At 27.7% G+C, this 131,967-nt stretch overlaps 7 protein-coding genes and 1 long non-coding RNA gene across 11 annotated transcripts in view; 2 read left to right on the top strand and 6 right to left on the bottom strand.

The window, feature by feature from the left end:
* Positions 1–4,477, bottom strand: part of LOC100213006 (uncharacterized) — a 42,267-nt gene extending 37,790 nt beyond the window's left edge. The window contains exons 1-4 of one of the 2 annotated variants that reach the window (XM_065793675.1): positions 3,768–4,477; positions 2,844–3,093; positions 2,650–2,758; positions 2,248–2,570 (exon numbers count right to left, since the gene is read on the bottom strand). In XM_065793675.1, coding sequence (XP_065649747.1) covers positions 2,248–2,570; positions 2,650–2,758; positions 2,844–3,093; positions 3,768–4,428 — 1,343 coding nt within the window. In that variant the 5' untranslated portion in view covers positions 4,429–4,477. Of the gene's footprint in view, positions 1–2,247; positions 2,571–2,649; positions 2,759–2,843; positions 3,094–3,755 lie in introns of both variants that reach the window. The other variant, XM_065793674.1, reaches the window with a different exon arrangement.
* Positions 4,478–12,437: 7,960 nt separating this feature from the next.
* LOC100197586 (major facilitator superfamily domain-containing protein 9) lies at positions 12,438–41,554 on the bottom strand. Of its 2 annotated transcripts, XM_065793672.1 has the most exons (6): positions 40,214–41,554; positions 40,008–40,082; positions 39,082–39,136; positions 38,034–38,165; positions 13,625–13,754; positions 12,438–13,551 (listed from the first exon to the last, which is right to left on the bottom strand). In XM_065793672.1, exons 3-6 carry the CDS (start codon positions 39,121–39,123, stop codon positions 12,677–12,679), a joined length of 1,179 nt encoding a protein of 392 aa, XP_065649744.1. In that variant the 5' UTR covers positions 39,124–39,136; positions 40,008–40,082; positions 40,214–41,554; the 3' UTR covers positions 12,438–12,676. The 2 variants fall into 2 exon arrangements, with proteins under 2 accessions (XP_065649744.1, XP_065649745.1); XM_065793673.1 differs by lacking the exons at positions 38,034–38,165; positions 39,082–39,136; positions 40,008–40,082; positions 40,214–41,554 and adding an exon at positions 13,944–14,039.
* A 3,051-nt stretch (positions 41,555–44,605) lies between these two features.
* Positions 44,606–45,977, bottom strand: LOC100201162 (endoplasmic reticulum-Golgi intermediate compartment protein 2). The gene has a single exon (XM_065793671.1). It carries the CDS (start codon positions 45,921–45,923, stop codon positions 44,724–44,726), a length of 1,200 nt encoding a protein of 399 aa, XP_065649743.1. The 5' UTR covers positions 45,924–45,977; the 3' UTR covers positions 44,606–44,723.
* An 8,383-nt stretch (positions 45,978–54,360) lies between these two features.
* On the bottom strand, positions 54,361–90,882 carry LOC100199403 (F-box/WD repeat-containing protein 11). The gene is made up of 10 exons (XM_065793670.1): positions 89,408–90,882; positions 75,040–75,226; positions 66,633–66,717; positions 62,371–62,508; positions 61,986–62,104; positions 61,602–61,851; positions 61,138–61,256; positions 59,035–59,097; positions 55,804–55,930; positions 54,361–54,887 (listed from the first exon to the last, which is right to left on the bottom strand). Exons 1-10 carry the CDS (start codon positions 89,679–89,681, stop codon positions 54,723–54,725), a joined length of 1,527 nt encoding a protein of 508 aa, XP_065649742.1. The 5' UTR covers positions 89,682–90,882; the 3' UTR covers positions 54,361–54,722.
* A 10,039-nt stretch (positions 90,883–100,921) lies between these two features.
* On the top strand, positions 100,922–101,587 carry LOC136078769 (uncharacterized). The gene has a single exon (XM_065794571.1). It carries the CDS (start codon positions 100,922–100,924, stop codon positions 101,585–101,587), a length of 666 nt encoding a protein of 221 aa, XP_065650643.1.
* A 2,928-nt stretch (positions 101,588–104,515) lies between these two features.
* On the bottom strand, positions 104,516–110,550 carry LOC136078768 (uncharacterized). The gene is made up of 3 exons (XM_065794569.1): positions 110,083–110,550; positions 109,121–109,841; positions 104,516–104,532 (listed from the first exon to the last, which is right to left on the bottom strand). Exons 1-3 carry the CDS (start codon positions 110,548–110,550, stop codon positions 104,516–104,518), a joined length of 1,206 nt encoding a protein of 401 aa, XP_065650641.1.
* A 1,367-nt stretch (positions 110,551–111,917) lies between these two features.
* On the top strand, positions 111,918–113,366 carry LOC136077775 (uncharacterized). The gene is made up of 3 exons (XR_010637268.1): positions 111,918–112,670; positions 112,973–113,026; positions 113,108–113,366. It is a non-coding gene; the product is annotated as an uncharacterized LOC136077775 (long non-coding RNA).
* Positions 113,367–124,857: 11,491 nt separating this feature from the next.
* Positions 124,858–131,967, bottom strand: part of LOC100213284 (DNA topoisomerase 2-binding protein 1) — a 39,047-nt gene continuing 31,937 nt past the window's right edge. The window contains exons 12-13 of one of the 2 annotated variants that reach the window (XM_065793669.1): positions 125,654–126,006; positions 124,858–125,376 (exon numbers count right to left, since the gene is read on the bottom strand). In XM_065793669.1, coding sequence (XP_065649741.1) covers positions 125,342–125,376; positions 125,654–126,006 — 388 coding nt within the window. In that variant the 3' untranslated portion in view covers positions 124,858–125,341. The remainder of the gene's footprint in view (positions 125,377–125,653; positions 126,007–131,967) is intronic. The other variant, XM_065793668.1, reaches the window with a different exon arrangement.

Genomic DNA, 131,967 nt, shown 5'->3' with positions numbered 1-131,967 from the left:
TTTAATTTGTTTATAGAAATACATTTATTTAGAAAACTGTCCCCTTACTTACTTTTATCAACACCTTTTAGGTAGAGATTGATTTTAGTTCACTTTTTAAAATGGCCTGATATAATATTGTGTAGATATTGATACTGATATGTTATTGGGTAGATATAATTATGCTTTGTCTGATGGATTTCCACTAACTTTATTTTTATATACACACACATATATATATATATATATATATATATATATATATATATATATATATATATATATATATATATATATATATATATATATATATATATATAGATATATATAGATATATATATATATATATATATATATATATATATATATATATATATATATATCTATATATATATATATATATATATATATATATATATATATATATATATATATATATATATATATATATATATATTTATTATTAATTATATGTATATATAAAAAAATACATATATATACATATATAGATATAAAGAAATTTTTAAAGAAATTTTCAATTGCTCAAAAAAAAAAAAAATCTAATTTCTTAATAATGTTTTGTTTTTATTTAAAATATTTAATTGTGTAGTAACTAATAGAATTGAAGGGCTTATTGTGAAACAATGACAAGCCACAAAAACCAATATTTGAGAAAAATGACTTTTAAGTTTTATTTAAATCTATAAAATCAGTGCTTACCTATTATTCTCTCAAATTTATACATCATAAAAATACTAATTGATATTATATATTGGACAAAAAAAAAAAAAAAAAAAATTGCGTATACTATTTATGATTATAAAAAACTCATTTTTGAAAAAAGTGTGGCTTGTCATTGTTTCACAATAAGCCTTTCAATTGATTTTTTTAATTAACTAAGAATCTAGTATAAACGGTAAAACCAAATTTTGAAAGTAATGTCTAAAAAATAATCACTTAAGTACCAAATAAACATTAAAAAAAAAATTAAGTTGCGTAATTATAGAAAGTATAAAGTGGCATATATTATAAAAAATATCATGCAAAAACAATTCAATTAGGTACTTACTAGGTGGCTCAGTACAGCAATCTATCTCAAAGAACTTTAAAATAATGGCGGAGATCTTCGTATTTTCTTTGGCGCTTTGTTGTTGCTTGAACTCAAATTATGACCGGAAAACAAAATGATGACCGGAAAAACAAATGCATTTATCTATTAACCGGCACCGGATGACGTAAACAAAAATACGGCCGGTTCCGAGTTTCGTTTCGCGCAATTAATATTAAATATAAAAATTTCGAAAAAATATACTTTGAAAAATATGTTAAAAATATTATTTTCCAAAAATTAAATCTCATCTCACTATCTCATAAATTAAATTATGAAATTTTCAAAATAAATTACTGTCATAAAATTCTTATCCTTATAGTCTTATATTCAATCATTCTAAAATATAGATTTCCTGTGCCTTTTTTTAATATGCAAAATCTGGTAACACTTGTTTCTACTCAATTAAATTGTAACAATTGATTGTATACTAAAAACTACTTGACATTAATAAAATACTACACTAGCTAAAAATAAAAAAGTAGTGAGTGGAAAAATATGCAAGAAGTTTAAATAATTTTTATTATGTATTGTAATAGTAAATAATTGCTTTAGATCTAATATTTTATTATGCATGTGATCAAATGTAGTTAGTATTTAAAATAAAATATTCAAGTATTTAACAAAATTAAAATATTTTTTTTATCATAAAACATCATATTAAACTTTAAATGCTAAGATGTATAAACAAACTTTAATAATATGTATTAGAGATTAGGTTGAAATTATAATTTAGACATTGAAATAACAAACAGGCAAAACAGATGTCTGCACATTGAAAGAAATATTAATTATAACATATACTGTAATGACAATCAGTATATTATTTACAATTGTCACTAACACCACAACTTACATTCAATATTCAAGAAAATAAAAATTTGTTTTATTTCATGAAATAAAATAATCCTGGATACTTATTGATAAATAATACCTAAACTTTGAAAAATAATTACTATTCCCCTAAAAAATTACTATATTTACCTCAGGCTAATAATATGATATTACATTTATATTATTATAACAACATACTTTCACACTTCCACCTTTCCTATGCACTTTTTCTTTAGAAGTACTTATAAAGCGTTTTTATTTAGAAAAAACTTACTTTGAACTTTACATCTCATTAGTTTTATCAAATTTCAAAACTAAACCAATACCTTGATGAACCCATTAGCTTTTCTTTTTTTTCATCAGAAATTTGTCTGCCACCATAGCTGCAACAAAAGCGTAATTCTGCAAACCTCAAACCTGGGTTTGTTTCCATTATTTTTTTTGCAGTTCCTGGAGCCCTTTTTGCAAGAGCTTCAATAGTTCTTCCATCCCTCCTCCATAAATGAACATGATTGTCAGTCTCATACTTGTATATAGCCTTGTACAACTCTTCTAAATCTGTATAGCCAGCACCTAAACGTATTTCTTCAGCATTTCCACTATTAGTTTCATATAAAGGTTCTTCTGGTTCAAAAGAATGTGATACAATCTAACATTTGTAAATAAAATATTTAAAAATAAAGGGTAAAACTTGTTATCAATTAAATTTCATTTCTAACATTACGTACTTCATCATGACAATGTTCTTCTAATTTTCCATTTACAACTAATGTCATTCCATCATCAGATATGGCAAATCTTATAAACATTCTACAATCAGTGAAACGTGCAACTCCACTAAAAAGAAAACATAATGATAAGTAACAGTTATGCTTATAATTCATCTTTTAAAGTACTTTAATAGTGACAAAAGTTTAACTACCTTGCATCAATGCAAGCAATCTTTTGAGCTTTTCTCTTACCGCCATAAACACAACAATAAAGTAACTGACCATATTTTAAACTTTTATTCACTTTATCAAGTTTTTGAAGTTTTAGAGATCGCTTTAACAAGGCATCTAACGAGCGTACATCTCTCTTGTAAAGTTTCACATTGTGCTTTTCTTCATAAATTCGCAAAGACTCTTCAACTTCTTCAAGACTGTAGAAGGAATCACCAATATTGAATTCCCCTATATATATATATATATATATATATATATATATATATATATATATATATATATATATATATATATATATATATATATATATATATATATATATATATATATATATATATATAATAAAATAAAAGAAGCACTTCATATACTTCATTTTTATTATTGCTGTTATTATTTTATTAACAATTTACCTGTTATAATTTTAAGAGTGCAACAAAGTTGTCTGTTAACTTTTACCAGAGATTTTATATATATGAATAAATACTATAATAAAATCTCACGTAAAAGTTAATAGACAATATATACATATACATATACACATATATATATATATATACATATATATATATATATATATATATACATATATATATATATATATATATATATATATATATATATATATATATATACATATATATATATATATATATATATATATACATATATACATATATATATATATATATATATATATATATATATATATATATATATATATTATATATATATATATATATATATGTATATATATATATATATATATATATATATATATATATATATATATATATATATATATATATATATATATATATATGTATGTATGTATTTATGTATATATATTTATGTATACACACAAATGCATGTGTATATAAATATGCATGCACCTATCTCTGTACCTGGAACAATCACTTTTGCTTCATTTTCTTCATTTTCAATAGTAAATTCACTAACCAAATCGTTTGGATCAATATCAACATTTGTGTTCTTAACTCTTTGATCTTCTACTCCTTGCAATGTTCTTTCAAGTTCTTTTCCACATTGTAAACTTATACCTCCACTGAGCTTAGCTAACTGAAAAAGATTATCCATTTCTGTCGATGACCTATCTAAAAATTTGTTACTTTCAGATGATTCATTTAGCTTTTCACTTACATCAATAGTAAGTTCATCTCCCGTCAAAACTTGTGTGCAATCGATTATAACAGGAAGGTCTAAACTTTGTTGTTGTTCTTTTTGAATTGATTCAAATTTCAGCTCGTTATTTATACTAGCTTGATTTGAAGATGACATCGATTGATCTAAAGCAACTCTTATTAAATCTTGAAATCCAGCAACATGAGTTCCTTCTTCTACATACAAAACAATATTCTCGCCATCGTTGGTTGTCAATACAACATTCTCATCGCTGTCTGATGCTTGAAAAAGTATTTCTTGCATTCTACTACTCTGTTCACTAATAAAAACATCAGTTTGTAAACTTATTTGAGAATTTTTAGCTGCTTCGTCCTGATATTGTACATTTTCATGTTCATAAATTTCTTCTTTACCATCAGCCATGTTTTTTGTTGAAGCGTACGGAACAGAGTTAGTTATTTACCATTTCCAATCTGTAAAATATTGCCGTTCAGCAAGTTAATAACTAAGGTTGTTGTTTTTTAGTTGCGCGTTTCATTATAAATATAATTCAAATTAAAAGTTTTAGCAATTACAAATAAAAAATTTTACTCACGAAATAAAAGAACATAGTGATTGTATAAGATACTTGTATATAGTCTTGACACCGAAAGTTGCTGAAAATGATTGCATTAAATATTCTTGTGGTAAAATAATTGAAAAAATAATAATATTTTACATGGGTAACAGTATAACAGTAAGTTACTTGTCTTTGGATATTAATATATATTTTGCAACATTTAAATATTAAAAAGTTTAAATATAATATTAGGTTGTTCCTTTTTTTTTTTCTTTTTCTTTTTTCTTTACAAGGTCTTAACTACAAGTCTTATCATAGAGACCCACCAAATAGCAATCAATGGAGTATTTTTGCGTCGCCTATCGCACAAATGAAGTCTTTTAGGCCAGAGCTGGCATTAAACCTTAGGGAAACTTTTAATTTAAATTCAGCATTGTAGCAATTGCGCTGTGGCTTTGAGAATATAAAAAAGTTCAAAGATAATTAAACATTTGAAAGTAAAAAAACAAAAAAACAAAGCTAATTAGAATCATAAAAAATATTAAAATTATTTGCTCTTTATTTTATTCTAAATATAAATTCTTAATCTAAACAAATATATAATAACTAAAGAACTAAAATATAAATAGCGAATATAACTCGTTATAGTAATACAACAGTTTGTTTTTTCTTTTTGTATTAGATGTATTAGATGTATATTAGAGGACACAGGATTCAAAAAGTTGGGTTGTGAAAAAGATAAATAAAAAGAATTTATGGTTTTTTAAAATAATTTCCTTGATGAATTTTTAAAAAAGCAGGTGCCATATGACACCTGTTTACCACCCCGAAAACATTTTCCTATTAATATAATTTAATGTAATATTTTAAATTAGGGTAATATGAGCATACTAAAAAATTTCTAAAATGTAAGCAGTGAAATTAAAATTGCTTTGTATTTTTTGAATTGAATTTATCTGAATAACAGTAATTAGTTTAATAAGCGTAAATTTATATGCAGTAATTAGCGGCTCTCAATTAAAACGATATTAAATTTTTGGGGTTGTTAAAATATTATCATCATGCATGAATAAATATGCGGCGCAAAATGTTGATAATAGATATTGAAATTTAGTTTTTCATAAAGAAAAATATGTTAACTAGAAAACCCGTTTTAATTATTTTTTTTGAAAATCAATCCATAGAAACTTTGTTCAAAGATACCATTTTGTCTAATATGAGCATGCTCAAATTACCAAGCGTTTCTTTTCTTGTTTTTTTTTTTTGTTTGTTTTTTTAGTTTAAACAATAGTTTTTAGACAATTAGTTTAGACAATTAGTTTAGACAATTAGTTTAGACAATTAGTTTAGACAATTAGTTTAGACAATTAGTTTAGACAATTAGTTTAGACAATTAGTTTAGATAATTAGTTTAGACAATTAGTTTAGACAGTCTAAACATGAGAGGTCAGTTATGAATGATAATCTAAGAAGATGTTTAGAAGAGAACTCAGTGAGAGGGAAGTTGTTCATTAATATAGGAATGTTGACAATATTGCCATAGTTGTTTGTTGAGAACAACTGAGTTTTGCTGGACTTAAAATTCACAAGTCTCAAACTGTTGCAGAACTGAGATCAGATTCGAGAATGACTGCCTGTTCTAAGCAATCAAAAAGAGTAGACTTTTCTGATCGATCTAAGGAGCGAAGACCGCTAATGTAAATTTCCAGCAGGCAGGAAAACAAGATTCAGTCAAGCACTCGTTTGTTTTTTTTTAGGTGCCCCAAGAAGTCTTTACAATCTTATCACAAAGCACCGCGGAAGGGCATTTAATACAAAGTTCACACCTCCTTCCCAACCAATGTCGCAAAACTTTCCCAGAGGTGGAGTTTGACCGCGGAAACTAAGTTTCTCAGGCAAGTGCGCCACCGCTGCTCTTTATCATTAAAATTACCTAGTTTAAAGTCCTAAAATTGCAGTGGTTTTAATTGCTTTTTGAATAAAGACAAAGCAATGGAAATATTTTAATATTTTAACAATACTAAATATCTTTCTTTAATTTAAGTTTAAAAAATTTGTAGTTGTATTGTTTAATGGTTTGAGTTTATAAAATTGAAAAAAATAACGAACTAATTTTTTTTTTTTTTTTTTTGTAAAACGAAGTAGTATTGTTTCAATGAAAAGTGGCTTAAAATTTGATAAGTTTTGTTAATAATTAATTATTATATTCCAAAAATTAGTTTTAATTGTTAGGTTGGTATTTTTTTACTTAATGTTATTTTTTCTTGTGCTAGTATAAAGTGCTTATATTACCAAGTGGTCTGCGTAATATGAGCACTTTTGCTACTTTTTTAAAACCTCCGTGTTTTTAAAAAAAAATTTCGGGTGCTCAAATATCTAAGTGGATCATGAGTAATGAACCCTATAAATTGTTGATTTATAAAATTTTTGGATCCAGTATAATAATTTTTAAAAATGTTCTAATCTTTGCTTAGGGTGCTCATATTGCCTTATTATTCCCTATATGTTTTTTGTTGTGTAATGTCTTACCAACTTTAACTTTTACTATTTCGTGTCTCAGTGTGTTAGCTCTGTTGGATAAGAAATAGCACTATACTAATTTTGACTCCTGTATAGTTTACATGCTAAAGTATCTAAGCTGTTATTTAGTAATAACAGTGTAAAATTTTAGGCAGTTATTAAAAAGATTTGTTTGTGAAGTTAATAAAATACCTCTCATTAGGCTCTCGGTCTCAAAAGGCTAAAATTAAAAAAAATAGATCAACAAAACTTTATATATCTAGAGTACTGTAAAACGGAGTTACTTTAAATAACTTCAAATATAAAAAAACTTTGGGATAACTTCAAAATTTGTAGTTACACTATTTTAAATTAAATTTGTCTGTGTGGTTTCCCTGATTGTTTTTTCATGTTTTAAGTAAATACTAACAAAGATATGGGGGATGGCTGTTACAGAGTTTAAAAATGAAAAGAATAAAAATGAATTTAGTCAATTTTGTAAAGAACATTCAGTAGTACTAATCTCTATTATTTTTTAGATTGACATAAAATTTAAACCTTTATTTTATCTGAAAATATGAAGCGCTTGCTTTCAGGTTGCTTTTTGACAAATTATATGTGCATACACTGTATTCTGTTAAAAACAACTTCTCTCATATAATTCAAATATAATGTTTATATTTTATGGGTACTAGGATACGTAACAACCAGTGGCGTAGAAACAATTTTTGGTGATTAAGATAGGTAACTTCCAGACATGGAGCAAATTCCAAACATTTATATGTTTATACTTACATCAAATCAGGATGCTTTGCAAAAAATTGCAATAATTGGAGCCTGGGAACAAAACAACCCAAAAACTTTGGCGCACCCCTGCCCCAAATGTGAGAGGAACAAATTAATAAAATATTTTTATTGTTCTTTACTAGACTTATATTCAATTTTAGGGGGTCACAAATTTTATGTAGTCATAATTTTTGAATGCTAAGAGATTATACTGTGAAACTTAAAATTTATCAATGAATATAAGTCTAGTTGAGAATAGTAAAAAAAATATTTTATCAACTTGGGGGAAGAAGGGGGAAAGTGCGAAAGTTTTAGGCTTATTTTGTTCCCAGTCTCCAATAATCGCAATTTTTAGCTAATTTACTTTTGCATCTTCTCCATTTTACTTATTTTCGTATTTTTCTGAACTTGTTCTTCTATATACACTTATATAAACACGAGCAAATTGACTTCTAGTTAATGTCTAAAAAAGTAATATTTCGTAATACATACAATTGCTAAAAATGGAGAAAAAAAAAGGGTGATTATCAAATTTATCCCGTAGTATAAAAGTACTCCCATAAAAATTATTAAAGAAACCCAGTTTAATGGCATTGCAAATATTTGAAGAATTTTACGATTGCTAAAAACACTCTAAGATCTTTTTAAGTTAAAAGCAAATAATCAAGCTAATATTTGTAAATTTGTTTAAAAATAAAAATATTGTCTGCATAATCTAATTTAGATACGAATAAAAAAAAATTGCATTAATGCATCTTTAGATTATCAACGTCTTTAACTAACAATTGAGAGGTCTTTCTTATTTTCTGTTAGTTTGTTAAAAACATTTGCTCCCAAATTCAATGTGATCATTTTTCATTTTTCTGATGATTTTCAGATTTCTAATATAAACTTAATTAAAGCGTAATGATAACCTTTGAAGAGTCTAAGTACGTTTTTACAAAAAAAGTGTAATGCTCCTCAGATACTACATAATATAAATTTCCCAAACTCTGTGCCAGTTTTCAGAGATTCCACTAATCGTTGTAAATCACCCGTATATTAGCAATCCCATGTTCATGTTAGTGTCTTTGTTAGTGCTTTTGTTATTAATATTTTAATGCTTCTATTTTACTAATTTATAAAATGAATATTACCAAAAATACTTACTTTTGAGAGAGCTGAAAACGAAGTTTTATCAAGTACAGATGATTCAGAAATATCTGTGAAAAATTTAAAAAAAAGTTCTCAATTTTTTTTAATTTTATTGGTCAACAACAAAACAACAATAAGTTGTTTGTTTCCTGCGATTTTTTTTATTTCAAGTATTTTTCAAATATGGCAATCTTTTTCCATATTTGAAAAATACTTGAAATTAAAAAAGTACCTATAACTCAAAAAAAACCTTTTTGAGTTAAGGTACCCTCAATTTTTTGAGTTAAGGTACCCTCAATTTTTTGAGTTGTAGGTACCGTCAATTTATTGAGTTATAGGTAAACTCAATTTTTACTTAGATTTTTTTTACTTTATGTTAATTTTCTTGTTGCTTTAAATATCGCGTTGTCAGGAAGATGTTGTGTGCAATATCCAGAAGAAGATGTTGTGTGCATTATCTGTTTTTGCAATACTTGTAGCAAATCTATACTTGAAAAATATCGAAAACATATATGAGACTGTGTGAAAACTGGGTTTCATCAATACTTTGAAATAAAATTACGCAATAAAAGCAAGCCGTGCGTTCCTCATAATAAATACAAAAAATGGGTAAAATGTCTATGGTCATGGTCCAGTGGAGAAAAAGATGCGATACAGTTTGTAATACTCATGGTTTAGCGAGAGTCCCGAAACTACCATCGCGACTGCTAATTTTGCAGCAAGTGGGTTAAAAAAACTACCAAACAAGCGATATGCGTCTTTTTAAATACCGTGAACCTTTACTTTTTTATTTAAACATTTTAAAGATATTTTTACTTGCTCTTCCTTCACTATTGACAATATTTGAAATTTAACAAAATGAATATAGGGGCTGGGATTGACTCTTGCATAACTCAAATTCAAAATTATATTTAAATAAAAGCATTTTGCATAATATTAATTTAAAGAGTCATTTAAAGTTACCCCACAAATGGGGTAACTTTGAATGCGTTTTTTTGTAAAACCAAAATCTATTCAAAAACGCATCGTTTTCTTTTAAAATTTAATAAAAACAAAAGTCTAGTTTCACATTAATTTATTATTGCCAAAATAGTATAATACTATTTCATAATAAACACCCATTTAGTATTTCATTTTATTTTAATGGGTATGTTTTAACTAAACTAGCATAAAAAAAGTACCATTTACATCAGTTTCACTTACAGACTATGCAAGTGAAACATCTTTACATTTTGCCAAAAAATCCTCAAAAAAATACTTTTAACAAGGTCAAAAGTAATTATTTTTTACCCTTTGAGCCTGCTTTCTCCTTGACATCAACATGAAATAATTGTTAAAGTACATTTATTAGTGCTAGGCGTACTAAAATTACAACTTCCATCCGGCAAAATGATTGAAGATAATACTTATATCTAATGGGTAAATCCCATATTTCATTCAAAACCACTAAGCTACTAAGTTGTTGATTACTTCTTGATCTGACAAGTAAAATGTTTATAAGTAAATAAAAAACGAAGGATAATTAATTTTTGTAATTGTCTGTGCATTTTTTGAACAAGAGGTTTTCGATTGACCAAGTATTTTCCTCCGATATTTTTCAAGAGATCCATAAAATGTAACATCAAGAGGTTGCAATAAATGGGTAGAGTTACCAGTTATAAAACAAGATACTGTTTCTTTCACAACAAGATACTATTTTTTTAAGTAAATTTAAGTACCTTTTTACTGTAAAGATTGCTTAGATTATAATTAATAGAAATGTTCCTACAGTTTGACAAAAAACAATAACAAACCAGTCAAAAAAGTGAATAAAATCAAACCGGCCTAGCTTTGATTGTATCATACATTAAGTGGTCTACTTTCGGTTCTTGTTGTCCATAAATGGTCAGCTTTATAAACATAACCAAAAACAATTTGACTAGAGGCACTAAACATGATTGACGTAACATAACATGTTGTACAATTGCTAATTTTTGAATATTTATAAAAATTATGGATTTTCTATGTGCTTTTATCTAATAATGTTTATTGTTACCATAAAGTTTGAAAACTGGCACTCAGTATAATTTATATACTGCCTTGTATAAATTTTTTTTTGTATAAAAGTGGGAAAATGCTGCCATGAAATGCTAAACAAAAACAAATTGAAAGATGAATAACAGTACTTTCAACAAATTTAATTTGACACAATATTGAATGTACACACACATATTATGTTATACTTTTTATACAAGATTTAAAATTTATTAGTGTTCTGCAAAAAAAGTTTACACACAGACACACACAAAATAAATTTATAAAACGAAAATTATGCTACTTAGATGTACAAAGTATTCTGACCATTTTTTTTGAGAAAAATATCCGAAATATGTTATTCATTTTTCAAGGAACAATAACAACCAATAAGCAAAGTAAAACTTTAAATAATCAAAATATTAACTATTTATTATACTTTGATGTTTGAACAGTTTTATATAAATTCTTGCCGTAATTACAACTTAAAAATAAAAAAGGTTTGCATTCAAAGTTACCCCGCTATTCAAAGTAACCCTTTTAATTATCAAAATATAAACCTTTTTTTTTTTTATTTACGGTACAGCAGCAAAAAAAATTTAAAGTTTTGTTTCATAACGACAACAACTACGGATCCATACATATTATACATTCGACGACTTTGAAAGTAGAATTTCAATGAATACACAAATGTTTGCAAGGTTATAAAAAAAAAAAAAAAAAGTATCAAGACCATAACTGGGTAAACTGTGTTGATTTAAAAATACTTTACTTTCTTGTTTTATCTGTCGGTGATACAATCGTGGCAACTGTTTACAAAAAGTTAGACCAGTGCAGGAAGAGCTATAAGTTGGTACTAAAAACGTTGCAAAACGCGTCTTTAGTTAGCCGAAATTGCATCATACTCCCGCCCTTTCATAAACCCAATACTGTTTTAAAAATCAAGCCCGCGAAAGTGGAAATATTTGTTATTTCCACTTGTGCGGGGTCGTCCAAATACTACGTCACACTCTGAGGGGAGGGGGGAGGTAGTGTATTTGTGAAGACTCGTTTGAGACTTGTTACTAAAGAGTTAAGATGTTGTGACGAGGGGTAAGGGAGGGGTCAAAAAAGGTCGAAAATTGCATTATGTCATATTTATGGACGACCCCTTATTGATGTTTCGTAAAACTAAAAACCTATCTTTATATATTTTTTTCTTCTCTATATCGCAAAGTGTGCGGACCGCGTCAAACGAATATAGCAAGAGTGTTAAAAATTTTTTGCGAGTGATAAAAAATCAGTACTTTTTTAAAAAGTCACTTTTATAATATCTTTAGTTTAATAGTTATTTTAATGCTAATAGAAACCAGAAATCGTTTAATTAAATCATTAATTGCAAAATAAACAATCGCCTGCCAAAAGTATCTTTTGGCCTTGAACCGCAATAAACATCACTTAATTAATGTAGTAAGAATATTATAACAATTAACGCCAAAAAATAAAGTTTGAAATTAAACCCTTTCTATGAAAAAATGTATAAATTTTTATATTATGTATAAATATAAAAATTATGTCATTAATTAACTCTAAGCTGCATTAGGTATGGCACGACATCTCTAAATGCAATTTAACATCTTTAAAATGTAATTTGAATGTATTCTGTAAATGTATTCCGAATGCTCTCAAAATAGATAAGTTTCAATCTGAATGCAAGTGCAATAAGTTTTTGTCAGCATACATAGATATAGCAGTTCCCGCTATTGCTAGAAACGTACTCGATATTCCAGGACCATAGATACTTATTTCTTGTACATAGCCTCCAATAACTGGAGCTAAAGCCCTGGCAAATGACGATAACGTATCTGCTGTCCCATTCATTAAACCCCGCACTTTTGTGTTACCTCTGGTGAACAACAAGGTTGAATTTGTTACTCTTAAAACAGCTGAAGAAATACAAAGTGGTACAAATGAAATCAAAACAAAGCTTAGTGTTGGACCTATTGTTACCCCTAAAAGTGATAATACCAGAATCAAAGAAAATATATTGTGACACTTCATATTACTGCTAAAATGGCAAACAATCCACTGAACCATCATTCCAGTACAAGCACTGATAACTGCATTAAACGATTGAATATACCCAGTGGCGATAGCATCGATTTCGAATCGAAAAACTAAAACACTCGTAAAATTTGATCGATACAATATCATAGAAAAGCTTTGTAGAAATCGTACAACAAATATATCCCAAACTAAATACCAGGGTATGTTGTTGAAATTGTAAAAAAGGTTTGTTGAAGATTTTTGCACAGAAAGCTTGTGATCACAGACTCTTTTTTCAGGTATAAAAAGGTAAACTAAAATGGCATTTAATATCAAAAGTGATGAAGACAAAATTGATACTTTAAAAAAACCATCTGTAGTGGAATATAAAATTCCTCCAATGGTTGGTCCGATGATAAATCCTGCACTTGAAATAGAGTTGTAAGTTCCAAAAACAGCTGCTAACTCGCTAGATGACGTGATATCAACCAACCACAAACGATTCATGGATTGTCCATGTTTGAACAAGCCTAAACAAAAACAATCGTATTATATCTAATCTGAAAGAGAGAAGTAAAAGTAAATTTATAAAAAAAACTTAACCCGATGGGATGCGAGCCAATACTAAAGTCCAAATTCCAGCAGCTTGCCCGATTAAAAAATAGCTAATTGCCGTACCAAGTAATGATAATAATAGAATAGTTCGCCTACCAAAACGATCGCTAACCTGTCCCTAAAAATATAAATTTTCAAAATATATAATAAAGCATATAAATAATGATTAAATTATTTGAAATAGTTTGAAAAGCTCATTCATGTTAAAAATAAAATCAAATTAGATTTTATTTTTAAAAAACTGTTCAATTATCTGTTCTAAATATTTTACTTTTCTAAATGCTCAAAAAATTAAAAAAATTATCACCATTTAGATACATAAAAATTTATTATAAATAAGAAGTTTTAAAAACTCATATTCTAAACTCATTATTTAAAACAAGAATCTAAAAAAAATTTCAACAACATAATATATTGCAAATAAAAATACAATAGAGAGTCTTCTGTTAAATCGGTTTTATAGCATAATAAACTGATTCACTTTAGTGTGAAACTATGAACATCTAAATTTAAAGACACTGAACTGATAATTTTTTACTCGACTAACTTTGCTACTGAATCCTTAAAAACATGAACTGATTCAATTAATTTCATCGAAAAATATTACCACGTTTAAAAGTCTTAACTTTGTCAACCCCAGGCAAATTTATTATATATTTATATATATTATATATTTATATAGTATTTTCTAAAATAGCATCATCAGTAAACAATTGCATTAAGATTATTTTTTAAAAATTTAATTATAAAATTATAATAGCTGTGTTTGAGTATCTTTTTTTAATTATTAACTAAAAAATTAGTTATTAATTAAAAAAATGTTTTTTTAAAACAATTACCTGTAAAAAAATTAAAGATTCTTTGCAGGTGGAACATCACATAGCAAATGGAGAAGCACACAATAAATTGAACATCAAAGAGGTCCTAAAGAAACCAAGACTTGTTTTGTCTCTGTATTGTGATTTATATTTTTTAAATGTTTAAAACAATACAAGTCGATTAAGTTAAAAAACAAAATAAACTATGGGTAATGTAGTCACTTATGCCTTAAGAATAAGAAAATTTGAACTTAATTTTTAAAATTGGTAAAGAAAATACAAACATTTGTTTTTGTTTGTCTCCCTTCCCCCCTAAAATAGCATCAAATCATCTTTGATATTAACAAACTTTTTTTTTTTATAAAATCACACTGCATTATCATTAAAGAATTTGATTTGTTGCATATATGTTAATATACTTTATATAAGTTATATATATATTATATAAGATATTATATTATTTATAGAAGTAGAAAAAAATTTTAAGTGTGCAACTAACATAACATGAAATATGGAATATAAAGAATTTTTCATCTCTTATGAACAAACATTAAGGAAAATATTTGTTATCAAAATGTTACATAAATATTTTAATATTTATGTAACATTTTGATAACATTTTAATATGCATCATTATAAACTGGTGACTGTCAATCAGACTAGACCCCATTTTTATTTAATATCTGGCAGACATAAAATTAAAACTGTAACTAAAAAATAAATAAAATGCAATCTAAAAATGTATTATTAAAAATATAGTATAACAAATTCATTATATAAAATATACTATAATATAGAACAACATCACAGGACTCCAAATAAGTGGCAAACGTTGGTTCCTTTCTTACCAAGGAGATAAGTAATTATGCCTAGCAGAATAACTAATGGTTAGTTTCCTCATTAGTTTTGTAAACTTGGTTAAAACCCAATGTCAACTAACATTAAACCCTTGTACAAAACAAAAATATAAAAAACTAAGACAAAAAAAAATTAATGCAAGAAAAACAAGAAAAATGAAAAAAAGGTACAAAAAGTCAAGGCAAACACACATTACCAACAAAATTAATATTTCTGTCATAGCTTAATAGAATGTAACTCCTTCTGTTAAGCTAGATTACAACATAACGACATACAGCTCAACAAGTGTTGATAGAGCAAATTTATTAAATGTAATTTTATCACTTTACTCACCAAAATCAATAAAACTTTCATCAAAACCTGCAAATCATTGCCTTTAATCAAAATCACTGCGAATCATCACCTTTCATATCGAGTTTGACTTGTGAAAAGTACACCACATATTAATAAAAGTAGTATATGGGCAAAACACAGCTGAAGTTCAATACTGTTTAAATGCCCTAATTTTGTCATGACAGATCCATTTTTTGTCAATATTTAATTTTTAAATTATAAAAACAAAACATACAAGTTTTGTAATTGAAAATCAAGAAACTTTTTTTCTTTTTTAGATTTTTCTTAGAAACTTTTGTGTTATTTAAAATGAAAGATACATCCTGTCAGGAACATGAAGGTGGGATAAAATTTCAAAATACTAAATTTCAATGTTCAATGAAAAAATTAAACGAATAAAAAATTTTTAAGTGGAAAAAAGGAACATTTATAGTAAAATCATGTTACTTTGCTGAATGATAAGTCACTTAAGATTGATTATTGGTTGATGGAGCTAGCGATGATAGCTTGCTTAGGCAGTAAACAAAAAAGCCAGAAGAAGTATCAGAACCCAAGTATCAGTAGAAGAATCAGCCAAAGTATGACATCAGCATTCAATACAGAGAAAAATAAGAGTTTTATAAAAGTTAAGAATCAAATCAGAAATAAAAAAAATTGCAAGCATAACAAAAAGGGGCAATCTTTTTATTATGTTTTATTACATTTTAGGCAAATGTTAACTTTGTATATATGGTTTCCACGAGAGATCATCAGTGAAAAATAATCTGAGAAAACATAAAATAGAAGGGTAATTCATCAACTCATCAAGAGTTTTTATTTATCATAAAGAGAGTTATTATTCATCATAAAGAGTTGTTATTCATCATAAAGAGTTGTTATTCATCGTAAAAAGAGTTGTTCATATATATTTAAGTATCAACAATATTGCAATATTTATTAGCATTAAACAACATTTTGTTAAGGTTAGAATCAGACACTGGAAGACTCAACAGGCAGACAATCTTATATGTGCTCTCTATCAAAGAGAAGAGAACACACTCAAGATTGTAAGCCTGTTCTAAGCGATTAAATATTGATCATCTCTTTGTCAAGACAATATGCTCCATATTATTAGCAAATGGAGTCATTTTAGAGGTAAGATTAACATGAAGATCATTAATATAGATAAGAAACAACACAGGATGGAACCTTTTGGTATCCAGTTAGTTACTGGAAATAAAGTAGAGTGTTATCAATCAAGGATAACTTTAATACTGTAGTTAAAAAGGAATGGTTTAAAAACTTTAAAAACTTTCTTAGAAACACTGTATAAAACAAGCTTATGGGGAAGACCAGCATACCAGACTCTATTGATATTCCTTGATATATCAAGACCAATGGCACTTGCCTCACATCTTTCATCTAATGCAGAATAGGACCTTTCTGTTATAACAGTTACCAAGCCAACAGTAGAACAAGAGGATCAAAATCTGTATTTTCAGAAAATAAGTTGTTACACTCAAAATAAGATAATAGAAGTTTGTTAATACAGATTCAAAGCTAATAATAATAATAATAATAATCAATCAATCAAAATTTATTGACAGGCTCAAGGCCCAATATAATAAATATAGAATGGGTAAAATAAAGTGGATTAGAATAAAACAAAGACTAACGCACTTGAATATAAACAAAACCCAAGAGAAAAAAAAAAAAGAAAAAAAACTAAAGATAAGAAATTAAAGTGTTATAAATATAACTCAGCTCTCCATTTAAACATCAGTGGAGACAGCAAGAACCTGTCTGAGTTAACAAAAGCTTTTATGACGAGGTTCTCACTATTCTGCAGCAGTAACAGTGAGGAGTACTGTTGCTTGCGAATTACAACATTAAGTGAATGGGCACCATGTTTCACAAATAATTCACTAGTGCATTATTATATGCAATAATTCACAAGTGCATTATTATATGCAACACATAGGCGATGGAATGAGTCTTTTCTCCAAAGATACCACAGCTGACATCCATAGATTGGGCTGCAAAAGGCATTAAATAACATGATCTTTGTTTGTATCTGCGTAGAGCTGAACTTTCTACGGATGAGGTTAGCTTTAGCATAGATAGAGCGCACATGTTTTAAAATATCTTTGTCATCCGTGCATATCGTTTGAGATCAAGTGACCCAGATTTTTGTCTCATGCATTAATGAAAGTGAAATTTTCATTAATGTGTGAGACAAAAATATGTTCCAAAATCTTGGAGAAAATTGTCACCAAAGCAATTGGACGATAATGAGCAGAATCGGAGATGTCACCATTCTTATCTTTAACCACAGGAGAAATAACAGAGTGTGAAGCACCAATAGGCATGTATCCATGGCAAAGCATGGAGGAAAAACATAAAGACAAAATATTAAAGTAATTTGGACTAGCATAGAGATAATGCTCCAACTGAAGTCCAAAATGGTCAGCTGTTTTTCCACAGGACATATGATTTATGATAGATTGGACTTTATCAGGAGTGACAAGATAGGCATCATCTTTAAGAAGATTACAGTGTTTAACTCTAAAGTTGTCATTTATACTGCATGTTGACTTGACTGAGTTGAACAGGGTGGAATAGTTATTATACCACATGTGGCATACATTATCAGGGCCTGAGGCAGAGTCAATAGAAGGTAGAAGACTACATTTATTGCTGCGAATAGAAGTCACGATAGACCAAAAACTGGTATAGTTCTTATTTGCTAAACTGTTTGCCAGCTTTTCTGCTTTTATAGTATCTACTTTTTTTTTCCAGAAACGAATGGCATATTTATATAAGACTCTTGAATTTTTAAATAATAATAAGACTAATTGGGGAAAAGTTAAATGGGTCAGAGTGATCACAATGATTCTAATCTTGATCACAATTAAAATCCTTACAAACTGAGAGATATTTTGTAAAAACTTCAGTAAAACAATTTTTTTATAGACGGGTTACAAATACTACTACTTATCTAATGTTAAAGATTCTAGGATAAAATAAAACGATCAATTAGATTTTTGCATTTGTTTTTTAAACTTTTTCATTTTTTCAGTGTTTAAACTATTATTAAATATCTAAAATATACAAGCGCAATGTTAAGTATAAACAACATAGAAAATAAATTATAATACAACAGATAATAGATAATATTATTCTATCAATATATATCAATATAAATAATATAAGTTAAGTAATTTTTTTTGAAGAGGTTACAACCCTCCCTCGACTCTTTAACTCTGAAACACAAACCTTGAATAACAAGGTCACTGCATGGAGAAACAAGTTGAGCCAGTACTACCAGAGTTGTGGTGGAAATCAAACTTGGAACTTTTCACTTATGAAGCGAGTGCTCTACCATTACACCACTACTGCATTTACTAGATTATAATATATAAAAGACTATAATATATAAAAGATTACTAGAAGATTATAATATATAGTCTATTAATAGTAGATTAGTAATCTACTAATAATCTATTAGTATACTACTAGTAGATTTCTAGTAGGTTATAATCATAATACTATGTCAATAATCATATTGATTAGGTCAAAAACATCCAAATAAGATCATTAATGTTTTTCTTTTATCAGGATTATAAAACAGGGTATGTTGCTTAATAAACTTTGAGTTTTTAAGATGCTGATTTTAATTAAATGTAAAACTGAATTAGAAAACTCTGATCAAAATTTTCCATTGTAAAATTTGAGAACTAATCAAATTTAGAAGAACCTAAAAAATAAACCTCCCAATTCATGCGCATTATATGAAATTTCAATATAATGCAGCAAAAATATTAAAAAATCATAAACTTTATCTCAAGTTAAGTTTCTTAAATCACAAAAAAGGTATGAGTTGTGATTTTAATGTGTGTCAATAATTTGCCAATAATTAGATTAGCTAATTATTGACAAAAGTCACATGTTGCATACTTTTATTAATATAACGTTTTGTATAACGATCATTAATTATTGACAAGAGTCACAAGTTGTATTTTTAAATGCTATATATAGCGAACAATTTTTTGTAAAAACATTGAGGTTGTTGATAAGTAATAAAAACATAAAAATAAAAAAAAAGGCTTTTAAATGCGTTGAACATCAAGCTAGCTGGGCGAGTCTATTAACTCCACATGAAGATGGACAGTCAAAGCTGTCTATCTTCATACTGCGATAATACTTAATAATAGATTTATATAAATAGAATAATAGTTAATAGATTCATTTGGCAGATGATTTTTTTTCTCCGTGATAAACAATATTACTTCAAATCAACACATAGTGTACTTGCTTCCTGCTCTGCCGTCAAAGACTTACAAGACCATGGAAGAATTAACAGCACCAGAAGTTCCAGAGGACATTTCATTAAAAGAATTGGTGACAAAATTGAAAACGCTGAAAATAAGAAAATCATTATTAATCTCACGGTATGAATTTGGTAAAACTTATAGTGGCAATGAAGAACTGATACAAATATTTGCGCATTAAGTGATCCGAGCAGCTCAAGATTGCACGTTCTTACCTTCAGAGAGAGACGACCAACTTTGTGATCAATTCATTATTAGGATTAATGATGGTGTTGTTCTGCATGCCATTCTTTGAGGAGAAGATGGGTTGAGCTTTGACAATTGTGTCAAGATTGCATACATGGTTGTACAAACTAGATTAGATGTGACATGTTTATCTGTAAATGAAGAAATAAAAGCAAGTTGCCGAAAAACTGGGACTAAAATGAAAAGTTATATACAGAGAAAGAAAGAAATGCGATGTTTTAACTGTGAATCATTAAATCACTTTTCATGTGAATGTACCTCTTTATGCAAAAAATGCTTGTATAAACATGCTGCAAAGGACTGCTACAAACGTCAACAAAACCAGGAAAATGGGACGAGTTCACATTAGGTATTTCTACAAGAACTTGTCTTGAAACAATACTACCTACTATCAACTTGGTAATAAACAGAAGAAAAGCTACAGCGCTTGTGGATACTGGTTGCTCGTAATCAATCATCACCAAGAAGTTATTGCTGTCTGACTACAAATCGATTCGTATAGTGGATGTTGCAACAATGAATAATTTGTGGAATAATTCGATGTGAAGAAGCTATTTCTAAAATACGTATCTGACAAAAATTTGTGAAGCGTGCAACAACGAAATTAATGAATGGATCAAAGAAGGCATACTCATTAACATGACGATAAAATTATGGGAAAAGCTAAAGGTTTACTACCAATGATGTGCGTCATTTAAGATAATAAAAAGAAGATAAGACCGGTGCTTGATTATCACGAACTTAACACCCATGTAAAAGCCTCTACAAGGGATGTGGATGTCATCAACGATGCAATAAGGGATTGGAGACTCATGAGTAAAAATAGAAAAGACTCGGTGGTGGGTCTAAAACGAACATACCTACAAATTCATGTGCATAAACGACATTGGCCTTACCAAGCTGTCATTTACAAATATCAATGATATGCGCTTACACATTTGGGCTTTGGTTTGAACCTAGCACCTGTGATGATGAGCTTAATACTGCGATATGTTCTCCAACAAAATTGTGAGATAGAGTTACAACTTGTTAGGTTCATTCGCTATGAGAGAAGAGTATTCCCTAATTAAAAGTATCACGATTATGTATGAGCTCTTGTTGAGCTAGGGGAGATGTTGTGATTTTAATGTGCGCCAATAACTTGTCAATAATTATAAGATAAGTCACACATTGCATATTTTTATTATTATAACGTTTTGTATTAAAATTATTATTTGAAGAGTCACAAGTTGTATTTTTAAAGGCTACATATAGCAAACAACTTTTTTGTAAAAACGTTGAGGTTGTTGATTAGTAATAAAAACATTAAAAACAAAATGGCTTTTAAATGCGTTGAAGAACAGTATGCAAACAAGGATCAAAAAGAAATAAAACAAAAACAGTACCAGAAGATCCAAAAATTACCCTTTCTTAAAAGAAACTGCTGCAAACTTATTTTGTCCAACTTGTACAATTGACTGAAGAAATGGTTCAAAACAACATTTTAAACATAAACCTGGGATATTAATTTCCTTCACAAATTTTTTTTTAATTGTTTAAATTTATAGAAGTATTATTTTAGCTTTCAGAAAAATTTGATGTTGAGGAAGAAGAATTTGATGTTGAGGAAGAAGAATTTGATGTTGAGGAAGAAGAATTTGATGTTGAGGAAGAAGAATTTGATGTTGAGGAAGAAGAATTTGATGTTGAGGAAGAAGAATTTGATATTGAGGCTAAGACTAAGCTTAGATCAGGTGAAAACTTTTTTTTAACTATTTCTTAATATAAAAGCTAATATAATGCTTTATAAGAACAATCATGAAGATTTTGATGAAGATTTTCTAAAAAATCATGAAGATTTTGATGAAGATTTCAAAATCTTCATGATTTCAATGCTGAGGAAGAAGAATTTTATGTTGAGGGAGATTTTTCAATCGAAATAATTCATTAAATACACAATTAATGAATTGAGAAAGAGAATTTAAAAGTGAATAAAAATGTCTCTATCATTGCTGAAGGTGCATAAAATGGAGACGCTTTCTAAAAATAATTAAAATATTTTTACATTTTAAATAAAAAATAAAATTTGTAATAATTTAAAAATTTTTTAATCAATAAAATCAAAGAATTAGAAGTAATTATAAAGAATGTTAGAGTTTATATAAAAAAGGTTTTATAAAGACTTATTAACTTTAGTATTATTTGTATTAAAAAAAATTTCTACAAACTTTTTTTTATTAGCTTTTGAGAGTTTGCAAAAAAAAACACAATAGTATTGTGTTTTTGTTGCAAACTCTCTTAAAATAATTAACTCAGAAACATTTAAATATTTAAGTTATAAAAAATAATTTGTTTGTGAAAAAAAAGTGCAAGTTTTTAAATAAATTTTAATATAAATATTAAAATATATTTAAAAATTTGAGGATTATTACAGAACACTTATTGATGATGAGAAAATAACTGTTTTGTTATTAATGTTATTTTAAAACATATTCGAAACTTTGTAAAAAAAAAAAAATTAAATAATAAAAATTAAAAAAATTAACTAAATATTGTAAAAAATAAAACTGTAAATATTGTAAATATTTCTGGCAGTAATGGTGTTTTAAAATATAACTTTGTTTTTTAACTATTGACTTGTATTATTAATAAAAATTAATTTGGTTTTCTGTAAGACCACTGTGGCTTAACATTGATTTTTAGTAAAACTTATGTTTACACTAAAACAAAAACTATTTTTAATAACCAGGTCGAATGGTTTAATGAGTCTATTTACTATACTCTTGTATTCTTATATGTTTTTCTAATTGGAAAAGAAAAGAAAAATCTGCTCCTAGTTTTCATTCTTCTTAAACTAACTTAGAGCGCTCTGAAACTGAAAAACTTGAAATTATTTTAAAACTGGCTAATTCTAGTTATAAATAATTTCTACATATTGATCGTACTCCAATTATACATATAAAACAATTATATACATAAATAAACAGTACTGAAATAGGGACAGGAGGTACTATACATATGTGGCCATTGGTCAATTTATGATAAGTGCAAATATGACATTTTGCAGGAAAAGAGTTTTAAAATTTGAATTTTTTCCCCATAAATCTACAGTAAATAAAATAGACTACAACAATCATAGTTTGACCAAATGAAAGATCTAACTAAATATAACAAAACTGCATACTTATCTCAAAATGACCAATTTTGCACTTAATATAAATTGACCAATGGCTACAGATATGTTTTTTATGAGTATTTTAGTTTTCTGGTTTAATGCAGCAAGTCTTGTGTATATCCAATTTAATATACTACAACCACTGTCTCTGTGCAGTTAAAGTCTATAATTTATTTTACCAGCATTTGCTCAGACTAGTAATATTTACATACCAGTCTGAATTGAACCTCAAAACTTTTTTTACATCTAATGAAGTTCAAAAACTTTGAGAAAATATTGCTAGTCCTCTTGTGACTTTGCAAAAGATGAGTTAAAAAAATGATGCCTATGTAATTCCCTGTTTAATGCAGTCATTAACCATTTCTTTAGAAGATACTAATATTTTTTCCTGTTGAAAGGATTTTGCAATCATGTCTAAGAGTCATTCATTGATTCATTTATGAGGAAATCTGAAGTAAAACAAAGAGCTTTAAAAAAGAAGAGATGACAGTTTGTTAATGTTGCATTATAGATGTAGAAGGATCATTCAAGCTTCAAATACACCTTTCTTCTTTTTGATCTTAAGAAGATTTCTATATAAAGTCTTCTGTGCAAGCAACAAAATTATTTTCACATCTATCAAAAATTGTTAAGTAAAAAACCCGAAAAAACCATTTTGGCACTAGCAATCATTAAGAAACCTAACATTGGTTGCTAGTGCAGAAATGGTTTATCATTATCAATGTTAGGAAGCTTAACAACGATGATAAAAAGCTTGATAGAATTCAGGTCAATCAAAGTATACCTGCTAAAATTGGCCACTGAATTTAAACTTTAAGATAAACCAAAGATGAAAAGATAGCTAATTTTATATTTGATCTGACTTATATTATTGTAATATTGTATAACAATATTTTTTAAATTTATGATCCTACCTATTATGTTGCAAATTCATTCCTTTACGATATACCATAGTCTTTTTAGATTAAGTCTAAAAGATTAAAAGTCTAAAAGATCGAATAATCAAGAGGCACTCCGTAAATAAGTGTATACTTTTTTAGATATGCATCCAAAAGAGAACAAAATGTTTGTTCTTGATCATTTTTGCACAGAAAATGTCTTAAAATCAACCATGTACGATATACTGCAACAAAGGGAGGTCAATATAGAACCAGAATGAAAAGTTGGAAGTGGTCGGCCCAAGAAACAGATAAAATCCCTAGAAAAATCGATTGTTAAGAAGGATGTGTTTCACAGCATAGCTTAGCCAAAAGATTCAATGTTTCCCAGCAGTATATATCCAAAATTATCAACAAAAAGATGAGCATTTGCTATGGTAAAAAAACTAAAGCACCAAAAAGTACATTGGCTCAGAAAGTCAAAAATCGGTTGTACTTTTCGGAAAAATTTTTTGATAACTGACAACGCATCGTATTTTCCTTTGTGCAAAACAGAGCTGTAATGCAAGGCAATGTAAGACATTATACTTATGATCCCAACACAGCTCCCGAGGTCACGCTTGAAAGAAAAGCAAGTACGAACCAAAATTATTAGTTTGGATAGCTTTGTCAGAGAAAGGGGTCTCAAAGCATTACATCGCTCCTTCGGCTCAAGCAGTCGACAAGGATGTGTACATTTCCAAATGCCTGGTTAAATTAAAGAAGTTCATCAATAAGGTTCAAAAAAAAATGATGAAATTATGTTCTGGCCTGATCTAGCCTCCGCACGCTATTCAAACAAAATACAAGACTACCTTAAAGGCGAAAATATCAAATATGTGCCAAGAGACATAAACCCTGCTAATGAGCCCAAATTGTGTCCAATCGAGGATTTTTGAACTGAAATTAAAAGATTGGTGTGTGCAGACAATCAGCAAGCTAAAAATCTTTGTCAACTAAGAAATTGAATAGAGTATTGTATGCAAAAATGGATCAAAATCACGTACATAGGTTTAGAGCGAGTACTTTTACAAGAGTTGACTGCATACGGTGAAATAGACTGATAAACAAATAACTTTTTTTTAATTTTGTAAAATACAAATTTTTGTTAATTTCCTTTTTAAAATTAAGAAATTGGCAACTCCGTTCAAGAGATATTCATTTTCAAAGTTTGTCCAGATTTTTAGTTGTAACATGTTAATTGTTTGGTCCAACAAACCAAAGTTTAGTCAAATGATTAATTGGTTATTAAAATGTTCAAAAATATAAATCCAAAATTTAAACTTTAGATCAGGATTAGGATCACCATGATCATATTGCTACTGGTAACATTTAATATAGTATAAGCTGCCACATCTCCTCCTTCCTTGTATGACTTCGATTCTCTAGACAAAGACAAGGAAAAATTAAATTTGGGATAAAAGGCTATTAAAAATGTCTTGAAATAAATACTTGGACAAATATGAACATATGTTTTTAACCTCGCTTGTGCTCAGTTTCTACTTTTTCAAATTTATATGGTTCAGACAATCCTATGATCTCAATACTTAAAGCTTGTTACCTAAAAAACCTTCAAAATGTATCAAGTTTAGTTAATTTTAAATATAATTAATGCATAACAAGGGTGTATTCGACATTTTTTTCTGGTCACCCTGCAGGTGACTGAAATAGTCTTTATTTCTCATTTGAGTCATACGCTATGATAATCAGTAGTCTGGTATAACAGTTTTTTTTATATTTTTTCTCGGATGAAAATACTGAATAAAAAAATTTTAAACATCTGACTACTAAAATACCTCTAATAAGAAACGATTTAATTAAAAGTAAACTAATTAATAAAAAAAGTGTAACATTATAAGCTGTGAACAAAAAAATTTTCAAAGCCTTATTTACAAAGAGATATTGGTAAAGAGATAACTATAAATACAACTTTTAAAGATCATCATTTTTGTTATAGTCGATATCTGTTTAGTGTCGTTTCTTTTGTCAGTTTTTTATTATTCTCTCTCAATCTTCAATATTTTTCATGTGCATCTTAATAATGTTTTCTATTTTGCTAAATTTGTTTGACAAAGTTAAAATGAAAATTTATTTTGCTAATGAAAAATAAGAGATTCAGTGTTATTAATGATTCAACTGCCCATTTGTGAGATTCAAAATGCGACTATAAAGGTTAAAAAATGATAAATTAGCATTTGGAATTGAAAGAAAATGTAGTTTAAAACTTATTTTAAATTAAGAAGAAACGTGCTTTAAAATGCAACAACGTTTAAAAAAACAGTACAATTTGAAACAGTACAGTACTTTAAAACATTAAATGGCGCGTAGGCTTCCTTTTATTAAGTTTAGTAAAATTATATAACGCACCGTAGTGTACTAATTATTTAACAAAATTTATACTACTTTAAATGCTTTTTAAAGTTTTCTTGTAAATAATTGCAAGGAATAAAATCTTCATAGACCAAAAAATGTTTTTATTAATAAACACACTTTTGTGTGTTACAAAACGTCTGGTTGCCCTGCCGGGCTACTAACAGGCATTTTTAATTTTATTTCAGTCGCCCTTGGGGAAAACGAGTCGTCCCGTGCCATCAGGTGACCATGAGAGCACACCCTGCATAATGCAGGATAAGAAATGAAAAATAATTGGTTAAAAAATCTGCAAAAAATAAAAATAAAAAGATGTCAATGCATAAATATATACATATATATATATATATATATATATATATATATATATATATATATATATATATATATATATATATATATATATATATATATATATATGTATATATATATGTATATATATATATGTATATATATATATATATATATATATATGTATATATATATATATATGTATATATGTATATATATATATATATATATATATATATATATATATATATATATATATATATGTATATATATATATGTATATATATATATATGTATATATATATATATATATATATATATATATATATATGTATATATATATATGTATATATATATATATATATATATATATATATATATATATATATATATATATATATATATGTATATATATGTATATATATATATATATATGTATATATATATATATATATATATATATATATATATATATATATATATATATATATATATATATATATACAGGCCTTATTTTAAAGCGGTATGCATAAAGCGATTTACATACACCTTAAGCGATTTTATGTAAGCAGTAAGCAATTTTGGTTAAACAACTTTTTATCATTTTTTAACTTTTAAATTATTCTATAAGCGGTAAGATAAGAGAAGTAATTAATTTTTTAAAAAACCACATTAACTTTTGCATGACGATTACGATAAAATATTTGTTACAAAAGTTTAAATGACAATTATGTTAGATATAAGCGCTATTTACTAATGAAATAAAAATTCACAAAAAATTTAAAATTTATTTTTATTTTATTGTAATGATTATTTCACTTGAAAAAAATGCTAATACTTTAAGCTTAAAGCAAAGATCATAATAATATAATTTAATTATATTATTATCAACTTGTTTCTCCGCGCAGCGGCCTTGTTAGTCGAGGTTCGTGTTTCGGAGTCATAAAGTTGAGAGAGGGTTATAACCACTATTAAGTAGCCTCCTCATCTGTAGTGGCCTCCTTGGCCTTGAGGAGGTGAATAACAAAAAACAAAACAAAAAAAATTCTGCCAAAAAATGAATGATTCAATCTAAAACTAATTTAATAAAAATATATAATTTTATTCTGATAAAAAAAAAAAATAATTAAATTTAGATTTAAAAAATATATAATTTAACTTTGATTTAAAAAAATATATTTAAGTTTATTAAAATTAAAGTTAATGCTTGGGTTTTACTTAACTGTCAAATTTATTTAAAAATATTACTAAATATTGTTCAATATTTAAATTTTATTTAAAAAAAAATTTGGCTCATTTTTATTGCAGTTTTCCTTCCTAAACTTTAATTTTTTTACTCAATATTTAATTTTTAATAACCAGCTGCATCAAAAATTTGCAAAAAACATAAGTTAAGCTTTTTTTTATAATGCAAGTTAAATCACTGCAATTATTTTTTAATAAATGATATATACATCGATATAATTTTAATAAATGTTTGAAAAAATAATCTTTGCTTTCACAACAAAATTGTTAATAAACTAATAAACCTTTAATAAATAAAGTAAATAAATAAACCCAATATTTTTATTTGTTACTCACACATTTTTTTAATAAAAAATCATTTGTAGTTGCAAAGTTGCAATTAGAAATTTAAAAAATAGTCATTCAAAAATTCAAAGAAGTTTGTTAATATCAAACATTTTTTAAAATGTATTATTAAATTTAATTATTAAATATTCAAAAAAACAAAAAAAAAAAACAAAAAAAATAAACATTTCTTTATAGTAATAATAAAAAAGAAGTTAAGTAGAATTTAATTGGATTTGCTGTAAATAATATTGCAGTAATTTAAAAAAGTTTATGTCTTTAAAAAATAAAAAAATGAAGAGAATTTTTTACATTGACATAACGCTAATGCGTTTAGCATTTTTTATATAAATCAAGGTTTGTATATTAGGGTGGAGTGAATTTTAGTTTTTTTTACAATTCGTTTAGCCTGGGTGTGCAAAAGTTGTCTATTCATTTCAGAAATACTCTGGAAAAATATCAATGCTCTAGGAAATTATCTTGAGGTGCCTCAAGACCTTTAAAATTTTGATGGGTCCCTAATATCATGTAAAAAAATTTTTTTCAAAAGTATGTCATGTTGGGTCTCAAAAGAAGCAAAACTTCATAAAAATTTCAAAAATGAATAGACAACTTTTGCACACCCAGGCTAAACGAATTGTAAAAAAAACTAAAATTCACTCCACCCTATTGAATATATATAGTGTCTCTGTTTTTATGACTAGGCAACTCATTTTTTTATCTCCTAATGAGGGTACAGCTCTAAAACTCAGTTTTATGGTTCTGAGGCCGGCTGGTAGTCAGGTTTCCTGAACTCTGTGGTAGCTCTGTGGTAGGGTAATTCCATAACAGCTGTTTTCCTCTGTTGAGTCTTATCTCTAGCAAAGTTCACCAGACCTACTTGCTCTTTGTGAGACTAATTTGAGTTCATATTCCTCATCTTGCGATCATGGTGTTTATGGTTATCTTCCTTTAACTCATAAAGACTTCAATAGTCACATGCTTGGCTAGGGCATTTACATTTGTAAGAATCACCCATTTGTCGGGAAACTAGGTTTGAATCCACATAATATTCTTTTATGTGCTTTTGCTTTGCACCACTTCACTCTATCGTCATTCTCTTTGTTCTATATCGCTCTACTTCATCTCAAGACTGCACTCATTTTGAGGTTATTTCTGATCATATTGACCAGGTTTCTCTCTTTATCTATCAGCCAACATCATTGTTGTTGGTGACTTTAATGCTTATCACACCGAATAGCTTGGTTTTAGAGTCAGTGACTCTGCAGGCATTAAAGCCCACAACTTTTGCCTTTCTCAATCCCTAACTCAAATAGTCAACTTTCCAACTCGCTTTCCAGACAACCTGAATCATTTACCTTCTCTACTCGATTTATGTCTTGTTTCTGATCCTAGTCAGAGCTTAGTTTTTCCACATTCACCATTAGGTGCTTCTGCTCATGGTTCGATCTCTCTAAAACTATTATTTCATTCTTCATCATCTGAATCCCCTTATCATCATAAAAAGGTTTTGTCTGACGCCAAAGCCTGCCATTCTCAGATCATGAAATCTCCTATTTTATCACAAAAATTAGGCTCTTGGAAAATCTGTTATTCCACCTCTCTTGTATGATTAAGACTTTGCCACCTCACCTAAAGACAAAGCTATTTTGCTTGCTAAGAACTTTTCATCAATATCATCTTGATTCCACTAGTTGTGTTCTACTTGATTTAGCCGTCAAACAAATTGAGCCATTGCTTGACATTCGTATCACTCCGGCATCTGTATGTAAAGCGATTTGCTGCTTAGACTCTTCTACAGTTTGTGGTCCGGACAACATACATGCTATTGTCTTGCACAAGTATTCTCCAGAGCTGCCGTCTATACTTTCAAAACTATTTACCAAGTGCTTATCAGAGTCTTGTTTTCCAGCCTGCTGGAAAGTGGCATCTGTTATCCCTATTTTCAAAAACTCTGGAGAGCAATTTGATTCATCTAACTACCATCTCATTAGTCTTCTTCCTATCTATATATAAGCAAGGTTTTTGAGTCTTTAATTAATAAACACTTAATCTCTCATCTTGGATCTAATAACTTACTTTCTGATCATCAATATGGATTTCGATCTTCTCATTCTACAGCTAATTTGCTAGCAGTAATAACCGATAGGTTTTATTGTACATTAGATAAAGGTGGAGAAGTTAAGGCTAACGCTCTTGACATTCCTAGAGCTTTTGATAAAGTTCGCCATGCTGGTCTTCTGCATAAGCTTTTTTCTTATATATATCGGGTAACATCTTTAAGATTATTGAATCCTTCCTTTTCAATTATAGTATAAAAGTTGTCCTTGATGGACAGCACTCTTCTTCATATTCTGTAACTTCAAGGGTTCCTCAAGGTTTAATCCTTGGTCCTATACTCTTTTTAATTTACATTAACGCTCTTCAAAATATTCTCACATCTAAGGTGGCATTGTTCGCTGATGATACTACCATTTATTCTTGTCATGATAAGAAACCAACACTCTCTGATTGCCTGGAGGGGGCATTTGAGCTTGAAAAGGATCTCACTTCTGCTACAGCATGGGGCTCACAGTCGCTTGTGAACTTTAATTCAGATAAAACTCAATTTTTTCAGCTAATCGTTATCGCAATAATTTAGATAAATTTTCTATATTTATGATCGGTGATGTACTTGACAAGTCATCTACCTTTCATCTTCTAGGATTAACTTTTACTTCTGATCTTTAATGGAAACCATATATCAAATTGATTGCAAAATTAGCATCTGCTAAGGTTGCATCTCTTTATTGTGCTTGACACTTTCTTACTCCGGATTCTATTCTTTATCTCTATAAATCTCAAATCCGTCCTTGTATGGAATACTGTTGTCATATCTAGGGTGGATCTTCTAATGATGCCCTTTCTCTTTTAGACAAGGTGCAAAAACATATTGTAAACATAGTAGGACCTGCTCTTGCAGCCAACCTCCAACCATTATCACATCATGGTAATGTTGCTTCTCTTTCTCTTTTCTACAAATACTATAATGGGCACTGCTCTAAAGAGTTAGCATCTCTTGTGCCATCTACAAAAATTCATTCTCGTGTTACTTGTCATTCAATTAAGTCTCATCCTTTTTCTGTGACAGTTCCTAAATGCTCCAAAAACTCTTATTCCTCTAAATTTTTTCCTCGAACATCAGTTCTTTGGAATTCGCTTACTTCATCTTGCTTTCCTGATTCATATAATTTGCAATCTTTTAAGTTGTCTGTCAATTGTTATCTTGCTCTGCAATCTTCATCTTTTCTCATCCAGTAACTTCTAACTTTAATAGTGGTTGCTTGCAATCTTGTTGGAAGCGAAGATTATAAATATATATATATATATATATATATATATATATATATATATATATATATTTATATATATATATATATATATATATATATATATATATATGTATATATATATATATATATATATGTATATATCTTGAACGTCGTAATAGCATAAAATAAGTAATTATTTTTAAAAATAACACGATATTTTTTATTCTTGACATGTTTTGTAAAATTTTATTTACATTTTTCAAAAGATTATTTTACAATAATAAAAAACCCTAAAATAAATATTAAAAAATTGAAGCCTTTACAGAGAAATATTAACGGACAAAAAATTATACATAATAAACCAATATATTTATTACAAAATAACTCGGTAAATAACCAATCAAAATAACCAACTGTCAAAAAAAAAAAAAAATTAACAGTAAAATTAAATAGATAAGTTTACAGCATAATGTAAAGTTTGTTTATTAAGTGAGGGACTTTTCCCACTTTCCACATTCCCTGTGGATGGCTTCTTTTATCTTTAATTTGTGTTTGGTTGCATGCCCCAATCAAACACAAATTAAAGATAATATACATATATATAATTTTTTTAACATCAACCACTCTATTTCTAGAATACACTAACTTAACTCTTTTTTAAATATTTTATTTATATTTAATACTTATATTACTATTATATTAACTTTTCAATATTTCTGATATTTTCTGTTTAATGAACTCTGTATCTCATTTTTCCTTATTTCTTATTAGTTCTTCAAAATTTGTTAATTTACATATTGAAATCTGTGGATACTATTGCAAAAAACAAATTGCAAAAACACTTGTACCATAGGATGTTAAAAAACAAGAGTGCTTAGATAACAAATTGTTACCCTATTTTTGTTACTTTCATCTAAACATTCATTCATTTACATATATATATATATATATATATATATATATATATATATATATATATATATATATATATATATATATATATATATATATATATATATATATATATATATACAAAATGATAAAAAAATTTTTTTTTTAATTTTCTCTGTGTTAGAGAAAAAAATTAAAATATTTTTAAAAATTTAACTAATAAATATACTTTACTCATCTTAGTTTGAATAGTTTTTCTTTTGTTACCTGGAACTTTTACTCATACTTGTTAAAAAATTATGCTATATGATATGTATATACACATTTATATATATATATATATATATATATATATATATATATATATATATATATATATATATATATATATATATATACATATATATATATATATATATATATATATATATATATATATATATATATATATATCGCATGCCTTTCCTGACCGCGACTGATATAGATAAATATAAATATATATATAAAATATATAATATATATATATATATAATATATATATATACAATATATATATATATATATCGCATGCCTTTCCTGACCGCGACTGATATAGATTAATATAAATATATATATAAAATATATAATATGTGTATATATATATATATATATATATATATATATATATATATATATATATATATATATATATATATATATGTATATATATATATATATATATATATATATATATATATATATATATATATATATATATATGTATATATATATATATATATATATATATATATATATATATATATATATATATATATATATATATATATATATATATATATATATATATATATATACATATATTTATCTATATCAGTTGCGGTCAGGAAAGGCATGCGATTGCACTCTATTCCTGACCACATATTTATTATTTTTTTGAGACAACTTAATCATGGCTTTTTAGATTTTTGAAAATGTTTAAAATATGCGCTAAATAAAGTTCAAGTTAATAAGGCGAGAAATTGCTTTTAAGGATTGTATGCAATAAAAAACACATACACTTTTTAGACATACACTTTTAAATAAAGTTTCAAGACGTTAATAAAAAAAATTATCATGGAATATTATATAAAACTTTTATTTACTTCAAAAGTTCAAAAGTTTTTTTTTTAAATGATAAATTTTTTTTTAAAACAATTTGTATTCTTAATTTTATAAATAACGACGACAACGAATACGTTTTAATAAATATTTTTTTAAATAGTTTTTTAAAATTTAAAAAAAGTTAGTTTTTATATTATATTATTAGATGTAAGTTATTTTTTTTATTTAAAAGAGTTTGCGTCATATTATAAAAACATTAAAAAAGATCAAAGTTTTATAGTTTGTCGCGTTGGTTTGAAAAGGTTATTATTTGAAATTTTTTGTATTTGAAGAATTAAAAAAAAATCTTTTTACTTTTTTTAATGTTTTATTAAAACTATTATTATTTTTTTATTTGTTTATGTATTCTTTTTTTGATTAATATATAAAAATACATGAATAAATAAGAAATAATCATATAAATATTTTTATTTAGACATTAAAAAAGAAAAGAAAAAAGATTCAATTGCTATTCTCCTAGTATAAAAAAAATCAGAAACTTGTCAAACCAATGCGATGAGTTATTCAACCTGAACGTAACTGCAAAATATAATTAAAAATAATTTTCTATTTACAGTTTTAGTTTTCCAGATTTATATTAGTTGATTTTTTTTTTTCAACTATAGATTTTGATTTTTTTCAAAATTTCTCTTTCGTTAAGATTTTTTTCTTTTTTATATAGTTTAGCCTGTTTATAATTTTTTTCCTGTCTGTTTTTTTCAGCGCATTTTTTAATCTAAAAAACCATGGTCAAGCTTTCAAAAAAAAAACAATTACTAGTGTGGTCATAATTGGAGTGCGATTGCATGCCTTTCCTGTCCACGACTGATATATATATATATATATATATATATATATATATATATATATATATATATATATATATATATATATATATATACATATATATATATATATATATATATATAAATATATATATAAATATATATATATATATATATATATATATATATATATATATATATATATATATATTAGGGATATGACTTTTTTGCAACCTACTAGGCCTGTATCGTAATTCAATGAACTTTTATGTAAAAAGAACGAATAGATGTTTCATTTTGACATATTTTGAAAAAAGGTCACCCCAAAACCAAAAAATCGAATTTTCAATAGGTACACTTTTGTACAGTAAATGAATATTAAAGGCTGAAGATGTTGTAAGAGTCATACTCCTGTTGTTATTTTATTTATTTATGCAACATGTACTGTGATATAACAAAAAATATTATGTGATATATAATTATACAAGTATTACAAAATTAACAGTATCAAAGCGTCTAGTACAACAATATACATAACTGTCTGTGTCTATAGGCCTACTGTGTTTAGTACATGGGTCACATGATGCTCACGTCTCATAAAGAGTCTAGCGCTTATTACTTAGAATGAATCGAAGTTGCAGTTTGTCTTTCTTTCTGCAGGAAGCATACAGGTCTTGCATCACCTTGATTGCACGTTCAGCTATCTGATTACTTCGTGGTATGTCGATGACGGATGGCTCTTTCTTCCAGTGATTTTTGAATGACTGCAATGCCTTTTTGTAAGGCTTCAATACATCAGATAAATTCTTGAAGTCATTGTCATTGTACTTTTGACTACTAAACCAATGTTCTGCCCACTCATATGAAATGAACCTGCAAACCTTCTCCAAATTCTTTCTCGCTTCAGGCATAAGAATGAACGCCAGAATGGCGAGAATGGCTCTTGAGTTCCATCTGGCATTGCTCATATTAGGAATGTTCTGAAAGTGAATCAGAGGGAAGTTTCTTTGTTCTTCATAGAACCTAAACACTCTTGTTAAATGGTACAAAAACTTCATATCGTCTCTCCACCCTGATTTATCAAGAATTTCTACAGTTCCATTCACAAACTTATCCTTCAGTTCATCATACTTATTCAACAGTTCAGACACAAATGGGTATTCAATGTTTGGAGATTTGGTATCACCCCCAAGTTCTTCGTCCATCACCAGACGGAGAATCCTGTCGAGTACGTGATGCTGACAACCGATAAATTGTGGTATTGTGACACCCTTTAATTTAAACATACGTTGCAACTTCACAACAACTCCATTTCTCTTCCCAGTATTGACGTTTGTTGTATCAGTAATGATCATCTTAATTGAATTCCACAAATTGTATTCATCAATAAGTTTGGCAATTTTTTCAGCAACAGTTTCAGCTTTGCCATCTTTTAAACGCAGTGCATCAAGTTTCACGTCAGTTCTTTCATTCTGAAGTACAACTACCTGATATTCCTTATCATCTATTCGTTTGCCGTCAAAGTGTAAGGACCACTGTTCCATTTTAAGTTGTTGTATCATTTCTTTTTTTAATTTACCTGCCTCTTTGAATATGGACTTGTAAATTGCTGATTGACTTGGAGTTGGAATATCAATACCTTGTTGTGATAATACATTGCATATTTTAGCAGCTTTCTTTGTGGAAACTCCACTTGATGAAACCATACTTACAGCAAATTTACTTTTGTAGTGCTTTCTAGTTTTTTTCTGAGTGTCCTCATCATCGTCTTTATCACCGTCGTCGTCTTCATCATCTTCACTCTTACTTTTGCAGTTTTCAGATTCAGTACCACTGTCTGTGGTAGACAGGACTTGTGGTGTGGAAGGTATTGCTGTTCCAGACTGGACTTTCCTTCTCTTGGAAGGGTGAATGGTTTCTTTACTTGCCACTTGTCCTGTTGAGTACCCCACCTGTCCTTTACTTTCTTTTTGTAGGTGGTATAGACGTTTATCTTCCGAGGATAACCACTGGCCATTCACTTTCGTGATGTCAAATAATGCATTGAGAACATCATATTTTCCACGCTTGACACATTCATCATAGACCTTCAGCACCTTCATAAGCTTTGCTCTTATCACTTGATCAGACACACGTGGAAAATTCAGTTTATTGTCCCACAATTTTGTAATTTCCTTAGAAATTTGGTCTATTCGTTCTTTTCTTCCTTTAACATATGCTCCGAGAAACTGGTATCTTCCTACGATCTGCAATTGAAGTGGTATTCTGGATTTTTCATCGAGTGAATGTTCTTCTACAGCCACGCTTCCTCTTCTTCTGTGTGACTCTTGAAATCTCACCAAATTTTTAGTCCAAGTCTTCTTGTTCTTTGTTACTGTGGTATGACTTTTCTTGTGAGACATCATATAATATTGTTACGACTTTACGGATAACTGAGCGTAAATATCCGTTTAATAAAGTCGTTTAATTAATAAAATACTTTAACTGTATAGTAATCCAATTATAGTTCGATAATCCAGTCAATGTTGATAACAGTTCGATAATCCAGTCCGTATCCTAACGATAATGCTACAACTACTTATACTTCGTACACTTACAGCGTCTTTAGTTCGCTACAGTAGTTCCTTATTAGCTCAGTTACACGCAGAGTACTTCATAGAACTATTCACATTATCAACACTGAGCTCTGACAGCAGCTCGCTTATATAATTATTTAGAGCTTCCAGAATGTTCTACTAAGTTCTATAATCTTCTACAGTCTGTTACAGTTGTCTATATCACCGTGGTAACACAATGACGTCATCACATAACAATTCCAAGTATTTGCCGGCACACGGCCGTTTCGTTGCCATGGTAACGTGTGGCGTTATATTTATAAATTCATAACAAAATAATGAAATAAATAGAATTAAGCTGAGAATTAAGCTTAAGATTAAAACATCGGTCAAAAATGAATGTATAAAAATGGTAAATCAAATTTTTATTTTGGGGTGACCTTTTTTTGTTGCAGAAAGCTATTTGGGCCTTTTTTCATGATTTTAGGTAAAAGTTCATCGATTTATGATACAGGAAACATTTTATTTGAAAAAAAATTAAAAATTCATATCCCTAATATATATATATATATATATATATATATATGTATATATATATATATATATATATATATATATATATATATATATATATATATATATATATATATATATATATATATATATATATATATATATATACACACACACACACACTTTTTTAACATTGAACACTTTATTTCTAGAATACACTAACATATTGCAAAAACACTTGTACCATAGGATGTTAAAAACCAATTATAAACTATTATTTTAAACTACTTAAACATATGACTTCAGAACTTACAATATTAAAAAAATATATATTACCATAAAAGGACTACTAAACAACTGGATTGTTCCATACACTGAACTAAACAGCCCGATTTGACTAGGAGATGCACCAAGGTTCTTTGCATGATGTACAAATAATGGAAAGAAGAGAGCCACAGAGAATAAATCCTTTAAAAAAATTATAGAAAAAAAAATTCAGATTAGCATTAGCCTACAACTAATGATTGCAATAATTGAAAATTCAAATATTATTCTGAAAAATCAATAACCAAGTGCTGCAATCAAAATTAGTTTGAACAACATTTCTTTTTTATATATACAAATTCGTTCTCAACTAGATTGCCACCAGCCATTATTAAGACAGAAGTTACTTAAAAAATAAAGAAGACAATGAAAAAGCAATCAACAAAGACTTGAAGGCTACCAACTATATGAGAATATGTATAAGTATATAGTAATCAGGAAAACAAATCATAACTCCAACTTTACCCATATTGATTAATCATAACCTGGAAAATAATTAAATCATTTTCCAAAAATAAAAGTCTTTACACATATTGCATTTATTTTCAAATTATTCTCAAAAAATCAATTTGCAAAAACAAATTTGAACACTCTAAACCATGTCAATAAGTAACAGTAGAAAATTCTGTTTATATTTTTTTAAACAGAACCATTAAAATGTTTCATTTAAACAAAACTTTTTAAATAAATGAAAATCCAAATCACACACACACACACACACAAAACTTGCAGTGTAAGTTGTAGTGTGTACTTTGTACTCGAGTGATTGTTTTGCAAGCAAGAAGTACTAAGCTTTATCCTTACTGTATCTCTGGCAGTACTGCACTCAACTTGTTTTTCAGTAGCAGCCCTTGTTTAAAGGATAATTGCTAAAATATTTTGTGACTTTTTATTTTTGACTTTTTTTTTCCTTCACTGTAAATAAAATGTATGTTAAAATCTCAAAAGGATCGGTTTATTGTTTATATATCAACTATTATGTGTTTATTATTAACTGTTATGTATTTATTATTAATTAGTTAATCACTAGTAATACTTTTATATTTATAAAATATCTCACCAGAAATCCACAAATACAAAGCAACCACTGTGTTTTATTCATGTTTAGACTACTTCTAAAATAAAAATACATCAAACAAGTAAATTAAAAAATAATTTACATATATATATATATATATATATATATATATATATATATATATATATATATATATATATATATATATATATATATATATATATTATTATATTAGGGGTATTCAAAAAAAGTGAATTTTCAAATCTAAAAAACCATACCCCCTAAACTTGGGGCAAATGTATAAAAAATGAGCCTCACAAAGTTTGAGCGCTGTCCAATCACTTCCCCCCCCCCCCTTAAGTTAAAAATTTAGGGGAAAATTGACCGAAAAGTGGTAATTTTCGGGCGCCTTGAGGGAGGGGTAATTTTTTTTTTTTAAATTTTTTTTTTCTGCTATATGTATATAGGCCTATATTTTTTGTTTAAAAATATATGGTTTTTTTCCTACTTCTCAAAAATCTATGTTTGATGGTATTGAAAATCATGAAAATCAGAATTTTTGTGGTTAAAGTTAGATTTATATATATACATATATATATACATACATATATATATATATATGAAATAATATATATATATATATATGAAATAAAAATGCGGTAGTGGTGTAGTGGTAAAGCGCTCGCTTCATAAGCGAGAGGTTCCGAGTTCGATCCCCACCACGTCCCTGGTAGTACCGCGCTCAACTTGTTTCTCCGCGCAGCGGCCTTGTTTGTCAAGGTTCGTGTTTCGGAGTTATAGAGTTGAGAGAGGGTTATAACCACTATTAAGTAACCTCCTCATCTGTAGTGGCCTTCTCGGCCTTGAGGAGGTGAATAACAAAAAAAAAAATATATATATATATATATATATATATATATATATATATATATATTTATAAGCCTTGTGTGTATTATCCCAAGACATACCAGAGGGAGCAACCAACTTCATTTTGCCAGAAAGAATGAACAGTTGTTGGTTGTGACCTCAGCAATGTTGTTTATCTATATTGAAAAAAACACTATTTATCTATATTGAAAAATCAAAATGAGCAAGAATAAATAAAATTATAAATTTATATTCAAGTTTTATAACAGAAAAAAAATTTACAAATCTAATAATAATCAAGTTTAACTCTTTATCTTTTAACGCATCACACCAAGTCCATCATTAAATTTAATCTTTGAAATTGTACCGGATTTTTGTTCTTGTGATCTGAATACAGATCGAACTTTGTCCACAGTTAGCTATCTGTTGTGCTTTTCAGTTTCATCAGAATATCTATGAATATACTGCCCCATCATACCTATTGACCGTTCTGAATGGTCATTTACAAAAATCAAAGTTTCAGCATATTTTTGAAAACTTTTGAAGCATGACTGAGTATGCCAATAGTTTGGTGGAAGTGAGAGCCAGTCTTGAACTCGTTGCTTATCAAACCCAATCATGTCAAAAATCAGGTAAGAAAAGACATCAACCAAGGCAGACAAGGATGGTGGTCTTTTCCCAATTTTTGTATTCATTTTATAAATTTCCTTGATATCTTGCTTTACTTTATTCTCAGGCTTATAATAGTCAGAGCTAGGCATATCAAATGACAGAATTGCTGATACAATTTTTGCCTTCTCCTCTGATACTAACTCATCATCTAGCAAAGCTAAAGGTATCATTGTTGAATCCAAATACCAACAGTGTTTATACTGAGACTCTAATACAGCATCGACAGCTATTGGGTTTGTACATACCTTCTTGTACAGATGCATTTGATGTATGGCTGTAATGTCAAGAAAAGGAGCTATGATGACATCCACAGATTGTAGATACCATTTTGCATAAAAGCAAACAATAAATTCTGTAATAAGCTTAATTTCAATTTTCAGTTTATCATTTTCCTGAACAAACGTAAGTTGATTGGATAAAAGCTGAAGCTTTAGATAATAAATTGCTTTTCCTAAAAATCTTGCATGATGAATAGCACCAGTTTTTCTTACTTTATATGTTATAGGGGATAAGTATGTAACAACTAATTCTGCAAGCTCACTTCTATCATCTCTTATAATACCTGGTTTACTAGCGTATGCTTTGCAAAATGTTAATGACTTCATAGCTACCTTTTCTAAAAAACTGCTTTTAACCTTATTCCAATCAAACCGTAACAGTAGAACTGAATTATAGTTAAAATTAGGTTCTTCAAAAATATTTTTAAGCTTTTGGATGTGTTGGATGATGTGTTATCAAAGCATATTCCTCTAGTTTTTGATGTAAGTTGATACTCCTTAATTAAGTTCATTACACCTAAGAACTGATCTTCACCAGTGGATGACGCTAGTGGAGGTACTCCAAGTAGGTAAGTCTGTCCATTAATGTTAACTAAAACAGCCATTCTATCCCTCTTTAACATTTTTCCTTTGTTTAGCTCAAACAAGGTTTTCCCATCAAAATGAATTATACATGGATATGGAGATGCGTCTATGGCTGCTTTAACATCTTCTTTTGAAATTTTTGCCACGTTTTCATTTTCTTTTTTTCATTTTTCTATATGCGGTAGACTGACTGCTTTTAACTTCTTTAAGATCAACACCTGATTGATATAGAACTGCATTTGTTACCTTCTGTAAAACATTTGGTGATATATCACAGGCTGTAGCAGTAAGTGAAACATTACCAGCAAAAACATCTTTTGGAATTTTTGCAATTACTGTGTCTGGGTTTTCAGAGACTTCTATATGATACCAATCACCTGGCTTGAAATCAGATTCAATTGAAGAATCATCGCTTAGAATTGTGTCTATAAGTTCAACGTTCTCTACATCATCTCTCAAAATCTTAGGCTGTAAACGATTTTTCTTCCTGATGCTTTCTTTTGCCTAATTAACAGAAAAAATGTAGTTTTAGTTTTTAATTTTAAAATTAGTGGAAAAAAGAATTAACAGAGCTTAAGAAAGAGCTAAAGTAATTAATTAAAAGTATTGAATACCTTTTTTCTATATTTAATATCCTCTGAACCAATAACAAACTTTCTTTCATTTTCCTGATCTTCAAGAAATTTTAGATCTTCAATCTTGTCTTTTAGTGATCTTTTTTTATCTTTACTGATTGTGTCTTTGAGATTAGAATTACCAGCCCAAAAAAGTTTTTTTATTTCAATCTCAAACTCGTTTTGTTTAGCCAAATCACCACTATTTACCCTTTTTGCATTTTTTTTCAAGTTGGAATAAGACTTATGCAATTTAAAAAGTTTTTTAACTAAACTTAAATCAGTTAACACATCAAATCCAGCTTTAATCCAGGGTCTCTTGATTTTAGACAAAATACATTCACAACAACTCTCCGAACATCTAGAAAAATTTTTTTTAGGGGGACAAGCAATAATACTTGATATTGATACAGATCGACATTGTTGGTTATATATTAATGTTGAAGTATATCCAAGCCTGTTGGAAGTTGTATATCTAAATAGAAAAATTTATATCTTATAAATAAAATAAATTTTTTTAGCAACTAATGACTCATTATAATTCCAATATTAATAAAAATGTTTATACCTGATATAGCTGGTTTTGCCTCTTTTATTATAAAAAGTTCCTTTTTCATTTACCTAAGTTGTGCTTCACTCATTTTTAATGTTTATTGTATGTACTAATCTGTATTTATTAGAAAAATTCAAAGTTTAAAACTATCAGAATTTACACGAAAATATATGTATATAACATTAGGCATAACAGAAAATATATTTTAAAAAATACCAATTTTCATGATTTTCAATATCACCAAACATAGATTTTTGAGAAGTAAGGAAAAAACCATATATTTTTAAACAAAAATATAGGCTTATATATATATAGCAGAAAAAAAAAATTTGAAAAAAAAAAAAAAATTGCCCCTCCCTCAAGACGCCTGAAAACGACCACTTTTCGATCAATTTTCCCCTAAATTATTAGCTTGAGGGGGGGGGGGTCAAAAGTGAATGAACAGCGCTCAAACTTTGTGAGGCTCATTTTTTATATATTTGCCCCAAATTTAGGGGGTATGGTTTTTTAGATTTCAAAATTAACTTTTTTTGAATACCCCAAATATATATATATATATATATATATATATATATATATATATATATATATATATATATATATATATATATATATATATATATATATATATATATATATATGTATATATATATATATATATATATATATAAATTAGTAGAAAATCACTCAACAAAATTTTTTTTCATTTTACACTGTGTTTCATCAATAAAGACTCATCAGAAATGTATATAAAAGATATATAATATAAAAGATTAATATATAATATAAAAGATTTAGGCCCTTATTGCAACAATGGTTTAATAGTAATGCGTAATATATATATATATATATATATATATATATATATATATATATTTATATATATATATATATATATATGTATATATATATATATATATACTTATATATATAAATAATATATATATATATATAATATATATATATATAATATATATATATATATAATATATATATATATATATATAATATATATATATATATATATAATATATATATATATATAATATATATATATATATATATATATATATATATATATATATATATATATATATATATATAAATGTGTATGTATATGCACGCACAACATTGGTTCAAAAAACAATATTTTAAAAGAATATCTGAAATAAATAAAAAAATTTATAGTCCTTTTTTTTCATCATTATTTTCACAAGTTATATTATAGTTCATTTATAGTTTAGTTTATACTATAAATTAAATTTACATTGTTTAAAAACTATTAATCTAAAATATTGTTTTTAATATGAGCTAAAAATTTTTTGTGACAATTTTTTTTAATTTTGCTTATTATAAGAATCAGAATTGATCTATTAGTATTATTATTATATATTTAAATCATAACTCTATAAACCTGTTAATTTTGTAAAGGTCTTGAAAAAACATTTAATAAACAATTTTGATTTGTCAGTTATTATTTTCTTTTTTTATACAACTCAACACATTAAGGCTGTATATGTATAAACCAGGGATGCAGAGTCCCAAAAAGGACTCCAGATTTTACAGTCACAAAAAGATTACTTTTGTCTAGTTTTTGGTATCCAGGAGCTCGAAAACTATAAAAAAGTTTAAGAGCTACTAATAGGAAAAAAAAAAGACTTTTAGATAAAAGGAACAATTATTTTTTTAACCCGGAGTCCTTAGGTATAATGGCGGCAAGGACTGTGGGACTCCAGGACAGGTCATTAAGTCTCATGAATTTTTTTCTTATAGCAGATCATAAGTCAACAAACACGTTTAGAGCTTCAAGACACTACAGACCTGAAAAAAATGGAGGTATAAAGCCGTAGTTCTTTTGGGACTCCACATCCCTGGTATAGACTTTTCAAAAAACATTGTTTTTTCAACCACTCTAATATTATAATAATAAACAATATTATAATATACAGAAAACCTCATATCAAAACAAAAGAAACAAACAAAATACAATAGCAGTATTTGAATAAATAATAGAAAGTTTTATTAGGCAAATTAATTACTTTAGGATATAAAGCTAACAAAATAACTGTTACAATTTTAAAAAAATAAAACAAATAGCAGCTAATAAAGTATGAATCATTGCTGAACTAAAGATACATGCTGCGAGTTAATGTTGTCGTGTTTTAATAGTACAAATGGAGTTTTACACTCAAATTGTTCTTTTTGTACATTATTTGTTGTTTGAAACATTTTGCCTCTTTTCTGCCTCATCTGACATAATATAATATCTGCTAACGCACCAATAGCTGAGTGTAGCATTCCAGAAGTTGCAAAAACACCGCCAATAATTCCACACAACCGAATAAGAAACTCATTAAAAGAACGACGCTCTTCGTTTACAGATACTGATATAGCATTAAAATCATATTTAAAGAATATACCTGGTACACCTTGAGATCCAGAATTGAGGTTTAACTGACGAGATCTTTGAGTTACTGAGTATTGATTTGTTTTTATTGTGTTTTTCAAAGTTTGAATTGTTGTGGGTACAATTGCTATATAATATTGGTACATATGATATGGGGTGGTAGTAATCATAAGATCCCCATCTAAAGGATTTATAATACCAGGATGGGGTTCCCCAAAAGAAAGCATGTCTATACGATGAGAAAAATTGTAATTTAGTTCAGAAACTAAAGCACTTAAATGAGCATGGCCACGCGGATGAGGAATAGATTTTCCAGCTGTTATATGAAAATTTCCAGCAACTTTATTTACTTCAATATTTCCGTATATTCTACAACCATCAAATTCTTTTCCTTCAAACTCAGATGCTAACTCATCTGGCATATATGTTGGCATTACATCACCAAATATCATATCAATTTGTGTTACTTTATTGATGGATCGATACCCTTCATCACTTTTACGAGCTGATCGAAATGCATCCCACCACTGCTTTTGATTTGAACTCATTGAAAAATGAGCAGGTGTCAAATGAAGATTTGCACCTGTATCAACATTACCTCCGGAAAGATCTAGCACATCAGCACCAATGTCATCACACTCCATAGCAACAGTTATATCAATATTTATACGAAACTTATTATCAGCTTCTTTATCAACTTCATACTTGTAAGTTAAAATGGATCCACTATAATATATAAATTCAGATATAACTAGCATAGAAATAAATAAAAAAACTAAAATGGAAACAGTGCCACCACTTGCTGAAGTCTCTTGATAACTTTCAGGTATTTTAGGAAATGCATCTAAGTCTTTAAATCCTTTAGATATAGTTTTACGTTGGCGAATCCCTTCACTTAAAGATTGCATAACTAAACACTTGCTAAAAAGTTTTATAAATAAGATTTTAGATTATTTGGTTATAAGACTAAAAATAATTATTATATTAAGTTAAAAATTAATACGTATGTATGTATATATATATATATATATATATATATATATATATATATATATATATATATATATATATATATATATATATATATATATATATATATATATATATATATATATTAATTTAAATATAAGATAGTTTCTAACTTGAACGTCTAATTTAGGCTGTCATTTTTATAATTGTTGTTCAGTTTCTAACTTAGACCGTCATTTTTATAATTGTTGTTTAGTTTATAACTTAGACCATCATTTTAATATTTGTTGCTTAGTTTCAAATTAAGAATGTCATTTTTTTAACTGTTGTTTAGTTCCTAACTTAAACTGACTTTTCAAAAATTGTTTAGTTTCTAATTTAGAATATCATTTTTATAACTGTTTTTTAGTTTATAACTTAGGCTGCTTTTTTTTTTAATTTGTTGTTCAGTTTCTAATTTAGACTATCATTTTTATAATTGTTGTTTAGTATCTTACTTAGAATATCATTTTTATAACTTTTGTTTAGTTTTTAACTTTGACTGTCATTTTTAAAATTGTTGTTTAAATAAAACAATATTGTTTTTGAAATAACACAAAAAAAGCTTGTTCCACATTTAACATTACATAAACAAACTTAAACATGTTTTGCATTTTTTTACGCAACAAAAATACATTTAACCCTGATAGAAGATCTTTAAAAAACATTTGCATAAAAAAGTTAATTGAAAAAAAAAGCGAAACTCATAAAAAGTAAGAAAATTAAAAAAAAATTATAAAAGAAACAAAAGAAATCAGCAAAAACAAGTCATAATTTTGTCAAGTATTTTTTTTAATATCTTTGTATTTAATTTCTTTAATGTTAACTAACTTAAATTTTTTATGCAAACAATATAAGTGAGTTTTTTTAATTATCATTTTAACTAACCACTAACTGAGCTAGTAACAATGTTACAAATAAATATTATAACAGCTGATCTAACAGATGCAGATAAAATAAATATCTTACTTGTTCTAAGTGGTGTTAAAGCTTTCTCACTTATCAAGAATTAATAAAACTTTAAAAAAAAACTTATAGTTCTTGACAATAAACTTTCAAAAAAAAAAATGCACCTATGATGCGTTACAAGTTAAGATACACATTAAACAATTTAAATAAGAATCTTTCAATCAATTCATGTAAAAGCTACATATTTACTACCAAAAAGAGTTAGAATGTTTAGCAACATGGTTGCTAAACATTCTTAATTTTGTGTATAAATTTTTGGTTACAATTTAAAGCAATGATGTAACGTTAAAGTCATTATGTTCCAAGAAGTTATTGTAATGGATTTTATAAAAACAACTGTTTTGGTAAGACAAATTTTAAAATGTAAAATAAACAAAGTTATGTTGGCTTTTTTTATTACTATATCAGATTAGTTTTTTAAATTTCTTATTTCTAGTGGATTTATTTGTTAATTAATATTACTTTATTTGAGTTATTTGTAATATATTTTATTAGGATGCTAATGTTTATTTTAACTATGTATTCTACTAATAGGGAAATTTTGAAACTATACATTGTATGGAAATATGGATGGGTTTTTATTTCCATACAATGTCATTAGTTTTCCAATTGTTTTTAAATTACCTTGTGTTCACATTTTCAATAAAATATGCCTTAAAAATATTACAAAATCAATTCAAAAAAAAAAAATCAGGTGCCTGTGATTTTTTCATTTTGAATAAGAATCAGTAGCTAATTAGTTAAGGTGGCCAATTATTTTCAAAAAAATATAAACTTAGAACAAATAAAAACATTACTAATATTGTATATTTTAATTTTAAAAACAAGATATTCAGTACATATATTGTGTTGATCTCAGAAGAACGGAAAGAAGCAAATGTAACTCCTTGTTTCAAAAAAGGAAGTAAACTTGAACCTTTTAACTATCGTTGTTTTAACTTCAATCCCTTGCAAGATCTTAAAACGAATTCTATTTGACAAATTGAGAAAACACTATAAAAATGTATGCAGATAATAAAAAATTTATTGTTATGCAAAACAATATTGATTAGTTAGCAGAATGGACATATAAATTGAACATGGATTTCAATATTGATAAATGTAAAATAATGCAAATTACTACTAGACTAATAATATAATAATGAGAATAAGATAATAATAATAATCAGAGTAAGATTAAACTATTAACAACATTGAAAGAGATTTAAACGCTTTGATATCAGGCAATTTTAAATGGACTATGCAGATCAGAGCAGCAACTTCAAAAGCAAATGGTAAACTAAGTATTATTGCCAAAGCTTTCAATTATAGAACATGCAACTCTTTCAAGAAGCAATATTTTGCATATATAACACCACATCTCCATTTTGCTGTTCAAGTATAGAATCCTTACATTAAAATTGTTGATATACTCTAAAATGTGCAGAAATAAACTAAATTTATACTTGAAATTAAACACCTATCATACGAAGAAAGATTAATCAAACTGAATTTGACAACATTAACCAAATGAAGAAAAATGATGATTTAATTCAACTTTATAAATTTCTATCATATATCTCAGGTTAGAATCCAGTTAAATATTTTGCATCATTATTGTTGTCTGGACCAGCTGCCAATACAAGAAAGGAATCAATTTAAACATAGTTTATGTCTTCTGTGGAACACTCTAATTTAGTTAAATGCCAAATTAGAGAACATTTCTTTACAAATCGAACAGTAAAAGCATGGAATAATCTACCAGAATCAACCATCAGAGCATCAACAGCGAATAATTTCAAGAGCAAAGTTAAAAATTCATCATCAAATACTTCTCAAAGTAGATAATAATAATAATTATTATTATCATTATCATTATTATAACTCATTAAATTCTCAACTAGAGTAAGTAAGTAGTAGACTAAGTAACTAAGTAAACAGGGGAAACAGTTTGAACTTAAAAAAAAATCTAATATCAACACTGTAAATCACTAGCTGCTCATAGCTATAATACAAAGTTGCTGAAAAAATTGAAAAAGCTAAAAGTAGTAATATAAACAAGGCCAGTTGTCAAAGTTGTAACTGTCTTGGTTTGTATTACTAACTTTTATATTACTAACACCAATAATTATTGGTAATAAGAATTTATATTATAAGAACAATAATTTATTTGTTAAGTTATTTATTAGTTAGGTAGAAAAAGCGAAGTTAGGTATTATAAAATTTGTTATTTATGAAAACTATTAAAATAAAAACCATCACAATTCAGAACATTTCATGACATGAAATGTTCTAAATTGAACATGACTCAAAAACAAAACAAGTCAGTAAGCTTAGCAAGTCCGATAACTGAAATCAGTAAAACAAAAAACTAAAATCAGAAACGCATCTCAAATAAATCAAACTGATAAATCCGAGTATCCAAGTATCCGAATCCAAGTAAATGGATAAAAAATAACTTTAATATAAAAAATATTTAATTCTAAAACCGATTATTTCTAATAAAAAGTTTTGAATTTATAATTTTAAGAACTTTTTTAATTAATAAAAAGTTTCAACTTCTGTAACTGTTTATTTTAACTAATTAACCAAATTCGGCGACCATCTTTATGCACTTTTATTATTGAAGAGATTTTACCACGAAATCAAAACAAATCAAAAAATTTACCCTAAATAACCGAAACAAAAACGCGTCAATAAGTATCGTTTAATAATCTATATATATATACATATATATATATATATATATATATATATATATATATATATATATATATATATATATATATATATATATATATATATATATATATATATGTATATATATATATTTATATATATATATATATATCAGATCCGTAACCACAATTTTATACATGAGGGGGGGGGGGGCGTGGGGTTTCTTTTTTAAATCCACAAAAGTTAGTTGCGGTATAATAAAATGTAATGTATAATAAAATATCTTTTTTTGTCAAAAAAGCAAGAATTTTTTAATTTTTAAGCAAAGGTTTTGTAAACAGTAACTTTTAAAATATTATGCGTATGTGATATTAGTTAATGTATTTTAACTATTTAATAAATTACTTTTGTAAATAAAAATATTTAGTCAAGATCATTATTTATAATATATACAAAAACTGGTCTTCAAATAACGAGGTAAGTTTTAAACATATAATACTTTTTTTTTTACAATAATGTCGTATATCGTATGATCAAAATAATTTTGTCCACCATAAGTCTAATATTCGGCCCACTGTGCATTGTGACGAAATTGTTATCAGTGATAACAAATAATAATAATTAATGTTTAATTATACTTACCTATTAGAATGAATAACTTAATTAATAACTTGAAATGTGATTATTGCAATTAAAATAAAATTAAAAACAAACATCTGTGTCACAGTCAAATTGATAATTTTTCTTTTATAGAGAAAAATGGTTTTGGAAGCTTGGAATTACTTTGATAAAGTTGTGGTAAATGATAAGAAATACGGAGATTGCAAAAAAATGCCATAAAAGAATCGCTTGTCCAGAAATAGCACAAACAGCCTAATTGGTCACGTCAAAACTTGCGAGAAAATAGATTTAAAACCATCCAGTTCAAGACTAGTTTTGACTAAGATATCCATAAACTATCTTCTTGACAAGTTGACAGCTCTTGATGGATATTCTAGTAGGTCCATAACTCAATCCGAAACACTAAGAATGCTTTTTGAACATTATGGGCATAGTTTGTCCAAGTCAGCGTCCACAATTTTAGAAAAAATTAAGATGTTTCATCCTGAAGCCAAATGTTTAATGATTTTCGTATCTGGAGATTGACACCTCTGCAAAATTAGAACTGATGTCAGTTTCTACAACCTTTAATTATTTTTAATGTTTTTACGAAAATCGTAAAAACATTATGTTGGTATCATTGAATCGTTATTTGCACAATCCCGATTTTTTTGAAATTTTTGAAATTTGAACGAGCCATCAACAGAATTCAAGCAACTTCCTCGGAAGCAGAAAGAGTTTCCTTCCTCGTCTTCTAGATTTGTCTAATGAAATGATAGTTGTTTTCATCTTTTTAAAATATTATTTTATAAGATCTTCAGAATAAATACCTCTTTTTTTAATTTTTTTTTTGTTTTTACTATAATTACCCCCAAGAAGTCTTTATCACAGAGCACTGCGGAAGGGCATTTAACTGAAAGTTTACGCCTTCTTCCTAACCGATGCCGGTTAGAAAGCCATTTATTAGATAAAACTTGTTCATTAAAAAATTGTGATAAAAAAAAATATTTAAGTACTAAGAAATATTAAAATATAAATTTTTTAAAAATTTATTATGAATTATAAATCAAAATATATAAAATTAAAAGAAATAAATGCAAGAACAATGTTTAATTATCAACTTGATAGTTTAATTTTTTAATTAATTACAAAGTCTTATCGAAATTCCGATTTTTTCTTGACTCCGTTTTTTCTCGATTTTAGATCCTTTGATTATAGCTGCCGCTGCAAGTATAATTAAAAGCGAAATCAGAGAAAAAAACATCAATAAATTTTTATATCCGTCACTAGAGAATATGGGTAGTATTGAATATGGACTTAAATTGATTTCATAGAGCTTCCAGTTATTTCGAGGCCATTTAGTTTATTCAAAGCTTCAACAAACTAGTTTAGAACAATGCATTGCTCAAGCTTCACGTCCAAGATCTATGATAGCACCAATTCCATTTGGGATCGATATAGTTATTAATAAATCTTTTGGAACTAAACGGCCTGTAGATTACTCTGCTAGATTTGGATTTTCAATATCTTCTGATAAAGTTTAAGTGGTTTAAATTATATGCTGCAAAAGGTAGAGCAAGAACAAGAGCCAAGTTTCCTAGATTAGGTGGCTGACAATGTAAATCACAACATTTGCACATTAGCCGGAAAAGGAACATTTTAGTGAAATCGGATTAATGTCAATATGTCCTTCTTCTAAATGCAATTATTAAAGCATACCAAGTTTGAAGTACAAGTATGTTACAAATTTATCTGAAATGCCTTTATATGGCATGTGGCCTGATTTTTTTACTTCAAAAAATAATCCTCGCCCAAATTGGTCAGGTTTAAATACTACACTGTTACTCTACACTGTTGTTTATTATTGATGAAGCCAAAAATATAATACCATTACTCCCTGCGTTACGATCAGTTTTTGGCACAAAACGTTTAGAGTTATAAAGGTTCAGAACGTCAATATAGTATGTCGACTAAGAGGCTTTCTCATAATAATGAGTTTTCTCAGAAGCATTGTAAAACATAAAGCAGGAACTGGTTTAGAAGAGGCTTTGAGGCAAGTTCGCTATGAAGAAACTTTATTTTTATTATTAGCTATATCAATAGACCACTATAGAAAAAGCTATACTTCAAAAACTAAAGTTAAAGAAGACATCCTTTTAAGATTTATATCAGCAATTTCCAAGCTTTTCGATGCCGCGATTTCTTGATATAATTTGCCAAATTTTGGCAGCCCCAGCAATGAAATTAATAATGTTACTCCTAATTATATTTTTCGATTTTTTAGTATCTGATTTTATTCATAAGCACCATATTACTTTGTTACAAATTTTTTTACAAATGATTTACAATAATTTATCAACAATACAAATATATATTTTGGTTAATATTTGCATAGGAATAAAATGTTAACATTGTAAACATTTTATAAAACTTTAAAGTTTCTTTTGTGTTTTACTTCTAATTGTATAAAGTACATTCAAAATTTTGTAAACTTTACTATATTAAAGTTAGAATTGTGCAATGTACATTATACTATTAAGAGTCAAACGCAATAGAAAAACTTTAAAGATGAGGTTATAGACTTGTAAATGAATACACTCTAACGACTGTAGTTAGAAAATCGCTCAAATTTAAAAAGAAACTACTGAGTCGCGTAAACAAATTATTTTCAGATCTAATGGCAACCACTGACAAAATTTTTAAGCAACTCCCGTTAGGGTCGCCACCCACAGGAACCGCTGGTTTATATAGTGAAAAAACTATTATAGACATAGAATATTTATCAATAAGCCGAGTTCTACGACTAAAAGTTTAAAGTTTACTTTATTTATATACTAATTGAATGGTAATTATTAAATAAACTACTCGTCGCACAGTGGGACAGAATTGCTTCAAAACTGGATATTTAACGAAAATGAAAAAAAGCGTTACAAAACATTTTTTGGTGATAATGTGTAAAAGAGTCTCTGGTCCATCTTATCCACGTGTTTTTTTAGGGTAGGACTGACCTTTAATCCTGTAGAACCCATAGTCTAGCTCAATTCTTTTGTTAAAAAAAAAAAGTTATTAGTACTACTTTGTAAAAATAGTGTTAAAGCTGAAGTTTGTTAAAAGTTCCAAATTTTTTTCAGGAATTCTTCAAGTTTAGGTTTTATTTGGGGACGCTATCTTTTGCTAATGAAAAAATAATTTTAAATTGCTTAAAATATATGTTAATAGGTCTTTAAAAAAAGCGCATTTAAAATACTTTGTTTTTTCAAACAACGCGCTTTTTGTCACTTAGATACAGTTTTTTCAAAACTTTTTTTTATGAAATTGCTGATGATTACAGATTGTACAACTTTTTTTTTGTGTGTGCACTTATTGAGCCCTTTTGTGTGTATTAGTGGAAATGTGTCATTTACAACAATAACGAATCCAGATCATGAACTAATGACGTTCTTTTTTTGTGTGAGATTTGCACTTAGCAAATTTAAACGAATAAAACTAATCGAGTAACTTTTTTTGAGTGACTTTTTACATTAAATTCAAATTGCTGTAATTTATTTTAGTGAATCGATTAAAATACGTTTTAATATTTATTTATGCAAGCTTTTGATTTTCTTTTTTTTCTATTATCACTTACCGGTTTTTAAAAAAACTTGACTCGAAAATACATTAAAAACGTCTGAAAATTGTAATATATGTTTAAAAATCTATGGAATAATTTTTGCTAATCTAGCAAGTGCCCTTAAAATAATTATTAAAAAATTAATTTTGTCCAGTTTAAAGCTATTCTGCCCCACTGTGCGTCGGTCTAAAAAATCTGAAGTCCGATTAATTACAACAAACTTGTTTTTGTTGACTTTTTTTTTAAAAGCCTTAAATTTATTTTGCTGTATTTCAAGAAAACATGATCCATTTTTAAATTGATTTTTATTTATTTGATTAATTGTAAAGGAAAAATTGCAACAGAAGAGCTAATCGAGGTGAGCTTCTTTTGTATTGTTTCAAACGCTAGTTGGTGGGGTCAGGATTTGAGCCTACAATCATACGGCCACGGGGTTATAGAAATCGCGATTTCCGCAACGCGCTATCCAACTGAGCCGAATCAATATCAAGACTCGTAACTATACTTATAACTTTTAATAATAAGTGCTAAAAGTCTTACTAAAATATAAACGCTATAATCGAGACATTTTAAAACATTAAATAATTTTTATAATTTGTCAATAAAAAGCCTATTATTTATGAGTAAAAAACCTGACAGAATTGTTAGAATACTATTTTACCCATATATAATTTATCAATCGGACACTAATATCGATATAAAATATAACCCACTAACGTAACTTTCTATTGGAACAGTATATAAGTGAATCACCATAGCAACACTCATTAATGAGCCGCTAAGATTTCATAAAAGCGCTAATTAGATGTCCCATTTGATTTGTAATTGTTATATCCAAATGATGAAAACTTATCAAACAATTCTATTCACACGTATGGGTTGACTTGCGCGCATGCGCATGCATTGTTTTCGTATTGTCTTGAGGTTGTGTATCTAAAAAGTCCCATATTAAAATAGAATCATCATGTGAACTGCTAACAATCTGAAAGTCGTCAAACTGCAACCGAAAAACTCGACCTTGGTGTTCCTAAAATATTATTTTATATTATAATAACTGATAAATCAAATTGGTATATCAGTAACTATAATAAAATAATAGGTCATATTATTTTATTATAGCAACTGATGAATCAAATTTCCGATTTTTTAAAACAAAGATGTTAAAGATCAATTCAAACACTGAAATAACAATATTATAAATGTATAAGAATTTTCGTATAACGAAAATCATAAATTATTTTTCCGTTTATTATTTCATAATTGAAGCTTTAATTTAATAAAGATGTTTTATAACAGTAGTCTTAATATATCCTTTTTTATGATGTTAGACATGCTCTGACTAGTCTGATAAGGTCTGACAAGACGTATTTAGACAGAACTGATAAATTTTATTTTTGGTAATGATAATCTGATGGTGGCAATGGTTTTAGATGATAGTATTGTTTTCTTATACATGTATGATTAAGTTCTTATTCATTTATTTAACCATAAACAAAATAAATTTACAATAGTCAAAAAACACTTAAAGAAGTGACACCTAAAACGAACAAAAAACCCTAACAAATTAAAAAAAAGATACAACCAAACCAACTAGTAAAAAAATAAAACGGGATAATAATATATACAAATTAAACAATAATAAATACAAATAAAGAAGAGAAAACAACTAAAAATGCAAAGTTAAAACAAGATTTAAAATAAATTATTTAATTATTATTTAAGATTTATAAACAGGTAATTTTAATCTTGTAAAGAGTATTTAGGGTTATTTAAGAGTATTTATAATAACTTTTGTAGATCATAGATATTTGTTGAAACAAATATCTATGATCTACAAAAGGAGTGTTTATGGCTTCATAGTACAGGTACTTACAGTCTTATAATGAGAATATTAATAATTTCATAATAAAAGCTATATTTGAAAAATTTAAAAAAATATATACCATTAATGTTCTTATGCATAAGGAAGAATTTGGTTTGCGTGGATCAAGAGCAGCTTGTAAGTCCCAAACTTTAATCTTTCCATCATAGGCCCCACTGACAATATGCTTGCCATCAAAACGAATACACCTAAATAAAAGATATATTAGACTATTAATGTTAAAATGTCATAATTATACAAAAGTGAAACACTAAATTTTCATAACTTAATAATTTATTTAGTAAAAAAGAAACAAGTTTCGCAAAAAGTTAGATAAATTTTATCTAAAATTCAAAGAAATCCTGTCTGCATGAGTAGCGACTAGATTACATTACACAAAAGCTGAATTTAAATACTTCTACAAGAAGAAAAGTCTGTTTAATTTCTTAAGCATTACAAATGTGTATTGCACATATAAATACTAATTCTATAAAACATTAACGAGATAAAATTTTAATAAAATAACAAAAATAACATAACTAAGCAAAAGAGGAAGTTGAAAAATTTGAATTGTTAAAGTTATATTTCTTGAAAAATACAAGCATACTTATTTATTTGAATTTTCTAACTAGTATCAAAATTAGATCCGAACTGGCATTAAAAATAAAACCAAGAATCTAATTTAACTTAAAGATACCTTAAAAATATCTTGGTTGAAATTGATAAATCCAACTATAAATAATTTTTGTTTACAAAAGTTTGATACAAATTATGTAAGTATGTTTTTGTAAACTTAAAATGAAAAATATTGAAAAAAATTCTTTACAAGAATAAAAAAAATTTTAAAAGTTAAAAATAACTGTGTAAAAATTTTAAGTAAAGATTTTTTTATTTTAAAAAATTTTCAGTTCAGATAGAGGGTCAAGATTTAATACTTCTAGCTTTAACAGTTTTGGTAGTTTTTAAATATTGTTTAAAGATTGTAAGTAAATAATGTAAACAATGGTTTCAGAAGTAAATTTAATTGGTTATAATTATAAATAAATTTTCAGAAACATTTCTGTCATAGAGAATTTAAAAATAATTCGAGTTGAAAATGTATACTGAATGTATGTTGAAAATACAAACTAAAGTACTTAGGTGGGTAGAAAGGTTTGTAGAATCACCCATAAAAATAAAAAATAAAAAAGCTTTTTTTAAATTTTTATTTTAATAAATGTTCAACATAATGTCCATAATTATATATTACATGCATTTTTTCAAGGAAACGCTTTTCAAGTTTAAGGCTTTTTTATACTTTACTTTGGGTATGCCAAGTAAGTAGCTTTGTAGCCAATATAGTAATCAAGATTTTTTTTCGTTAAGTCTTGTGCCCGATTTGCCTCAAATAAAACCATGAATTATTAAATGTACAGTCATTAACAAAAAGTTTGAGACCACTTTGCAATTTTACAATTTTCAAGTTAAAAAAACGGATCTGAAATTTTTGTTACCAAGTACAAACAAACAAAACAAAATTTTTTTTATCAAAACTTCCTTTGATGCTTCTTTCAATGATTTGATGCTTGATAGCTGTTTGTCTACAACCTTATTCTTCATTATCTCCCAGAGATTTTTGATAAGGTTGGGCTGTTCCAAGGCCAATCTAGGATTGAAACTTTGATTTTTGCCAAGGAATTCTGCACAACCTTTCCTTTGCAGCAAAGGTTGTGCAGCCTTGTGTGGAGTTTCGTCATGTATAAAAATGGAACATCGATGAATGGTCATGCACAATTGCAATTTGCTTGTAGCAGTTCCACATATTTGGCTCAATTCATAGTTGTACCTTGAGGCAAAAAATTGAGTTGAGCAGCCCCAAGTTTTGAAATAGCAACCCAAATCATTGGACTTGGTGTATGTTTCATTGTTTGAATTGTGTAACGATCCTGAAATCTTTTACCTATGGGGTCTTTTAATGTGTCTTTTGTGAGTAACAAGCAGTTGAAGAATGGATTCGTCTGAAAACATAACTCTGCTCCAGTTATCAGCTGTCCAGGTTTCATATTTTTTGACAAATGTCATATACTTTGAATTCATAATAGCGGTTAATTGGGGTTTACAAGCTAGTTTAATATAATTTTTGAGTGAGGTTTTTAAATTTAAGACTGCACTCAAACCGCAGACAACAGGAAACTGATATCTGAATGTGTCTGAAGTATAGCAGCACATATCTTTCTGCAGTTAAGTAGTCATCTCTAAGACTGCATTTTATCATTAATTGTAATATGCTCAATATTCAATTTTTTCTATTTTCAAAACTTTAATAATCAAATACATTGATATAATTAAATGTTCATAATTATATACAGTGGCATAGATGTTTAACTATTTCATGCATGATTGCATCTTTATAATAAAATTCTACAAATATTATTACTAACCAAAGTTACACCAATTTGAATTAGTTTATTAAAAAAATCTAAATATTTAACACATAGGTTTATTTAAAGTTTATAAGTTTCACTAGGTAAATATATGTAAATATATATGCTATATATATGTAAATATATATGCTATATATATGTAAATATATATGCTATATATATGTAAATATATATGCTATATATATGTAAATATATATGCTATATATATGTAAATATATATGCTATATATATGTAAATATATATGCTATATATATGTAAATATATATGCTATATATATGTAAATATATATGCTATATATATGTAAATATATATGCTATATATATGTAAATATATATGCTATATATATGTAAATATATATGCTATATATATGTAAATATATATGCTATATATATGTAAATATATATGCTATATATATGTAAATATATATGCTATATATATGTAAATATATATGCTATATATATGTAAATATATATGCTATATATGCTATATATATATATATATATATATATATATATATATATATATATATATATATATATATATATATATATATATATATATATATATATATATATATATATATATATATATATATATATATACACACACAAAACATAACTATACAAAAATGTTTCTATAACAAAATAAAATTAGATAAAAAATAGTTTTGGTAAATTTGTTTCTAATTAGCAGTGAACAAGTTTTTGTTAATGTATCATAGTTTTACTCAAGTTTTTATCAAGTTTCTATGGATTCTCAAAGTTATTTGACTAAAAAACTAACCAAACTCCATTTACCAAAATAATAAATATAAAATCTAATAAGTATGTAAAATAAAAACTATTACAATAACTTATTAGTTGAAAAAATATTTTAGCTAATATTTCAACCTTACAAGTTCTTCATGACCTTCTAAAACTCTTAAGCAAGAGCCACAGTCAATGTCCCATAACCTATGAACATAAAATAATAAGAAATGGTTAAATTTAAAAAAATTCAACAAATCCTCAGTCATAAAAGTTTAATAAGATCCTATAAAATAATGGATCAAAAAAATTGTAACATTTAAATTGCAACAAATAAGTTTAAAGGACTTTTTAATACTTTAAGCTTGCATAATTTATTTACATTTGTTAAGCTCACTAAAAATGTATTCTTTTAAATTTATATTAAAGTATTAACTTAAAAAGTTGTAAAAAACATGTGCCACAAATTAAATTAGTATTTCGCATATATTTTTTTTTAATATAATATATCTTTTGTATGTTAATGCATAATTAAAAGTTTCTATGTTTAAATTTTTATAACAGTAAAGCTCTTTTTACTTTTTTCTACTTTGAGAATAAAATAATATCAATATCAATAAAATAATATCAATATCAATAAAATAATATCAATATCAATAAAATAATATCAATATCAATAAAATAATATCAATATCAATAAAATATCAATATACAAACTTTTTAATATAAATACTTTTGTGAAGACAATAAATATGTGTTTGAAAAAAACAAGAAAAAATTTGTCTAGCATTTTATTGATAACTTGATTGTACCCTAATGCTTTGCATCTTCACAAAAACCACATATAGGTTTATCTTTAATTTTCTTTTTTTTTAAATGAGCAACAGAATAATCTTAATAAGATTCTTGCAACCAAATCAGTTTTATTACTTGTGACTTCATATGGGCCAAGGTTTTCCACTGTTTAGGATTCACTGTCATTGTGAAAAACAAACCATTTCTCCCATTCAGTAATGTGTTGACAAAGTTCATGCATACTACTTTTTCCTGAAATCATGCTTTCATAATCTGCAATATGATGCTGTTGCAATATAATGTTCTTAACATGATGTTGTAAATCATTAAAACACTCAGATCAAAGATTTATCTGATTCTGATAATACTAATTCAGATCATTTGATTCTTTTTTCAGGTATTTATCAATATTCTTGAAACAATCTTCTTGCATGCAACATTGGATTACGAACATTATTTTGTTCAAACAGATAAAAACTTGCTTGCTATTTAATTGTTAACTTTCTATTGCTGTTTCGTTGCTTTGGTTTTATACTATACATCAGTTAACCAACAAGATATCATAACATTATACTACTTGATAAGAACCTATGTATTTTTCTCAAAGGACAACCTCTTTAATAGACTTGATGTGAAAGGAAAACTTCACCATTTTCATTAAGAAATAAGAAGGCAACCTTAGCAACATTTAGAATACTGTATTTATTCTTTTTAATTCTAAGACAACCACGCTTATCCACTTTTTCTGTCAATGTCACATAATTGTCAAAACACATTCCTTATTTGGACATCCTTTTTCCCTTACTTATTTTTAAGCCTCATGACTTCTTTCATTGACATTAATTCTTTCTTGACTCTTCTCAAATCTGAAACCCACTGTGCTAATAACACTGAATTTAAGCCACTATGAAATTTATTGCCAACTCTTTGATTCTAACTTGTAATTAAGTGCCTTTTCTCCATCATGTACCCAAGCATACACGGATTAAGGTTGTTCTCTATGTTTCCTAAATTGTAATATTGTTTGTGTACTCTCATTACTGATTTACAAGTCTTTTGTTTTTAACATTTCTTTTTTTTTGCTTTGTTTTAATTTTGTCAATTAATTTAACCCAAACAAATCTGACTTAACAGTATAGCCAAGAAAAATACACTAATGCTAAGTAATACAATAAAACTACGTAATATATTAATATTATAACAAAATTTACAAAATAAACTATATTTAAAAAATGTAAAGATGACAATATAAAGATGGCATCAAATCATTGAAATAAATCATTTTCAACTTTTTCTGCAACTGGAACTAAAAAGCATTAAAGGAATCATTAACCAATCAGTGATACGTTGCTAACTTAATCAATTAAGAAGTTAAAGTCCATTTTTATTTAGACTTTATATGCTTGACAATCTGTTTTAATTAAAATTTAAATAACACAATTTAAACATTACCTTATTGTGAAATCAGAAGAGCCGCTTACAACTAAAGTGCCCCTGTATTGAAGACAAGCAATCCCTCGTCTGTGTCCACTTAATGTTCTAACAAACTCACATGTACCAGTATTCCATACCTTGAATAAAGTTTTAATTAAACACAGATATAAATAAACCAATAATAGTAAAAATAACTACCAGAAAGAAAAAAAAATTATATAAAATGGGTAAAATTAATTTAAACAATTTTTTTTTTGGTGTTTTCTATGCAATAAAATCAAACTGATTTTCATTTTATTTTATTGAAAAGGCTCTTAAAATTATTTTTAACGATAAGCTACATTGTTTTATAGTAATTTCTCCAGCAAAAACCTTTTATAAACATTTATTTTATATTCCTCAGTAAAAACTTAATGCCCAAATACAAATAACATACAAATACAAATGCATCAAAATAACAAATTCATTTAAATAAAAATCACCTTAATTGTTCGGTCACCTGATGCAGAAACAATATATTTATCATCAAAGTCAACAACATTTACAGCCGCACGATGACCCACTAAAACTCTACGAAGAGTTATGTCAGTAGCTGATTGCAAACCCCAGACAGCAATAGAGCGATCTTTAGAACATGTTATCATCAAACCATCTTGAAAGCGCAAGTGTAAAACAGCCTCACTGTGATGGATAAGTGTATTAAGCATTTCTCCGGAATGAACATCCCATATTCTATAAGAGCATGTAAAATGAACTAATAAGTATATTAATTGTTCTAATGGAAATAATAGATGAAATTATATCGTATATTATTATAAATATTTTCAATACTGAAAATTGAATAACTTTACTTAAAGATATCATACCTTACAGTTGCATCACTTGATCCAGTAACAATTATATTTTCATCATATTGCAAACACAAGACAGACCCAGTATGTCCGTGTAAAACTTGTGTACAATCTAGTGTTTTTCTGTCCCAAAGCTGTAAATAAAAATAAACCTTTTACTTTCATAAAACTTTAAATACCATTAACACATAAAAACATGAACAACCAAACATTTTTCTGTCCTAATGCTCTAAATAACAATACTCATTCAAATGTTTTTAGTGTTCTATAGGTTGTGTTCTCATGTTTTGTCTCAAACAAGTAAATAACTAAAAACATAAGCACATTTTAGTGAATACAAATGTAACATTATTATTAATGAAAATGTATGCAAATGAAAAGCATTTATCTTAAAATTTACTTTAATTGTATTGTCTCTAAGTCCACTAACAATCTTTTCATCATCATATTGTAAACAATAAACTCCTTTAATATTTTCGCTATGACATGGTATCTTTAGAAGGCCATGTCTACCGCATCTCCAATTTGATTCTAATTTCTAAAAAACAAATTATAAAGCAGAAAAGTTAAAATATTTTCCTTTTTTAACTATTTTTAACTTTTAAAAACATTATTATTTAACACTGTATTTGATCAATAAAGACTCATCCGAAATTTCTGATGAGTCTTTATTTATGAAACACTGCATAAAATGAAAAATTTTTGTTAAGCGATTTTCTACTAATTTATATACATATATATATATATATATATATATATATATATATATATATATATATATATATATATATATATATATATATATATATATATATATATATATATATATATATATACATTAGTGGTGTACTGATGCACATTTATTAATTGTTATGTTTTAATTATATGTATTAATTATTATGTGTGTACAATATCTAAACGATTTAACAAGTGTTTAACTGAATCATATTTTCCTGAATGTTCCTGAAAATGGCAATTGTAGTTCCAATTTTTGCGTTAATTTAAACTTAACTATTTATTAAATTTTTTATTATAAATCTAATTTTTTAGGCAGTCTTTTTATTTTTATAAAATAAGAATTAAGATTAACTAAAAATGTAAACATTAATTGGAAATTTTATAAATATAAAACACTTTTGCATATTTAGTAAATAGCTTAACCTGCATTTTAACTATGAAATGTGATTAAATTTGATTAAAAAATGAGATGTTCACTACTTGAATCAGGAACTTGCAACGTGACTTGATTTTTGTTGGACTTAAATTGAACAGAACTTGGAACTGAACAGACCTTGCTTGAACTGAGACCATAGATCATCCAGGTCTTATTTTAAAAATCCGGAAAATTGTTTGGGTAAAATATCGGGAATATATTTCCTCTTAATTTTGCTTTTAGCTGAGTTGTTTCAAAATTTTGTATGAGTGATGAGTGAAAAAGTTTAAAAAACAAATATATTACAAAAATATTAAACTTAAACTTGTATGTATAAAAGCGTTTTGGAAATCGGGAAAAACTAAAAGTTGAGAATAATATCTGGTATTCTTTTTAAGTCTTCTTGGATTATTGTACCCAAAACTATATATTCCTACATCTACAGACATTTTTTAAAAAGAAATGATAAACATGATCCATAAATATAAAAACCTATAAGACTATAGAAAAGTTAACAGCACCAAAGGGTATAAAGTAATTAGTATAAAGAACTAGTGACATTTAAAGTGTTTTTTTGCTCAATACAAAATTTGTAAAACCTATTGTGACAATCAAGAACCCATGCAGATCAAGGTGCGAAATAAGTGATCGCATATTGTGAAATATATAAATATTTCTAATCTTTAAACTCCTAGTTTAATTAAAACTGTGAACACTGTTTTAATGAAACAATCAATTTATCATACTGCAAAACTTAATAAAAAAACGAAAAAGAAAAATTACCTTCTGCAAAAATAATAACAGTGAACTTTTAATTTGTTGTTTGTTTAAACACCAGTTAATTTAAGTATTATAAATAAATAAAAAAAATATAAGAAACTATACTAAAGCTATTTGCACATTGTATGCAAAACATTAAAATATTTGATCATTGCTAAATTCCTTTAAACTGTTGTGCTTTGCGGTTGTTTCATTTTTAATATAACATCGTACTGTGTACTTTATTTTTCTAATTTTATTTGACAATTTATCAAATAAATTCATAATATTTCATAATAAGTAATTTCATAAATAGTAAATAAAGTAATAATTATAATAATTATAATAATATGGTCTATAATGAGATTATATATCATAATTTCAAGATCAATATAAACTATTTTTTATTGAATAACAACTATTGAGTTAAAGTTAGTATAGAGTTAAATGATAAAAACAGAGTTACTGGTTTTTAAAAAACTAAAAATTTAATGAACAGATATCGCAACTTGTGATTTCTCACATGAATGATTTGAATAGGAAAAGATTGTGAATTTTTCTCATCAGAAATAGAAAATAGGCTTCATGACCAATCCATTATTGGAATCAACAACAATGCAATCCTGTACAGCTTAATTCAGTAAGAAGAAAAATCTTGATGTCTATGTTAAGACTGCATCTGTGCTTGGACAAACTTATTCAGATGTGGCATCTTTATCTGTTAAATTTGAATACAAGTTTATAGCAACTAAAACAATCAGTTATATATGAAGGTAAAAAGATAGACAACTGTAATTTACAACTGGAAATCAGGGACACATTTACGCGTAAACTTTTCAAAGCAATAAAGGATGCTTTAAATATCAAAGAAGCTAGTGGCTAGAAGGCTGAAAATCATGGCTATATAGAAATATGTGCAAATAATAATATGGGAAATAAGATTAACCTACCATCAGAGCCAGCTTGTGAGCATTTCTTAGTGTGTGCAAAAAAAAAATACTGCCCTTAATATTGATCAAATTTTATTGGAATGATGTATTTTTTTGGCAATTTTTTATTTACTGTTGATCTTAAAATTTGCCGCCTGTGTGCTTTGCACACTTCGCACACGCCACCAGCCGGCACTGTCTACCATAAATAAGAATATTATTAAAGTGTTGCATAAATTTGTGGATAGCCATAAAATGTCATCCTGCAAATAGTAAACGACTGGGGCTGGTATTTGACTGTGGCCAAGGCGGGTTCTACGGACAGGACTGCATAAATATTGGTGTATATTAACTTATTTTTATATAGCATATCAATATGCACCAATATTTATACAGCCCCAGCCATAAACTTAGCTTTGGCCCAGGTCAAATACCAGCCCCGGCTGTTTAATACCTGCAAAAAGTATATGAAATGTCAAACTGAATGCATCCTTCACTAACTATATGATATAATGTAAGTTCATTAGCAAAAGGAGTGGTAATGCAAGGTGCTTAAAATATGATATGACTCCTACCACAGTCAAAGTGTTTATTAAAGGCTTGAATATGGCATTAGTATGGAATCTAACCAAAGTCATTATTAAAATTAATTTTCAACATATTAGGTCAAAATCTAAATTGAACCCCAACAAACCTGAAAATGTACAAACTTTTCTACAAAACATATAGATGATGTAGACGCTGACTAAAAAATTAGCTTTTTTAACTATTAACAAAAGTCATGAGTTGTATTTTTATGTAACTAGTAATGTTTATGTAACTAGCAACTGTTTTATTTTATCATTTTGTTTTATTGACTGATTTATTTAGAGATTAGCACAGCAAAGGGCACATATACAAACTGATTTAAAAATGTAGAACGCACAAGGAACATGTCTTTTGATATTTTTTTATGCCATAAGAATATCGTAAAAATTCTTCGACAACCTCTACTGGTTGTGATTGTGTGTGCATATATATATATATATATATATATATATATATATATATATATATATATATATATATATATATATATATATATATATATATATATATATATATGCTTCTGTACTTATTATGTCACAAATGGTAAAAAAATTGGTTCTTAAACTGACTAGAGTATTAAAGTCCTGAAACTTTTGAGATTCCTTTAAATAAAAATAATTAAATTAATTGAGGAAACTAATTAAGTAATCAAGTATAACTGTTTTTTAAAGAAGCACAAAAATACAACTTTATTATGAAAGTTTTTTTTATTAACTTAAAAATAATTTTTTATTATTTTTTTTATTTTATTGTTTTATGCTGCTTTTATTATTTTATTTTAACATCTTGTTTTTTTATTTTTTTTTTATCAACAGAATTATCATAATGGTTACAATGGTTTTCAACCATAAGAATCAACAACAATTAATTTTAATCAGTCTTTATACCTAAAACAATTTTTTAAGATTAAAAGACTTAAACTTTTTTACTACTTTTAAAGAGAAAGTTACATACATTACATCTATTACAAAAGTACATCTATTAACAAGTTATAATAGGTGTCTTTGTAATTTTTACTCATATAATTTTAGTAATATTTTACATGTCTTATTTCTAATAACACAATAAACATATGATATGTCTACGCCTTTAATTCGTCTTTAGTTTAATGCCCATTAAAAATTTAGTGCAAACAAACAAAAAAAAACTTATTTTAATTAATTAATCTCACTTCATTTTAAAATGAATTAAAGTTTAAATTTCGTAATGAAAATCTTAAAATGAAAAACTAACTTCTATGTCTTGAACAATCTTCGGATATAAATTACGAAAATAAGAATGATTGGCTTGTTGTGAATATTTATTCAAGAAGTTAATCCTAAAAAAATGTTTTCAATATATAATTCTCAAATGAAAACTTTAAAAAAAAATATAAATAATAAAATATTATTAAATAATAAAAAATATAATAAATAATAATAAAATAATAAAACTTTAAAACTATGAAGTTCAAACTCGAAATCTAAAATTAAAACATAATTAAATTTACTACATTCAAAATAAAACGTTCTACTAAACTTAGCGCAATAAATATAAATTAAAAAAAAAGAAAAAAAGAAAGAGATTATCTGATTTAATTTACCGATGAGTTTGGGTTTTCCCCTTTTTAAGTTAGTCTTTGGCATCATAAATAGTTGAATTATTAAATATATGTACTTGACATATATGACATTGGCAAATAAATCTCGACATATATATGTAATTGACATAAAATCACCAAAGACGATCTTCATATGTTTTTTAGATAGGGAACTATTTTATTAACTCATCTTTGCATTTTTTTCAGATTATTAATATCTCCTTTATATTATTTATTTATTTAGGAGATATTAATAATTTTCAGATTATTAATATCTCCTTTCATGCTTTAAGACCAAACTGAAGCAGCAAATTCAATATATGATCACACAAATAACTTGATTAGTAACTTAAGTAAATTTTTGTTGCGATGCACAAATTTTTTTAGACTTAACCTTAGATTAAATATGCTTTTGATAAGGATGTTACAACCTGATATTTCCACTTGAGATTGTATATAAATTTTATTGCCAAATCTGATTATTGGTTCTGTAATGCATCACAAGACATTTGTCAATGTTAAAGGAAAATAACTATTATTTTGTTTAAACCCCAGCTTCATCCAAATCAACATAAACCTTATTTATTTTATTTGTTTAAAATTATAAAATAAATTAATACATCATACAAATTATTATGAACAAATTTAATAAAAGGATTAGGGTAGGGAGGGGTAATGTGGGTCTATGGGGTAATCTGGGTCTAATTCATATTTATCTGTTATATTGATAATGGCTTTAGGTATAAAGTTGTAATTTTTATATTATAACATATAAGGCTAAATTAATTTTAAAACATAACCTAGTTATGCTGTTAGAAACAGCACTTTTTTAGCTAAAATGCTAGATACATCAACAAAGTCATTTTTTTCTTCATTTTTAAAATTCAGAGAAAATATATTCAAATATGGCATAAGTGTATGAAAAATGGTTATTTTGAAAGTTAAATTACTATATTTTAAGGATAGTATACCTTTAAGAACCTAACGCATATGAATTGTTTAAAATTTGAAATATAATCAGATGGGGTAAAGTGGGTCTATGTATGTAAAATATTATGATATGTAATTATTTTATCGAAGTTGTTGTTAGTAACAATATAAACCTATTAGTTTCATCAGACCTAACTATTTTCATGTTAATAATTCTTTAGAACTAATAAACACTTACGTTTGAAGTTTATATCTTTGAAGTTTATATTAAGAAACATGTGTATTTATTTGTATGAAACAATATGTTAACTTAGGTCAAATAAAACATTATATAAGACCTACTTGGTGTTAAGATATTTTTTTGGTGATATTTAATGATTTATGTCAATTTGTTTCACTAAAAATTTAACAGATTTTTCATATTACTTTAGAAAGTATTTTTAAAAATGCCTAGATGTTACAATAACAAAATAAAACCCAAGTACAATGCTGATGGTTTGGAAAGAGCAATTATGTTAGTATTTATTTATCATGCTGCTAAAGAATGTTCGGTTCCTAAAGAAAAATTGAGATGAAAAATGAAAAAACAACAAGAATTTAATGCAAACAAACATGAAGGTCAAAAAAGTGTGCTGAGTGATAATGATGAAACTATGATTGTAGCTGCAGCGCAGTATTATCAAAGATATGGTCTTTCATTAGATTCTCTTGACATTCGTAATTTAGTTGCTCAATTTCGCATAGCAATGAGAATGAAAACTCCTTTTAAAATTGGAACTCCTGGGAAAGATTGGATAATTTCTTATAGAAAGTGTCATGTTGATAAACTTTGATTAAATAAACCTTTTGATTAAATACTTACATTTTCAAGAAATACTTACATTTCAAAGAAATACTTACAAAGTTTAAACACCTGAATTTGTAAATAAATTTTTTACTATTTTAACTAGTATATACAACCTTGAGGCGACTAAGCTCTCCACAAATCACTTAACGAAGAGAGTATTTGTACATCCAAAAAGCAAATATGCTTATGAACTGGCTGCTTCTTCTGGTAAAGCTATGTACTCTGTGCTGTTCTGTGTGTCTGCAGATGGAAGATATCTTCCACCATTTGTTATTTTTAAGGAAGAAGGCTATCTGTATTCTAAATAGAAAATGGACCACCAGGATGTGATTTTGGGGCAACAGCAAGTAGATAGATGCAAGACTTTTTATTTGAAAACTGGTAATTTACTTGAACTTTATAATTTTCATTTTTTTCTTTCAACTTTTTTTTTCTTTCCCTTATTTTATTAATGCATATACACTGAATAGCTTTTGTTGTTCTTGAAGACGGTACAAATGATTCAATAGAAGTAAATACATTCTTTGTTTAGGTTTGTCGAGCACTTTATACCATCTATTGACCAAAATCAAAAACCAATACTCTTGCTTTATGATGGTCATTTAACATATGGTACCGTAAAAGCAACCATGGACAACCATATCCAAATTATTTGTCCTCTGCCAAATTGCTCACATTACAACCATTAGATGTGGCTGTCTTTGGACCATTAAAAAATGAGTGGAGAAAAATTTTAAAGCAGTTTGCAAGAGAAACTCAACACAGTATTGATAAGACAGCTTTTACAGGATTATTGAAACAATTGTGTCAGAGACTCTCCCCAGCAAATGCTATAACAGGATTTCATGGTACAGGTATCTCACCATTAAGTAAAGAAAAGATGGAAAGAAGAATAACAGGTATTAACTTTCTCAATCAATCACCTGAACGTTATAGCCCTAAATGTCCAAGGTTTCAAACACCAAGATCAGCTTTGCAAGAAGCTTTAAGGTCAATTATATGTATCTGCGGAAACAGCAGCAATAAAAAAACAACAAAAACAAAAAAAGGAAGAGAGTACAAGCAAAATGGGGAGAACTCCTTACAAATGAGAAAGTCAAATGAAGTTTACTTGAGGAACAAAAAATTAGAGAGGAAAAAACCAAGTTAAAAAAAAGTGTACAAAAAAACTATTACCTCTACTGGAGTAGAGGTAATAGTTTTTTTGTACACTTTTGTATCAAAGAAATACCCAAAAAGATCTAAGAAGTGCTTTTGAGCACTTCTAGCACGAATGTTACCATAAAAGTACAGTGACCAAAAAAACAGTTGTTTTTTATAAAACACATTATTATTATTTCTGCTTTAAATTGCCATTTTTTTACTTTTACTTCTCCAAGTTTTTAATTTTTATTGTTGTGCTGTGTATGTATGCATTTTCTTTTTCAATAAAAATATCTTAAGACTACTTTTTTAATTAAAACCTTGTATATATATACTATAAAAAAGGTGCGTGCATATAAAATGTATGTCAGATTTTTCATAAGCAACAGTATTTTAAACCAGAACTACCAACATTTTATGTAGACCCACATTATCCCACTACGTAGGGTAATGTGAGTCTATATAGGCATCTTCAAATAAAGGCTCCCAGACCTATTGATAGTATTTTAAGTAATAGTTTTTTGTTAAATTTGTTTAGTAGGATGTCAAATCATGATTTTAAGACATCTTTTGTCAGAAAGCCGATACCTAAACATTGTTTTTTTTTTAACTCAAAGTTAGAAATAGGTAAAAATAGGCTCAGATTACCCCACTCTACCCTATTTAAAAATTAATTCTTTTATTAAGTGCGGTAGCACTTAACAAAAGTTAATTCTTAAAAAGTTAATTCTTAACATTTAATAAAAATTCATTCTTTTATTAAATGCGGTAGTGGTGTAGTGGTAAAGGGCTCGCTTCATAAACGACAGTTTCCGAGTTCGATTCCCACCACGTCCCTGGTAGTACCGCGCTCAACTTGTTTCTCCATGCAATGGCCTTTTTTTTGTCAAGGTTTGTGTTTCGGAGTTATAGAGTTGAGAGAGGGTTATATCCACAAGTAGCCTCCTCATCTCTAGTAGACTTCTCAGCCTTGGGGAAGTGAACTACAAAAAAAAAAGTTTCCTATAACTTAATAAAAGGCTTGTTATTGTTGTTTATTTTTTTGCCAGTATAATCATAAGGTTTATATTGCAAAACGATTAATTAATTTAGCATTATCAAACTAATAAATATTGACATTAATTTTATAAAAATTATTAATCAAACATCTATGTAATTAAACAAACTACTTATGCATTCTTTCAAACTTTTATGCCAATTTTTTTTTTTTAATTATTAAAAAAAAAAAAGTTAAAAGAAACATTTCTTTACACTAGGATGATAATATTGTGCAATTTTCTTTTTCTTTTGTATAGTAAACTTCACAAAATTATAATTTTACTTGTTAATGTCACTTTTTGTTATTCTTTTGTAAGTTTAACATTTCCTAAAATTGAAGTTTAATGCCAATTTTGAGGTCAATGGATGTCTAAGGCAAAAATTAGTATCAAATATATTAAATTAATTTTTATAAAAGCTCTATTTTAAACTGGGTCATAGAGCAAAACTATTTTTCACTCACCTTTACATAGCACTGATTCTACAAAGTGCTGCTCATGCATTTTATGCATAAGCAACAAGGTGATTTAAATTTTTATTTAATTTCTATTAAAACGTTGGTAATAGACATGATAAATGTTGATTACTCGTTATGAACACTTAAATATAAAATAATGTTATCATTATTAAAATAATGTTATCATTATTAAAACAAAGGATTTAAAATTGATGAAGATAATTTCAATGAAGATTTTTTTTTTGTCAGAGTACAATTAATAAAAAAGTTTAATGAAAGTTAAAGATAAACAAATATGAACTGAAACAAAAATAAAAGTAAACAGTTTAAAATTAGTAATTTTTTTGAAATTAATAATTAGTAAGCAACCAGGATTGATATTTGACTGGGGCCGGGGCCAGATTTGATAAAATATAGCTGAGGCTGGGTTTGTGACAGGGCTGCATAAACATTTATACATCCTAAAGTATATTTTTTTATTCAAATTTTTGTTATATTTTGTTAATATATGCAACATTATTATGATCAGCATGATCATTGTAACCATCATTAACATAATCATCGTAATTATGATCATCATCAGGCTTTAGCCTTCTTCTTTTATACTGTTTCTCTAATGTAAACAATCTAGAGCATTTTCTTTTCTTAACTAAAGCTTATTCATACAATATGTAAGGCACTCTCTTCAAGTTTTCTTTCTTCTACAACTACTATTTAGGAATAAAATGAATAAAAGTTTGGAAGCTTTTATTCCTTGTCTTCAATTTTAAGTCAAACCTCATTCTACTCCATATTTTTCACCACCTTTAGCAGTTGCTTTATTAAACTGTAATCTTTTTTACAAGAACTTTTATAAAAGAGATTCTTAAGAATAAATGTCCTTTTATTACTGCAAGAAGCCAATGTAAAAAGGTTCTGCCTGATGTTAAGCTCTATTATTCTCAGTTTACTAAATCTTTTATCTTATCTCAGATGGTAGGTTTTAGACACTTTTGGCAAGTCTTCAACATTGTCATTAACTAAATTAAGTCTAACATAAATTATTAAAGTGCTAAATAAGGGGTTCCCATTTTACAAAAAATATAGAAAACACTTTGATCTCTCCAACTATCCTATGATTAGTCTTCACTCTAATATTAGTTTCTTTATATAAGGTTTTTGAGATTAATAAATCATTTCTTTCTAACTGCAGTATTAAAGTTATTCTTGAAGGCCTACATTCTTTTTTATTCATGTAACTTATTAATGTACCACAAGGTTCTATCTTTGCTCCAATATTGTTTCTTATCTACAATAACAATCTTCATTAAAATTTTACATCTAAAGTGGCTCTATTTGCTGATGACTCAACTTTATACTCTTATCTTAACAAAAAAGTCGTCATATTTTGATTGCTTAGAAAAAACAGCCAATTTTTAATTTGATCTCTTTTCTGTAACAGCCTGAGGCTTGCAGTGGCTTGTGGATTTCAAGTCTGGAATAAAAATACACAACTTTTGTTAGACAACAAAACTTATTTATTTACTAGAAAAAAATATTGTTGGCATTCCTATAATGACGAATAACAACCTTCTAACTCTCAGACAAAAAAAGCACATTGTAGACCTGCTTTATCTGCCAAGCTTGAGCCACTTTTCCATTGTTCTAAGGTTGCATTTCTTTTTTTTTTCTACAAATACTATCATGGTATGATATTGCTCAAAAGAGCTGTCATCTCTATTATGATCAACTAAAACACAATCTTGCTTGGCTTCTTATTCAACAAGTTGCATTCTTTAATTGTCTCTTCATGCTATAAAAACTTTTAATAATCCAGTTTTTTTCTTGTAGATCAAAAAATTTTTATAAATCTTACCCATCATTTATCTCTTCCTCATCATGTTTTCCTTTTTTATCAACCTACAACTTTTTAAGTCTTCAGTTAACTGTTTCCTAGCTTTTTAACCCTATCTTCTATTTTAAAATAACTCATAACATAATAGTGGTTGCTTGCAACCTTGCCGGAAGTAAATTAGAGTTTAAAAATATATGCCAGTATTTAATAAATAGTAAATGTAAGCATAAAACTATAATATATAAAGTATTATAAATTTTTTCTAGCCCCGGCTATCAACCCCCGCTAAAGCTTATAACTTTGCCCAGGCCGGGTTTCATTTTTAGCCAGAGCTAAAACATTTCAAAACATTGTCTTACCAAAACCGTCAATATGATAAAAGCATCATACATTAAAAAAGTAATCAAGTACCTTAGTGCTACATATGCTCTCATCACCATGTGATCATACTCAAAATGGTAATGCTTAGATATATACTATAGCAATAAGTTATTAAAACCTTCAACAATGGTTGTGTAAATTCTTTCAGTGTTTTATCACCTTTTTTTAAAGATTTTATCTTTTACTTATATAACTGTAAAAATTTTATTCGTCAAATTTAATGTCTAATCAGTCTCATTCTTCTTTCTCTTTCTTTAAATATGGCTCATCTATATATCAGCAATGATACAAAATAAATTTTTTTTTCTTTTCATAGAATAGCATTTTGAAGTTTCAATGCTTCAATAGCAAATAGTTGCTTATGAAACAAAAGATGCAGCAACTTTATTTTACTACAAAAACAACTTACAGCGGAAAATATTACCATTTTATTCTTTGTCACATACTAATTTAGCTTTTTTATTTTTTTTATTAACTCCCCAGTGTAACTAGGCTAATTTTCAGCTTGTGCCTATACAGTTTATTTTCATCCAGATTGTCAAACTTTTTTTAACAATACATAATATGTCAAGATTTAAATTATTTTTCAAATATTTTCTGAAACAAATGTTTTTATAACTAAAAATATTTTCTAATAAAACTTTTTATAAATAAAAAAGAAGCTATATATCTAAATAATAATAAGGAAAAATTAATTTTGTTTAAAAACATCACAGACCTGGTTTTTACAATTAATTTTATTGCTATTTTGCGCTACCATGTTTTTTTTTTGCCATGTTAATAATATTAATTTTGGTTACGCTCATAATGCTATTGTAATATTTTGGTAATTTTTGGAATATAATGTAATTTTTAGTTGTGTCTTTTTAACTATTTTTAAGACAGCACCTTGAAAATCTAACACCAGGGTGTTTGCTAGGAAAATATTTTTTACCACATTTTTGCAATATTGGGAATATTTGTTATTATACTACAAAATATTGGAAATTTTTATTGATATTGTCTTATTACTTCACAAAAAATAAATGAATAAAAAAAAAAGGTCATTGAATTTTGGAAATTTTAAACCTAAATTTTGAATTCAGCCATATACACAGTACCATTGGGCTGGCTAACACACTGAACACTCCTATATAACAAGGTTAACAAAACACCATTTTTATACCACTTCAGAAAATAAACCTATATAATAGAATATATAAAGAATAAAAGGTAGAATGAAGAAGATATATTTACCATCAACTGTTTTTATGGGTTTTTTTTGCTATGTTTTATTTTTGCTTGCTTTTTTTGAGCCATTTCAGAGATATTTATTTTTATTTGTGTCAAAGGTTAACTTCAAACTTCATTAATCAGATAAAATTTAAAAAAACAAAAAATACAAAACATAACTTAACGCAATTAAGTGAAAAAAAAAAAAAGTCAACTTACCATCCTCTTCTTTCTCCTAAGCCTTTCCATAAAGAATCATTAACAATTTTTCTATGTATAAGTTTTCTCCAAAGCATGCCCTCAGCTATAACCCGATGCCATTCTTTGCAAACAAATTCTGCAGCCCGCAAAGATTTAGCATCTAGATATGATAGTATTTTTTCTGCCACATGTTCAAGTCCCTTTGCTAAAATGTACAAGAAATAGTTGTTGCTAATATAAACTCAATAATTATATTAATTAATAAGTGGTAAGTGGATAAAAAATATAAGATTTAAAAAATTTGCTGTTAATAAGAAAGTGAAATTAGTGTTGCATGAGAGAAAAGAAACCCAAAGTTAAATTTTTTTAATTTTAAATGACTTTTTTAAACTTAAAATGCTCTGAGAAATGTTTCGATTTGTAATTTTAAAATATGCTGATACACAAAATGTTGGAATATTAACTCAAAGTTTTTGTAAACATTTTTGTGTTGATAAAGTGCTATGTTATTTAGAATTCTTAGTAAGTTAATGGCTGAATTTGGTAGTTATAAATAAACAACAAATCAAAGTCTGGGAAAAATAAACAAACTGATGATAAAAAACTGGAGAAGTTGTGTTTTTATCATAAACAAAATTTGAAAAATAGATTTAATTAAACTTACCAAAATAAATTATTTATAAAGACTTTTACAAAAATTAAAAGACTGACTATTTTTTAATTTTTTCAACATCTTTGCTTCCAACAAAGCTGCGAGCAAACACTATTAGAGTTGAAAGTTACTGGAAGAGAAAAGATGAAGTTTATAGAGCAAGATAACGATTCACAGACGACTTATATGCAAATTATATGAATCAGCAAAGCAAGATGAAGGAAGCGAGTTCCAAAGAACTGATGTTCGAGGAAAAAAACTAGATGAATAAGAGTTTTTAGAGCACTGAGAAACAGTCACAGAAAAAGGATGAGACTTAATTGAATGATGAGTAACACAAGAATAAATTTTAGTAGATGGCACAAGAGACGATAGCTCTTTAGAGCAGTGCCCATTATAGTATTTGTAGAAAAGAGAAAGAGAAGCAATATTATAACAATGCGATAACTTTTAAGCAGACTTTAAAAGTTTAATGTAAGAGATGCAGCACACTTTATTTGAAAAATATTTTTAAAATGTAAAAAAATAAAAAAATAAAAAAAGGATAAAATATGTTAAATTCTCTCAACATTACAAAACTGAGATAGAAACCTATTATTTTAACGCCACAAAGTTATGAACAACAGCATTCTATTATATATTCTAATGTAATTCAATATTTTAATATACATTGCTATATATTCTAGTATAATTCAATATTCTATATGGCATTCTTTCTTTTTTTTTCTTTTTTTAAGTGCAAGAACATTTCCATGCCAACTGTCATATCAGAGTGACATTCATATTTTTTTAAAGTTATTATATATTCAAAAACATTTAGTTATTAACTAGTGTTTAATTGTGATAAATAAGAAAAATAAACTGAGAACATTTTTTTAAACTAGTGCGCACATACTTTTATATTAAATTCCTTTCCCCATACACTTGTACACTATTTGCAGACCCCCACCCTTTTATGAGCATATGTACTTAATAGATAATTCCTAACTTTAAGTTTTAAGTTGTCTTTTATTCGAATTTAATTGCATTTATATATTTTTATAAACATTTCTGAAAAAAAACATCATAGTTTTTACTCAATAAAATATAAAATATTTTTTATTCTTTTAGTATTTTTGCTTCTGTGCAACAAAAACTAAACTCAACATTATTTGTTTGAGCTCTTGCTTATTGATAGTTCTCTATTTTTATTGTAACCTTGTCCTTTTTTTTAATGTCATATCATTAAAAAAAAAAATTTGTTCTGGCAAAATGTAAAGTAGGAAATAATATATTTATTCCTCATATGATGTCTGATAGTAATTTTTTTTTTTAATCCAAAATTATTACAATGAAAATAGACATTTTTTAATGGGAATATTATTCTAGTAGCACAATACTGACAAATTAAATAATCTCGAATTCCAATATCTGTAAAAACTTCTGGTCTTCAAATTCTCAGTTTTATCATTTTCATTAAAAGCCGTAAACACTTTTTTAATTGAAGGGTTAACATCAAATTTATGGCTGCAAAAATAATAAAATAAAAACTTACATACTTTAGTTTATTGTTTGTTTAAACACCAAGTATTATACATAAAAAATAAAGTTAAAATAATAGTTACTATAGATCCATAAAAAAAAAGAGCGGTAATCTTAAAATCAACCAATTTCCCATTTTGCTATTAATTTTTTAAATTTCAAGACGCAAACAAACCAAAACATAATTTTTAACTAAATAAATTAAAGGAAATAAATAAAGAAAAACAAAGAGTAATGTGATGTCAAAATAAGTTATCACTAACAATCCTAGATCTCATTGATTAGATATATGTTATTCGTGGAGCTTTAAGTAATTTACAACCCTTTTGTACCAACCCTTAATTGTAGAGGAATTTATCTGAATATTAATAAAAATATATATCTCTTTTTTTTGTGTGTATAAAAAAAACATCACAAAACACTCACAATAAAATGTTTTCAATAAATTTTCAGCACATTGTCATTTTTGTTGCTCAAGATTTATAATGTCGTTTGTTAATTTTTCATTAACTTGTTTACTGCCTGAATCATTAATGCATTTCTTTATGAGATCATTTAAAATTGTAGTAACTATTTCTTTTTTCTCAAGTTTCTTTGTGATTAATTCAGGAAAAACATACTTTGTAAAAAATTTCTGAAATTTTTGTTCATTTTTATTATAGCTAGGATCAGAATAAATTCTGTCACAGTTTTGATTACTTGCTAAACATACAAAGAAATCAGCATGAGGATAGCCACTTATAAATAACTGGTGTTATATTTGTGTGCAATATTGATGACTACTTTTTAGTGTGTATATGTTAGCACAAGATTTTTTTTCTAAAAAACTTTAAGCATATTCATATACTTGTTTTGCCTGAAATGTCCATGGACATTTAATTTTAAGCAAACCAAACCCACAACATGTACAACTTGTTTTGATTGATACTATAAGCCTGGTTTGGTAACATGTTAAGTTTTTATGAGTTTATTTTATTTCCCTGGTATAACTTTTTCGAGCATAGGACTCAAACATGTTACCCCATTGAATCGATTTACTTTTAGCAATATTTTGTAACCTAAAATTTGAGCACATAAATTAAATTTTGCTTTTTTGTTTTTCACTTCTAAGTCAATGTCAAATTTTGCTATGACAGCATGAGCAATAGATGACGATATTGTTTCAACTCTATACAATTTCAGAAGTAAACTTTTTGATTGAGATATCATAGCTTCTTTTATAAGTTCTGCTTGAGATAGTGTTATTGAAAATGTCCCTAAAAATTTTTCACATTTAAATGCTATCGATTCTCATAAAAACATTCTATCTGAGCTACATATTGCTTTATGGTAGGTTGTTTTTGTTTTTAGTTGCATTTGAAGGTAAATTTTTCATAAAGTATTCTGACTGTATATCTGGCTTGAGGCAAATTACAGAACTTTTTCAACCTGTGGCTTCTGTAACTGCTTCCTAATCTTTCTTTGTAAACTGTTACTACTTTAAATAATAAGGACGAGGATCGTAATAACATTGACTAAGTTTTAGATAATTTTCTCTTCTGTGTTTTAGTCCACCATCTTTGTTTTACTTATGTGCAAGATACATTTTCTCCTAATCGCACATGCTCTTCCACAAACAATAACAAAGCAAATATATGTTTGCAGCTTTCTACCTAACCAGCTATACAATTGCATTCTGCAGTTATTATACTTTCTGTTTTAACATACCCATGATATATTCTTTATCATTTATTCTTGTTTGAGGGACTATAGTTCCTTTTAATTAATAAAATTTTACAGCATTTGAGAAACTGTTAGAAGCTACTGAAGTTACATGATCTGAAGAATAAAGAGAATGTCCTTCTTTCAAGGCTTTAGAGCAGTGAATGAAAAAAGCATAAGTTTCTATGTCCGAATAGTTTTTGATTGGTAATAATTTTGTTAACACTTCTTTTTCTAACACCCAGTTTCCGATTTCAAAAGGATGGGGATGACGGACACCTGATTTTAATTTTAATGTTTGAAAAGATCTGGATTTGATTTCTTTAGTTTCTTCTTGTACAGTTTTTTTTTTATGGTAATTTAAGTTTATTGGCATAATAAACATTTTTTAACAATCTTTTTAAGGATTTTCACCAAGAGGAATACTCCTTGCTTGCAGGAATTCTTTCAGTTTAACAATACTCCAACTTTTAATTTTATCCATAAATGGTTTACTTTTTTCGTTATCAGAGGAAGAATCAGTAATAATTAACAGTATTATTTAGAACTGTTTTGACAATGTTTGTTGTCGATTTTATTGTTTGCACCTCAGTTATACCATAATACTCTACAAGTGAAATTTGAAAAACTAATAGCGAAAAGCCGAATTAAAAATTATAGTAAAGCAATTTGTGCATTGTACGAAACATTAAAATCAGATTTTTGTTAGGGGAAAACTTTGAAGAACTATTTAAAAGTGTTAATGTTTCAATTTAAACATTAGTTAATTGATAATAAAAACAATGATAAAAAAGATATGATTTAAATAAAATTTTTTGTTTTATTTTAAATCAACTATAAGTGATTTAAAATAGTTTTTGTATGTTTTTGAACACCTCTGTCTTTAATCTTATATAAATACCTGTGCTAAAGTTGTGAGCATATAATTTTAATGTTTATATTTGATTTATATTGAATAAGATTTAAATAAGATATAGAAGTAGTCGTGATTTCGCGATCTATAGTACTTGATCACCACTAAATTGCAGTCACTGCTAAATTCCAGGCTGTTGTGATTTGTGGTTGTTTCATTTTGATTATTAGATTGTACTGCATGCTTTATTTTTCTTGTTTTATCTGATGATTTATCAGATCTATTGAAGTTTGAATCATAATTTTTTAATAACAGTAATAAAAATATAAATTTTATAATGGGTTTTATATTATATGAGATTTTTTATAATAATTTCAAGATAAATGTACAAATATTTTTTAAGAAATATTGAGCTTTGTGATAAAAACAGAGTTTATGGTTTTTAAAAACCCAAAAACTTATAGATCAGAAGCATTTCCAGATATCGCAATTCGCAATTACTTAATCCAACCCTTGTAACTTTCTTTTTAATAAGTGATTAATTAACACTGATAAAATCACAAATGTGATTTCTATTTTACTTACGGTCAATTTACTTTCAATCTTATATGCTGTTTAGTTTTTTAAGTTTTATTTTGCCAATTGAGTTTAGTTTTGTCTAGTGTCAATGATTATCAACGATTTTAATAAAATGTGCTGAACATTATTTTGAAGAAAAAAAAGTTAAAAAAAAGTTTTCAAGCTTCAAAAAACAAGGAAAAGTGAAAAACTTATACTCAATTTTTATCATAGCATATAGGACGTGGTGGGGATAGAGTTTGATCCCCACCACGTCCCTGGTAGTACCGCGCTAAACTTGTTTCTCTGCGCAGCGGCCTTGTTCGTCAAGGTTCGTGTTTCGGTGTTATAGAGTTGAGAGAGGGTTGTAACCACAAAAAGTAGCCTCCTCGACTGTAGTGGCCTTCTTGGCCTTGGGAAGGTGAATAATTTAAAAAAAAAAAAATTACTTTAAACAAAAATTATGTTTACAAATATTTTATTGGTAAACTGATAAAATCTATCTATTGTTTATAATCTTTATTAAAAATAGCTCAATAAATACACACAAAAAAAAACTGTGATAAAATATTAAGACTTAATGTTAAGTGTAAGATTGTTTTAAAAATTAAATTATAAAGAAATGTAATCCTTTCCAACTACCAAATTTACCAGATTTCATTAGTAGTTTTTATTATTTGTTTAAATGATTTTTATCGCAGTTTAAAATTAAATTTAATTACGACACAGTACTTTAAAATACGCTAATGACACAATTTAACTTTTAACAATATAAATATCAAAGGTGATTTAAAGCTATATTTACTAGCATTAAGCATTTTCATTATGCAATGAAATCTCATAACTAGGCCTGTAGTAGCTATATTATTTGAAAAATCAACATAAATAAGCCATTCTTTATGCAGTAAGTTAAAGTTTTCATGCTGAAAAAATGATTTTTTTTAAAACTTAAAAAATATATGAGCCTATGAGAGTAAAAGTGGACCAAGTCCAATTTTTTTCAAATGACCCTTATGTATGTAAAACTGCTAAAAATTTGCTATATTTTTAGAGCAAAAATGGACCTAGTCCATAACACATTTATTTCTTATTCAACAGAGGGCAGCACATTTTTACTCTAACAATAAATCACCATGGTATAGAGAGTAATAGTGGACCAAGTGCATTGATAGTGCTTTAATGTAAGAAATCAAGATTCAAGACCACATAAACTACACATTTTCTTAGAATTATTATTATTATATTAGAACAAGAATAACATTTGTACAGGTAAGATGCTTTAACAAAACTGAAATAGTTTGGTGAGCGATAATATATGATTTATTCAACTGCTCTCAGCAGGAATATAAATATTGATTTGTTAGACAGTAGATATAATGGTCTGTCACTACAAAAGTTACAGCCTCTTTAGAAAGGTCTATTTTGTGGCTTTAATAGCATCTAGCTAGGGGAGCACTTGCATGCATGTTGTATACATGTACATTATTCTTTCTAATAGTATTCTGAATGTATGTAGTATTTAAAAAATATTTATTGTAGAATAGTGTAAACATGCATTCACGAGCCGCACACATGGTGTCACTGGCATTGATAAAGTGCAAGAAGGTTCAGAGATCTCTAGCTACAGATACAACAATCGCAGATCGTAACTTAGCAGCAGATATACAGACAGAACGTTCTACATTAGCAGCTGAATCTCCGATTGTAGCCGATAATTCACCGGTTGTAGCAGTTGAATCTCCGATTGTAACAACTGAATCTCCGATTGTAACAACTGAATCTCCAATTGTAACAACTGAATCTCCGATTGTAACCGATCAACGCCCTCGAAAACGAAAACGTTGTGTAACGAACTGGAAGAAAAATGTGATTAAGCGCTTACGAAATACAGGTAGCGAATATGTAAAGCATGGCGAAACGTTACAAAAAGTTAAGAAATTAAACGAACATTATTTAATAAATCACAGTTGCAAAAACAAATGTGCTGAAAATTTAACTTTAGAGCAGACTAAAATTCTGTTTGAAAATTTCTGGAAATTGGGAGATTTTAATGCACAAAATCTGTTTCTTGCTGGCTGCGTGAAACAATCAACAGTAGAACGTAGACAACCAAGAGTAAGAAAAAATAAAATTACGAAAAATGAAAAAAAACATGCAAAGGATTTTGCACGAGTATACTCTGTGTTTGCAGATAATAAGCCCGTTACTGTTTGCAAACCATACTTCTTGGCGATATTTGACATTAGCAGCGGTCGACTAAATCGTGCGCTAGTCAACCAACGGGAGAATGGTGGTGTGTCAGGCAAAGATGGACGAGGAAAATATGATCACAAGACACAACGCATTCATGAGGAACACATCACTCGCATTAAAGATCATATTCGCATGTTTCCCACATACGAAAGTCACTATACTAGAAGTCACAGTGCATCTCGCCGCTTTCTACCTGCTCATTTGACGGTATCCACTATGTACGACATGTATAGAGAAAAATGCATACAGGATTCAGTCGAACCCCAAAAAGAGTGGAAATTTCGGGACATTTTTAATCATGAATTTAACTTGACGTTCCATCAGCCACTAAAAGATACGTGCAAGAAATGCGACATTTTAAAAACAGACATTGAAATAGAAAAAACTGAACACAAAAAATCTCAACTAAAAGCAGCGCATGAGATTCATTTGCGCAAAGCAGAGAAGGCGCGTCAATCCTTAAAACTAGAAAAGGAAAATGAAGACAATAAACATGCATCTTTTTGTTTTGACCTGCAAAAGGTCATGTCATTGCCTTGCCTTACAACCAATGAAGTTTATTATTGCCGGCAATTATCAGTGTATAATCTAGGCATTCATGACCTTAAAAATGACAATGCAGTGATGAATGTATGGCATGAGGGAACAGCCTCACGAGGTGCAGGTGAGATCGGTTCATGCTTATTGGCATATTGTCAAAATCTGGCAAATAGGGATATTACATCTATTACAGCATTCAGCGACTCGTGCGGCGGCCAAAATCGAAATATAAAATTGCACTGTTATGGATGCATTTGACGCAGACGACGAGTATTGAACTGGTGAATCATAAGTTTATGGTCTCTGGGCATTCTTATTTGCCTAACAATGCAGATTTTGGAGTAATTGAGAAAGCAAAACCAAAATCCACAGAGATCTTCGTGCCAGAACAGTGGTACAAATTGATCGAAAACTGCTCTATGAAGAAGCGCTTCAGTGTTGCAAGATTAAGCACTGATAATTTCAAGAGTGTGGAGCCCTTATTGAAATTAATTACAAATCGGAAAGTGGATGAGAGTGATCAGAAGGTCAACTGGCTGGATATGCAATGGCTGCAACTTAGAAAGAACAAGCCATACAAACTGTTCTTTAAATACTCTTTAGATGATGACGCATCATTCAGTTTCATTTCGCTAGCAAAACGCGGACGTCAAACGAATCTTAAAAAAGTGAGTTTGGCTCCACTGTACTGTGGAGCAACAAAACTGAGCAAAGAAAAATACTCAGATCTAATGAAACTGTTAAAGTATATTCCTCCCATCTATCATGACTTCTATCAAAAGTTGGAACACAGCGGTCACAACAAGGATGTACTAGAAGATGAACTGCTCAATGACAGCGGCGATGATGATCAGTAAATTCGTGTGGTTTTTATTGTACTGTTTGTAATAATGAGGACTATTTTTTGCCGATAATTAGTAAATAGTAATTGTGTTTTTTTACAACATAGTATGAATTTGTACTACTTGTCTTAATTTGAATTGCTATTGTAAACGAATAATATGAAATTTGTTCATGATTTTACACTAAATGATTTAGCGATTTGTTGATTATGTTTAGAGAAAAAATGGACCAAGTCCATAACTATTATTATATTATTAATAATTATTCAAAAACTTATTTGTGCATTTCACATATCTTGTTGTCTAAGAAAAAAGATTTAAAATGATACTAGACATCAATAATATTATGTATGGCTGATTTATAATATATGCAAACACTAAGAACGCTTATTTCTAACAATATAGAAATATGGACTTGGTCCACTTTTACTCTTATGGGCTCATATATATTTGAAACTTTTTTTGTTAACAGTCTTTTTGTGTTATATCTAAATCAAAATAAGCTGCAACATTTAGAAAATTTTTTTTTTATAAATGTTTTATTTACATAACTTCATCTAATTACATCGTTTTTATATAAAACAACCTTTTTTTACAGGACTGAAACATGTCTAAAAAATTAAGTAATTGATTTTTTTTAAGTTGAAAATTGCTTAACATACACTCTAATATACAAATCTCTATTTAAGTTAATTGATGTCACTTTAAATATATTTAAAGAAGTCCAACTTTTTTTTTTAAACATTTTCACCTCCAATGAGGCTGCAAGCAACTACTATTAGAGTTTGAAGTTTAATGGAAGAGAAAATATGAAGTTTATAAAGCTAACAATTAACAGACAACTTAAAAGATTGCAAATTATATGAATCAGGAAAACAAGATAAAGATTCTATTGCTAAAGTCATATCTCAATTAAACTCTCCTATGGCTTGTGGTTCTGATAATTTTCCTGTCACAGTCTTACAAAATTTTCAATTCGCTCTAAACTATTTAACAAGTGTTTGACTGAGTCTTATTTTCCTGCCTGCTGGAAAATGACATCTGTGGTTCCAATTTTTAAAAACTTCAAGAACATTCTGACCCCTCCAATTATTGTCCGATCAGTATTCTTTCTAATATTAGCAAAGTATTTGAGTCTTTGATCTACAAATTTCACACATCCCATTTTGAGTCAAATAACTTACTGTCAGACAATCAATACCAATGCTCTTCAAAGGAGATATTATTTCTAGTTCTATCAACTAAAACTCATTCTTACTTGACTCATCATTCAGCAAAGTCTCATTCTTTTACTGTATCTGTGCCTGCATGCTCTAAAAACTTTTATTTGTTTTGTTTTTTCTCCTGCATTTTAACCCATTAGAACTCTCCCATCTTTGTGTTTTCCTGACTCATAAAACCTACAACTTTTAAGTCTTATGTTAACTGCTTCCTTGCTCTATAACTCTATTCTTTTTTTTCTAGCAATTCCCAACTTAATAGTGGTTGCTTGCAGTCTTGCTGGGAGTGAATCAGATTTAAAAAAAATATATTCTGGAGCGAATTTCAAGGAATTGATGTTTGTGGACACAAAAAAAAATTCTGGAGCACTTAGGAACAGTCACAGTAAAAGTATGAGACCTAATTGAATGATGAGTGACAAGAAAATCAATTTTAGTTGATGGCGCAAGAGACACAAGCTCTTTAGAACAACGTCAATTATAGCATTTATAGATGTAAAATACTGAGTTTTATCTGAGTTAAAGTACCAGCCACTGAGAGCCCCATGCTGCAGCAGAAGTGAGATCCTTTTTAAACTCAAATACCCCCTCCAAGCAATCAGAGAGTGTTGCCTTCTTATCAAGACAAGAACAAATGGTAGTATCATCAGCGAACAATACCATCTTAGATGTGACAATTTCTGAGAGATCATTAATATAAATTTAAAAAAATTATATGGCCAAGAATAGAACCTTTAGGAACCACTGAAATTACAGGAGATGAAGAAGAGTGCTGTTGAGGACTTTTATACTATGATTGGTAAGAAAGGATTCAATAATCTTAAAGATGTTACCTGATACACTGTAAGAAGAGAGCTTATGGAGAAGACCAGCATGCCAAACTTTATCAATACAGTAAAATAATTACGAATATAATAAAGTATTAAATTTTTAAAAATTAAAATATTATCAAAATGTAAATTTTTTCCAAAGATTTGTTAGGATAAAAAGTCTGTGCAATAATTAAAACTATGTTCAATCAATACTAATTTTTAGTGTTGAATATTAACCTGAAATTTAAGAAATATAAATGTTTGTCTAGCTAGGGATTAGAAAAATAAATGTTTGTCTGGTTAGGATTAGAACTGTTGAAAGTGTCTGGCTCATGAGGAATCATATTCTATTTGTTACCCAAGTAACATGTAAAAAATTCCACTTTTATGCAATAACGTTAGCACAGTTACAATTTTTTGAAATGTAAGGGTGTCTGGCAAGGGGTTTCCACACTATGTTAAGTGTCTGGCAATGTAAAAAAATGATATCTTATATATTTTGAATTTTTTTTTTTTTAAAATTGCGTTTTATAATTTGATAAATTTTAGTCAATATTTTAAACATCTTTGGTACCTGTCACCTGCCAAAGCCACTATGATGTAAAGTACATAGTTGACCATCATGTTTTGGAAGCATGTACTGAAATATTAGCAACTATAAAATAATGTAGGTTTAGCAGCCACAGGCTCTTAGAATATTAGGTTAATAATCAGTAATAATCAATATCAAATTAACGCCTCCATCGTAAATATGTACTGAAATATTAGCAACTATAAAATAATGTAGGTTTAGCAGCCACAGGCTCTTAGAATATTAGGTTAATAATCAGTAATAATCAATATCAAATTAACGCCTCCATCATAAATATGTTCATTTGGTGCATAAGACAGTGTAATATAAATTTATTTATAAAATAGCATAAAACATTTATTTGCTCACTAATGACTAGAGCTTCCAGTTTAAATATGTTCAGGTCAAATATTCAAACTCTTGCCATTTTATTAAAAGTTCATGTTCTAATTTTTTTCTTTAAAAAGTTTGAACATGTATATATATTAAAGTTAAGCTTTATTTATCATAATTTAACAGTTAAACCAAAACCTTTTTAGAATTGTGACTTTTACTAGACAGTTTTCATTACTCTTAACTTTTTTTTTTACAAGTAAAGTAACGCTTTTAAAATTTAAACAACAAACAGAATATGTAAACAAATGCTTTAGAACGGTTGTTCATTGCTTTTAAATTTCTTAATCTTTTATAATAAAAATAGTTACGTGCAATACTTATTTTTATTTGTTGAAGTAACCCTATTGGTAATACCAATAAAAATATTGTTAAAATTTTTTGAATTAAAAATAAATAAAAATTTATTTTTAATTTAAAAGTTAATATAACTAATAAAAGAGCTAAAAAAAGTTTTACTAGTACAAAACAATAAAAAAATTGATAAGTTTAAAGATGTTAATACTTAATAATAAAAAAAAAAAGCTTAAAGATGTTAGCACAACTAGAAGATCTGAGACATACGGTGCAAACTCTGTAAAATTATTCTCATAACACCTGGCTTAACAACAACTTTTATTTAAAAGCATTTAAAAACAAAACATGAAATTGGTATTTTTTAATGCAATATTTCTGTGTCCAAGGCTGCAAGAAACATTCCTGCTGCCAAAATATTGTGAAATTCTGCCTAAAATTTGAGTCAACTAACAACTATATCAAAAGTGTATCAAAAATGAAACTTTTCAATCAGCATTTCGTGCTCAAAGATACCAAATCCATCAAAGTCCTCAAAGAATTTGCGATCTTGTCATTAAACACTTCAGGTCAAAAACAAGTTACAAGTTAAAAATGAAACTTCAAGATAAAGGCAAATTCAGTCTTATATTTGATTGTATACCTCAGTAAAAAACAGAAGGTATATGAACTACATCACAATGAAGGGTTTCAATCTCTTTGGAATTTTAAGAATCTAAGGTACAAGCCAGCAACAAAATCCATTAAATTATATTTATTCATTTGATTTAAACTTGATAAAGACATTGTAGCTTCTGTTTTTGATGGATTAAAAAAAAGATAACCAGTGAGCAATGATGATGACTTTCAAACAAATATAATTGGAAAATTTAGAAAAGAAAAACCTTTGGTTTTTGTTTCAAAACATGACAAAGTAGTACTACTAACATGCTTGAACATTTTTTGGAGGTGCAAACAAAAGTAAAGGTAGCTTTTAATGGTATGAATATTTATTTTCCTATAACTAAAAATCAGTTCAATGATATTAATGAACTTTGTGATGCTTTAAAACCATTAAAACTGGCCATTAATGCTCTTTCAAAAAGAGATGCTGATCTTTTGTATTCTGAAATTGTGATTGAATTTACAAGAAAAAACTGGATGAAGTTAATACACCTATAAATAAACTTGTTAAACAGCTATAATATATAACTCATCTCATGTCAAATCTGAATGGCTTATATAAAGATGACTAATTCAGCAACAAGATTTTAAAAAAGATTAATAACTTTGCCACTAATCTTATTTAACATTTATTTTAGCGATCTGACAATAGCTCTGATGATGACAAGGAAATAAACACTAGTGGTATAACTGATAGCATGAGAAGTAACTGAATTGAATTTAGCTCAAAAACTAAAACTTTTTACTGAATAATCAGACATTGAAATGAAACTTGACCAAGAAATTGGATCAAAACTTGTGAAAAAAGAAATGTCTGTTTTTGGGGGACTAGCAAAGCTAGACCCAAATATTTAGATCTACTTTTTGAAGCTCTTCAAACAAATTTTCCTACATCAGTAAAACTAATATAAGAAATTCTTTAAATAACAAAAATTTAAATGCATTAAGGAAGCTATGAAAAGTTCTTATTGATATTATGTGTTTTTTCCTAGTTAATTATTTTACACAAATAAATACTTTTATGCATACTTTGTATTACTTTTGAGTATTTTAACATAGAAAAATAAATATCAAAGAAGTTCAGACTTTTTTTCAAATCGGTTTGAACCTGGTAAGGTTTGATCTTTAAAAAAAAATTCTAATTTAATTTCTAAATTCCACTAATAAAATAGAGTTAACTTTTACTTACATCAGTATGTTAATGATCAACTAAACGATTCTTACCATTGTGTAATAAATTTGAAAAAAAAAATTTTTTAACTAAATTTCAATCTTTTTTTTTATATAAAACATTTGAATAAATAAAATTTTCATATCATTTTTTAATTCACCAGCAGAAAAAGCATCAGGTATGAGTTAAAAACGAACATCACATAGCTAACTTAAAATAGCATTATTTCAATATGTCAAAGTTTACCTCTGGTATGCAGATATAAATATTTATACTTAGTAAATGTCAAACATTTGATGCGTTACAAATAACTAAATTATTTTTTTCTCTTAAAAGTATTACCTGGCAATGCAGATATAAAGTCTCTTTGAAGCATAGGTTTTAAAAATATATTTATATGACCATGTTGGTAATGTGACATACGCAACAACAAGTCTTCAATAAAGTCTATTTGGTCTTCTGAAGACCAATTATCAAAACATTTAAAACATTTCTCTTTTTCAATTTCGTATTGAGCGTTTGTACAAGTTAAAGAAGTAGTTTTAATGTTATCTATAAGTTCATTTTCTTCCAGCGAGTCTCTAAGAGGTTTTAATGGAACCGTTTCAAAATCCATTTTTTTATATTCTAGTATAGAACAACTTCCACTTTTCAATTAGTTGCAAATATACCAACAAACATAAGAAACTAAATGAACTTCTTTAAGCTTTTAATTTTTTGTCACTTTTGACAAAAAAACATAGTGAGAAATATTGTTGTGATGATTACGAATTTAAGTAAACTATTTTATCATTAAAATAAAAGTGCGCATCTGACGTCATAATGAGAAGATGTAAGGGGGTTTAAAACAATTATGCTTTGTGGCAAGATATTTATAAAATATTAAAACATATTCAAATTATAACATATTCTTGATAACTTTAAAACAAAAATGTATTTATTGAAGTAATAAATTATATTAAATTTATAATATGGTTTTTAGTTTGCTTAAATTTATTTACGAGCTCCATTTGATAACTTGATACCAATCCTCTACTTGTTATTAAACGCTATGTTTTAAATATTTGTCTACCGTCTATTTTCAAAGAAAACGTTGTTAATTTTATTATAGGGCGTTTTAGAGGTATTTCAAGAAGGTTACCGCAGGAATATGAAGTACTTATAAAATAGATTTGACTTAATATTTACTTTTTAAATATACACTTAATAAACATACATAAAATAAACGTTTTATAATATTTTAATTTTAAACGGTTTTAAGTTTTAAACGAAAAATTATAGCAATATTAAATAAATTAAGATTTGGAGAATCTTAATTTATTTAATTTTTTTTTTAAAGAAGTGAGTAAAACCTGATAGAAATGATTCAATTTGCAGCCGACAAGGAAGTCAATACAAATTGCGGTTGTTATGCCATTCAAGTTAAAATGTAATTGAACATTCGAACATAAAAAAACGTTACTACTATTGAGTAGTTGAAGGGAGAGCGTCGCAAATTAATGTAACGTGTTACCAATAATGTTTACCCAAATATTACTGGTAGTATCTTAATTAAACGTAATGCATTATTACTAACATATACAATATGATGATTAAATCACTATAACCGTTTGTAATATCATTGCAATTTTATTTTTCTTCTTTTTTCTTCTTTTTGTTTTTTAATTTAGTAATATCAAAGGCGAGATATTCTGATTTATACAACGTCCACTTATGCTTTGACCATTAGTGTTTGTGTGGCTGAAATTTCCGGCTACCAATAATCTCTGTCGAGCAGATTTTTGCTCTTTCTTTTATGACAATCAATGTAGATAACTGAAGAAAACATTTTATGTATAAAATATTAGAAACCTTTAGTAATAAAAAGAATTTAATAAAAATGAGTCAAATAAAAAAAGATTTAAAAAATTTAAAAAAAAACAAACAATTATAATAAAAAAAAAACTGATTTTTTATTTATTTGCCGATTATTAATAACCAATGACGTGAAGCACTTATTTTCTGCATTTATTGATAACTATTACAATGAACGTTTTACTTATTCATTTCGCTTTTTAATACGAACTCTATGAAGCAATAAAGTGTGTTTGCATTTTAGTTTTATTTTTGAGTCAGCAGAAATTAAGTTTAAACAGTAACGCAAATCATTGAGATTACCTCATCGTTTTGAATTGACCATACTAGCGTTGTAAACCTTCCCAATATTCGTAAACATAACTTTTGAATACTAACAGATTATTGGATGAAATTTAAAATTTGTTAATGCTTCAATTTAGTATAAGGTAGTAAAAATCATAAACTCATTGTATATAATTCTCAATTTTTCTAAAGTTTGTTTCCAATCACCGCAATTTTTTGCAAAACATTTTGATTTGACGCACTTAAGTTTATAGTTTGCACAATAATTTACAGTAAAAAAAAAGACTCTTTCAATTTTATTTATATATATATATATATATATATATATATATATATATATATATATATATATATATATATATATATATATATATATATATATATATATATATATATATATGTATATATATATATGTATATATATATATATGTATATATATACATGTATATATATATATATATATATAATATATATATATATATATATATATATATATATATATATATATATATATATATATATATATATATATAACACTATAAACTTTTAGAGCCTCTCGTTTTTAGTATAATTGCTTAAAAAAAGTTGTCAAGTGAAAAACTGCAGATACAGGAAAACTTTTCCGCTCCAGAGGTAGATCTAAGTGGGTCTTAAAAAATTTACATTCAAAATCGGGTAGCCTCGGACGGCGCACAGTGAGTCAGAAAGGTGAAAAAACGACAAAAATTATATAACTATCATATATAATTATGTGATACATCAATATTATCGTATTTTGGGTAAAAAAATTTAAATTTTCCATTAAAAATAATTTTTACGCGTACCTATGACGCGTAAGGCGCGCACATACGCTTGTAATTGTCTTTTACGCGCGTAAAATATAACCTAAATAAAAAAATCGATTTCCTTGATTAAAAATACCATGTAAAAGAATACCACATATTTTTTAATCTAAATATTTCTTGTGCCTAAGGCTCGTACTACTTACGCGTATACGCGTTAGAGACATTTACGCGCACAATGACTGACTTAATTAAAAAAAATTAAATTCCTCAAACCAAAACATTTATTAATTAAAAAGGAAAACTGGTTCGAAAAATATTTTAATATTATATAATATTAAAATATATTAAAAACAAAATAAATATTTATCTTATCTAATTTTACTTTCAAGAAAACAAAAAAAGAAAACCTAATGCTAATAAAAAGGCTTTATTTCATTATTACGGCATTAACAAAGATAAAACTTCAGGGGTAAGTGTTTTTCCATTTTCAACCTTGTATTTTTTAAAACAAGTGTTTGATATTACAGGATCACTTCTAATCAACAAGTATTGGTTCTGGTTTTTCATAACATTCTTTCTAGATATCTTGGCTGTATGGTTTAATCTAGCTTTGCAAATTTCTTTATTTAGAGCCTCTTGTGACTCTTCAGAGAAGTAACCAATTGGCAGTTCTAATGCCTCAGATATCTGCACACCATGTTCCAAGAGTTTATGAACAGTTGGGGGAATCACATACCAGCAATAGTTTTTGAGTATAAGAGCTGTAGTTTCACAGCAATACTGGCCAAAACTTTCAGATTTCAACTCATAACAGGAACATACTGCTATTAGGATTGTCCTCAATCTAATAATTACATCTACTGCCACTCCCGTTATATCAGCGAAAGTTTCAGCATTTTCAAATGCTCTTCTGGCAGTGTTTCCATCGTTAGTGTTGCCAAAACTCTGTTTGGGCATATCAACTATAAGACTTAGCTCTTCTCTAAACCTCAGTTGAATGTTCGTTTTTTTACTTTTTACTAATGCTTTTTCAGCAGGGGATTTGGCAAAGTACTTTTTAATGTCTAATTTATATCCTAAATGTAAAATATATTCAAAACATCTGAGCCAGCAATGCAGAGTAGAAAGACCCAAAGATAAAGCTTTTTCATTGATTGGTTTAGATCTGATCAATGCTGGGTTATTAAGTTCACTGGGCTTAGCTCCGCAAACATTACATGATTGCAAGGACAGAGTGTTAGTGAGGGCGCATTAATCACTTTACCATCAAACATGGTTAAATCTAGTTTGAACTTAAATGTGATAGTCGTATCCGGTTTGCCTTCCTCTACTTCTAACTTTACTTCAAACTTGACTAGTCTATTTATTTCTGCTTTTAAAAGTTCATATTCATTTCTTATCAATTCTTCCGTTTCTTTTTGATATAGGAGATGGAGGGGTCTACAGTAATGTGTACTAGAGGGCTTTTTATTTAACCATACATTTTTGTTCATGATGGTTAATTTAAGTGGAACAACAGCTGTCTGGAAAAGACTTTGTTCATTAACTTGGGCTTCACCAATATTTGTATCAGTGTATTTTTGTTTATAGACACTTTGACTGGAGGCACCATCAAAACCACTTTTAAAATGAAGTAGACCTTTAAACCTCCCCCCAATTTCAGCAAACATTCTCATAGAGTCTTGGCATTCCGTAAAAGTTAATATCCTTGTCAGAGTATGATTAAACATACCCTGTAGAGAAGTTGAAGCAGATGTTTCTGTCACAATTAAACCCTCAGGATAACATTTGTGTCTTAATTTCATGAAGTAAATATCTGTAATTATGTATTATCGATGAATTTCTAATCATTTGATACTGTTCATCAGAAAGGTCACACTGAATTTTTAAGCTCAAGGCATCTTCGATTTTCATTTTTATCGGAAAATTTATCTTTTTGATTTTATCTTTTTCAGAGTTTGTAGCACTTTTCACAAGATCAACGAAGCCTTTTTTGCTAGGATCTCTAGTGGCTTTCTTTATTGAAGCTAATGCCAATGCTTCAGCAGGATGTTCAGCCAATTTGGCAACCTTAAACAAGATAATATTTAATATTTAAGCTTGTAAACTATTTTTTTAACTGAGTTGAATTTAATTTATTAATACCAAAGATCTTCTGCTTCTATCACCTAAATCTTCCCAGTTCTTGCACTTTCTACCTGAACCTGATGTAACATTTTTTTTGGTTAACAGTAATATCTTTGTTAAACCAAGTTCGCTCGTGTTCTAAAAGTCTAGAGAAGGTTCTTGCATACTTCCGCAACTTTGATCGGAATTTACATTTAAATATTATTAGAGTTTTCTTTAGATTTATCATTTCAGGTTTTTCAATACTTTCATAGTATAGACCCTCCAGTTTACAAAACTCACGTAGAAGAGCCTCGAGTAAGTTATCATGAATAATTCCTAACTCTTGAATTATAGGAACTAAATGTATTCTTTTCATGTTGAATGTAAGCAATGAACTATTTAAAGTTATTTTATACACAAGTTTTAATTTTAAAACGTGCACTATGCCATCAAACGTTGCATATATTGGTTTTTGAGGTTTGATAATTAGCACCATCTGCATGAGCATGAGTTTTTTTACTAATAGGAACTAAATGTATAATTTGTGTAATGAATGAAAGCAATGAACTAATATTCGCTACTTTATACGGCAAGTTTTAATTAAAAACGAAAATAAAAACACATAAAAACCGAAGTATTTGAAAGGTCTTATTTTAATTGGGGCAAGTTTGGGCAAATGATTTTTATTTTTTCTGCTTTCATATAAACTCATAATTAAAGTAATTTAAAAAAATCAATTTATGACACATTTTTGAGATCTCAGTAATGATAAACTAAAAACAAAATTTATTGTCAAAAATGTTGTTAGTAGTTGCCAAACATCTTAAACATATGACTTCAAATTAAATTTTGAACTGTTTTTACCCATGTCAATCTTAAAAGAGTGACACAAAAGCTAGATTTTTTTGAACGAGTTTTCCGATAAATAAAATAAATAAATAAGTCTCGGAAAAAGGCGTATAAATTGGTGAAACAAAAAAGTTAATTATTGACTTTTAGTGGTATTTAGTAACATTATAATTAAATTAATTAATTTCCAGCAATACTTTTTTATGGGGGGTTTGTTGCCGTTTTTTATGGATTTTGACTCACTGTGCGGCGGGTAACTCCGAACCCTTGATGATGAAACAATTATGTATTATACTTGTGTCACACTTATGAAAAAGAGGTAAAATCATGGTTAATGTGTCCGGGGCTACCCTCTAACTTTGAAACATGCCTTTTTTCTAACATATTTTCTTTTATGTTTTGTATATTATTAAGGTAATCAATAAATATTTTTTTTGTTTCTAACTCAATAGATAAATGTTTATACTTTAAAAAAAAATCTTTTGACATTTTGTTTTCTGTTAGTACATGTGTAGAATCTATTTTTTCCTTAAGCGTCCGGGGCTACCCGACTTTCTCTTATTACATCAAAATATACTGGCGTTTTATTAAACATAACACAACATGGTATTCAAAAATCAGAATTGACGTAGATCCTAAGTGAAAATTATGGATACAGCTTACTATAAACTAAATTGAGTTATATTATTTTTCCCCAAAAAGAAACAATATTGTATTGGTATGCGTAGGGGAGAGTATGCACCCTTAATCCTAAAATCCAGGGAGCTTAAATTTATTTAAAAACTTTTAAAAAAATGATAACTGAAAAACTAACTTCGAATATAAAAGCAAATATACTTTGTTAAAGTTTAGTAGAACTATAAATGTAGATAAAACTAAATTGTTATAGTTTACCTATATTTATCTATATTTATATCTATATGAATTCTTAGTTTAGCTATATTTATATCTATACGAATTCTTAGAAACTCAGACGCGGACGTACCATTCATTAAGGCAAAGGTAGGCGGCTGCCTGGGGCCCCAAATCAGCAAGGGCACCGGGCCCCCGCTAGTTATCTACGCCCCTAACATTTCCCCTGCATTGTTAATGTAAGTTTGAAATCAAAATAATTATAGTTACGATGAAAGCTATCGCAGCAAACGCAATATAATGTGAGATCAATTTAATCCCCCCCCCCCCATCAGAATGGACTATACCGTACGTGACATCACCCAAAAAACAAGAAGTGCTGTGTGCTTGCTTGAGCGGGAAGCGAGAGACGAGAAGAAAGAAAGATGAAGCGAACATACGAAAGCGGAGCAGAAAACGGAAAAAGCGTGAAAAAAGCAAAATCTATGTTTCTACACTACCAAAATTGACAACATATTTTAATGTGTCTACAACGTCGTCGATGGTTGATAATGACTCATTGAAAGTGTGGAGGACAGAGAACAGGACAGCATACAGGAAGAACAAGTAAATGCCGAGGCAGTGGCGCTTCAAGACGAAGAGGAGGGTTCACAAGATGAGGTATGATGATAGAAGGATGTACATTACAGTTTACGTAGATGTATTTAAGAATTTTAGGAATTATTTTTTAGATTAAGCTTAGGTAAAAGAGACCCTCACTGACAGTAAATAGCTGAGACAATCACTATTTCATGTTTTGTGTAGTGTATCAAAATATTAAAACGATATTCGGTCTGTAACTCTTCTGACTTAAACGAGGAGATATAGAGGAGATATTGCTATTTTACCTACTTTAGCTTCCAACCCTGCTTGTTTATTACATTTTTTAAATATTTCAAGTTAAGATTTATGGAACATAGGGGAGGGAGGGGAGCATTGAGCAGTCGGGAGGTTTGGCAACACTGCTCATCAAAAGTGTCAGTTGTCATTTCACTTGGCTGTCAAGTTACATGCGCTTAATGGTTTGTTGCTTACAAAAGAAAATATTTTGTTTGGGATTTGAAGAAAGATAACAAAGAAATCTGCATGAAAGTGTAAGTATCTGTGTTAACTTTTTCTTTTGCATTTAATAAACATTATATTTACCTGGCAATTAGGATTCAACATTCGATAAAAATAAACTTATTCAAATCTATTTAAAAAGTGAGGTTATAGGGAGCATTAGCACGCAGGTAGGAGGGAGGTTTGGGCATGCCCAATACTTCCCCTTTTTTGTAGTTTGATTTGGTGTCATACGTTTGTGGTTTTTTGCTATGCCTATTGAATTGAATGTTTAATCATTTCTTTTCAGGACAATGCCGTTTTCATTTAAAAAGAAAAATAAACAACGTGAAATACCTAAAGATGTTATTTTGCTCGCATTGGAAGAAGTTTCTAAAGGAGGAAAAATTAAAACTACTGCAATTAAATATGATATACCCAGGTCTTACCTTCAAAGATACATAAAACAGGGTGGCGTTGTGAAAGATATTTCTGTCAAATATATATCATCCCAAATATTCATGAAAGATGAAGAAGAAGAAAAAATTTCAGAATATCTTGTAACATTGTTTAAACTAAACCATGGAATGTCAAAACTGAAGGCACGTGAATTGGTTTACGAATACGCCACTGCTATTAATAAAAAAATACCAGACAACTGGACAGAGAAGAAACTTGCATTCAATGATTGGCTAAGGGGATTTTTTAAAAGACAACCTCATCTTTCGATAAGGACACCAGAAGCTACCAGTCTCTCGCGTGCCACAAGTTTCAATAAGAAAAATGTCGGAGATTTTTTTGAAAATCTTAAAACAGTATATGAACGACATTGCTTCGGCCCTGAGTCTATTTACAATATAAATGAAACTGGATTATCAACAGTACAACGAACCCAGAAAGTGATTGCTCTCAGAGGCACTAAGCAAGTTGGGCAAGTAACGTCAGCTGAAAGAGGGACACTTGTAACGGTTTGCTGCGGTATTAATGCATTGGGTAACTCAATAACATCCTTTTTTCATATTCCCACGGGTTCATTTTCAAAACATATATGCTCAATGATGCACCTGTTGGTTCAGATGGAGCAGCACATCCTTCAGGGTGGATGACAGCACCATGTTTTTTAAAATATATACACCATTTTGCAAAACACGCAAAACCAATGCCTTTCTCACCAGTTCTATTGCTGCTGGACAATCACGAGAGCCATATTTCAGTACCAGTTCTTGATTTTTGTAAAGAATCTGGCATTGTTTTAATGACTTTCCCACCGCACTGCAGCCATAAACTGCAACCCCTAGACCTGACTGTCTATGGACCAATCAAAACTTATTATAACACTGTTGTAACAGATTGGATGGTAAGCAATCCTGGCAAAACGGTAACAATTTATGAAATGCCAAAATTAGCAGCAAAAGCCATCCCACTTACATTCAAGTTGCAAAATATTTAAACATGATTTAAAAAACCTGGCATTTGGAAGAGAATAATGTTGCTACAGAAAAATCGATTTTAGAACAACCTATCATGGAACAGCCTTCAACAGAAGAAAATCTGAGTCTAGAGGATCGTACAAATGTGAAAGTCACTGGGCCATCTCAACTGGAATCTCTATTTAAAAGCCAGACTAGGGGCACTGTCAATGTAACACCTGATTTAGTAAGACCATTTCCGAAAGCCGGCCGCAGGAAATTGGATGGCATGAAACGGAAGAAATGAAAAACCATAATATTAGTAAACACACCCTAGAAAAGAATTATAGAAATGGAAGAAAAAGAAAGACAAAGAAAAGAAAAGATCAAAGAGCTCAACAAAAATCGAAAATGCTCTAGAAACAAGAAAAGCACGAAGATTAGCAGTGATGATGAAATAGAAAATGCTTCCGTTTCTGATGTAGACCTTGTTGAAATCGATTCATCGGAAGAAGATTTTGATGTAGACAATGTGATTGTTATGAGTAGAAAATTACAAATCAATAACTTTGTGTTAGTTAAACTTGACACCAAAAAAACTGTTTTCATTATGTTGGAATAGTCGAAGAGGTTAATCACTCCATGGCAACTGTGAAATTCATGAGAGCGAGTGAGATAAGAAATACGTTTATGTTTCCTGACATTGAGGACGTAGCCAGCGTCCCCCTGGAGGATATAAAGACAAAATTGCCTACAAAACGTGGCAGTCTAAAATATAAATTTGACAAGCCTCTTTGGGTCATACCAAATTTAAGATAAGTCCTATTAAGTCCAACATCGTGCAGTATTGATTCCAAGCGACATTGTTTAATTTTTTGTAAAGTCTATGATAAGAAAAAATGTTTGTATTACAATTTTTTATAGCAATGCTATATAATACTTAAGCATAGTAGTATATTAAAACAATATCGTGCATATTAAATACAGTGCCCAAACCTCCCCACAGGGGTGCCCAAACCTCACAACTACAGGAAGGTTTGGGCACTTTGTACATGTGTTAGAAAATCTTTTGTAACTTTGCGGATAATTATAATACTAAAACTCTTCTTAGTAATAGTTACTGCTAAATATGTGTGCTAGATATATTTGAAATAAAATTTTGATTATAGTAAAAAAAAACTGTTTTGTTAGCATTTATGTGAAAAAGTGCCCAATGCTCCCCTCTCTCCCCTACATTGAACAGATCTAAAATATTCTACAATGTTATTCATGAAAATTATTTTTCTTAACCATTTTACAAAAATATTTGACTGTTAAAACTTCAACTATCATTGTTTTATCATTTCCCCTTTATTAACTCCATTAATTGCAATACAAAGTACAACTTGTAGCTGTCAGTACAATGCAAAAAATATTTTTATATTAACTTGTTTGCTTTTGAAAGAAATGTCATTGTTAGTTTAAAAAAAACAGAACTAAAAGGCTAGAAGTAGTAAATTTAATTATTATCTAAAATGTTAGAACTGTTAAATGAAAAGTGGCATTCTTTGAGTCATTTTGTGTAAGTCTTAAGGTTTAAAAAGAAGTCAAAACCTTCAGTCTTGATTATGGAGACTTGGATGACTGAGAGCCTTCACAGGCATGTAATAAATGTTATGGACCACACATTGAGCAGATCGAAAATATTCTACAATGTTATTCATGAAAATTATCTTTCTTAACCATTTTACAAAAATATTTGACGGTTAAAACTTCAACAATGTTTTATTTTTCCTTTTAGCTTTGGTGACGCTGTAAATTAGGAAGTCCCTTCACTGTCTGGTGGTTGTGTTTTGGCAGATAATCAAACACTGCGGCCAAAAGACTTGAATGACAAAGAACGATGCTCTATTGTTCAAAAAGGCCCTGTTCAACTAGACATCGACTCCCCTAGAAATCCAGATGGCCGCAGATTTACATCATGTTATTATTACATGGTAATGAAAAATGGAGAGAAAATTACATGATCCTGGCTAATCTACAATAGAGCAAACAACTCAGCTGTATGCTTTTGTAGTAGACTGTTTGGAAATGGAAATACTATGTTGTTATCATGGACTGCACACCAGATATTAGCCATGTTGAACAGGTCTCAGTAGTGTTACGCATTGTAAACTGTGAGCTCACAAAGGGAGTTACAATCCATGAACATTTTGTGGGTTTTCTTGCGGCCATGGACACTACTAGGAAAGGTCTGCCAGACCTTTTTCTAGGATACCTCAAAAAACTGCACTTGTACATCTCTGACCTTCGTAGACAATCCTATGATAATGGAAGTAATATGCAAGGGAAATACCAGGGTGTTCAGAAGAGAATACCAGGGTGTTCAGAAGTTAACAACAAAGCCCTGTGTGTGCCATATTGCAGCCACACCCTAAACTTAGTGGTTGGTGATACTGCCAAGTCTTCCGTGATATCCCTTAACTTCTTTGGGTTTTTGCAAAAGCTGTACACTTTGTTCAGTGGGTCTGTTCATTGGTGGACAATTCTCCAGTAGCGTGTACAAGGATTTTCTATCAAGGCTTTATCCACAACAAGATGGAAGTGTTGGGTGGAGGCTGCGAAAGCGATACATTATCAGCTCGCAGACATTATGAAAGCTCTAACTGCTTTGAAAGAGTATGCACAGGAGAAAAAAGATGCAGAGTGTGCATCAAGTGGTCACAGCCTCTACAAGGACATGACAAAAATGCCTTTCTTGGTGAGCACTATTGTTTGGTACAATGTGTTGTATCACATAAACAGAGTTAGTAAGATCTTGCAGAGCCCCAACGTATCCATTAAAATAGTAAGAAAAGAGATACTGTCAGTATCAAAGTATCTTGAAGATTTCAGAGAGAATGGATTTAATGCTGCAAAAACTGATGCTAAGGAGATTGCAGAAACACTTGAGGTGGAGATGAGTTGGCCTGAGGAGCGACAGAAAACGGCAAAGAGACAGTTTGTGTATGAAGGGAGAGAGGAAACACTTTCAACTCCAGAGGAGCGTTTCAAAAGAAACTTTTTTCTCCACTTAGTTGACACAGCCATAGTCACATTAAGGGAGAGATTTTTTCACCTACAGGGCTTCTTTGACTTATATGGATTCCTTTACTCCACTGAGTCACTGAGAAACACAGTTCAGGAAGGGAAGCTGGGTGAATGCTGCCACAGACTGGAGGAGGCTATGGGAGATGTTGATGCAGAGGACCTGAAAATGGAAGTAATGGGGGCTTTCAGATCCTTTCCCTCACAGATCTTAACACCATTTGAGATGTAAGATTATATATATTAACAGAATGTGCTTGACCTGTATCCAAATTTAAGCATAGCTCTAAGACTGCTACTTACCTTCCCTGTGACTGTAGCTTCAGGTGAAAGAAGTTTCTCAGTACTTAAACGACTAAAAACATTTCTGAGGTCCACCTTGTTACAGGACAGGCTGTCTTCCCTTGCTGTTATTGCCATTAAACATGAGGTCAGGAAAAATTAGACATGGACACACTTATACAAAGGTTTGTAGAGGCCAAAGCCCGCATGGTTAAGCTCAGCAAGTGATGCTAAGTGTGCCAGCTGACTCAAAAGTAAGAGTATTATTAAAGCTGAATAACTAAATACAGTATTACCAAAAAAATACACTTGAAACAAACAAAAAAGATATTAAAGGGAATATAATGAAGAAACGAAGAAGAGTACAGTTACAAAAGCATAGAGAATAAATAAAGGAAAGGACGAGAAAAAAAGGGACAAAAAAGGGAGAAGAATACACCCACATTCCAGGAAAAGAGGAATAAAAGAGGAGACTGAAATAGGGAGCCTAGAAGAGAGAAAAAGAGTAAAGGTAGTACTTTGTAAATCAGTAAATTACATTAATGTATACCTTTATATTTAACCTGTTGTGCTCTCATGTGATTATTTTTCTTCAGTAAAATAAGATAGAAGAGAACTTATAAGCAGAGGTCCAGCTGAATAATCATGGTAATTCATTATCACATAATGCTGTAAAAACACACCTCAGGTAAGTGAGTTTATTTCCTCCTATATTAACATATTTGTTGTGTTTTTTTTTAGAAGCAGTCTTTAACCTCACGTCACTAAAGACCAGTAACAAGACAGAAGACAACTTTCACAAAATTCCAGCTGAATAATCAAGGTAATTCATGATCACCTAATGCTGTAAAAACACAGTACAGTATAGTGAGTTTATTTCCTCCAACATTTTTTTTTTCAGATGCAGTTTTTAACCACACATAACAGAAGACCAGTAAGTACAAATTGTTATCCATACAAACCTCACAATTATTCTCTGCCAACTCCCTAAACCAGGGGTATTCAACTGGCAGCCCGCATACCTCACACAGCCTGCAAGATCTAGCCTACCAGACCAGGTTGGATTAGGCCCACAGGCTGCCAGATGAAAACCCCTTGTTTAGAGAGTTGACAGAGATTAATCATTCATCTCTTAAGCACAAACTACCAGTTTTATACTTTATTAATATAAGTTATTATAAAAAATTAAAGTTCTAAAGTTAAAATTAGCCATAAATGATTAATTTTGAATTGATAAAGCCTCCTATATGATAAGTGAGACATCTTCTGCTTCAGTCCATTAGTTGTTTTTTTTAATTACTATTTTTTGTTTGTTTTGTTTTGTTTTTTCAACTTTTGTTGAAGATTCTCAGTCATCCAGGCAAAAGTATGACCTGGATGACTGAGAATCTTCAACTACCTCTGCTGTTTGATATATTGTGTAGACAACAGTTTCAATTGAAATCCATAAAGTCAAGAGACAAATCACAAGTTTTACAAGAAAAAACCAACAACATTTTATTGTCCTTTTTATAGGTTGCACAAGAGAGTCTCTTGTCTGGATATCTATCCATATCAGGCCAGTGTGTGAATTCACCTCCAAGTACTGCATCTCAAACACAGACTTTGCCACATTTATCTGACAACTTTTCCCTGTTACAGAATATGTAATAACTAAAATAATTAAAGTTATAAAAATCTTCTAATTTAGGAAAATATTATATTCTTACTATATTGTTCACATCTTTAGTCATCTGTGTTTAGTTAGTGTTGTTGAATTTTGATGTAAGACTTGATTTAGAGCTTTTTTATTGCAATAATAAAATAAAAGTTTCTGCAAAACGATTTTAATAAGTAACCTTATTAAAGTAGAGAAAAACTGTTGATTTTATGGTATGGTTTACAGCATTGGAGTATGAAAATGAAAACCTTTGACCCTCAGGGCCTAATTCTATTTTTAGGCCAGGGATAATAAATTCCAGTCCTCAAGGTCCACAGCCCTGCATGTTTTACTTTTTTCCCTTCTATAGCACACCTGATTCAGTCAGTGAATTATCTCTTCCAAGTTCTGCAGAAACCTGAAAATCATCCATTTATTCAAATCAGGTGTGTTGGAGCAGATAAACGAGTAAAACGTGCAGGGCTGTAAAACCTCAAGGACCAGAATTGATTAAACGTGATTTAGGTAGACTTAGGGGGGGCCCTTTACAAAGGTTTGCCTGGGGCCCCAAAATGTCCAAGTCCGCCACTGTAGAAACTGATATATTGGATTTATTATTTCTTCGCATTTTTCTTTCATTTATTGTCACGTAGAAAGATCATCTAACTAGGTAAAATTAATAATAATAATAATAATAATAATAATAAGAATAATAAGAAGAAGAAGAAGAAGAAGAAGAAGAAGAAGAAGAAGAAGAAGAAGAAGAAGAAGAAGAAGAAGAAGAAAAAGAAGAAGAAGAAGAAGAAGAAGAAGAAGAAGAAGAAGAAAAAGAGCAAGAAGAAGAAGAAGAAGAAGAAGAAGAGAAGAAGAAGAAGAATAAGAAGAAGAATAAAAAGAAGAAGAAGAAGAAGAAGAAGAAGAAGAAGAAGAAGAAGAAGAAGAAGAAGAAGAAGAAGAAGAAGAAGAAGAAGAAGAAGAAGAAGAAGAAGAAGAAGAAGAAGAAGAAGAAGAAGAAGAAGAAGAAGAAGAAGAAGAAGAAGAAGAAGAAGAAGAAGAAGAAGAAGAAGAAGAAGAAGAAGAAGAAGAAGAAGAAGAAGAAGAAGAAGAAAGGTAAATTTGCAGCAAACAAGTCTAAGGAAAATTGGAAAATTTGGGGCAGCATTTTCTAAATAGAACGAAGAAAATCTTGAATAAAATCCTTTAAAATAATAGCAGTTAAAAAAATAAAGAGATTTCTAATTAATGAGGATTAGATTCTAATTAATATAATTAATTATAATTAATGAAAATTAGATTCTAATTATTATAATTAATGAGGATTAGATTACAATTAATATAATTAATTATAATTAATGAGGATTAGATTCTAATTAATATAATTAATTATAATTAATGAGGATTAGATTCTAATTAAAAGGTAAAAGTATTATTTACAAGTTAAAAATAATAATAAATTTGATCAATCAAAATTACAGATTTTAAGTATCTCAATCTGCTTCATTATCTTCATCCAAGTCAATATCCCAAGAGTTGAAGCTCAATTTCGTAGCATATCTGAGTTGCATAAAAATATAGCAAGACAATGATACCTAAATTAAAGCCATTAAAGAAAAGCAAGTTTGACTTTATTGAGCCTTCAAACGAAACTTTAAATAAAAGGCATCAAGAAGTGCAAAAAGTATCTTGGAAGATAGTTGGATGGAAGAGCTTGGAAAGATTTAACTCAAAACAACTGGTGGCACCAATTTACCGTTGTAACTTTTAGGTGCAAGTCTTGGGTTTATCAATAGTGTTAACCCTTTTAAATTAACTAATCTTATTACTTTGTACAAGATTAGTTTTTATTTTATCATTAATTACTCGGCTAGCACTATCATACGGGGTCTAAACGGGAACCATCTGAAATAATAAACGGGAACCGTACATTTGGCAGCGGGAACCATACGGGTGAAATAAAAAAAAACAAAAATTCTTTGTCTTTTTTTCCCCAATTAAATACTGACTAGGAAGGGTTTACTTTTCTAGTCAATATATTAATATATATATATATATATATATATATATATATTATATATATATATATATATATATATATATATATATATATATATATATACATGATACTTAAAAAAAAAAAAAAGTTTTTAAGTTTAATTAAAAAAAAAAGAAGACTTTTTTCAATAAAGTCTTTATAGCAGCGTTAATTTTTGGCCAAAAATCTTTCAACGCGAATTTTTCGCTTTTAAAACTAAATATCGTTTAGATTAGAATATTTTTACGTTTGGTTCAGTCTACACTAAAATATGCAGTTAAGTAACCAAGGTTTATGGCTTAATTGGTCAAAAGTTGAATGTTTTAGTGTGTTAATATGTTAAAATATAAGTTATATTTTTTGTTCACGGAAAATTATATGTATTTTTACACATTCTTCGTATTATTTAAATCATGATAAATAAGTCTACAAAAAGTTGCTTGATAAACCAATTATTTGAAGAGGTAAGGAATATTTCAACAGACTATACTTATGATGTTAATACTTCAGTTATTTCAAATAACTGAAGTATTAACAGAATTTTCTATTACAGATTTAAAAGTTTTTTATTAATAATTTTTCATACATATGTTGGTGTATATCTTAAAAAACTGTGTTTCTCATTTATATTCAATAATATCCATTCATATTTTTCATGTTCAAAAACAAAAGCATTTTGTAGTTTGTTTTTCAAAGTTGATATACCTTGTATCAGGTTATAATAATCCGATACAAGGTATCAGATTATTATAAACCTTGATGTTTAGGTTAAGGTTATCTTAGAAAAGCCATGATCCAAGTAAGTATTGTGATTATCAAAATAGGTATCACAGATGTAATGATTTGCAAAGCAGCTCCGTTTTATGACTTTTTATTGAAAAATTTGTGCTGGCAAATATTAAAAAGAATGTACAAGCAACAAATTTTTTGGTTTTATTTTAATTCTGAAAATTCTTATGCCTTTTGATTATATCTTGATTTTAGAAATTATATTTATTCATATTTTATTTATATTATTTCATGATATTTTTATAAAACCTTATTAAAAAATATAGCATATTCGAAATATGAAAATAATTTATTTCTATTAGTTTTAATAAATAATACCCTTTACAAAAATATCAATAAGATTAGACCTTTTCTTATGTTATGCTTTTTATTTCTTTTGAATAAATTAATAAAAAAAGTTACGTGCCAAAATATCGCGTCTAACGGAACTGTTTTTATTCTTAATAAAAACCTGTGATAAGAAATATGAAACAATATTTTTTATTATATTATTTATTTTTTTATAGTATAGTTTTTGTATTCATTATATTAGTTATAATTATTTTACCGTTATGATGATATAATTAATTTTTATTGTAGTTTAATCATAATTAAAAAAAAAAATTGGTCTATATAATATCTTATAACACAATGCATTTAAAACAGAACTAAATAGTCCAATATATTTTAAGTTGTAATATCTAATATCCAAATTACATCAAATTAAGTTAAATAAATTAGTACCAAGCGTCCCTATTTGCCACAAAAATAAGATTAAACTCAAATACAAGGTATGCTTTTTTTCTACTTTATGATATAATATTTTAGACTGGCGAATTTGTCCATTTTTCTTACTTAATTTATTACAAAATAAGTTATGTTATAACAAATTTAATATCAAATTAAGTACAAGCTACATGGACATATAATAAGTTCTAGCAGAACTTATTCTTGATTCTTGAGCATTAATAATGTCTGTAGAACTTCTGCATACATTATTGCTCAAGAGTAGATTAGATAAAAACCAAAAACAGATTTTCTTCTATTATTTGGTTTTTATCAACAAGGTTAAAGAATTTATTCAAGATAAAATTAATAAACAAATGTATTATGTTATTTATTATTGATATGTGTATATATTATTATTATATACTTTATCTTTTTGTAATATGACATCTTGATCTTGTGTTTTACTTGACTTGTTAAAAAAGGTTATAACTTATTTATTTCATTTTTTTATATTATTTAAATATTATATGATTAATATATATATTTGAATTGTCTTTATGAAAATATTATTGTATGTATTATATGACTTTTATTACTATTGTTATTATGTACAATATAAAACAGGTTATTAACGCGGATTTGTTCAATGTATTCCCCACAAAAAGATGATTATGATGCTATTGTATTTGAAACTGCATTATCTTATCTTTCAATGTTGACAACCTTCCATTATGTAAAACAAGTTTCTCTCAAATATAGCATTGCTTTTTTAAAAATTGTTTCATTATTTTTTTTTTTTTATTTTTTTTTTTTTTTTTTTTAGTATTGTATTTGCCGATTGAAAATAATTTACACTCGTAATTTATAAAAACAAATATTTACATGACTGGGGCTTGAAGAAGACAAAATTCATCTTATCATTAAGCCCCCCCTAAAAAAATGCATATTCATCAAATAAAATGTTTTAACAAAATGCAAAAAATAAAATATATAACGTTTAAAATATTTAGTAATTCAAAGAGTATTTATATTTAAGAACTGATTAGTAAAATAAGATGATATATAAGTATTAATATTACAAAAAGAATTTACAATAACTTTTTTTAATAAAAATTGAAATTATAAAATTTTACAATATTTTTAGTAATTAGTATTTCAAATAATAAAACTTAAAAAAATCGTTTGTAAATTCAAAACTTATAAGATAAGAAATACATTTACAATAGCAGACTATTGTTTAGAATATTAAATATAATATTAAAGAGTAATTAGTAGGTTAATTTTTGTTTTTGTTTGCTAGTTTAAAAAGCTTTTTAGAAGAACTTTAATTCATTTTCATGTATCATCAGTAATTGCTTAAGTTTTGTTTTAAACTGGTTTAAAGAATAATTAGATTTCAGCTCATTATTTAATATTGTATTCCACAGCTTAGGACCTCGGTTAGCAATTGAGAATTTGGTTGCTGAATAATGTGTTTTGGATTGAATGTAATTGTTTTTTGAAAATCTGGTAGGGTATATGTGGTTTATTTTTTCAAAAAGTGAATTAAATAACATTGGTGATATTTTTTTATCAAGTTTAAACATGAAGATAAGAATATGGTAAAGGTTTAGTTTATATACATTTAGAATATTAAGTTTATTAAATAATGTTTGAGTGTGAGAGAAACGGTCTACGTTTGTAATTATCCTTATAGCCTGTTTTTGTTTACTAAACAGTTTTTTTACTTTTGTTGCGTTTGTGCTGCACCAAGCAACGTTTGCATAATTTAAGTAGCAATGAATTAAAGAAAAATATAAGTTTTTTAAACAAGATAGATTTAAAAACTGCTTGGCTTTATACAAAACACCTATATTTTTTGATATTTTATTTTCAATTAGACCTATGTGGTCCCTCCAGGTTAAATTTTCATCCAGAACCACACCTAAAAATTTTATTGATTGCTCTCTTTTTAATAATGCGTTATCAATAAAAAGATCAGGAAGTTTTAATGGAATATCTTGTTTTTTATGAAGACGATGGAACAAAGTGTATTTGGATTTATTGATGTTCAAAGATAGTTTGTTTGATTTGAACCATTGGGTTAATTTTTCAAGTTCTTTGTTTACTGTTTGAAATAATTTACTGATATCTTTACTAGAATAAAAGTTTGTATCATCTGCAAACAAAATTAAGTTTAAAATGTTAGAAAATTTATATAAGTCGTTAATATAAACGAGAAATAAAAGTGGTCCTAAAATTGATCCTTGAGGAACACCACAGGTGATTATTAGACAAGTAACTATCAAACCAGGACAAACTAGTATTTATTATACCATAACTTTTCAGTTTGGATAGAAGGATTTGATGATTGACAGTGTCAAAAGCTTTACTTAAATCGATAAATACACCTAGGGTATACTTGTCTTCATCAAACCCTTTAAATATATCATGAACAAGGTGAGTGATTGCATGATCAGTTGAATGACCAGATTTAAATCCAAACTGTTTATGAAAAAGAATATTATTAACATTTAAAAAGGAATATAGTCTATTATACATAACCCGCTCTAATATTTTAGAAAAACAAGAAAGAATTGAGATTGGTCTATAATTCGTAACATCGGAAGGATCACCTGATTTTAACACTGGAATGACTTTTGCAATTTTTAGGTTATCTGGAAAAACGCCTTGTTTTAGAGATAAATTAAAAATATGTAGTAATGGAATTGTAATTTGTTTTATTGATTTGATAATGACATTACTACTTATATCATCAAATCCTAAACTTTTATTGGGTTTTAATAAAGAGACTGCGTCTAGTAATTCTTTTTCTGTAAGTTTATAATTAGACATAACATTAAGGTTGGTTGAGGTTAAGTACGAACTAAAGTGTGATTGAGTAGTTGCTATATTAGATGATAAAGTAGGACCTATATTTACAAAAAACTGGTTAAGTGTTTCAGCGACTAAGGATTTATTTACAATTTGTTTGTTATTAAATTTAAGATTTAGAGGAAGTAAATTTCTGTATAAGCTTTTTTTTCCAATTACCTCCTTAATAATATGCCAAGTTTTTTTAGAATCATTTTTGTGCTTTATTAATTGTTCAGAATAGTAACGTTTCTTTGAGCGTTTTAAAATTGACTCAAATAGCCGTTTATAGTTTTTATAGGTAGTTTCATTTTTAAGAGTTCTTTTTTTAAGAAACTTGTTATATAAGCGTTGTTTTTTTTTTTGAAGATTTAAGAATGCCCTTCGTGATCCAAGGGTTTAAAAGTGTTTTTGTTTTGATTACTTTAGTAACTTCTGGGAATGCCTTGTTATAAAGATTAAGAAACTCTGTTAGAAAAATATCATACGCTTTATTGGCGTTTAGATTTAGTTTTAGGGTGTCCCAGTTAACACAGGATAGAAGCTTATAAAAATGACTAATAGAAGTGTCGGTTATTAAACGTGTTTTAATTATTTTTTCCCGTTCATTTTGGGCATTATATATGCATTTTTGCGATAGGATAAAAATCGGAAAGTGATCAGACACGTCAGTTGTAAATATTCCTGTTCTTATATTTTCATTTATAAATTCATTTGTTATAATTTGATCTAGGGATGTTGAACTTTCCTTAGTTATTCGCGTTGGTTTATTGATTAGTGGAATATAGCTATTTTGAAAAATGGTGTTAAAAAAGTTTTTAATATATATATTATTTTCATAATCTAATATATTGAGATTGATATCACCAATAAAATATACAGCTTTATTCATAGACGATTTATTTTTAATTATTTTTTTAATGTGGTTTTCAAATACCTTAATGCTTCCTGAAGGCGGTCTGTATAAACCATGAATGACGATATTTTTTGAGGTTTTGTTAATAATTTCAATACATAACAATTCGTAATCGGTAGTAGTTGAACTTAAATTTGGTTTAACTTTGAATAATATTGAGTTTTTTATGTATATACACAAACCCCCACCTTCCTTATTAGATGCTCTAACTTGATGAATTACTTTATAATTAGGTAATTGAAAATTAGAATTGTTTTCAATGTTTTTATCTTTACACCATGTTTTTATCTTTACACCATTTAGATCAAAGAAATAGCAACACCAGAAAATCTTGTTGCCAAAACAGTTGGCGACTCACCATGTAAGACTTGTGTTAAAAATATGTGATTTAAGATAATTTTTTAATAATCATATTATTTAAGTTTTTATTTGTTTCTTTTTAGCTAAACTTGGTGTCGCTAGCTTTTATTGGAGAAAATATCAACTTATTCATTAGATAAAGTTTGATGGATGCTCTTACCCAGTTTACTTCTTCACGTTTTAATCATGTATATTTTATGTGACCTCGTCCAGGTTACAATTTTACTTGATTGAAGCATGAAAGTTACGTTGCCAAAATATTGTGTATTTCGGAACTTTTTTATTCTCAATAAAAACTTATGATTAGAAACTTGGAAAGATATTCTTTATTTTATTTACTATTTTTTTATAATTTAGTTTCAGGGATTATTTTTTTGGGGATATTCCCGGAATACCGGATATTTTTCTAAAACTTATCTTTTTCCAAATATCCGAAAAGTTTTCCATACATGCAAGTTAAAGTATATATTATTGTCATCTATTTGTTTTTATGTTGTTTTAGTCATCATTCATACAAAAATTAGGAAAAGTTTTTAAAAAATTGAGAAACAACTCGGCTGAATGCAAAATTAAGGGAAAAATTAGGGGAAAATTGTTCTGAATTTTTTGAGGATATTTTCTGCAAACAATTTTCCAAATTTTTTAAATATAATGATTATATGAAATATGTAGTTTATATATTCATTATTGTAATTACTTTTTATTTTACTTTTATAATAATATAATTATTTTGCATTGTAGTTTTATAATAATTAATAAAATCAGGGCGTAAGATATCTTATAACGTCGCAATGCATTTTTGACAAAAAATAAAATCTCACATATATAATATTTTATCTAAACATATTATATTATCTTATATCTAAGTTTTATCAATTTAGGTTTAATAAATATATTACAAAGCTTAGTTCAAAATCGTGTAACGTTATGGCAGATAATTCTCATATTGCAACATGCAAAAGATCAAACCCTAATACCCTATTATATAATATTTTAGATTGTCAAATTTGTCGATGTAATTAATTTAATAATAAATAAGTTATTATAACTTATTTAATATTAAATTTATTAAGCTACATGACAAATGATAAGTTCTGTATAAAATATTATTGACTAGGAAGATCCAATGGTATTGTTATGTTATTGCCTAGGAATATCATTTAACTTTTAACTTTTAAAGTTTGAGAAATTTCACTTTTCCCTCTCTTTGTCTTCTTTTTTGATCGCACTCTGTAGTAAGAATTTGATTTAATTCATATCTTGTTGGAGAATGCAACTTGATTCTGAGTTGAATTTTCAGCACTCGGTATTTATTGGTGACCTAATTTGACAATACTTTATTATACATACTTTTAGTTTTATACTTAATATATTATATATAATTAGGGATAGATGTGGCTCCTTAGACGTGGTAAATGTTCCAAAGCAAAAGGAGCCTCAAGGTGAAAATCTCACCATGGGTAGGAAAATCATGATATAAAATTCCCACTATAATGTTGTGTGGTTAGGTGGTAACTATTACATTTTTAAAAATTGTTATAATTTTTCTGTGTGCATTCTAAAAAAACATTTAATGTTCAAAACTTTGTAGATTACTCATTTAAAGCAACTTCGTGGGCTGTCACCTTTGCATCTAGTGAGTTAATGTATGAACAAGTTAATGGAGAAACAAGTGCAAATATAAGAAGATGGAAAACAAAGAAAACAAATTATTTAATCAGATGTTATCACATAAGGTGAGTACAGGTCTTTTTCTAATCACGCGCATCAGTTATTAACTTTATATATAGATATATATTTATCTATAGACAGATATTAAATATAGATATATATAGATAAACAATATTTTTTTAGACTTGTATTTTTTATTTTGTACTTCTTTTTTTTATTTATCTGTCGACTTTTTTGTTATGTCTTTTTTTATTAAATCCTTATTTATTTTTTAGCAATAAGAGTATAAAATTAGAAGGCAAATGACTTTTTTTATTTTTCTACATTGTATGTAGTATTGTTTTTTTTAAATTATTTAATGATTTAGATAAAAGAAAATAACTAGAAAATCTTGTTGCCAAAATGGTTGGCAACTTACCAAGTAAGATTTGTTTTAAAAGTTTGTGATTTAAGATAATTATTAAATAATCACATTATTAAGATTTTATTCGTTTCTTTTCAGCTAAATCTAATTCATTAGATAAAGTTTGATGCGTACTCTTATAGGAGAAAATATCGACTGATTCGTTAGATTATGTTTGAAGCGTGCTTTTATGGGAGAATATATCGACTGATTCGTTAGATTAAGTTTGAAGTGCGATCTTTGTGTATCGAAGCGTGCTCTTCGTAAGTTGCAGATCTATGACTTTGTACTTAAGTACAAAGTCATAATTATTACTTATTATTATTATATATTATATATATAATTATTATAATAAGTAATAATTATTACTTATTGGATATAAGGAGGATATTTTAACAAAAGTGCAGCTTTTATTACAATATTCAAAATGTTTATGTCAAGAACTAATATACTGACTAATAAAACCATGTAATTTAATAAGTATTAAATATTTCCTCGACGATGAGTTTTTTTTCTTTACACGAATTTAAACACTTCGTTTTTATAAAGCATAATTATTATTTAAATATTACGTGCCAAAATTAACGTAAAAAGCACGTCTTTTAGACAGTTCATGGGACCAAAAAGTTACCTAAATATCACGTGCCAAAAGTAACGTAAAAAACACGTCCATAAATCACGTGAATTGGTCATTTCATGGGGACCAAAAAGTCACCTAAATGTCACGTACCAAAATAACGTGAAATTTACGTTTTTGTCACGTCGTTGTGCCTACTGGGATGTATATGGTAGTTCTATTGGTTTAAAATTAAGTTATTATATTGGTTTAAGATTAAATTATGGTTAGCTATTTAATCCACAATATATCTAAAGTTAGGCTGTTCAACAAGCTATGCAAAAACAGTGTGTATAGATTTATGAAATAGAAAATACAAATTGAATAAAAATAGAACATGTATGATAAATTAATAGGACAGTAGTAATTTTTTTTTTTTAATTTTTGTTTTTTAGGTATTGGTAGCAGTGGCGGATCCAGCATTTTTTAATCTTTGAGCTAACTTCCGGACATGAAACTCCAAACATTTTTATGTTTATACTTATATCAAATAATGAGGGTTTGCAAAAAATTGCGGTGATTGGAGGCTGGGAACAAAAAAGCCCCAAAATTTTTGCTACACCTGCCCCAGACGTGAGAGCAACAAGTTGATGAGATTTTTTTTGGATTATTCTCAACTAGGGTTATATTCATCGATAATTTTTAAGTTTCATAGTATTATCTCTCAGCGTTCAAAAATTAGGACCATATGAAAATTACAACCCCCTTAAATTGAGGGGGATTTGAACTTTATATGGTCATAACTTATGAACGCTGACGACTTACTTCTTGAATACTAAATACTTGACGACTTACTTCTTGCAACGAAATTAAAAGAACCTTTAAATGGAAGCCAAGTTAAAATAACTTTCATAGCAGCATTTTCTAAGTAGAATTTTTCTTTTAGTTTATTTACTAATTAGAGTACTTATATTTCATAATTTCTTTAAATTGTTTTTGGAAATTGTTTAATGTTGGTGTTTTACATTATTTTAAGTTTAAAAAATTATTTTACATATAGATTTTTAGTTTTAATTTTTATTCAGGAGTATAATTATAATTGGAGTGTCCATTTTTTGTAATATTTTTTCTGCAAATATCAATTTGATATTATGTTATTAATGTGAGAGTATAATCTCAAGATATAATTAAAAAATGGTAGGTTGAGGTACATAGATTGGTTGACCAATGATCCATACACTTTGTTTTCTTATAAATCAAATTCAAATTTAGCTCAAAATGTCTGTACCGATAGAAACCACTCGCAAAAACTAATCTATTAAAGTTTAATTGTTATTTTTACATGGTTTCCACTAAGACTGTGAAAACACGCGCAAACTGGCAATCGCCGTGTATATATTAAATGTCAGATACTTTGTATTTCCTTTTTTATTTTTGCAACTTTGGATTTTTTTCTAGAGAAGGAAGGCATATAGCATTTTCCATAGAGTGTTTTAATTTGGTCTTTAAACGTATGAATTAAAGCATCTGGGCCATGTTTTGTTCCATTGTATTTGTTTTTGCTAATTTGTTTCCAACAATTGTTTTGAGATATATTATGAGATGATTTATTACTTTTCAGGATTAGGTTGCTATAGGTTTGAGTGTATTGGCAACATCTTGATAAAAAAGGAAGGGTTTTTTTAGAGCTTTTGAGTTGCTTTTCAGGGTAAAAAATTTCCTTTGATTGTATGCCTGGCTTGCTTAGTTTTTTTTGGTGATGTTGCTTGGAAGTGTTTTTGTAAATAAATACGTTTTTGGGTGAAATTATCTGTAGTAGGTGTTTTAAACATAAAACGACACCTTGTTTGTATGAGTCTAAGGTTTCAAGACCTTGACGTATTGATATATGTAGAATCTTCTATTTGATTGCTCAGTATATTCGCTATGCCAAAGGTAAGACGATATTTTTTTTTTAATTTTTTATCCACAAGTTTGTTGGTAGGAAAGATATTTGCTAAAAATAATTATTTTGATAGCGCTAAAGTATTAACGATTGTTCCCATTCATTTCAGTACTACGTTTCGGTATTTAAAAAATTTTATTTTTTTATTAGGGCGTACTTCCAGTTTTCAGATGCTGTTTATCCTAAATCTGCAAAAAAGGTAATTTTTTTTTTGCAATCTGAAATATTTGCTTATCGATTTGTATCAACTTGATGTTACATTATAATGTTAAAAGTTCATTACACAGTGGGACGGTTCCATACTAAAGGATGGCCGAAATTATATTCTCCATAGTTGCACAAAGCTATTATTATTTTCAAAAAAAAGATATTTAAAGTTAAAAACTGGCTAAATTTTTATACAATTTTGACCTGCAGTTTCAGAGAAAATTGAGTTTGTAGTATAGACATAAAATTAACAATAATTTATCAAAATTAAATTTAAAATTAAAAACTAATGGAAAATACTCATAGCTAAAAATACTCAAAAACAGGTCCTTAAAAAAACTTATTTGGGAGATAATTTGCTCTTCCCCATTCTCTCTCTTATGCTTTTTTAAGAGGTCGGATAAATAATTTTAAAGGAAAAATAACAAAGAATAAGTTTTTTTTTATAGTTTCCGAAGTTTTTTGCATTTTTTTAGATTAAATTATTCGCTCAATCATCTTTTTTTTTTTTATTCTTATCATTATTAACTTCTACATTTATGTTGAAACTTTTATTAAATTAATAAATATCGTTATCCCAATTTGATGTAATATCATCATTCTACTTTTATTTACGTCAACTTCTTTTATAATTAAAAGATCAGTAGCTTCCACTGATCTCAAAATATAACTGGATAGCTGGTTGTATTGTTTTTTCCGAAAAAAGTTGAAGCTAAAATTGGCCTCCCAAGATGGCGGCGATTTTAGTTCCTAGCGGTGAAACCGATATACATTTTAAATGGCTATATCAATTTACAAAAAAAAAATAATTAAATAAGCTTATAAATTTGTTAAAAATAAAAGAAAACAAATGAATTTTATAAATATTAGAGAAAAAAAGAAATTATTTTTTTGTATTATTGAATTTATTATTAAATGGCATTTACAAATTTAGTTAAGTCTTATGTATAAGTATTGGGAACTAAAAACTATAAGTTTTATAGCTTTTAGTTCCCAATGCTGTATGCTAGAAGGTTAATAACATAACAGTATGATAAACGGCAATCATTTCGGCAATCATTTATGTTGAAACTTTTATTAAATTAATAAATATCGTTATCCCAATTTGATGTAATATCATCATTCTACTTTTATTTACGTCAACTTCTTTTATAATTAAAAGATCAGTAGCTTCCACTGATTGAAACCATACTTTACATTTGAATGAAACCATACTTTACATTTTGTTGATCCTGCAACAAATGTTACAACAAACAGGGTTGAGGCAATGTGGCAAAGAAGCAAAGCCAAATTTAAAGCTATGTTTGGACCTACAAATAGAGAAATGGTTCCCGATTATTTGTCAGAATTCATGTGGGCGCAACGTTTTAAAGAACAGTCTTATTTTCACTTTTGGAACCAAGTTGTAGATGAATATTCCGTTTAATTATTATTTTTGTATATAGTAACATTTGTCTATCTAAAATATTAATATATTTAAAAAAAATATGTATATAATCTTAAAATAAAAAATAAAACTTATTGAAATTAGAAGTTTTTTCAAGAAAAAAATACTAAAATAAAAAGAAAATACACAACAAATTTATCCATAGAATGTTTTAGCGGAATAAAAACCGGGCTATCAAGTTTTTTTAATGATTAAGTTCATAATGTTTACCGCCTTAATTATAACTTAGTCATGTTTCAAAAAAGATGGCGAATATTAGCGTTTTTGGTATATTTTTTTTGACACTTCAACATCAAATTAGAGAACTTTCCTTTGGTTTTCAGGTCTATGTTTTTATTCGATTCTTAATCAGGATAAAATTCTCTATCATAATCAAAAATAAAAATAGGGGGGTAGAGATGTAAATTAGCGCCATCATTTCTACCCTCTATATTCTCTACTACTATATTCTCTATTTTTGTAGCAAGATGCCATTTTGTACAAATTCTACATGAATTGTTAACTGAGTGCTGTGAGTATACAAAAACTTAGGGGTTTCTTCTAGAATTAAATTATACTTGAATTCTATTATTGCATAAACTATTTGAATAAAATATTATTAAGTGTCACTTATACTGGTAAAAAAAACCCAGGTCTGAATTATAGTTATTTATAACAACTTTTAAAACAAGTAAAAAGTAAATAATAGTTTCTTATAATTTGAAGGATAATCACTCAATACAATTGAAGAAACAAATGTATATAAAAATACATTTGTTTGAAAAAAATTTATTTATATCTTTATATAGAAATGTTCAAAATGTTTCTTCTCTTTGAAATATCTCCTTAACTTTAATTAAATATCCTGCTTACCTGCTGTTAAGTATTATGGTTATATATTACAGCTTGCTGACTTTTTTATATTAATGAACTGTAAATAGCTGTTAAACAATTTTATAAATGTGTTGTTGAGTTTATTCGCATAATAGATTGATTATATGACGTTAAATTCAAGAAAATGATTTGCTAAAGAATATTATTAGTCTTAAAGAGATAACTGCTACACAAATGATCTTGTATAATCGAAAAACTGATTTCATTAGATATTTGGCAGCAATTAAATCTGCTCAAGGTATTTCTTGACTGGGTTGAAAAAGAAGGTTCATCATTAAATTATTTATTATCATACAAGCTCATTCAAAACCATCTAGAGATCTTTTTTGGTGCTGTGAGATCTGCAGAAATGTTTAACAGCAATATCAATTGCCAACAATTCACATATAAATAACTTTTTATGCAAAGTACTGTTTAATTTTCAAATGAAAACTGCAGCATCAGAGATAAAACTCATATATATGTTTTAGACGATTCTTTTGGTTATTTTAGTACTAAAATATCTTTTAATGAAATTGAATTAATAAGAAAATTTGATTTGTTGGAGAGAGAACTAACAGTTAGTGATCACGATAATGCAGATATTCCAAACTGCAACAATCTATTTGAATACAAAAAAACTTTGATCCCATATATTGCTGGAAACGTAGATAAAATGACTTCAAAAAAAAAATATCCTCATTAAATGTCAGAATGCACTAGTACCTTTTCATTTAAAACAAAATAGCTTTTTAAAATTCAAAGACATAGGAGGTTTGAGTAAACCAACCATAAGTGTTATATGCAAAGAAACAGAAAGGTGTTTTCAAATTAATTGGTTGTTTTAATAGATTGCCTCTTTCCAAATGAAATTGGAATTCAAAATGCATTAGCAAGTGCTGCTTTGAGATCAGTCAATTTCTTGAAAATAATAATTGATCTAGCTCCTCATGTTTGACTCAACTATAAGTGATAACAATATATTTTCCTTGTTTTTTGGCTCATTTGGCAGTTTGGCTGCCAAATTAACTAGAAAAATGAATAAATATATATATATATATATATATATATATATATATATATATATATATATATATATATATATATATATATATATAATATAAGACACAAATAACTATATAAAAAAAGTCTAGAAGGAACCCCTGAGTTGTGTGTACTCACAGAGCTCAGCTAATAGTTCATGCAGCATTTGTAAATTTGTGATATCTATTTGAAAAACTAATTTCATAATAGTTTATTTTAAAAAGATATTTAGCTGCCTACCATGCAGTTATGTTATTAACCTTCTAGCACACAGCATTGGGTAGTTAAGAACTAAAAGGTGCATAAATTGTATTATAAACAATATTAAACAAATAATTTATAGTAAAACTAAAATTAAAAGAAAGTAGTTAAATGAAAAATAAACAAAATATGAATAAAATTATTTCAGTTTTCCAAACTTAAAATAATTATTCGAAAAGTTGTTTCGAAATTGTTAACTTGTATAACTACTAGTTCCTTATTTGTTCTTTACTAATGTTAAATAAACTAATTCTTAATTAAAAAAAAACTAAAAATTTTCATCTTAATTAATAACATTTATTTATCTTTAAAAAAGCAAGATATTATTATAATATCTTGCTTTTTTAATAATAATAATTATACAAATTTTTTTTTTAATTATTGTTATGTAAAACCAAAAATTATATTTGAGACATGTACATTTCATAATATTTATATATGAAAATGACATATAAGTTCGTAACAAAAATTTCTTCATTTGCAATCAACCGAAACCGTCGCCATCTTGGGAGGCCAAAACTGGCTTCAAAAAATTTGCCGGATACGCTATCCAGTTATATTTTGAGATCAGTGGTAGCTTCTTATGAAAGAATATGTTTTATTTTTAGATTTTATACCTAAAGTGAAGTAATAGTTGGATTTAACGAGTTTATTGAACGTGTAAATACATCAAAAACATTTTTTTTTTTGACGCTTTGTGAGCATAATAAAACAAATATTTTTAGTTGCAACATTCTTGTGCTTTTTCATCCGAAGCTCTTACTGAAGAATTTAAAGTAATTTCTCAACTTTGTGCAAATATTAAATGAACTGTTGTAGCCATTTTGAATATATTTTGTCATTTGGATTTTGCATCATCATTTGCCAAACCTGGTACCCTTCAAAATATTGCATTATCAGAAAACTCAAAAATTAGCAAAAATATGTAATTGCAGCTGACAAACACCTTTGTTAAGGTGTTTTTTACTTTAAAAATAATCATATTGGACCTAAAAGAATTATAGCTGAACAAGCTAAGCTTGTTTGGTTATTTAAAAAAAGACTAGAAACTAACGAAATTGACGTAAAAATGGTATTATTGATCATCTCTTTAGATTCGTAATTAGATGTTACTCTCTCCACATCTATAGACATTATATTTGTTATTAAAATATGATTTAATGAAATATCGTTTCCGAATATAAAAAATTATGATCTCTTCAGGTATGACAGAAATTGTCAAGGAGGAGTTGCTATTTATTAAAGAACCTGTCTAAACGTAATTGAATAAAGCTTTTTCAAATTCATTCTTGCTTTACTTTTAGACATTCTGAACAACTATGGGTTTCACTCTCAATCAGCAGCAGTAAAATTTATTGGATGTATACACCGCCCATCAAAAATGACGCAAAAAACTGCCAAAGAAATTAACAAATGTATAACTTAGCGTAAAGAATCTATTGATAATAACCATTTTTTGAGACTATTATTCCCATTTATTTTTTGAGACTAATATTCCCAGGCAATTTTTACTATTCTAACATTGTTTAGAGTGATTCGACAAACTTCAAGGTACCAGACAAATCAATAGAAGCAAACTTTATTGACGCAATAATTCGTTCTTGTACACACTCGCCAACATTCATATTAAAAAAAATTAATAGTTATGATTGAATCGCTTTTTGTAAAAATCAAATATTAATAACACCTACAAAAAATGGACAGATATATATCGTAAACTATGTACTAAACTCATACCTCATATATAGAAACCCTCAAAAAAACATCAACCTTGAATCACAATTGACATTATTAAGTTTTTATTAAGTTAAATAAAAAAGACACACACACACAAAACTCGTTCAGCAATTAGAGTCTTTAATAAAAATTTAGCCAACGATAAATCCAATCCAAAAAAGCTTTTTAACTACATTAGTTCTAAACAAATTATCAAACCCTATTAATGCAATGATCATTGTTTGAGATATTAGTAACAACAATAAAAATAGTGGATATGGCAAATGTACTAAACTTGCAATTTTATTCCGTTTTCACAACAAGAATCACATTAGACACAATCAGTTCATTAAAAATAGATCAATCTTTAGTAGAAGCACATTAAATCTCATTAGATCATAATAAATCATTTAGCACCGAGTACGTAGATCCATTGGTTTTATAAAAGTATGCAACATCATTAGCTAAACCATTATTACTTATATTTCAACGGCTATAAAAGAGATCCAGCAAATTTTCGCCCAGTCTCCCTCACCTTTGTTATTCGTACAACTCTTGAGAAATAAGATCGCAAAATATTTATCTTATATTTACTTGTCAATACAGATTCCTTACAAATAATTGAGTGATTTTTTTTGGAAACTATAGATTTTAGAACCTTTGCAAAGTCAAATAAAAAATCGACAGATATTATATTCCTTGACTATGCCTAAGCTTTTGATAAAGTACCACATAAGCTTTTAACAATTTAATTAGAAAAATTTTTTGGTTAGCTTTCTTCTCGGTGTTGTTTTAAGACAAAAAATGTCTGATTGGGTTCCTCCCTGCTAGCACAAATATATTATGCCATTGAATGTAAAACCATCGCAAAACTTCATTGTTTTTACGTTTTTTCTTTTATCTAAAACCATTGTTAATCCAATGTAAATAACTCAACGTTGATTCAATGCATATGAATCAACGTTGAATCAATGTATACAACGCAACGTTGCGAGTGGATTTATATATATTTAACAAAATCTTCCGTGAATATTAAAAAATCAAACCACAAACAAAACAAACATCATTAATGTGTGTAAATTTAATTAGTATATGTAATTATCTGGAAGACGTTTTACAGCTCCCGTTACTTCTGACTTTTCTTAGACTAATATGCATATGCATATGCATATGCATATATATATATATATATATATATATATATATATATATAGTTCTATAGTTTGTTGGCTTTAGGAAGAGCGGAAGGAAAAAAGTGATTCTTACGCCAACACATACGTCACTTTTAATTACTTTTGACTTTCGTCCAACATTTCCGTGTTGGACGAAAGTAAAAACCATTAATTTAATTACAAATTAATCGTTTTTTAAAAAAACCACAAAAACGCAAATTTAATTGACCAGAATGTTTTTAAAAACATTCTGAATGTTTTTATAACATTTTGAATGTTTTTAACAATATAAACAATGTTTTTATTTTTATTTTTTTTAATAAAATGTTTTTATTTTTATTTTTTTTAATAAAATGTTTTTATTTTTATTTTTTTTAATAAAATGTTTTTATTTTTATTTTTTTTACTGTAAATCATGCGCGGAGTGTTGCTACATCGACTATCTTATAGCCTGACTCGCAAGGGAGTGCTGCTACATCGACTGACAAATAGCCTGACTCGCAAGGGAGTGCTGCTACATCGACTGACAAATAGCCTGACTCGCAAGGGAGTGCTGCTACATCGACTGACAAATAGCCTGACCCGCAAGGGAGTGCTGCTACATCGACTGAGGGTTTGGTTGGGGCAGGCAGTCTATCATTATTAAAAAAAAAAATTCCGGTCTTGCATTTTAATTTTTACTTTTTGTCAACAAAATATCGAAAAAACTTTCGGACAACATCTAAGGGTTCTATATATATACATATATATATATATATATATATATATATATATATATATATATATATATATATATATATATATATATATATATATATATATATATATATGTTTGTATACATACTCCCATAGATCCTATACGGAGACAGATTTTACAAAAAAATGAGCGCTTACGGGAATATTAGCATTATCGGGGATATTTTAGTGCACCCGTTAATTTTTTGTCCACGTAAGATGCTTACGAGGACAAAAAATTAAGTGCTAATATTCCCGTAAGCGTTCATTTTTTTGTAAAACCGTCATCGTCTTTTCGTAAAAAAAAAAATTGTCCCCGAAAGCAACTTTTATAGAGAGCGAAAAGTACATACATCGACTATCAAATAGCTTGACTCGCAGCGGAGTGCTGTTACATCGACTGAGGGTTTGGTTTGGGTAAGCATCAAGGTCAGAGTTAGGGTTACGGCAAGGTTTAAATATGGTTAAATTACTGTAATTAATCGTTTTTATAAATAGATGAAAAAATGAAATATAATGCATAATATATAAATAAAAATAACAAAAATAAATAAAAAACACATATTTTTATAATAAAAAAATAAATTTAAATATGTATAAATAAAAAAATGATAAAAATTAAAAAATGATTATATTAATGATAAAAATAGCATAGAAAAAGGAAAAAAACAAAAACAATAAGGGAACAAAAAAAAAACATGTCCCTGTTAGCGCCGACTAGGAGTGTGTATACACACACATATATATATATATACACATACATATGTATGTATATATGTGCTAACTAAAAAGTTCAACGTTGAATCAACGTAAAATATTACACTTAGCCAACTTAAAATACAAATTTGTGCCAACGTTGGATTTTTGTGGGCTAATGGGCTATGACTAGCGGCAAAGCCCAGCTAGCACACACACGAAGCAAGTGTAAAGTAGAGCACCTTTTAGGGAATTCTAATTTATTAAAACTTGATTACAACATAAATGATCTTAACTCACACCAGAGAATTAAGCTTGGGGTAACATCAACTGAACAAGATTTAGGTATAATTTTGAGATTAATACAATATTATACCTAATTATAATATGATTTTAAATTCCACGATCAAGTTACAATGTAAAGATATAAATGTATTTTTGAATCCTCAAAAATACATTTATATCTAAAAATGCTACTATATGGAGAAAAATTTATAAAGTTTATGTGTGACCACATTTCGAGTACACAGTGTCAACATGGTCACCTTATTTAAAAATATTGAAATTTTAGAGAAAATTCAAAAACATGCTTCATAAATAACACACAATCTTTGTAACTTCTACATGCTTCATAAATAACACACACTCTTTGTAACTGTTCAGCCTTTAAATACTTTAAAATAAATTTTATATATATATATATATATATATATATATATATATATATATATATATATATATATATATATATATATATATATATATATATATATATATATATATATATATATATATATATATACACGCACACACACATACACACAATCTTAGCGACAGAGGAAATTAAAAATACTAAAGTTACTAGTACTATTGTACCAGTAACTTTAGTATTTTTAATTTTCTTTGTCGTTAAGATTGTCTGTAATATTTCATGATCGCCTTAGGCGTGAAACTCGGAGTCATGTTTTTTTAAATACCAGTTGTTATTATTTAATTATGTAATATATATATATATATATATATATATATATATATATATATATATATATATATATATATATATATATATATATATATATATATATATATATATATATATATATATATATATATATATATATATATTACAGTCCAACCAAAACAAAGTTTTTGATCCATTAAAAAAAAATTAAAATCTAGGGATCTATTATGTACCAAAAGCAAGAAAGAAAATATAAATTTGGGTCGGAAGTTCTACCTTTAATCTGCGCTAGAAATACAAAATCGAGCTTAACAAAAGCTCACTATTTGATTGGATAAATATTTACAAACTAATTATATTAATCATAAATCAACGTCGCGTTCTTTTTGTAAATTGTTGAGAGCTGTTTTCAGCATCAGAGCGCTTTGAGGCAACTGTTCTTTTGCACAGTGCACTAGGTTCTTTTTCTATCTCCATATCAGAAATAACGTATTTTGAAGTAGAAGGTATTGGAAACACTGTTAAGTAGTCTGAAATGTATTCCGGTTTTAAAATTAAGATTCCAGCAGCGGTCAAAACTTGAAAATCAAGCAACTTTGCTTGTTTTTTATCTAGAATACAAGTTTAGAATATTTGGGTATCCCCTGTACAAAAAGTAAATGAACTTTGGTTTAAAATTAACTGAAAAGTCATTTGTTTCATTTACTTTCGAAAGAGGTTCACACCATCATTTATAACACGTTAAGTCCGAAATACCAAAGAGAAAATTTTTTTCTCTAAAAAAAATTCTAGAATTTTAAAAAGGTAAATATTTTTTAACTACTTTTAAACCAAAATTCATCTATTTTTCATACAAGAAACCGAATACCAAAAAGTTATAACCCAAATGTAAATACACATGATTTATGTGTCTGGAACATATATAATATATGAATATAAATGATTTATAACTTTCCTAAATGATCTAAATGTTTGACATCATTAAATAATGTAAATGCTTGACATCATTTAAGAAAGTTTTCAAAATATAAAATGAATAGACATAACAAATACCTGCAATAAACGCATGAGTAGCTCCTAGGATGTTAATAAATGGCGGTCTTTCACATAACAGTTTTGCTCCTCCTGCTTCCAAAATTCTGGTAAATCCAAGTTGCTTTGAGGGTTCAATACAAAGCAATACAACCCAACCAATAAACGCACCAACGGACGGCTCCAATCTACGTTTTGCTGCTAAATCAATACGCCATCTTTTGGCTGAACATGCAAAAGCTGATGCATTGGGTTGGCTACCCCATTCATGATTAACTTCATCGACGAATGCACCTGATTCTCTACTTGCTTCCAAAAAAGATTTATGCAGGATCCATTTTCCGCTTGCCAAGGAGCCAAGAAATTTTTCGTTTCTTTCACAAAAAAAAAAAAAAAAAAAAAAATACAAATATGATAAGTGCTTATAAGATCTAATAGAGAACTATAAGTAGTGTATTAAATTTAAAAATTTACCAGCTGATAAACAATCCGTAATAAGCAATACTAAAAATCATATTCAAAAGAGATTTTGCCAACAACATTAAAATTGGACACCAAAACAATGGTCTACTGTGATCTGGAGTAACGAGAGCAGTGACGGATCCAGGAATTTTTGGTGGGGGTTGTGGTGGTTTTGGAGGATGGGGGGTGTTGGTTTTAAAATATTTTTGTATTTTGTACCACATTTGCATCTCCTAAAAATAAAAAAAAAAGTCTATAATTTCTAAGATATTTTAGGACTTTCAGATTCTGGCAGGGGTTAGGGGTGAGGGGGTGGGGGTGAGAATGCATAGCCCCCCTCCTCCCTAGATCCGTCAAAGAGAGTACCTTTTGGCTGTTTGCATACGAAGAAAAATGTTTGGCGACATCGTAGTTCAAATCACCGCATCCCAATCTATGCAAGACTAACTGTTAAGCATCCTTCATCAATAATGATATGATGGTGTATGCGGGTTACAGGACAAAGTGACCTATGCTTTCTGTAAAAAGGGAAAGAGGATGAATGCTGTCAGATACAAACAAGTATTAGAAAATTATTTATTGCATTTATCAACATCCATCTTGAAAAACCTTCATGCTAAATGGTGCTCCCTGCCTTTCTGCCAAAGCAGTCATGACATGCTTGCAGAGCATAAACATTAAAACACTTGTAGAAACTCCAAATTCTCCAGATTTCAATTCCATCGAAAACGCAGTGAAAACAAGAGTTACTCTTGCAAGAGCAACAACAATTGATGCACTTAAAGATGTAATTGAGCAACTCTAGTTGCATATGAAAACTCCAGAATTGTATCAAAACTTGTGCAATTCAATGCTAAAAAAGAATCTCTGAAGTCTCGAAATTAAAAGGTGTCAAACCATGGATGTTAAACATAAAAAAAATAAAATCATAAAGTGAAATTCATCTATTATTCAATATACTTTGAAAACTCAAACTTAACTAATATACTTAAAAAGCTTTTTACTTTAATTAAAATCATAGTAAGCTAAGTTATAAAATTAAAGCTATAATTATAATATAAGCTAAGTAAGCTATAATTATAATAATAATTACAGCTTTTAAAGTATATTAGGTAAGTTTGATTAGTTGAGTTTATATACTTAAAATTACTTTTTTAATGGAAAAAATAAATTAAAACATGTAGTTTGTGATATATTTATTTATTTATTTAAAAGTGATCTGAAATATGTGATGACCATATTTTAGATCACTTTTAAACATGATGCCAAGATCATTTATACAATCCACTGTACTCAATTGATAATCAGAAATGTAATATTTATTGATATTTTTATTTAATTTATTACTTTTATTGACATGCAAAAATTTCTATATTTTAGTTGCCAGTCATTGCACCAATCAAAAATAGAACTTATGTCATCCTGTAGATCATTACGGATTGTGTGGAAAACTTTGCAATCATCAGCATAGAGCTTGCATTTATTTTTTAGTTTATCTGGAAGATCATTGATATAAATTAAAAACAAAATTGGTCCAAGAATAGGCCTCGTGTTACACCACTTAAAACACTAAGCCACATAGAAGCAATGTCTTCAAGAACAATTCTTTGCCTTCTATTTGATTAAAAAGACTCAATCCATTTAAGAATGAATCCCTTTATACTGTACATTTCAATTTTTAATATAAGTTTTTTATGGTGAACTCTGTCAAATGCTTTAGAAAAGTCAGTAAAGAGGATATCAATAGGATAATCTTGATCCACTGCTAGAGTTATGATATCATTGCTTTCAAGTAAATTTGTAAAGCAAGATTTACATGGCAAAAAACCACGCTGATTCTTATTTATCAAATTATTTTCTAAAAGATGCCAAATTTTGCATATAACTGACGAAAGAGAAACAGGTCTATAGTTGGAAGGATCAAGCTTATCCCGATTTTTAAAAATCTGAACTATATTTGAGTCTTCCCATGCTTTTGGTACCACTCCCGATTTAAGTGATAGCTTAAAAATATGTTCAATAGGAATACTCAGACTTAAAGAACAGGTACTCAGTACATACGGATGTACTCCATTGTTCCCACAGGATTTGCATTTATCTAATGATTTTGTACAAGAATTTCTTTCAAATTGATTACTTTGTTTAAATCATTTTCACAGTGAACATGAGTAACAGAATCAAAACTTGGTAAGGCTTTGTTATCGTCTTCAGTAAATACAGATTGAAAATATGTGTTTAACAAATTTGTAATATCTAAAAGTTGATCACTCACAGTTTCATCATTTATAATTAAACATGTCACAATATTTTAAACATATTTTTTTAAATAAATTTAAAAATTCTGTTTTCGTGACGACACTTTGATATTATTTCTGGTTTTTTATTTAACAATTTTTGGGAACTTTGTAAGAAACTATTCAGTTTTTAATTTGTAAAAGAGAGATTGCATTTAGTCTATTATTTCTTCCATTAGCTTTCTGATAGACCAATTTATACTTTTTCTAGAGTGTTAGGAGCTGACACTATACATTTATAAATGACATTTGAGATTCTTCTTTACTTTTAACTGGATAGTTTTGTTTATGCAATTGCCTGGCGGGTATTCATCTAAATTTTTAGATATGATTTTTGTTGTTGTGGTTTTTAACTATTTTGTTAATGTTTATGGTGCAGCTTAAGCCCACTTTAATTGTATTTCAATTGAATAATTTATTTAGAGGGTGGATTATTGGAAAATGTTTGTCAATTTTAGAAAGATATGTCCAACATTGGTAGGAATGCTTTTACTGTAGTGTGTATTGCACCATATTATAACCATATTAAACATATACTGCTCTGATATCATTCATTGACTACTCTTGCTAAAGATATGCATACAGAAAAATAAAACTTATATATAAATATATATATATATTTATGTATTTATAAATATATATACAATATACAAGCCTTCTCAGGAAACACGTTTGGTTACACGCCTTATATGACCAATATTTTTTTTTTGACAACTTGGCCATGGTTTTTTGCATATATTGATAATTTGTGTATTTTTAGAAAATACGCTGAAAAACTATACTAGTTTAAAGAGAAAATTAAAAATAAACAAGCAAAACTGAAAAGAAAAACAAACTTAATAAATAATAAACACACTTGTCCAAAAAAGAGAATAATTACTCCAAAAAGCACCTGAAAAACCTTTTGGTGGGAACAATATACACACCTTCCTGATAAGAAAAATCAAAAATTGAAATCTTTTATGACCGTCCGAGAAAAAAAATTCAATTTGAAGTTTTCGGCATTGTCCAAAAAGTTTGCAAAATGGTACAATATGTATCTTTGGAATAAAAATCATAAAAATAAGTAAAAAATTGTATTAAAAACATTTTGTTATTATTACAAAGCCCTAGTGAGTAATATTTAAATCTAAACAAGTTTTTGTAATTCCAGGAAAAAGTAGTTTTTGTCAAGTGTTATATTCTGCATGACAACTTTTTTTAACTTCAAAACAAAAATGCTAAATTCTGTTAAAAAACATGATGACTATAGGAAAACAGTTCGTTTCCTATGTTTGAACAAATGTACTCGAGAATTGAAAAGATTTTTGATTGAACAAATCAAGAAATCAGTTTCATTCACACTTGACTTTTCTGACTCACGAGTTCCAAGTGGGATATGCAATACCTGCAGGGTTCTTTTAGGAAAAAAGTGCAAAGGTGAAAATGTGGCTCTCCCAAAACTTTATGATTTCACAGAAGTCCTGGTTAGACCAGAGACACATGGTCAGCCTTGTGATTGCATTATTTGTCGAATTGGTCATTTGAAAGCACTTCAAAAGCACCCTTTGGACAAATCAGAATCTTCAGGAGCTTCGCAAAATCAAAGAAGATGTTCAGACTGTCTCACACTTGTTGCAAGAGGAGTGTCACATCAGTGCAATTAATACACCTTCAGAGAAAATCTTAAAGAACTTGCTTCAAAGGATCCAAAAGCCAGTGAACAGATTGCATCGACTGTTATCTCAACAAAACAGTCCTCACCTCATGGAACTGTCAGAATTGCGCAAAGTGGTGGAGGCCGTCCCATGCCAATTACTCCAGGTAAAGAGAATCTTGCTTAATACTTTAACAGTAAAAGTATTACATAAAATGTTTTGCATTTTAATAAGGCCACTGCTTTTTAAGTGTCTTAAGTTGGTGTTTTTCAAATTTCTTTCCTAAAGGTCCTTCAAACTCCAAGAGACTGTTTGGTGATGTGCTTTCTACGAGCTCAAGATTTTGTTTGCATACAAAACAACACTGGACTGTCAAACAACAACATCAAAAAACTTGCATCCACATTAAACCAAGTCACAAATACAAAAGTTGTCGAGTCAAGATTTAAAGAAAAGTTTCTTGACATTGGGAAGCAATTGGCAGATCACTTTTCACACACATACATATCCATTTCAAATGACAAGCAGCAGTCCAGAAAACAACTTGTGGTTCACTGCAAAAATCTGTCTAAGCTACTGAATGATGTCTTGTTGCAACGCCATGTTCAAGGTGACTACTTGGTGAAGTTGGGCATCGATGGTGGAGGTGGTATAATTAAAGTCAGTCTTGGCATTCAAGAAGAAGAAACAAGACTTCCATCCATTTCACCACCAAGCAAAAAGACTGAATTATTTCAAACACCCAGAGACAGCGGAACTAAGCGCCAACTTCTCGTTGCAGTCGGTGAGGATGTTCCTGAAAATTATGATAACCTCAAATAAGTGTCAAAAACTTTTGAAACATGTTGATCTTCTTCAAAGACTTGATGAAGAAGACTTAGCATTCCAAGTTTTTCTATGGATTGATACACTCAGAAAGTTTGATGCAGTTGTGTCCTCTTGTTTTGGAAATCAGTTGCAGAGTAACTATGCTAAAAAAATCACACAGTTCAAAAATTCCTTCCTTTATTTGCCAAAGGCAAGTGTGACTCCTAAAGTCCATGTCGTTTTCTTTAATGTCAAGGAATTCATTGATCACAGGAAGGAATCTCTTGGCAAGTACAGTGGCCTTGGCAGGCCACAGAGGCATTGCATCACAACTTCAGGATACATTGGGAAAGATACAAGAGGCCAATAGACCATCCAGAATATTTGCGAAACCTACAAAAATGTCTTGTTGATTTCAACAGCAAGAACTTGTGAAAGCATTGGCTCCTCTTGAAAACCTGTTGAAATTTTTAAAGAAAATCATCATTTTGAATTTAAAATTCTGATTAAAATTAAAGGAATGCACTGTTTGTTTTTTGAATTTAATATGTGGAAAGTGCTGTGAAGAAATTTTTGATTACATAAGAAAAAATAATCTTGTATTTATTGAGAATAAAATGTTCAGAAAAGCAAAAACTGTTTTATTATGATTCTCAAAGCAGTCAACATACAATATCTGACTTATTTTTATGTTTTTTATTACAAAGATAAAAAATGTTACATTTCCATATTTTTCAACTTCTTTGATTATGCCAAGAACTTCAAAGTGAATTTTTTTTCTCGGACGGTCATAAAAAATTTCAATTTTTGGATTTTTCATATCAGGAAGTGTGCATATTGTTCCCACCATAAGGTTTTTCCGGTGCTTTTTGGAGTAATTATTCTCATTTTTGGACAAGTGTGTAAAATGAAGGATAAACCAGAAAAAATCAAAGTATAAAACTAATATAACTTTTAATTTAGAAGCATCTCAAACTTAATTTAATTTAAAAGCATTTCAATTAAAAGTTATTTAAATAAAAGCTAATAATTTTTCCTATATCTTTACGTAGATGTAGCGCTTAGGTTGATTAATAGTGAAATTAAACTTCTTATATCGTTCACAAGTCGATATAACAACTTGTTATATCAGCTT

This window comes from Hydra vulgaris, chromosome 03 (assembly GCF_038396675.1).
Source record: "Hydra vulgaris chromosome 03, alternate assembly HydraT2T_AEP".
Lineage (NCBI taxonomy): Eukaryota > Metazoa > Cnidaria > Hydrozoa > Anthoathecata > Hydridae > Hydra > Hydra vulgaris.
The sequence above is the reverse complement of the archived record's forward strand: the minus strand, read 5'-3'. Positions and strand labels throughout refer to the sequence as shown.

Coding starts and splice junctions, on each gene's coding strand:
- LOC100197586 (XM_065793672.1), bottom strand. CDS start 39,123: ATGAATAAAACACAGTGGTTGCTTTGTATTTGTGGATTTCTG. Junction 38,166..39,081: donor TTTGTATTTGTGGATTTCTG/GTGAGATATTTT, acceptor ATTTTTTTAAAG/GATTTATTCTCTGTGGCTCT. Junction 13,755..38,033: donor TGTTTAGTAGTCCTTTTATG/GTAATATATATT, acceptor TTATATTTTTAG/GGACAGGTTAGCGATCGTTT.
- LOC100201162 (XM_065793671.1), bottom strand. CDS start 45,923: ATGCAATCTTTAAGTGAAGGGATTCGCCAACGTAAAACTATATCTAAA.
- LOC100199403 (XM_065793670.1), bottom strand. CDS start 89,681: ATGGATTTTGAAACGGTTCCATTAAAACCTCTTAGAGACTCGCTGGAA. Junction 59,098..61,137: donor TCTTCTGATTTCACAATAAG/GTAATGTTTAAA, acceptor TTATGTTCATAG/GTTATGGGACATTGACTGTG. Junction 55,931..59,034: donor GGTCATGAAGAACTTGTAAG/GTTGAAATATTA, acceptor TCTTTTATTTAG/GTGTATTCGTTTTGATGGCA.
- LOC136078769 (XM_065794571.1), top strand. CDS start 100,922: ATGAAAGCTCTAACTGCTTTGAAAGAGTATGCACAGGAGAAAAAAGAT.
- LOC136078768 (XM_065794569.1), bottom strand. CDS start 110,550: ATGAATAAAGCTGTATATTTTATTGGTGATATCAATCTCAATATATTA. Junction 109,842..110,082: donor CATTCCCAGAAGTTACTAAA/GTAATCAAAACA, acceptor CATATTATTAAG/GAGGTAATTGGAAAAAAAAG.